Genomic DNA, 144,179 nt, shown 5'->3' on the forward strand with positions numbered 1-144,179 from the left:
ACCGGACTGACAAAATCTGCTCCTGTTTATTGCTGCCTATGCTCAGACTGTTGGCTTGTACAGTCAGAGTTAAACCCACAAATACATAAAAACTATCAGATCTAAAGAAGATTTGTTTGCTTCTTTCAAAACACAAAGACACTCTTGGCATCTGCTGTATCATTTGCTAATTTTATGTCCAGGAATCTTTCTCAAATTGAAACTTACATGAATCCATTTTGATTGAAAGCACTGATTGTTATGTCCAGAACTCTATATAAAATTTGAACTCAAATGTCCAGCAGAAACCTTAAGCCCACATCAGCTATGAAGACTGCTTCAGGAGACATAGGAACAGTAATATAATGAACAACCTACTGGATTTGGGTAGGCAAAATAGAATTTGAAGGCTATAAGCTGCCCACAAACTCTATCAGAGCTAAAGAAGTGACTACTTGTAAGTAGAGAACTCCACTTAAACCCTGTGGGACTTGAACCCAGGTCTCCCATATGGGAGAATCAGTGCTCTAACCACTAGACTACAGAGGATGAGTTGAAGCCGGGCTGACAAAATCTGCTCCTGTTTATTGCTGCCTATGCTCAGACTGTTGGCTTGTACAGTCAGAGTTAAACCCACAAATACATAAAAACTATCAGATCTAAAGAAGATTTGTTTGCTTCTTTCAAAACCCAAAGACACTGTTGACATCTGCTGTATCATTTGCTAATTTTATGTCCAGGAATCTTTCTCAAATTGAAACTTACATGAATACATTTAGCCTGAAAGCACTGAATGTTATGTCCAGAACTCTATCTTAAATTTCATCTCAAATGTCCAGCAGAAATCTTAAGCCCACATCAGCTATGAAGACTGCTTCAGGAGACATAGGAACAGTAATAAAATGAACAACCTACTGGATTTGGGTAGGCAAAATAGAATTTGTAGCCTATAAGCTGCCCACAAACTCTATCAGAGCTAAAGAAGTGACTACTTGTCAGTAGAGAACTCCACTTATACCCTGTTAGACTTGAACCCAGGTCTCCCATATGGGAGAATCAGTGCTCTAACCACTAGACTACAGAGGATGAGTTGAAGCAGGGCTGACAAAATCTGCTCCTGTTTATTGCTGCATATGCTCAGACTGTTGGCTTGTACAGTCAGAGTTAAACCCACAAATACATAAAAACTATCAGATCTAAAGAAGATTTGTTTGCTTCTTTCAAAACACAAAGACACTGTTGGCATCTGCTGTATCATTTGCTAATTTTATGTCCAGGAATCTTTCTCAAATTGAAACTTACATGAATCCATTTTGCTTGAAAGCACTGATTGTTATGTCCAGAACTCCATATTAAATTTGAACTCAAATGTCCAGCAGAAACCTTAAGCCCACATCAGCTATGAAGACTGCTTCAGGAGACATAGGAACAGTAATAAAATGAACAACCTACTGGATTTGGGTAGGCAAAATAGAACTTTCGGGCTATAAGCTGCCCACAAACTCTATCAGAGCTAAAGCAGTGACTACTTGTCAGTGGAGAACTCCACTTAAACCCTGTGGGACTTGAACCCAGGTCTCCCATATGGGAGAATCAATGCTCTAACCACTAGAACACAGAGGACGAGTTGAAACCGGACTGACAAAATCTGCTCCTGTTTATTGCTGCCTATGCTCAGACTGTTGGCTTGTACAGTCAGAGTTAAACCCACAAATACATAAAAACTATCAGATCTAAAGAAGATTTGTTTGCTTCTTTCAAAACACAAAGACACTCTTGGCATCTGCTGTATCATTTGCTAATTTTATGTCCAGGAATCTTTCTCAAATTGAAACTTACATGAATCCATTTTGCTTGAAAGCACTGATTGTTATGTCCAGAACTCTATATAAAATTTGAACTCAAATGTCCAGCAGAAACCTTAAGCCCACATCAGCTATGAAGACTGCTTCAGGAGACATAGGAACAGTAATATAATGAACAACCTACTGGATTTGGGTAGGCAAAATAGAATTTGAAGGCTATAAGCTGCCCACAAACTCTATCAGAGCTAAAGAAGTGACTACTTGTCAGTAGAGAACTCCACTTAAACCCTGTGGGACTTGAACCCAGGTCTCCCATATGGGAGAATCAGTGCTCTAACCACTAGACTACAGAGGATGAGTTGAAGCCGGGCTGACAAAATCTGCTCCTGTTTATTGCTGCCTATGCTCAGACTGTTGGCTTGTACAGTCAGAGTTAAACCCACAAATACATAAAAACTATCAGATCTAAAGAAGATTTGTTTGCTTCTTTCAAAACACAAAGACACTGTTGGCATCTGCTGTATCATTTGCTAATTTTATGTCCAGGAATCTTTCTCAAATTGAAACTTACATGAATCCATTTTGCTTGAAAGCACTGATTGTTATGTCCAGAACTCTATATAAAATTTGAACTCAAATGTCCAGCAGAAATCTTAAGCCCACATCAGCTATGAAGACTGCTTCAGGAGACATAGGAACAGTAATAAAATGAACAACCTACTGGATTTGGGTAGGCAAAATAGAATTTGTGGCCTATAAGCTGCCCACAAACTCTATCAGAGCTAAAGAAGTGACTACTTGTCAATAGAGAACTCCACTTAAACCCTGTGGGACTTGAACCCAGGTCTCCCATATGGGAGAATCAGTGCTCTAACCACTAGACTACAGAGGATGAGTTGAAGCCGGGCTGACAAAATCTGCTCCTGTTTATTGCTGCCTATGCTCAGACTGTTGGCTTGTACAGTCAGAGTTAAACCCACAAATACATAAAAACTATCAGATCTAAAGAAGATTTGTTTGCTTCTTTCAAAACACAAAGACACTGTTGGCATCTGCTGTATCATTTGCTAATTTTATGTCCAGGAATCTTTCTCAAATTGAAACTTACATGAATCCATTTTGCTTGAAAGCACTGATTGTTATGTCCAGAACTCTATATAAAATTTGAACTCAAATGTCCAGCAGAAACCTTAAGCCCACATCAGCTATGAAGACTGCTTCAGGAGACATAGGAACAGTAATATAATGAACAACCTACTGGATTTGGGTAGGCAAAATAGAATTTGAAGGCTATAAGCTGCCCACAAACTCTATCAGAGCTAAAGAAGTGACTACTTGTCAGTGGAGAACTCCACTTAAACCCTGTGGGACTTGAACCCAGGTCTCCCATATGGGAGAATCAATGCTCTAACCACTAGTCTACAGAGGATGAGTTGAAACCGGGCTGACAAAATCTGCTCCTGTTTATTGCTGCCTATGCTCAGACTGTTGGCTTGTACAGTCAGAGTTAAACCCACAAATACATAAAAACTATCAGATCTAAAGAAGATTTGTTTGCTTCTTTCAAAACACAAAGACACTGTTGGCATCTGCTGTATCATTTGCTAATTTTATGTCCAGGAATCTTTCTCAAATTGAAACTTACATGAATACATTTCGCCTGAAAGCACTGAATGTTATGTCCAGAACTCTATCTTAAATTTCATCTCAAATGTCCAGCAGAAATCTTAAGCCCACATCAGCTATGAAGACTGCTTCAGGAGACATAGGAACAGTACTAAAATGAACAACCTACTCGATTTGGGTAGGCAAAATAGAATTAGCAGGCAATAAGCTGCCCACAAACTCTATCAGAGATAATGAAGTGACTACTTGTCAGTAGAGAACTCCACTTAAACCCTGTGGGACTTGAACCCAGGTCTCCCATATGGGAGAATCAGTGCTCTAACCACTAGACTACAGAGGATGAGTTGAATCCGGGCTGACAAAATCTGCTCCTGTTTATTGCTGCCTATGCTCAGACTGTTGGCTTGTACAGTCAGAGTTAAACCCACAAATACATAAAAACTATCAGATCTAAAGAAGATTTGTTTGCTTCTTTCAAAACCCAAAGACACTGTTGGCATCTGCTGTATCATTTGCTAATTTTATGTCCAGGAATCTTTCTCAAATTGAAACTTACATGAATCCATTTTGCTTGAAAGCACTGATTGTTATGTCCAGAACTCCATATTAAATTTGAACTCAAATGTCCAGCAGAAACCTTAAGCCCACATCAGCTATGAAGACTGCTTCAGGAGACATAGGAACAGTAATAAAATGAACAACCTACTGGATTTGGGTAGGCAAAATAGAACTTTCGGGCTATAAGCTGCCCACAAACTCTATCAGAGCTAAAGCAGTGACTACTTGTCAGTGGAGAACTCCACTTAAACCCTGTGGGACTTGAACCCAGGTCTCCCATATGGGAGAATCAATGCTCTAACCACTAGAACACAGAGGATGAGTTGAAACCGGACTGACAAAATCTGCTCCTGTTTATTGCTGCCTATGCTCAGACTGTTGGCTTGTACAGTCAGAGTTAAACCCACAAATACATAAAAACTATCAGATCTAAAGAAGATTTGTTTGCTTCTTTCAAAACACAAAGACACTCTTGGCATCTGCTGTATCATTTGCTAATTTTATGTCCAGGAATCTTTCTCAAATTGAAACTTACATGAATCCATTTTGATTGAAAGCACTGATTGTTATGTCCAGAACTCTATATAAAATTTGAACTCAAATGTCCAGCAGAAACCTTAAGCCCACATCAGCTATGAAGACTGCTTCAGGAGACATAGGAACAGTAATATAATGAACAACCTACTGGATTTGGGTAGGCAAAATAGAATTTGAAGGCTATAAGCTGCCCACAAACTCTATCAGAGCTAAAGAGGTGACTACTTGTCAGTAGAGAACTCCACTTAAACCCTGTGGGACTTGAACCCAGGTCTCCCATATGGGAGAATCAGTGCTCTAACCACTAGACTACAGAGGATGAGTTGAAGCCGGGCTGACAAAATCTGCTCCTGTTTATTGCTGCCTATGCTCAGACTGTTGGCTTGTACAGTCAGAGTTAAACCCACAAATACATAAAAACTATCAGATCTAAAGAAGATTTGTTTGCTTCTTTCAAAACCCAAAGACACTGTTGGCATCTGCTGTATCATTTGCTAATTTTATGTCCAGGAATCTTTCTCAAATTGAAACTTACATGAATACATTTAGCCTGAAAGCACTGAATGTTATGTCCAGAACTCTATCTTAAATTTCATCTCAAATGTCCAGCAGAAATCTTAAGCCCACATCAGCTATGAAGACTGCTTCAGGAGACATAGGAACAGTAATAAAATGAACAACCTACTGGATTTGGGTAGGCAAAATAGAATTTGTAGCCTATAAGCTGCCCACAAACTCTATCAGAGCTAAAGAAGTGACTACTTGTCAGTAGAGAACTCCACTTATACCCTGTTAGACTTGAACCCAGGTCTCCCATATGGGAGAATCAGTGCTCTAACCACTAGACTACAGAGGATGAGTTGAAGCAGGGCTGACAAAATCTGCTCCTGTTTATTGCTGCCTATGCTCAGACTGTTGGCTTGTACAGTCAGAGTTAAACCCACAAATACATAAAAACTATCAGATCTAAAGAAGATTTGTTTGCTTCTTTCAAAACACAAAGACACTGTTGGCATCTGCTGTATCATTTGCTAATTTTATGTCCAGGAATCTTTCTCAAATTGAAACTTACATGAATCCATTTTGCTTGAAAGCACTGATTGTTATGTCCAGAACTCCATATTAAATTTGAACTCAAATGTCCAGCAGAAACCTTAAGCCCACATCAGCTATGAAGACTGCTTCAGGAGACATAGGAACAGTAATAAAATGAACAACCTACTGGATTTGTTTAGGCAAAATAGAACTTTCGGGCTATAAGCTGCCCACAAACTCTATCAGAGCTAAAGCAGTGACTACTTGTCAGTGGAGAACTCCACTTAAACCCTGTGGGACTTGAACCCAGGTCTCCCATATGGGAGAATCAATGCTCTAACCACTAGAACACAGAGGACGAGTTGAAACCGGACTGACAAAATCTGCTCCTGTTTATTGCTGCCTATGCTCAGACTGTTGGCTTGTACAGTCAGAGTTAAACCCACAAATACATAAAAACTATCAGATCTAAAGAAGATTTGTTTGCTTCTTTCAAAACACAAAGACACTCTTGGCATCTGCTGTATCATTTGCTAATTTTATGTCCAGGAATCTTTCTCAAATTGAAACTTACATGAATCCATTTTGCTTGAAAGCACTGATTGTTATGTCCAGAACTCTATATAAAATTTGAACTCAAATGTCCAGCAGAAACCTTAAGCCCACATCAGCTATGAAGACTGCTTCAGGAGACATAGGAACAGTAATATAATGAACAACCTACTGGATTTGGGTAGGCAAAATAGAATTTGAAGGCTATAAGCTGCCCACAAACTCTATCAGAGCTAAAGAAGTGACTACTTGTCAGTAGAGAACTCCACTTAAACCCTGTGGGTCTTGAACCAAGGTCTCCCATATGGGAGAATCAGTGCTCTAACCACTAGACTACAGAGGATGAGTTGAAGCCGGGCTGACAAAATCTGCTCCTGTTTATTGCTGCCTATGCTCAGACTGTTGGCTTGTACAGTCAGAGTTAAACCCACAAATACATAAAAACTATCAGATCTAAAGAAGATTTGTTTGCTTCTTTCAAAACACAAATACACTGTTGGCATCTGCTGTATCATTTGCTAATTTTATGTCCAGGAATCTTTCTCAAATTGAAACTTACATGAATCCATTTTGCTTGAAAGCACTGATTGTTATGTCCAGAACTCTATATAAAATTTGAACTCAAATGTCCAGCAGAAACCTTAAGCCCACATCAGCTATGAAGACTGCTTCAGGAGACATAGGAACAGTAATATAATGAACAACCTACTGGATTTGGGTAGGCAAAATAGAATTTGAAGGCTATAAGCTGCCGACAAACTCTATCAGAGCTAAAGAAGTGACTACTTGTCAGTAGAGAACTCCACTTAAACCCTGTGGGACTTGAACCCAGGTCTCCCATATGGGAGAATCAGTGTTCTAACCACTAGACTACAGAGGATGAGTTGAAGCCGGGCTGACAAAATCTGCTCCGGTTTATTGCTGCCTATGCTCAGACTGTTGGCTTGTACAGTCAGAGTTAAACCCACAAATACATAAAAACTATCAGATCTAAAGAAGATTTGTTTGCTTCTTTCAAAACACAAAGACACTGTTGGCATCTGCTGTATCATTTGCTAATTTTATGTCCAGGAATCTTTCTCAAATTGAAACTTACATGAATACATTTAGCCTGAAAGCACTGAATGTTATGTCCAGAACTCTATCTTAAATTTCATCTCAAATGTCCAGCAGAAATCTTAAGCCCACATCAGCTATGAAGACTGCTTCAGGAGACATAGGAACAGTAATATAATGAACAACCTACTGGATTTGGGTAGGCAAAATAGAATTTGAAGGCTATAAGCTGCCCACAAACTCTATCAGAGCTAAAGAAGTGACTACTTGTCAATAGAGAACTCCACTTAAACCCTGTGGGACTTGAACCCAGGTCTCCCATATGGGAGAATCAGTGCTCTAACCACTAGACTACAGAGGATGAGTTGAAGCCGGGCTGACAAAATCTGCTCCTGTTTATTGCTGCCTATGCTCAGACTGTTGGCTTGTACAGTCAGAGTTAAACCCACAAATACATAAAAACTATCAGATCTAAAGAAGATTTGTTTGCTTCTTTCAAAACACAAAGACACTGTTGGCATCTGCTGTATCATTTGCTAATTTTATGTCCAGGAATCTTTCTCAAATTGAAACTTACATGAATCCATTTTGCTTGAAAGCACTGATTGTTATGTCCAGAACTCTATATAAAATTTGAACTCAAATGTCCAGCAGAAACCTTAAGCCCACATCAGCTATGAAGACTGCTTCAGGAGACATAGGAACAGTAATATAATGAACAACCTACTGGATTTGGGTAGGCAAAATAGAATTTGAAGGCTATAAGCTGCCGACAAACTCTATCAGAGCTAAAGAAGTGACTACTTGTCAGTAGAGAACTCCACTTAAACCCTGTGGGACTTGAACCCAGGTCTCCCATATGGGAGAATCAGTGTTCTAACCACTAGACTACAGAGGATGAGTTGAAGCCGGGCTGACAAAATCTGCTCCGGTTTATTGCTGCCTATGCTCAGACTGTTGGCTTGTACAGTCAGAGTTAAACCCACAAATACATAAAAACTATCAGATCTAAAGAAGATTTGTTTGCTTCTTTCAAAACACAAAGACACTGTTGGCATCTGCTGTATCATTTGCTAATTTTATGTCCAGGAATCTTTCTCAAATTGAAACTTACATGAATACATTTAGCCTGAAAGCACTGAATGTTATGTCCAGAACTCTATCTTAAATTTCATCTCAAATGTCCAGCAGAAATCTTAAGCCCACATCAGCTATGAAGACTGCTTCAGGAGACATAGGAACAGTAATATAATGAACAACCTACTGGATTTGGGTAGGCAAAATAGAATTTGAAGGCTATAAGCTGCCCACAAACTCTATCAGAGCTAAAGAAGTGACTACTTGTCAATAGAGAACTCCACTTAAACCCTGTGGGACTTGAACCCAGGTCTCCCATATGGGAGAATCAGTGCTCTAACCACTAGACTACAGAGGATGAGTTGAAGCCGGGCTGACAAAATCTGCTCCTGTTTATTGCTGCCTATGCTCAGACTGTTGGCTTGTACAGTCAGAGTTAAACCCACAAATACATAAAAACTATCAGATCTAAAGAAGATTTGTTTGCTTCTTTCAAAACACAAAGACACTGTTGGCATCTGCTGTATCATTTGCTAATTTTATGTCCAGGAATCTTTCTCAAATTGAAACTTACATGAATCCATTTTGCTTGAAAGCACTGATTGTTATGTCCAGAACTCTATATAAAATTTGAACTCAAATGTCCAGCAGAAACCTTAAGCCCACATCAGCTATGAAGACTGCTTCAGGAGACATAGGAACAGTAATATAATGAACAACCTACTGGATTTGGGTAGGCAAAATAGAATTTGAAGGCTATAAGCTGCCCACAAACTCTATCAGAGCTAAAGAAGTGACTACTTGTCAGTGGAGAACTCCACTTAAACCCTGTGGGACTTGAACCCAGGTCTCCCATATGGGAGAATCAATGCTCTAACCACTAGTCTACAGAGGATGAGTTGAAACCGGGCTGACAAAATCTGCTCCTGTTTATTGCTGCCTATGCTCAGACTGTTGGCTTGTACAGTCAGAGTTAAACCCACAAATACATAAAAACTATCAGATCTAAAGAAGATTTGTTTGCTTCTTTCAAAACACAAAGACACTGTTGGCATCTGCTGTATCATTTGCTAATTTTATGTCCAGGAATCTTTCTCAAATTGAAACTTACATGAATCCATTTTGCTTGAAAGCACTGATTGTTATGTCCAGAACTCCATATTAAATTTGAACTCAAATGTCCAGCAGAAACCTTAAGCCCACATCAGCTATGAAGACTGCTTCAGGAGACATAGGAACAGTAATAAAATGAACAACCTACTGGATTTGGGTAGGCAAAATAGAACTTTCGGGCTATAAGCTGCCCACAAACTCTATCAGAGCTAAAGCAGTGACTACTTGTCAGTGGAGAACTCCACTTAAACCCTGTGGGACTTGAACCCAGGTCTCCCATATGGGAGAATCGATGCTCTAACCACTAGAACACAGAGGATGAGTTGAAACCGGACTGACAAAATCTGCTCCTGTTTATTGCTGCCTATGCTCAGACTGTTGGCTTGTACAGTCAGAGTTAAACCCACAAATACATAAAAACTATCAGATCTAAAGAAGATTTGTTTGCTTCTTTCAAAACACAAAGACACTCTTGGCATCTGCTGTATCATTTGCTAATTTTATGTCCAGGAATCTTTCTCAAATTGAAACTTACATGAATCCATTTTGATTGAAAGCACTGATTGTTATGTCCAGAACTCTATATAAAATTTGAACTCAAATGTCCAGCAGAAACCTTAAGCCCACATCAGCTATGAAGACTGCTTCAGGAGACATAGGAACAGTAATATAATGAACAACCTACTGGATTTGGGTAGGCAAAATAGAATTTGAAGGCTATAAGCTGCCCACAAACTCTATCAGAGCTAAAGAAGTGACTACTTGTAAGTAGAGAACTCCACTTAAACCCTGTGGGACTTGAACCCAGGTCTCCCATATGGGAGAATCAGTGCTCTAACCACTAGACTACAGAGGATGAGTTGAAGCCGGGCTGACAAAATCTGCTCCTGTTTATTGCTGCCTATGCTCAGACTGTTGGCTTGTACAGTCAGAGTTAAACCCACAAATACATAAAAACTATCAGATCTAAAGAAGATTTGTTTGCTTCTTTCAAAACCCAAAGACACTGTTGACATCTGCTGTATCATTTGCTAATTTTATGTCCAGGAATCTTTCTCAAATTGAAACTTACATGAATACATTTAGCCTGAAAGCACTGAATGTTATGTCCAGAACTCTATCTTAAATTTCATCTCAAATGTCCAGCAGAAATCTTAAGCCCACATCAGCTATGAAGACTGCTTCAGGAGACATAGGAACAGTAATAAAATGAACAACCTACTGGATTTGGGTAGGCAAAATAGAATTTGTAGCCTATAAGCTGCCCACAAACTCTATCAGAGCTAAAGAAGTGACTACTTGTCAGTAGAGAACTCCACTTATACCCTGTTAGACTTGAACCCAGGTCTCCCATATGGGAGAATCAGTGCTCTAACCACTAGACTACAGAGGATGAGTTGAAGCAGGGCTGACAAAATCTGCTCCTGTTTATTGCTGCATATGCTCAGACTGTTGGCTTGTACAGTCAGAGTTAAACCCACAAATACATAAAAACTATCAGATCTAAAGAAGATTTGTTTGCTTCTTTCAAAACACAAAGACACTGTTGGCATCTGCTGTATCATTTGCTAATTTTATGTCCAGGAATCTTTCTCAAATTGAAACTTACATGAATCCATTTTGCTTGAAAGCACTGATTGTTATGTCCAGAACTCCATATTAAATTTGAACTCAAATGTCCAGCAGAAACCTTAAGCCCACATCAGCTATGAAGACTGCTTCAGGAGACATAGGAACAGTAATAAAATGAACAACCTACTGGATTTGGGTAGGCAAAATAGAACTTTCGGGCTATAAGCTGCCCACAAACTCTATCAGAGCTAAAGCAGTGACTACTTGTCAGTGGAGAACTCCACTTAAACCCTGTGGGACTTGAACCCAGGTCTCCCATATGGGAGAATCAATGCTCTAACCACTAGAACACAGAGGACGAGTTGAAACCGGACTGACAAAATCTGCTCCTGTTTATTGCTGCCTATGCTCAGACTGTTGGCTTGTACAGTCAGAGTTAAACCCACAAATACATAAAAACTATCAGATCTAAAGAAGATTTGTTTGCTTCTTTCAAAACACAAAGACACTCTTGGCATCTGCTGTATCATTTGCTAATTTTATGTCCAGGAATCTTTCTCAAATTGAAACTTACATGAATCCATTTTGCTTGAAAGCACTGATTGTTATGTCCAGAACTCTATATAAAATTTGAACTCAAATGTCCAGCAGAAACCTTAAGCCCACATCAGCTATGAAGACTGCTTCAGGAGACATAGGAACAGTAATATAATGAACAACCTACTGGATTTGGGTAGGCAAAATAGAATTTGAAGGCTATAAGCTGCCCACAAACTCTATCAGAGCTAAAGAAGTGACTACTTGTCAGTAGAGAACTCCACTTAAACCCTGTGGGACTTGAACCCAGGTCTCCCATATGGGAGAATCAGTGCTCTAACCACTAGACTACAGAGGATGAGTTGAAGCCGGGCTGACAAAATCTGCTCCTGTTTATTGCTGCCTATGCTCAGACTGTTGGCTTGTACAGTCAGAGTTAAACCCACAAATACATAAAAACTATCAGATCTAAAGAAGATTTGTTTGCTTCTTTCAAAACACAAAGACACTGTTGGCATCTGCTGTATCATTTGCTAATTTTATGTCCAGGAATCTTTCTCAAATTGAAACTTACATGAATCCATTTTGCTTGAAAGCACTGATTGTTATGTCCAGAACTCTATATAAAATTTGAACTCAAATGTCCAGCAGAAATCTTAAGCCCACATCAGCTATGAAGACTGCTTCAGGAGACATAGGAACAGTAATAAAATGAACAACCTACTGGATTTGGGTAGGCAAAATAGAATTTGTGGCCTATAAGCTGCCCACAAACTCTATCAGAGCTAAAGAAGTGACTACTTGTCAATAGAGAACTCCACTTAAACCCTGTGGGACTTGAACCCAGGTCTCCCATATGGGAGAATCAGTGCTCTAACCACTAGACTACAGAGGATGAGTTGAAGCCGGGCTGACAAAATCTGCTCCTGTTTATTGCTGCCTATGCTCAGACTGTTGGCTTGTACAGTCAGAGTTAAACCCACAAATACATAAAAACTATCAGATCTAAAGAAGATTTGTTTGCTTCTTTCAAAACACAAAGACACTGTTGGCATCTGCTGTATCATTTGCTAATTTTATGTCCAGGAATCTTTCTCAAATTGAAACTTACATGAATCCATTTTGCTTGAAAGCACTGATTGTTATGTCCAGAACTCTATATAAAATTTGAACTCAAATGTCCAGCAGAAACCTTAAGCCCACATCAGCTATGAAGACTGCTTCAGGAGACATAGGAACAGTAATATAATGAACAACCTACTGGATTTGGGTAGGCAAAATAGAATTTGAAGGCTATAAGCTGCCCACAAACTCTATCAGAGCTAAAGAAGTGACTACTTGTCAGTGGAGAACTCCACTTAAACCCTGTGGGACTTGAACCCAGGTCTCCCATATGGGAGAATCAATGCTCTAACCACTAGTCTACAGAGGATGAGTTGAAACCGGGCTGACAAAATCTGCTCCTGTTTATTGCTGCCTATGCTCAGACTGTTGGCTTGTACAGTCAGAGTTAAACCCACAAATACATAAAAACTATCAGATCTAAAGAAGATTTGTTTGCTTCTTTCAAAACACAAAGACACTGTTGGCATCTGCTGTATCATTTGCTAATTTTATGTCCAGGAATCTTTCTCAAATTGAAACTTACATGAATACATTTCGCCTGAAAGCACTGAATGTTATGTCCAGAACTCTATCTTAAATTTCATCTCAAATGTCCAGCAGAAATCTTAAGCCCACATCAGCTATGAAGACTGCTTCAGGAGACATAGGAACAGTACTAAAATGAACAACCTACTCGATTTGGGTAGGCAAAATAGAATTAGCAGGCAATAAGCTGCCCACAAACTCTATCAGAGATAATGAAGTGACTACTTGTCAGTAGAGAACTCCACTTAAACCCTGTGGGACTTGAACCCAGGTCTCCCATATGGGAGAATCAGTGCTCTAACCACTAGACTACAGAGGATGAGTTGAATCCGGGCTGACAAAATCTGCTCCTGTTTATTGCTGCCTATGCTCAGACTGTTGGCTTGTACAGTCAGAGTTAAACCCACAAATACATAAAAACTATCAGATCTAAAGAAGATTTGTTTGCTTCTTTCAAAACCCAAAGACACTGTTGGCATCTGCTGTATCATTTGCTAATTTTATGTCCAGGAATCTTTCTCAAATTGAAACTTACATGAATCCATTTTGCTTGAAAGCACTGATTGTTATGTCCAGAACTCCATATTAAATTTGAACTCAAATGTCCAGCAGAAACCTTAAGCCCACATCAGCTATGAAGACTGCTTCAGGAGACATAGGAACAGTAATAAAATGAACAACCTACTGGATTTGGGTAGGCAAAATAGAACTTTCGGGCTATAAGCTGCCCACAAACTCTATCAGAGCTAAAGCAGTGACTACTTGTCAGTGGAGAACTCCACTTAAACCCTGTGGGACTTGAACCCAGGTCTCCCATATGGGAGAATCAATGCTCTAACCACTAGAACACAGAGGACGAGTTGAAACCGGACTGACAAAATCTGCTCCTGTTTATTGCTGCCTATGCTCAGACTGTTGGCTTGTACAGTCAGAGTTAAACCCACAAATACATAAAAACTATCAGATCTAAAGAAGATTTGTTTGCTTCTTTCAAAACACAAAGACACTCTTGGCATCTGCTGTATCATTTGCTAATTTTATGTCCAGGAATCTTTCTCAAATTGAAACTTACATGAATCCATTTTGCTTGAAAGCACTGATTGTTATGTCCAGAACTCCATATTAAATTTGAACTCAAATGTCCAGCAGAAACCTTAAGCCCACATCAGCTATGAAGACTGCTTCAGGAGACATAGGAACAGTAATAAAATGAACAACCTACTGGATTTGGGTAGGCAAAATAGAACTTTCGGGCTATAAGCTGCCCACAAACTCTATCAGAGCTAAAGCAGTGACTACTTGTCAGTGGAGAACTCCACTTAAACCCTGTGGGACTTGAACCCAGGTCTCCCATATGGGAGAATCGATGCTCTAACCACTAGAACACAGAGGATGAGTTGAAACCGGACTGACAAAATCTGCTCCTGTTTATTGCTGCCTATGCTCAGACTGTTGGCTTGTACAGTCAGAGTTAAACCCACAAATACATAAAAACTATCAGATCTAAAGAAGATTTGTTTGCTTCTTTCAAAACACAAAGACACTCTTGGCATCTGCTGTATCATTTGCTAATTTTATGTCCAGGAATCTTTCTCAAATTGAAACTTACATGAATCCATTTTGATTGAAAGCACTGATTGTTATGTCCAGAACTCTATATAAAATTTGAACTCAAATGTCCAGCAGAAACCTTAAGCCCACATCAGCTATGAAGACTGCTTCAGGAGACATAGGAACAGTAATATAATGAACAACCTACTGGATTTGGGTAGGCAAAATAGAATTTGAAGGCTATAAGCTGCCCACAAACTCTATCAGAGCTAAAGAAGTGACTACTTGTAAGTAGAGAACTCCACTTAAACCCTGTGGGACTTGAACCCAGGTCTCCCATATGGGAGAATCAGTGCTCTAACCACTAGACTACAGAGGATGAGTTGAAGCCGGGCTGACAAAATCTGCTCCTGTTTATTGCTGCCTATGCTCAGACTGTTGGCTTGTACAGTCAGAGTTAAACCCACAAATACATAAAAACTATCAGATCTAAAGAAGATTTGTTTGCTTCTTTCAAAACCCAAAGACACTGTTGACATCTGCTGTATCATTTGCTAATTTTATGTCCAGGAATCTTTCTCAAATTGAAACTTACATGAATACATTTAGCCTGAAAGCACTGAATGTTATGTCCAGAACTCTATCTTAAATTTCATCTCAAATGTCCAGCAGAAATCTTAAGCCCACATCAGCTATGAAGACTGCTTCAGGAGACATAGGAACAGTAATAAAATGAACAACCTACTGGATTTGGGTAGGCAAAATAGAATTTGTAGCCTATAAGCTGCCCACAAACTCTATCAGAGCTAAAGAAGTGACTACTTGTCAGTAGAGAACTCCACTTATACCCTGTTAGACTTGAACCCAGGTCTCCCATATGGGAGAATCAGTGCTCTAACCACTAGACTACAGAGGATGAGTTGAAGCAGGGCTGACAAAATCTGCTCCTGTTTATTGCTGCATATGCTCAGACTGTTGGCTTGTACAGTCAGAGTTAAACCCACAAATACATAAAAACTATCAGATCTAAAGAAGATTTGTTTGCTTCTTTCAAAACACAAAGACACTGTTGGCATCTGCTGTATCATTTGCTAATTTTATGTCCAGGAATCTTTCTCAAATTGAAACTTACATGAATCCATTTTGCTTGAAAGCACTGATTGTTATGTCCAGAACTCCATATTAAATTTGAACTCAAATGTCCAGCAGAAACCTTAAGCCCACATCAGCTATGAAGACTGCTTCAGGAGACATAGGAACAGTAATAAAATGAACAACCTACTGGATTTGGGTAGGCAAAATAGAACTTTCGGGCTATAAGCTGCCCACAAACTCTATCAGAGCTAAAGCAGTGACTACTTGTCAGTGGAGAACTCCACTTAAACCCTGTGGGACTTGAACCCAGGTCTCCCATATGGGAGAATCAATGCTCTAACCACTAGAACACAGAGGACGAGTTGAAACCGGACTGACAAAATCTGCTCCTGTTTATTGCTGCCTATGCTCAGACTGTTGGCTTGTACAGTCAGAGTTAAACCCACAAATACATAAAAACTATCAGATCTAAAGAAGATTTGTTTGCTTCTTTCAAAACACAAAGACACTCTTGGCATCTGCTGTATCATTTGCTAATTTTATGTCCAGGAATCTTTCTCAAATTGAAACTTACATGAATCCATTTTGCTTGAAAGCACTGATTGTTATGTCCAGAACTCTATATAAAATTTGAACTCAAATGTCCAGCAGAAACCTTAAGCCCACATCAGCTATGAAGACTGCTTCAGGAGACATAGGAACAGTAATATAATGAACAACCTACTGGATTTGGGTAGGCAAAATAGAATTTGAAGGCTATAAGCTGCCCACAAACTCTATCAGAGCTAAAGAAGTGACTACTTGTCAGTAGAGAACTCCACTTAAACCCTGTGGGACTTGAACCCAGGTCTCCCATATGGGAGAATCAGTGCTCTAACCACTAGACTACAGAGGATGAGTTGAAGCCGGGCTGACAAAATCTGCTCCTGTTTATTGCTGCCTATGCTCAGACTGTTGGCTTGTACAGTCAGAGTTAAACCCACAAATACATAAAAACTATCAGATCTAAAGAAGATTTGTTTGCTTCTTTCAAAACACAATGACACTGTTGGCATCTGCTGTATCATTTGCTAATTTTATGTCCAGGAATCTTTCTCAAATTGAAACTTACATGAATCCATTTTGCTTGAAAGCACTGATTGTTATGTCCAGAACTCTATATAGAATTTGAACTCAAATGTCCAGCAGAAATCTTAAGCCCACATCAGCTATGAAGACTGCTTCAGGAGACATAGGAACAGTAATAAAATGAACAACCTACTGGATTTGGGTAGGCAAAATAGAATTTGTGGCCTATAAGCTGCCCACAAACTCTATCAGAGCTAAAGAAGTGACTACTTGTCAATAGAGAACTCCACTTAAACCCTGTGGGACTTGAACCCAGGTCTCCCATATGGGAGAATCAGTGCTCTAACCACTAGACTACAGAGGATGAGTTGAAGCCGGGCTGACAAAATCTGCTCATGTTTATTGCTGCCTATGCTCAGACTGTTGGCTTGTACAGTCAGAGTTAAACCCACAAATACATAAAAACTATCAGATCTAAAGAAGATTTGTTTGCTTCTTTCAAAACACAAAGACACTGTTGGCATCTGCTGTATCATTTGCTAATTTTATGTCCAGGAATCTTTCTCAAATTGAAACTTACATGAATCCATTTTGCTTGAAAGCACTGATTGTTATGTCCAGAACTCTATATAGAATTTGAACTCAAATGTCCAGCAGAAACCTTAAGCCCACATCAGCTATGAAGACTGCTTCAGGAGACATAGGAACAGTAATATAATGAACAACCTACTGGATTTGGGTAGGCAAAATAGAATTTGAAGGCTATAAGCTGCCCACAAACTCTATCAGAGCTAAAGAAGTGACTACTTGTCAGTGGAGAACTCCACTTAAACCCTGTGGGACTTGAACCCAGGTCTCCCATATGGGAGAATCAATGCTCTAACCACTAGTCTACAGAGGATGAGTTGAAACCGGGCTGACAAAATCTGCTCCTGTTTATTGCTGCCTATGCTCAGACTGTTGGCTTGTACAGTCAGAGTTAAACCCACAAATACATAAAAACTATCAGATCTAAAGAAGATTTGTTTGCTTCTTTCAAAACACAAAGACACTGTTGGCATCTGCTGTATCATTTGCTAATTTTATGTCCAGGAATCTTTCTCAAATTGAAACTTACATGAATACATTTCGCCTGAAAGCACTGAATGTTATGTCCAGAACTCTATCTTAAATTTCATCTCAAATGTCCAGCAGAAATCTTAAGCCCACATCAGCTATGAAGACTGCTTCAGGAGACATAGGAACAGTACTAAAATGAACAACCTACTCGATTTGGGTAGGCAAAATAGAATTAGCAGGCAATAAGCTGCCCACAAACTCTATCAGAGATAATGAAGTGACTACTTGTCAGTAGAGAACTCCACTTAAACCCTGTGGGACTTGAACCCAGGTCTCCCATATGGGAGAATCAGTGCTCTAACCACTAGACTACAGAGGATGAGTTGAAGCCGGGCTGACAAAATCTGCTCCTGTTTATTGCTGCCTATGCTCAGACTGTTGGCTTGTACAGTCAGAGTTAAACCCACAAATACATAAAAACTATCAGATCTAAAGAAGATTTGTTTGCTTCTTTCAAAACCCAAAGACACTGTTGGCATCTGCTGTATCATTTGCTAATTTTATGTCCAGGAATCTTTCTCAAATTGAAACTTACATGAATCCATTTTGCTTGAAAGCACTGATTGTTATGTCCAGAACTCCATATTAAATTTGAACTCAAATGTCCAGCAGAAACCTTAAGCCCACATCAGCTATGAAGACTGCTTCAGGAGACATAGGAACAGTAATAAAATGAACAACCTACTGGATTTGGGTAGGCAAAATAGAACTTTCGGGCTATAAGCTGCCCACAAACTCTATCAGAGCTAAAGCAGTGACTACTTGTCAGTGGAGAACTCCACTTAAACCCTGTGGGACTTGAACCCAGGTCTCCCATATGGGAGAATCAATGCTCTAACCACTAGAACACAGAGGACGAGTTGAAACCGGACTGACAAAATCTGCTCCTGTTTATTGCTGCCTATGCTCAGACTGTTGGCTTGTACAGTCAGAGTTAAACCCACAAATACATAAAAACTATCAGATCTAAAGAAGATTTGTTTGCTTCTTTCAAAACACAAAGACACTCTTGGCATCTGCTGTATCATTTGCTAATTTTATGTCCAGGAATCTTTCTCAAATTGAAACTTACATGAATCCATTTTGCTTGAAAGCACTGATTGTTATGTCCAGAACTCTATATAAAATTTGAACTCAAATGTCCAGCAGAAACCTTAAGCCCACATCAGCTATGAAGACTGCTTCAGGAGACATAGGAACAGTAATATAATGAACAACCTACTGGATTTGGGTAGGCAAAATAGAATTTGAAGGCTATAAGCTGCACACAAACTCTATCAGAGCTAAAGAAGTGCCTACTTGTCAGTAGAGAACTCCACTTAAACCCTGTGGGACTTGAACCCAGGTCTCCCATATGGGAGAATCAGTGCTCTAACCACTAGACTACAGAGGATGAGTTGAAGCCGGGCTGACAAAATCTGCTCCTGTTTATTGCTGCCTATGCTCAGACTGTTGGCTTGTACAGTCAGAGTTAAACCCACAAATACATAAAAACTATCAGATCTAAAGAAGATTTGTTTGCTTCTTTCAAAACACAAAGACACTGTTGGCATCTGCTGTATCATTTGCTAATTTTATGTCCAGGAATCTTTCTCAAATTGAAACTTACATGAATCCATTTTGCTTGAAAGCACTGATTGTTATGTCCAGAACTCTATATAAAATTTGAACTCAAATGTCCAGCAGAAACCTTAAGCCCACATCAGCTATGAAGACTGCTTCAGGAGACATAGGAACAGTAATATAATGAACAACCTACTGGATTTGGGTAGGCAAAATAGAATTTGAAGGCTATAAGCTGCCCACAAACTCTATCAGAGCTAAAGAAGTGACTACTTGTCAATAGAGAACTCCACTTAAACCCTGTGGGACTTGAACCCAGGTCTCCCATATGGGAGAATCAGTGCTCTAACCACTAGACTACAGAGGATGAGTTGAAGCCGGGCTGACAAAATCTGCTCCTGTTTATTGCTGCCTATGCTCAGACTGTTGGCTTGTACAGTCAGAGTTAAACCCACAAATACATAAAAACTATCAGATCTAAAGAAGATTTGTTTGCTTCTTTCAAAACACAAAGACACTGTTGGCATCTGCTGTATCATTTGCTAATTTTATGTCCAGGAATCTTTCTCAAATTGAAACTTACATGAATCCATTTTGCTTGAAAGCACTGATTGTTATGTCCAGAACTCTATATGAAATTTGAACTCAAATGTCCAGCAGAAACCTTAAGCCCACATCAGCTATGAAGACTGCTTCAGGAGACATAGGAACAGTAATATAATGAACAACCTACTGGATTTGGGTAGGCAAAATAGAATTTGAAGGCTATAAGCTGCCCACAAACTCTATCAGAGCTAAAGAAGTGACTACTTGTCAGAGGAGAACTCCACTTAAACCCTGTGGGACTTGAACCCAGGTCTCCCATATGGGAGAATCAATGCTCTAACCACTAGTCTACAGAGGATGAGTTGAAACCGGGCTGACAAAATCTGCTCCTGTTTATTGCTGCCTATGCTCAGACTGTTGGCTTGTACAGTCAGAGTTAAACCCACAAATACATAAAAACTATCAGATCTAAAGAAGATTTGTTTGCTTCTTTCAAAACACAAAGACACTGTTGGCATCTGCTGTATCATTTGCTAATTTTATGTCCAGGAATCTTTCTCAAATTGAAACTTACATGAATACATTTAGCCTGAAAGCACTGAATGTTATGTCCAGAACTCTATCTTAAATTTCATCTCAAATGTCCAGCAGAAATCTTAAGCCCACATCAGCTATGAAGACTGCTTCAGGAGACATAGGAACAGTACTAAAATGAACAACCTACTGGATTTGGGTAGGCAAAATAGAATTTGCAGGCAATAAGCTGCCCACAAACTCTATCGGAGATAATGAAGTGACTACTTGTCAGTAGAGAACTCCACTTAAACCCTGTGGGACTTGAACCCAGGTCTCCCATATGGGAGAATCAGTGCTCTAACCACTAGACTACAGAGGATGAGTTGAAGCCGGGCTGACAAAATCTGCTCCTGTTTATTGCTGCCTATGCTCAGACTGTTGGCTTGTACAGTCAGAGTTAAACCCACAAATACATAAAAACTATCAGATCTAAAGAAGATTTGTTTGCTTCTTTCAAAACCCAAAGACACTGTTGGCATCTGCTGTATCATTTGTTAATTTTATGTCCAGGAATCTTTCTCAAATTGAAACTTACATGAATCCATTTTGCTTGAAAGCACTGATTGTTATGTCCAGAACTCCATATTAAATTTGAACTCAAATGTCCAGCAGAAACCTTAAGCCCACATCAGCTATGAAGACTGCTTCAGGAGACATAGGAACAGTAATAAAATGAACAACCTACTGGATTTGGGTAGGCAAAATAGAACTTTCGGGCTATAAGCTGCCCACAAACTCTATCAGAGCTAAAGCAGTGACTATTTGTCAGTGGAGAACTCCACTTAAACCCTGTGGGACTTGAACCCAGGTCTCCCATATGGGAGAATCAATGCTCTAACCACTAGAACACAGAGGACGAGTTGAAACCGGACTGACAAAATCTGCTCCTGTTTATTGCTGCCTATGCTCAGACTGTTGGCTTGTACAGTCAGAGTTAAACCCACAAATACATAAAAACTATCAGATCTAAAGAAGATTTGTTTGCTTCTTTCAAAACACAAAGACACTGTTGGCATCTGCTGTATCATTTGCTAATTTTATGTCCAGGAATCTTTCTCAAATTGAAACTTACATGAATACATTTAGCCTGAAAGCACTGAATGTTATGTCCAGAACTCTATCTTAAATTTCATCTCAAATGTCCAGCAGAAATCTTAAGCCCACATCAGCTATGAAGACTGCTTCAGGAGACATAGGAACAGTACTAAAATGAACAACCTACTGGATTTGGGTAGGCAAAATAGAATTTGCAGGCAATAAGCTGCCCACAAACTCTATCGGAGATAATGAAGTGACTACTTGTCAGTAGAGAACTCCACTTAAACCCTGTGGGACTTGAACCCAGGTCTCCCATATGGGAGAATCAGTGCTCTAACCACTAGACTACAGAGGATGAGTTGAAGCCGGGCTGACAAAATCTGCTCCTGTTTATTGCTGCCTATGCTCAGACTGTTGGCTTGTACAGTCAGAGTTAAACCCACAAATACATAAAAACTATCAGATCTAAAGAAGATTTGTTTGCTTCTTTCAAAACCCAAAGACACTGTTGGCATCTGCTGTATCATTTGTTAATTTTATGTCCAGGAATCTTTCTCAAATTGAAACTTACATGAATCCATTTTGCTTGAAAGCACTGATTGTTATGTCCAGAACTCCATATTAAATTTGAACTCAAATGTCCAGCAGAAACCTTAAGCCCACATCAGCTATGAAGACTGCTTCAGGAGACATAGGAACAGTAATAAAATGAACAACCTACTGGATTTGGGTAGGCAAAATAGAACTTTCGGGCTATAAGCTGCCCACAAACTCTATCAGAGCTAAAGCAGTGACTATTTGTCAGTGGAGAACTCCACTTAAACCCTGTGGGACTTGAACCCAGGTCTCCCATATGGGAGAATCAATGCTCTAACCACTAGAACACAGAGGACGAGTTGAAACCGGACTGACAAAATCTGCTCCTGTTTATTGCTGCCTATGCTCAGACTGTTGGCTTGTACAGTCAGAGTTAAACCCACAAATACATAAAAACTATCAGATCTAAAGAAGATTTGTTTGCTTCTTTCAAAACACAAAGACACTCTTGGCATCTGCTGTATCATTTGCTAATTTTATGTCCAGGAATCTTTCTCAAATTGAAACTTACATGAATCCATTTTGCTTGAAAGCACTGATTGTTATGTCCAGAACTCTATATAAAATTTGAACTCAAATGTCCAGCAGAAACCTTAAGCCCACATCAGCTATGAAGACTGCTTCAGGAGACATAGGAACAGTAATATAATGAACAACCTACTGGATTTGGGTAGGCAAAATAGAATTTGAAGGCTATAAGCTGCCCACAAACTCTATCAGAGCTAAAGAAGTGACTACTTGTCAGTAGAGAACTCCACTTAAACCCTGTGGGACTTGAACCCAGGTCTCCCATATGGGAGAATCAGTGCTCTAACCACTAGACTACAGAGGATGAGTTGAAGCCGGGCTGACAAAATCTGCTCCTGTTTATTGCTGCCTATGCTCAGACTGTTGGCTTGTACAGTCAGAGTTAAACCCACAAATACATAAAAACTATCAGATCTAAAGAAGATTTGTTTGCTTCTTTCAAAACACAAAGACACTGTTGGCATCTGCTGTATCATTTGCTAATTTTATGTCCAGGAATCTTTCTCAAATTGAAACTTACATGAATACATTTAGCCTGAAAGCACTGAATGTTATGTCCAGAACTCTATCTTAAATTTCATCTCAAATGTCCAGCAGAAATCTTAAGCCCACATCAGCTATGAAGACTGCTTCAGGAGACATAGGAACAGTACTAAAATGAACAACCTACTGGATTTGGGTAGGCAAAATAGAATTTGCAGGCAATAAGCTGCCCACAAACTCTATCAGAGATAATGAAGTGACTACTTGTCAGTAGAGAACTCCACTTAAACCCTGTGGGACTTGAACCCAGGTCTCCCATATGGGAGAATCAGTGCTCTAACCACTAGACTACAGAGGATGAGTTGAAGCCGGGCTGACAAAATCTGCTCCTGTTTATTGCTGCCTATGCTCAGACTGTTGGCTTGTACAGTCAGAGTTAAACCCACAAATACATAAAAACTATCAGATCTAAAGAAGATTTGTTTGCTTCTTTCAAAACACAAAGACACTGTTGGCATCTGCTGTATCATTTGCTAATTTTATGTCCAGGAATCTTTCTCAAATTGAAACTTACATGAATCCATTTTGATTGAAAGCACTGATTGTTATGTCCAGAACTCTATATAAAATTTGAACTCAAATGTCCAGCAGAAACCTTAAGCCCACATCAGCTATGAAGACTGCTTCAGGAGACATAGGAACAGTAATATAATGAACAACCTACTGGATTTGGGTAGGCAAAATAGAATTTGAAGGCTATAAGCTGCCCACAAACTCTATCAGAGCTAAAGAAGTGACTACTTGTCAGTAGAGAACTCCACTTAAACCCTGTGGGACTTGAACCCAGGTCTCCCATATGGGAGAATCAGTGCTCTAACCACTAGACTACAGAGGATGAGTTGAAGCCGGGCTGACAAAATCTGCTCCTGTTTATTGCTGCCTATGCTCAGACTGTTGGCTTGTACAGTCAGAGTTAAACCCACAAATACATAAAAACTATCAGATCTAAAGAAGATTTGTTTGCTTCTTTCAAAACCCAAAGACACTGTTGGCATCTGCTGTATCATTTGCTAATTTTATGTCCAGGAATCTTTCTCAAATTGAAACTTACATGAATACATTTAGCCTGAAAGCACTGAATGTTATGTCCAGAACTCTATCTTAAATTTCATCTCAAATGTCCAGCAGAAATCTTAAGCTCACATCAGCTATGAAGACTGCTTCAGGAGACATAGGAACAGTAATAAAATGAACAACCTACTGGATTTGGGTAGGCAAAATAGAATTTGTAGCCTATAAGCTGCCCACAAACTCTATCAGAGCTAAAGAAGTGACTACTTGTCAGTAGAGAACTCCACTTATACCCTGTTGGACTTGAACCCAGGTCTCCCATATGGGAGAATCAGTGCTCTAACCACTAGACTACAGAGGATGAGTTGAAGCAGGGCTGACAAAATCTGCTCCTGTTTATTGCTGCCTATGCTCAGACTGTTGGCTTGTACAGTCAGAGTTAAACCCACAAATACATAAAAACTATCAGATCTAAAGAAGATTTGTTTGCTTCTTTCAAAACACAAAGACACTGTTGGCATCTGCTGTATCATTTGCTAATTTTATGTCCAGGAATCTTTCTCAAATTGAAACTTACATGAATCCATTTTGCTTGAAAGCACTGATTGTTATGTCCAGAACTCCATATTAAATTTGAACTCAAATGTCCAGCAGAAACCTTAAGCCCACATCAGCTATGAAGACTGCTTCAGGAGACATAGGAACAGTAATAAAATGAACAACCTACTGGATTTGGGTAGGCAAAATAGAACTTTCGGGCTATAAGCTGCCCACAAACTCTATCAGAGCTAAAGCAGTGACTACTTGTCAGTGGAGAACTCCACTTAAACCCTGTGGGACTTGAACCCAGGTCTCCCATATGGGAGAATCAATGCTCTAACCACTAGAACACAGAGGACGAGTTGAAACCGGACTGACAAAATCTGCTCCTGTTTATTGCTGCCTATGCTCAGACTGTTGGCTTGTACAGTCAGAGTTAAACCCACAAATACATAAAAACTATCAGATCTAAAGAAGATTTGTTTGCTTCTTTCAAAACACAAAGACACTCTTGGCATCTGCTGTATCATTTGCTAATTTTATGTCCAGGAATCTTTCTCAAATTGAAACTTACATGAATCCATTTTGCTTGAAAGCACTGATTGTTATGTCCAGAACTCTATATAAAATTTGAACTCAAATGTCCAGCAGAAACCTTAAGCCCACATCAGCTATGAAGACTGCTTCAGGAGACATAGGAACAGTAATATAATGAACAACCTACTGGATTTGGGTAGGCAAAATAGAATTTGAAGGCTATAAGCTGCCCACAAACTCTATCAGAGCTAAAGAAGTGACTACTTGTCAGTAGAGAACTCCACTTAAACCCTGTGGGACTTGAACCCAGGTCTCCCATATGGGAGAATCAGTGCTCTAACCACTAGACTACAGAGGATGAGTTGAAGCCGGGCTGACAAAATCTGCTCCTGTTTATTGCTGCCTATGCTCAGACTGTTGGCTTGTACAGTCAGAGTTAAACCCACAAATACATAAAAACTATCAGATCTAAAGAAGATTTGTTTGCTTCTTTCAAAACACAAAGACACTGTTGGCATCTGCTGTATCATTTGCTAATTTTATGTCCAGGAATCTTTCTCAAATTGAAACTTACATGAATCCATTTTGCTTGAAATCACTGATTGTTATGTCCAGAACTCTATATAAAATTTGAACTCAAATGTCCAGCAGAAACCTTAAGCCCACATCAGCTATGAAGACTGCTTCAGGAGACATAGGAACAGTAATATAATGAACAACCTACTGGATTTGGGTAGGCAAAATAGAATTTGAAGGCTATAAGCTGCCCACAAACTCTATCAGAGCTAAAGAAGTGACTACTTGTCAGTGGAGAACTCCACTTAAACCCTGTGGGACTTGAACCCAGGTCTCCCATATGGGAGAATCAATGCTCTAACCACTAGTCTACAGAGGATGAGTTGAAACCGGGCTGACAAAATCTGCTCCTGTTTATTGCTGCCTATGCTCAGACTGTTGGCTTGTACAGTCAGAGTTAAACCCACAAATACATAAAAACTATCAGATCTAAAGAAGATTTGTTTGCTTCTTTCAAAACACAAAGACACTGTTGGCATCTGCTGTATCATTTGCTAATTTTATGTCCAGGAATCTTTCTCAAATTGAAACTTACATGAATACATTTAGCCTGAAAGCACTGAATGTTATGTCCAGAACTCTATCTTAAATTTCATCTCAAATGTCCAGCAGAAATCTTAAGCCCACATCAGCTATGAAGACTGCTTCAGGAGACATAGGAACAGTACTAAAATGAACAACCTACTGGATTTGGGTAGGCAAAATAGAATTTGCAGGCAATAAACTGCCCACAAACTCTATCAGAGATAATGAAGTGACTACTTGTCAGTAGAGAACTCCACTTAAACCCTGTGGGACTTGAACCCAGGTCTCCCATATGGGAGAATCAGTGCTCTAACCACTAGACTACAGAGGATGAGTTGAAGCCGGGCTGACAAAATCTGCTCCTGTTTATTGCTGCCTATGCTCAGACTGTTGGCTTGTACAGTCAGAGTTAAACCCACAAATACATAAAAACTATCAGATCTAAAGAAGATTTGTTTGCTTCTTTCAAAACACAAAGACACTGTTGGCATCTGCTGTATCATTTGCTAATTTTATGTCCAGGAATCTTTCTCAAATTGAAACTTACATGAATCCATTTTGATTGAAAGCACTGATTGTTATGTCCAGAACTCTATATAAAATTTGAACTCAAATGTCCAGCAGAAACCTTAAGCCCACATCAGCTATGAAGACTGCTTCAGGAGACATAGGAACAGTAATATAATGAACAACCTACTGGATTTGGGTAGGCAAAATAGAATTTGAAGGCTATAAGCTGCCCACACACTCTATCAGAGCTAAAGAAGTGACTACTTGTCAGTAGAGAACTCCACTTAAACCCTGTGGGACTTGAACCCAGGTCTCCCATATGGGAGAATCAGTGCTCTAACCACTAGACTACAGAGGATGAGTTGAAGCCGGGCTGACAAAATCTGCTCCTGTTTATTGCTGCCTATGCTCAGACTGTTGGCTTGTACAGTCAGAGTTAAACCCACAAATACATAAAAACTATCAGATCTAAAGAAGATTTGTTTGCTTCTTTCAAAACCCAAAGACACTGTTGGCATCTGCTGTATCATTTGCTAATTTTATGTCCAGGAATCTTTCTCAAATTGAAACTTACATGAATACATTTAGCCTGAAAGCACTGAATGTTATGTCCAGAACTCTATCTTAAATTTCATCTCAAATGTCCAGCAGAAATCTTAAGCCCACATCAGCTATGAAGACTGCTTCAGGAGACATAGGAACAGTAATAAAATGAACAACCTACTGGATTTGGGTAGGCAAAATAGAATTTGTAGCCTATAAGCTGCCCACAAACTCTATCAGAGCTAAAGAAGTGACTACTTGTCAGTGGAGAACTCCACTTATACCCTGTTAGACTTGAACCCAGGTCTCCCATATGGGAGAATCAGTGCTCTAACCACTAGACTACAGAGGATGAGTTGAAGCAGGGCTGACAAAATCTGCTCCTGTTTATTGCTGCCTATGCTCAGACTGTTGGCTTGTACAGTCAGAGTTAAACCCACAAATACATAAAAACTATCAGATCTAAAGAAGATTTGTTTGCTTCTTTCAAAACACAAAGACACTGTTGGCATCTGCTGTATCATTTGCTAATTTTATGTCCAGGAATCTTTCTCAAATTGAAACTTACATGAATCCATTTTGCTTGAAAGCACTGATTGTTATGTCCAGAACTCCATATTAAATTTGAACTCAAATGTCCAGCAGAAACCTTAAGCCCACATCAGCTATGAAGACTGCTTCAGGAGACATAGGAACAGTAATAAAATGAACAACCTACTGGATTTGGGTAGGCAAAATAGAACTTTCGGGCTATAAGCTGCCCACAAACTCTATCAGAGCTAAAGCAGTGACTACTTGTCAGTGGAGAACTCCACTTAAACCCTGTGGGACTTGAACCCAGGTCTCCCATATGGGAGAATCAATGCTCTAACCACTAGAACACAGAGGACGAGTTGAAACCGGACTGACAAAATCTGCTCCTGTTTATTGCTGCCTATGCTCAGACTGTTGGCTTGTACAGTCAGAGTTAAACCCACAAATACATAAAAACTATCAGATCTAAAGAAGATTTGTTTGCTTCTTTCAAAACACAAAGACACTCTTGGCATCTGCTGTATCATTTGCTAATTTTATGTCCAGGAATCTTTCTCAAATTGAAACTTACATGAATCCATTTTGCTTGAAAGCACTGATTGTTATGTCCAGAACTCTATATAAAATTTGAACTCAAATGTCCAGCAGAAACCTTAAGCCCACATCAGCTATGAAGACTGCTTCAGGAGACATAGGAACAGTAATATAATGCACAACCTACTGGATTTGGGTAGGCAAAATAGAATTTGAAGGCTATAAGCTGCCCACAAACTCTATCAGAGCTAAAGAAGTGACTACTTGTCAGTAGAGAACTCCACTTAAACCCTGTGGGACTTGAACCCAGGTCTCCCATATGGGAGAATCAGTGCTCTAACCACTAGACTACAGAGGATGAGTTGAAGCCGGGCTGACAAAATCTGCTCCTGTTTATTGCTGCCTATGCTCAGACTGTTGGCTTGTACAGTCAGAGTTAAACCCACAAATACATAAAAACTATCAGATCTAAAGAAGATTTGTTTGCTTCTTTCAAAACACAAAGACACTGTTGGCATCTGCTGTATCATTTGCTAATTTTATGTCCAGGAATCTTTCTCAAATTGAAACTTACATGAATCCATTTTGCTTGAAAGCACTGATTGTTATGTCCAGAACTCTATATAAAATTTGAACTCAAATGTCCAGCAGAAATCTTAAGCCCACATCAGCTATGAAGACTGCTTCAGGAGACATAGGAACAGTAATAAAATGAACAACCTACTGGATTTGGGTAGGCAAAATAGAATTTGTAGCCTATAAGCTGCCCACAAACTCTATCAGAGCTAAAGAAGTGACTACTTGTCAATAGAGAACTCCACTTAAACCCTGTGGGACTTGAACCCAGGTCTCCCATATGGGAGAATCAGTGCTCTAACCACTAGGCTACAGAGGATGAGTTGAAGCCGGGCTGACAAAATCTGCTCCTGTTTATTGCTGCCTATGCTCAGACTGTTGGCTTGTACAGTCAGAGTTAAACCCACAAATACATAAAAACTATCAGATCTAAAGAAGATTTGTTTGCTTCTTTCAAAACACAAAGACACTGTTGGCATCTGCTGTATCATTTGCTAATTTTATGTCCAGGAATCTTTCTCAAATTGAAACTTACATGAATACATTTCGCCTGAAAGCACTGAATGTTATGTCCAGAACTCTATCTTAAATTTCATCTCAAATGTCCAGCAGAAATCTTAAGCCCACATCAGCTATGAAGACTGCTTCAGGAGACATAGGAACAGTACTAAAATGAACAACCTACTGGATTTGGGTAGGCAAAATAGAATTTGCAGGCAATAAGCTGCCCACAAACTCTATCAGAGATAATGAAGTGACTACTTGTCAGTAGAGAACTCCACTTAAACCCTGTGGGACTTGAACCCAGGTCTCCCATATGGGAGAATCAGTGCTCTAACCACTAGACTACAGAGGATGAGTTGAAGCTGGGCTGACAAAATCTGCTCCTGTTTATTGCTGCCTATGCTCAGACTGTTGGCTTGTACAGTCAGAGTTAAACCCACAAATACATAAAAACTATCAGATCTAAAGAAGATTTGTTTGCTTCTTTCAAAACCCAAAGACACTGTTGGCATCTGCTGTATCATTTGCTAATTTTATGTCCAGGAATCTTTCTCAAATTGAAACTTACATGAATCCATTTTGCTTGAAAGCACTGATTGTTATGTCCAGAACTCCATATTAAATTTGAACTCAAATGTCCAGCAGAAACCTTAAGCCCACATCAGCTATGAAGACTGCTTCAGGAGACATAGGAACAGTAATAAAATGAACAACCTACTGGATTTGGGTAGGCAAAATAGAACTTTCGGGCTATAAGCTGCCCACAAACTCTATCAGAGCTAAAGCAGTGACTACTTGTCAGTGGAGAACTCCACTTAAACCCTGTGGGACTTGAACCCAGGTCTCCCATATGGGAGAATCAATGCTCTAACCACTAGAACACAGAGGATGAGTTGAAACCGGACTGACAAAATCTGCTCCTGTTTATTGCTGCCTATGCTCAGACTGTTGGCTTGTACAGTCAGAGTTAAACCCACAAATACATAAAAACTATCAGATCTAAAGAAGATTTGTTTGCTTCTTTCAAAACACAAAGACACTCTTGGCATCTGCTGTATCATTTGCTAATTTTATGTCCAGGAATCTTTCTCAAATTGAAACTTACATGAATCCATTTTGATTGAAAGCACTGATTGTTATGTCCAGAACTCTATATAAAATTTGAACTCAAATGTCCAGCAGAAACCTTAAGCCCACATCAGCTATGAAGACTGCTTCAGGAGACATAGGAACAGTAATATAATGAACAACCTACTGGATTTGGGTAGGCAAAATAGAATTTGAAGGCTATAAGCTGCCCACAAACTCTATCAGAGCTAAAGAAGTGACTACTTGTCAGTAGAGAACTCCACTTAAACCCTGTGGGACTTGAACCCAGGTCTCCCATATGGGAGAATCAGTGCTCTAACCACTAGACTACAGAGGATGAGTTGAAGCCGGGCTGACAAAATCTGCTCCTGTTTATTGCTGCCTATGCTCAGACTGTTGGCTTGTACAGTCAGAGTTAAACCCACAAATACATAAAAACTATCAGATCTAAAGAAGATTTGTTTGCTTCTTTCAAAACCCAAAGACACTGTTGGCATCTGCTGTATCATTTGCTAATTTTATGTCCAGGAATCTTTCTCAAATTGAAACTTACATGAATACATTTAGCCTGAAAGCACTGAATGTTATGTCCAGAACTCTATCTTAAATTTCATCTCAAATGTCCAGCAGAAATCTTAAGCCCACATCAGCTATGAAGACTGCTTCAGGAGACATAGGAACAGTAATAAAATGAACAACCTACTGGATTTGGGTAGGCAAAATAGAATTTGTAGCCTATAAGCTGCCCACAAACTCTATCAGAGCTAAAGAAGTGACTACTTGTCAGTAGAGAACTCCACTTATACCCTGTTAGACTTGAACCCAGGTCTCCCATATGGGAGAATCAGTGCTCTAACCACTAGACTACAGAGGATGAGTTGAAGCAGGGCTGACAAAATCTGCTCCTGTTTATTGCTGCCTATGCTCAGACTGTTGGCTTGTACAGTCAGAGTTAAACCCACAAATACATAAAAACTATCAGATCTAAAGATTTGTTTGCTTCTTTCAAAACACAAAGACACTGTTGGCATCTGCTGTATCATTTGCTAATTTTATGTCCAGGAATCTTTCTCAAATTGAAACTTACATGAATCCATTTTGCTTGAAAGCACTGATTGTTATGTCCAGAACTCCATATTAAATTTGAACTCAAATGTCCAGCAGAAACCTTAAGCCCACATCAGCTATGAAGACTGCTTCAGGAGACATAGGAACAGTAATAAAATGAACAACCTACTGGATTTGGGTAGGCAAAATAGAACTTTCGGGCTATAAGCTGCCCACAAACTCTATCAGAGCTAAAGCAGTGACTACTTGTCAGTGGAGAACTCCACTTAAACCCTGTGGGACTTGAACCCAGGTCTCCCATATGGGAGAATCAATGCTCTAACCACTAGAACACAGAGGACGAGTTGAAACCGGACTGACAAAATCTGCTCCTGTTTATTGCTGCCTATGCTCAGACTGTTGGCTTGTACAGTCAGAGTTAAACCCACAAATACATAAAAACTATCAGATCTAAAGAAGATTTGTTTGCTTCTTTCAAAACACAAAGACACTCTTGGCATCTGCTGTATCATTTGCTAATTTTATGTCCAGGAATCTTTCTCAAATTGAAACTTACATGAATCCATTTTGCTTGAAAGCACTGATTGTTATGTCCAGAACTCTATATAAAATTTGAACTCAAATGTCCAGCAGAAATCTTAAGCCCACATCAGCTATGAAGACTGCTTCAGGAGACATAGGAACAGTAATATAATGAACAACCTACTGGATTTGGGTAGGCAAAATAGAATTTGTAGCCTATAAGCTGCCCACAAACTCTATCAGAGCTAAAGAAGTGACTACTTGTCAATAGAGAACTCCACTTAAACCCTGTGGGACTTGAACCCAGGTCTCCCATATGGGAGAATCAGTGCTCTAACCACTAGACTACAGAGGATGAGTTGAAGCCGGGCTGACAAAATCTGCTCCTGTTTATTGCTGCCTATGCTCAGACTGTTGGCTTGTACAGTCAGAGTTAAACCCACAAATACATAAAAACTATCAGATCTAAAGAAGATTTGTTTGCTTCTTTCAAAACACAAAGACACTGTTGGCATCTGCTGTATCATTTGCTAATTTTATGTCCAGGAATCTTTCTCAAATTGAAACTTACATGAATCCATTTTGCTTGAAAGCACTGATTGTTATGTCCAGAACTCTATATAAAATTTGAACTCAAATGTCCAGCAGAAACCTTAAGCCCACATCAGCTATGAAGACTGCTTCAGGAGACATAGGAACAGTAATATAATGAACAACCTACTGGATTTGGGTAGGCAAAATAGAATTTGAAGGCTATAAGCTGCCCACAAACTCTATCAGAGCTAAAGAAGTGACTACTTGTCAGTGGAGAACTCCACTTAAACCCTGTGGGACTTGAACCCAGGTCTCCCATATGGGAGAATCAATGCTCTAACCACTAGTCTACAGAGGATGAGTTGAAACCGGGCTGACAAAATCTGCTCCTGTTTATTGCTGCCTATGCTCAGACTGTTGGCTTGTACAGTCAGAGTTAAACCCACAAATACATAAAAACTATCAGATCTAAAGAAGATTTGTTTGCTTCTTTCAAAACACAAAGACACTGTTGGCATCTGCTGTATCATTTGCTAATTTTATGTCCAGGAATCTTTCTCAAATTGAAACTTACATGAATCCATTTTGCTTGAAAGCACTGATTGTTATGTCCAGAACTCCATATTAAATTTGAACTCAAATGTCCAGCAGAAACCTTAAGCCCACATCAGCTATGAAGACTGCTTCAGGAGACATAGGAACAGTAATAAAATGAACAACCTACTGGATTTGGGTAGGCAAAATAGAACTTTCGGGCTATAAGCTGCCCACAAACTCTATCAGAGCTAAAGCAGTGACTACTTGTCAGTGGAGAACTCCACTTAAACCCTGTGGGACTTGAACCCAGGTCTCCCATATGGGAGAATCGATGCTCTAACCACTAGAACACAGAGGATGAGTTGAAACCGGACTGACAAAATCTGCTCCTGTTTATTGCTGCCTATGCTCAGACTGTTGGCTTGTACAGTCAGAGTTAAACCCACAAATACATAAAAACTATCAGATCTAAAGAAGATTTGTTTGCTTCTTTCAAAACACAAAGACACTCTTGGCATCTGCTGTATCATTTGCTAATTTTATGTCCAGGAATCTTTCTCAAATTGAAACTTACATGAATCCATTTTGATTGAAAGCACTGATTGTTATGTCCAGAACTCTATATAAAATTTGAACTCAAATGTCCAGCAGAAACCTTAAGCCCACATCAGCTATGAAGACTGCTTCAGGAGACATAGGAACAGTAATATAATGAACAACCTACTGGATTTGGGTAGGCAAAATAGAATTTGAAGGCTATAAGCTGCCCACAAACTCTATCAGAGCTAAAGAAGTGACTACTTGTAAGTAGAGAACTCCACTTAAACCCTGTGGGACTTGAACCCAGGTCTCCCATATGGGAGAATCAATGCTCTAACCACTAGAACACAGAGGACGAGTTGAAACCGGACTGACAAAATCTGCTCCTGTTTATTGCTGCCTATGCTCAGACTGTTGGCTTGTACAGTCAGAGTTAAACCCACAAATACATAAAAACTATCAGATCTAAAGAAGATTTGTTTGCTTCTTTCAAAACACAAAGACACTCTTGGCATCTGCTGTATCATTTGCTAATTTTATGTCCAGGAATCTTTCTCAAATTGAAACTTACATGAATCCATTTTGCTTGAAAGCACTGATTGTTATGTCCAGAACTCTATATAAAATTTGAACTCAAATGTCCAGCAGAAACCTTAAGCCCACATCAGCTATGAAGACTGCTTCAGGAGACATAGGAACAGTAATATAATGAACAACCTACTGGATTTGGGTAGGCAAAATAGAATTTGAAGGCTATAAGCTGCCCACAAACTCTATCAGAGCTAAAGAAGTGACTACTTGTCAGTAGAGAACTCCACTTAAACCCTGTGGGACTTGAACCCAGGTCTCCCATATGGGAGAATCAGTGCTCTAACCACTAGACTACAGAGGATGAGTTGAAGCCGGGCTGACAAAATCTGCTCCTGTTTATTGCTGCCTATGCTCAGACTGTTGGCTTGTACAGTCAGAGTTAAACCCACAAATACATAAAAACTATCAGATCTAAAGAAGATTTGTTTGCTTCTTTCAAAACACAAAGACACTGTTGGCATCTGCTGTATCATTTGCTAATTTTATGTCCAGGAATCTTTCTCAAATTGAAACTTACATGAATCCATTTTGCTTGAAAGCACTGATTGTTATGTCCAGAACTCTATATAAAATTTGAACTCAAATGTCCAGCAGAAATCTTAAGCCCACATCAGCTATGAAGACTGCTTCAGGAGACATAGGAACAGTAATAAAATGAACAACCTACTGGATTTGGGTAGGCAAAATAGAATTTGTGGCCTATAAGCTGCCCACAAACTCTATCAGAGCTAAAGAAGTGACTACTTGTCAATAGAGAACTCCACTTAAACCCTGTGGGACTTGAACCCAGGTCTCCCATATGGGAGAATCAGTGCTCTAACCACTAGACTACAGAGGATGAGTTGAAGCCGGGCTGACAAAATCTGCTCCTGTTTATTGCTGCCTATGCTCAGACTGTTGGCTTGTACAGTCAGAGTTAAACCCACAAATACATAAAAACTATCAGATCTAAAGAAGATTTGTTTGCTTCTTTCAAAACACAAAGACACTGTTGGCATCTGCTGTATCATTTGCTAATTTTATGTCCAGGAATCTTTCTCAAATTGAAACTTACATGAATCCATTTTGCTTGAAAGCACTGATTGTTATGTCCAGAACTCTATATAAAATTTGAACTCAAATGTCCAGCAGAAACCTTAAGCCCACATCAGCTATGAAGACTGCTTCAGGAGACATAGGAACAGTAATATAATGAACAACCTACTGGATTTGGGTAGGCAAAATAGAATTTGAAGGCTATAAGCTGCCCACAAACTCTATCAGAGCTAAAGAAGTGACTACTTGTCAGTGGAGAACTCCACTTAAACCCTGTGGGACTTGAACCCAGGTCTCCCATATGGGAGAATCAATGCTCTAACCACTAGTCTACAGAGGATGAGTTGAAACCGGGCTGACAAAATCTGCTCCTGTTTATTGCTGCCTATGCTCAGACTGTTGGCTTGTACAGTCAGAGTTAAACCCACAAATACATAAAAACTATCAGATCTAAAGAAGATTTGTTTGCTTCTTTCAAAACACAAAGACACTGTTGGCATCTGCTGTATCATTTGCTAATTTTATGTCCAGGAATCTTTCTCAAATTGAAACTTACATGAATACATTTCGCCTGAAAGCACTGAATGTTATGTCCAGAACTCTATCTTAAATTTCATCTCAAATGTCCAGCAGAAATCTTAAGCCCACATCAGCTATGAAGACTGCTTCAGGAGACATAGGAACAGTACTAAAATGAACAACCTACTCGATTTGGGTAGGCAAAATAGAATTAGCAGGCAATAAGCTGCCCACAAACTCTATCAGAGATAATGAAGTGACTACTTGTCAGTAGAGAACTCCACTTAAACCCTGTGGGACTTGAACCCAGGTCTCCCATATGGGAGAATCAGTGCTCTAACCACTAGACTACAGAGGATGAGTTGAAGCTGGGCTGACAAAATCTGCTCCTGTTTATTGCTGCCTATGCTCAGACTGTTGGCTTGTACAGTCAGAGTTAAACCCACAAATACATAAAAACTATCAGATCTAAAGAAGATTTGTTTGCTTCTTTCAAAACCCAAAGACACTGTTGGCATCTGCTGTATCATTTGCTAATTTTATGTCCAGGAATCTTTCTCAAATTGAAACTTACATGAATCCATTTTGCTTGAAAGCACTGATTGTTATGTCCAGAACTCCATATTAAATTTGAACTCAAATGTCCAGCAGAAACCTTAAGCCCACATCAGCTATGAAGACTGCTTCAGGAGACATAGGAACAGTAATAAAATGAACAACCTACTGGATTTGGGTAGGCAAAATAGAACTTTCGGGCTATAAGCTGCCCACAAACTCTATCAGAGCTAAAGCAGTGACTACTTGTCAGTGGAGAACTCCACTTAAACCCTGTGGGACTTGAACCCAGGTCTCCCATATGGGAGAATCAATGCTCTAACCACTAGAACACAGAGGACGAGTTGAAACCGGACTGACAAAATCTGCTCCTGTTTATTGCTTCCTATGCTCAGACTGTTGGCTTGTACAGTCAGAGTTAAACCCACAAATACATAAAAACTATCAGATCTAAAGAAGATTTGTTTGCTTCTTTCAAAACACAAAGACACTCTTGGCATCTGCTGTATCATTTGCTAATTTTATGTCCAGGAATCTTTCTCAAATTGAAACTTACATGAATCCATTTTGCTTGAAAGCACTGATTGTTATGTCCAGAACTCTATATAAAATTTGAACTCAAATGTCCAGCAGAAACCTTAAGCCCACATCAGCTATGAAGACTGCTTCAGGAGACATAGGAACAGTAATATAATGAACAACCTACTGGATTTGGGTAGGCAAAATAGAATTTGAAGGCTATAAGCTGCACACAAACTCTATCAGAGCTAAAGAAGTGCCTACTTGTCAGTAGAGAACTCCACTTAAACCCTGTGGGACTTGAACCCAGATCTCCCATATGGGAGAATCAGTGCTCTAACCACTAGACTACAGAGGATGAGTTGAAGCCGGGCTGACAAAATCTGCTCCTGTTTATTGCTGCCTATGCTCAGACTGTTGGCTTGTACAGTCAGAGTTAAACCCACAAATACATAAAAACTATCAGATCTAAAGAAGATTTGTTTGCTTCTTTCAAAACACAAAGACACTGTTGGCATCTGCTGTATCATTTGCTAATTTTATGTCCAGGAATCTTTCTCAAATTGAAACTTACATGAATCCATTTTGCTTGAAAGCACTGATTGTTATGTCCAGAACTCTATATAAAATTTGAACTCAAATGTCCAGCAGAAACCTTAAGCCCACATCAGCTATGAAGACTGCTTCAGGAGACATAGGAACAGTAATATAATGAACAACCTACTGGATTTGGGTAGGCAAAATAGAATTTGAAGGCTATAAGCTGCCCACAAACTCTATCAAAGCTAAAGAAGTGACTACTTGTCAATAGAGAACTCCACTTAAACCCTGTGGGACTTGAACCCAGGTCTCCCATATGGGAGAATCAGTGCTCTAACCACTAGACTACAGAGGATGAGTTGAAGCCGGGCTGACAAAATCTGCTCCTGTTTATTGCTGCCTATGCTCAGACTGTTGGCTTGTACAGTCAGAGTTAAACCCACAAATACATAAAAACTATCAGATCTAAAGAAGATTTGTTTGCTTCTTTCAAAACACAAAGACACTGTTGGCATCTGCTGTATCATTTGCTAATTTTATGTCCAGGAATCTTTCTCAAATTGAAACTTACATGAATCCATTTTGCTTGAAAGCACTGATTGTTATGTCCAGAACTCTATATGAAATTTGAACTCAAATGTCCAGCAGAAACCTTAAGCCCACATCAGCTATGAAGACTGCTTCAGGAGACATAGGAACAGTAATATAATGAACAACCTACTGGATTTGGGTAGGCAAAATAGAATTTGAAGGCTATAAGCTGCCCACAAACTCTATCAGAGCTAAAGAAGTGACTACTTGTCAGAGGAGAACTCCACTTAAACCCTGTGGGACTTGAACCCAGGTCTCCCATATGGGAGAATCAATGCTCTAACCACTAGTCTACAGAGGATGAGTTGAAACCGGGCTGACAAAATCTGCTCCTGTTTATTGCTGCCTATGCTCAGACTGTTGGCTTGTACAGTCAGAGTTAAACCCACAAATACATAAAAACTATCAGATCTAAAGAAGATTTGTTTGCTTCTTTCAAAACACAAAGACACTGTTGGCATCTGCTGTATCATTTGCTAATTTTATGTCCAGGAATCTTTCTCAAATTGAAACTTACATGAATACATTTAGCCTGAAAGCACTGAATGTTATGTCCAGAACTCTATCTTAAATTTCATCTCAAATGTCCAGCAGAAATCTTAAGCCCACATCAGCTATGAAGACTGCTTCAGGAGACATAGGAACAGTACTAAAATGAACAACCTACTGGATTTGGGTAGGCAAAATAGAATTTGCAGGCAATAAGCTGCCCACAAACTCTATCGGAGATAATGAAGTGACTACTTGTCAGTAGAGAACTCCACTTAAACCCTGTGGGACTTGAACCCAGGTCTCCCATATGGGAGAATCAGTGCTCTAACCACTAGACTACAGAGGATGAGTTGAAGCCGGGCTGACAAAATCTGCTCCTGTTTATTGCTGCCTATGCTCAGACTGTTGGCTTGTACAGTCAGAGTTAAACCCACAAATACATAAAAACTATCAGATCTAAAGAAGATTTGTTTGCTTCTTTCAAAACCCAAAGACACTGTTGGCATCTGCTGTATCATTTGTTAATTTTATGTCCAGGAATCTTTCTCAAATTGAAACTTACATGAATCCATTTTGCTTGAAAGCACTGATTGTTATGTCCAGAACTCCATATTAAATTTGAACTCAAATGTCCAGCAGAAACCTTAAGCCCACATCAGCTATGAAGACTGCTTCAGGAGACATAGGAACAGTAATAAAAGGAACAACCTACTGGATTTGGGTAGGCAAAATAGAACTTTCGGGCTATAAGCTGCCCACAAACTCTATCAGAGCTAAAGCAGTGACTATTTGTCAGTGGAGAACTCCACTTAAACCCTGTGGGACTTGAACCCAGGTCTCCCATATGGGAGAATCAATGCTCTAACCACTAGAACACAGAGGACGAGTTGAAACCGGACTGACAAAATCTGCTCCTGTTTATTGCTGCCTATGCTCAGACTGTTGGCTTGTACAGTCAGAGTTAAACCCACAAATACATAAAAACTATCAGATCTAAAGAAGATTTGTTTGCTTCTTTCAAAACACAAAGACACTGTTGGCATCTGCTGTATCATTTGCTAATTTTATGTCCAGGAATCTTTCTCAAATTGAAACTTACATGAATACATTTAGCCTGAAAGCACTGAATGTTATGTCCAGAACTCTATCTTAAATTTCATCTCAAATGTCCAGCAGAAATCTTAAGCCCACATCAGCTATGAAGACTGCTTCAGGAGACATAGGAACAGTACTAAAATGAACAACCTACTGGATTTGGGTAGGCAAAATAGAATTTGCAGGCAATAAGCTGCCCACAAACTCTATCGGAGATAATGAAGTGACTACTTGTCAGTAGAGAACTCCACTTAAACCCTGTGGGACTTGAACCCAGGTCTCCCATATGGGAGAATCAGTGCTCTAACCACTAGACTACAGAGGATGAGTTGAAGCCGGGCTGACAAAATCTGCTCCTGTTTATTGCTGCCTATGCTCAGACTGTTGGCTTGTACAGTCAGAGTTAAACCCACAAATACATAAAAACTATCAGATCTAAAGAAGATTTGTTTGCTTCTTTCAAAACCCAAAGACACTGTTGGCATCTGCTGTATCATTTGTTAATTTTATGTCCAGGAATCTTTCTCAAATTGAAACTTACATGAATCCATTTTGCTTGAAAGCACTGATTGTTATGTCCAGAACTCCATATTAAATTTGAACTCAAATGTCCAGCAGAAACCTTAAGCCCACATCAGCTATGAAGACTGCTTCAGGAGACATAGGAACAGTAATAAAATGAACAACCTACTGGATTTGGGTAGGCAAAATAGAACTTTCGGGCTATAAGCTGCCCACAAACTCTATCAGAGCTAAAGCAGTGACTATTTGTCAGTGGAGAACTCCACTTAAACCCTGTGGGACTTGAACCCAGGTCTCCCATATGGGAGAATCAATGCTCTAACCACTAGAACACAGAGGACGAGTTGAAACCGGACTGACAAAATCTGCTCCTGTTTATTGCTGCCTATGCTCAGACTGTTGGCTTGTACAGTCAGAGTTAAACCCACAAATACATAAAAACTATCAGATCTAAAGAAGATTTGTTTGCTTCTTTCAAAACACAAAGACACTCTTGGCATCTGCTGTATCATTTGCTAATTTTATGTCCAGGAATCTTTCTCAAATTGAAACTTACATGAATCCATTTTGCTTGAAAGCACTGATTGTTATGTCCAGAACTCTATATAAAATTTGAACTCAAATGTCCAGCAGAAACCTTAAGCCCACATCAGCTATGAAGACTGCTTCAGGAGACATAGGAACAGTAATATAATGAACAACCTACTGGATTTGGGTAGGCAAAATAGAATTTGAAGGCTATAAGCTGCCCACAAACTCTATCAGAGCTAAAGAAGTGACTACTTGTCAGTAGAGAACTCCACTTAAACCCTGTGGGACTTGAACCCAGGTCTCCCATACGGGAGAATCAGTGCTCTAACCACTAGACTACAGAGGATGAGTTGAAGCCGGGCTGACAAAATCTGCTCCTGTTTATTGCTGCCTATGCTCAGACTGTTGGCTTGTACAGTCAGAGTTAAACCCACAAATACATAAAAACTATCAGATCTAAAGAAGATTTGTTTGCTTCTTTCAAAACACAAAGACACTGTTGGCATCTGCTGTATCATTTGCTAATTTTATGTCCAGGAATCTTTCTCAAATTGAAACTTACATGAATCCATTTTGCTTGAAAGCACTGATTGTTATGTCCAGAACTCTATATAAAATTTGAACTCAAATGTCCAGCAGAAACCTTAAGCCCACATCAGCTATGAAGACTGCTTCAGGAGACATAGGAACAGTAATATAATGAACAACCTACTGGATTTGGGTAGGCAAAATAGAATTTGAAGGCTATAAGCTGCCCACAAACTCTATCAGAGCTAAAGAAGTGACTACTTGTCAGTAGAGAACTCCACTTAAACCCTGTGGGACTTGAACCCAGGTCTCCCATATGGGAGAATCAGTGCTCTAACCACTAGACTACAGAGGATGAGTTGAAGCCGGGCTGACAAAATCTGCTCCGGTTTATTGCTGCCTATGCTCAGACTGTTGGCTTGTACAGTCAGAGTTAAACCCACAAATACATAAAAACTATCAGATCTAAAGAAGATTTGTTTGCTTCTTTCAAAACACAAAGACACTGTTGGCATCTGCTGTATCATTTGCTAATTTTATGTCCAGGAATCTTTCTCAAATTGAAACTTACATGAATACATTTAGCCTGAAAGCACTGAATGTTATGTCCAGAACTCTATCTTAAATTTCATCTCAAATGTCCAGCAGAAATCTTAAGCCCACATCAGCTATGAAGACTGCTTCAGGAGACATAGGAACAGTAATATAATGAACAACCTACTGGATTTGGGTAGGCAAAATAGAATTTGAAGGCTATAAGCTGCCCACAAACTCTATCAGAGCTAAAGAAGTGACTACTTGTCAATAGAGAACTCCACTTAAACCCTGTGGGACTTGAACCCAGGTCTCCCATATGGGAGAATCAGTGCTCTAACCACTAGACTACAGAGGATGAGTTGAAGCCGGGCTGACAAAATCTGCTCCTGTTTATTGCTGCCTATGCTCAGACTGTTGGCTTGTACAGTCAGAGTTAAACCCACAAATACATAAAAACTATCAGATCTAAAGAAGATTTGTTTGCTTCTTTCAAAACACAAAGACACTGTTGGCATCTGCTGTATCATTTGCTAATTTTATGTCCAGGAATCTTTCTCAAATTGAAACTTACATGAATCCATTTTGCTTGAAAGCACTGATTGTTATGTCCAGAACTCTATATAAAATTTGAACTCAAATGTTTAGCAGAAACCTTAAGCCCACATCAGCTATGAAGACTGCTTCAGGAGACATAGGAACAGTAATATAATGAACAACCTACTGGATTTGGGTAGGCAAAATAGAATTTGAAGGCTATAAGCTGCCCACAAACTCTATCAGAGCTAAAGAAGTGACTACTTGTCAGTGGAGAACTCCACTTAAACCCTGTGGGACTTGAACCCAGGTCTCCCATATGGGAGAATCAATGCTCTAACCACTAGTCTACAGAGGATGAGTTGAAACCGGGCTGAAAAAATCTGCTCCTGTTTATTGCTGCCTATGCTCAGACTGTTGGCTTGTACAGTCAGAGTTAAACCCACAAATACATAAAAACTATCAGATCTAAAGAAGATTTGTTTGCTTCTTTCAAAACACAAAGACACTGTTGGCATCTGCTGTATCATTTGCTAATTTTATGTCCAGGAATCTTTCTCAAATTGAAACTTACATGAATACATTTAGCCTGAAAGCACTGAATGTTATGTCCAGAACTCTATCTTAAATTTCATCTCAAATGTCCAGCAGAAATCTTAAGCCCACATCAGCTATGAAGACTGCTTCAGGAGACATAGGAACAGTACTAAAATGAACAACCTACTGGATTTGGGAAGGCAAAATAGAATTTGCAGGCAATAAGCTGCCCACAAACTCTATCAGAGATAATGAAGTGACTACTTGTCAGTAGAGAACTCCACTTAAACCCTGTGGGACTTGAACCCATGTCTCCCATATGGGAGAATCAGTGCTCTAACCACTAGACTACAGAGGATGAGTTGAAGCCGGGCTGACAAAATCTGCTCCTGTTTATTGCTGCCTATGCTCAGACTGTTGGCTTGTACAGTCAGAGTTAAACCCACAAATACATAAAAACTATCAGATCTAAAGAAGATTTGTTTGCTTCTTTCAAAACACAAAGACACTGTTGGCATCTGCTGTATCATTTGCTAATTTTATGTCCAGGAATCTTTCTCAAATTGAAACTTACATGAATCCATTTTGATTGAAAGCACTGATTGTTATGTCCAGAACTCTATATAAAATTTGAACTCAAATGTCCAGCAGAAACCTTAAGCCCACATCAGCTATGAAGACTGCTTCAGGAGACATAGGAACAGTAATATAATGAACAACCTACTGGATTTGGGTAGGCAAAATAGAATTTGAAGGCTATAAGCTGCCCACAAACTCTATCAGAGCTAAAGAAGTGACTACTTGTCAGTAGAGAACTCCACTTAAACCCTGTGGGACTTGAACCCAGGTCTCCCATATGGGAGAATCAGTGCTCTAACCACTAGACTACAGAGGATGAGTTGAAGCCGGGCTGACAAAATCTGCTCCTGTTTATTGCTGCCTATGCTCAGACTGTTGGCTTGTACAGTCAGAGTTAAACCCACAAATACATAAAAACTATCAGATCTAAAGAAGATTTGTTTGCTTCTTTCAAAACCCAAAGACACTGTTGGCATCTGCTGTATCATTTGCTAATTTTATGTCCAGGAATCTTTCTCAAATTGAAACTTACATGAATACATTTAGCCTGAAAGCACTGAATGTTATGTCCAGAACTCTATCTTAAATTTCATCTCAAATGTCCAGCAGAAATCTTAAGCCCACATCAGCTATGAAGACTGCTTCAGGAGACATAGGAACAGTAATAAAATGAACAACCTACTGGATTTGGGTAGGCAAAATAGAATTTGTAGCCTATAAGCTGCCCACAAACTCTATCAGAGCTAAAGAAGTGACTACTTGTCAGTAGAGAACTCCACTTATACCCTGTTGGACTTGAACCCAGGTCTCCCATATGGGAGAATCAGTGCTCTAACCACTAGACTACAGAGGATGAGTTGAAGCAGGGCTGACAAAATCTGCTCCTGTTTATTGCTGCCTATGCTCAGACTGTTGGCTTGTACAGTCAGAGTTAAACCCACAAATACATAAAAACTATCAGATCTAAAGAAGATTTGTTTGCTTCTTTCAAAACACAAAGACACTGTTGGCATCTGCTGTATCATTTGCTAATTTTATGTCCAGGAATCTTTCTCAAATTGAAACTTACATGAATCCATTTTGCTTGAAAGCACTGATTGTTATGTCCAGAACTCCATATTAAATTTGAACTCAAATGTCCAGCAGAAACCTTAAGCCCACATCAGCTATGAAGACTGCTTCAGGAGACATAGGAACAGTAATAAAATGAACAACCTACTGGATTTGGGTAGGCAAAATAGAACTTTCGGGCTATAAGCTGCCCACAAACTCTATCAGAGCTAAAGCAGTGACTACTTGTCAGTGGAGAACTCCACTTAAACCCTGTGGGACTTGAACCCAGGTCTCCCATATGGGAGAATCAATGCTCTAACCACTAGAACACAGAGGACGAGTTGAAACCGGACTGACAAAATCTGCTCCTGTTTATTGCTGCCTATGCTCAGACTGTTGGCTTGTACAGTCAGAGTTAAACCCACAAATACATAAAAACTATCAGATCTAAAGAAGATTTGTTTGCTTCTTTCAAAACACAAAGACACTCTTGGCATCTGCTGTATCATTTGCTAATTTTATGTCCAGGAATCTTTCTCAAATTGAAACTTACATGAATACATTTAGCCTGAAAGCACTGAATGTTATGTCCAGAACTCTATCTTAAATTTCATCTCAAATGTCCAGCAGAAATCTTAAGCCCACATCAGCTATGAAGACTGCTTCAGGAGACATAGGAACAGTACTAAAATGAACAACCTACTGGATTTGGGAAGGCAAAATAGAATTTGCAGGCAATAAGCTGCCCACAAACTCTATCAGAGATAATGAAGTGACTACTTGTCAGTAGAGAACTCCACTTAAACCCTGTGGGACTTGAACCCATGTCTCCCATATGGGAGAATCAGTGCTCTAACCACTAGACTACAGAGGATGAGTTGAAGCCGGGCTGACAAAATCTGCTCCTGTTTATTGCTGCCTATGCTCAGACTGTTGGCTTGTACAGTCAGAGTTAAACCCACAAATACATAAAAACTATCAGATCTAAAGAAGATTTGTTTGCTTCTTTCAAAACACAAAGACACTGTTGGCATCTGCTGTATCATTTGCTAATTTTATGTCCAGGAATCTTTCTCAAATTGAAACTTACATGAATCCATTTTGATTGAAAGCACTGATTGTTATGTCCAGAACTCTATATAAAATTTGAACTCAAATGTCCAGCAGAAACCTTAAGCCCACATCAGCTATGAAGACTGCTTCAGGAGACATAGGAACAGTAATATAATGAACAACCTACTGGATTTGGGTAGGCAAAATAGAATTTGAAGGCTATAAGCTGCCCACAAACTCTATCAGAGCTAAAGAAGTGACTACTTGTCAGTAGAGAACTCCACTTAAACCCTGTGGGACTTGAACCCAGGTCTCCCATATGGGAGAATCAGTGCTCTAACCACTAGACTACAGAGGATGAGTTGAAGCCGGGCTGACAAAATCTGCTCCTGTTTATTGCTGCCTATGCTCAGACTGTTGGCTTGTACAGTCAGAGTTAAACCCACAAATACATAAAAACTATCAGATCTAAAGAAGATTTGTTTGCTTCTTTCAAAACCCAAAGACACTGTTGGCATCTGCTGTATCATTTGCTAATTTTATGTCCAGGAATCTTTCTCAAATTGAAACTTACATGAATACATTTAGCCTGAAAGCACTGAATGTTATGTCCAGAACTCTATCTTAAATTTCATCTCAAATGTCCAGCAGAAATCTTAAGCCCACATCAGCTATGAAGACTGCTTCAGGAGACATAGGAACAGTAATAAAATGAACAACCTACTGGATTTGGGTAGGCAAAATAGAATTTGTAGCCTATAAGCTGCCCACAAACTCTATCAGAGCTAAAGAAGTGACTACTTGTCAGTAGAGAACTCCACTTATACCCTGTTGGACTTGAACCCAGGTCTCCCATATGGGAGAATCAGTGCTCTAACCACTAGACTACAGAGGATGAGTTGAAGCAGGGCTGACAAAATCTGCTCCTGTTTATTGCTGCCTATGCTCAGACTGTTGGCTTGTACAGTCAGAGTTAAACCCACAAATACATAAAAACTATCAGATCTAAAGAAGATTTGTTTGCTTCTTTCAAAACACAAAGACACTGTTGGCATCTGCTGTATCATTTGCTAATTTTATGTCCAGGAATCTTTCTCAAATTGAAACTTACATGAATCCATTTTGCTTGAAAGCACTGATTGTTATGTCCAGAACTCCATATTAAATTTGAACTCAAATGTCCAGCAGAAACCTTAAGCCCACATCAGCTATGAAGACTGCTTCAGGAGACATAGGAACAGTAATAAAATGAACAACCTACTGGATTTGGGTAGGCAAAATAGAACTTTCGGGCTATAAGCTGCCCACAAACTCTATCAGAGCTAAAGCAGTGACTACTTGTCAGTGGAGAACTCCACTTAAACCCTGTGGGACTTGAACCCAGGTCTCCCATATGGGAGAATCAATGCTCTAACCACTAGAACACAGAGGACGAGTTGAAATCGGACTGACAAAATCTGCTCCTGTTTATTGCTGCCTATGCTCAGACTGTTGGCTTGTACAGTCAGAGTTAAACCCACAAATACATAAAAACTATCAGATCTAAAGAAGATTTGTTTGCTTCTTTCAAAACACAAAGACACTCTTGGCATCTGCTGTATCATTTGCTAATTTTATGTCCAGGAATCTTTCTCAAATTGAAACTTACATGAATCCATTTTGCTTGAAAGCACTGATTGTTATGTCCAGAACTCTATATAAAATTTGAACTCAAATGTCCAGCAGAAACCTTAAGCCCACATCAGCTATGAAGACTGCTTCAGGAGACATAGGAACAGTAATATAATGAACAACCTACTGGATTTGGGTAGGCAAAATAGAATTTGAAGGCTATAAGCTGCCCACAAACTCTATCAGAGCTAAAGAAGTGACTACTTGTCAGTAGAGAACTCCACTTAAACCCTGTGGGACTTGAACCCAGGTCTCCCATATGGGAGAATCAGTGCTCTAACCACTAGACTACAGAGGATGAGTTGAAGCCGGGCTGACAAAATCTGCTCCTGTTTATTGCTGCCTATGCTCAGACTGTTGGCTTGTACAGTCAGAGTTAAACCCACAAATACATAAAAACTATCAGATCTAAAGAAGATTTGTTTGCTTCTTTCAAAACACAAAGACACTGTTGGCATCTGCTGTATCATTTGCTAATTTTATGTCCAGGAATCTTTCTCAAATTGAAACTTACATGAATCCATTTTGCTTGAAATCACTGATTGTTATGTCCAGAACTCTATATAAAATTTGAACTCAAATGTCCAGCAGAAATCTTAAGCCCACATCAGCTATGAAGACTGCTTCAGGAGACATAGGAACAGTAATAAAATGAACAACCTACTGGATTTGGGTAGGCAAAATAGAATTTGTAGCCTATAAGCTGCCCACAAACTCTATCAGAGCTAAAGAAGTGACTACTTGTCAATAGAGAACTCCACTTAAACCCTGTGGGACTTGAACCCAGGTCTCCCATATGGGAGAATCAGTGCTCTAACCACTAGACTACAGAGGATGAGTTGAAGCCGGGCTGACAAAATCTGCTCCTGTTTATTGCTGCCTATGCTCAGACTGTTGGCTTGTACAGTCAGAGTTAAACCCACAAATACATAAAAACTATCAGATCTAAAGAAGATTTGTTTGCTTCTTTCAAAACACAAAGACACTGTTGGCATCTGCTGTATCATTTGCTAATTTTATGTCCAGGAATCTTTCTCAAATTGAAACTTACATGAATCCATTTTGCTTGAAAGCACTGATTGTTATGTCCAGAACTCTATATAAAATTTGAACTCAAATGTCCAGCAGAAACCTTAAGCCCACATCAGCTATGAAGACTGCTTCAGGAGACATAGGAACAGTAATATAATGAACAACCTACTGGATTTGGGTAGGCAAAATAGAATTTGAAGGCTATAAGCTGCCCACAAACTCTATCAGAGCTAAAGAAGTGACTACTTGTCAGTGGAGAACTCCACTTAAACCCTGTGGGACTTGAACCCAGGTCTCCCATATGGGAGAATCAATGCTCTAACCACTAGTCTACAGAGGATGAGTTGAAACCGGGCTGACAAAATCTGCTCCTGTTTATTGCTGCCTATGCTCAGACTGTTGGCTTGTACAGTCAGAGTTAAACCCACAAATACATAAAAACTATCAGATCTAAAGAAGATTTGTTTGCTTCTTTCAAAACACAAAGACACTGTTGGCATCTGCTGTATCATTTGCTAATTTTATGTCCAGGAATCTTTCTCAAATTGAAACTTACATGAATACATTTAGCCTGAAAGCACTGAATGTTATGTCCAGAACTCTATCTTAAATTTCATCTCAAATGTCCAGCAGAAATCTTAAGCCCACATCAGCTATGAAGACTGCTTCAGGAGACATAGGAACAGTACTAAAATGAACAACCTACTGGATTTGGGTAGGCAAAATAGAATTTGCAGGCAATAAGCTGCCCACAAACTCTATCAGAGATAATGAAGTGACTACTTGTCAGTAGAGAACTCCACTTAAACCCTGTGGGACTTGAACCCAGGTCTCCCATATGGGAGAATCAGTGCTCTAACCACTAGACTACAGAGGATGAGTTGAAGCCGGGCTGACAAAATCTGCTCCTGTTTATTGCTGCCTATGCTCAGACTGTTGGCTTGTACAGTCAGAGTTAAACCCACAAATACATAAAAACTATCAGATCTAAAGAAGATTTGTTTGCTTCTTTCAAAACACAAAGACACTGTTGGCATCTGCTGTATCATTTGCTAATTTTATGTCCAGGAATCTTTCTCAAATTGAAACTTACATGAATCCATTTTGATTGAAAGCACTGATTGTTATGTCCAGAACTCTATATAAAATTTGAACTCAAATGTCCAGCAGAAACCTTAAGCCCACATCAGCTATGAAGACTGCTTCAGGAGACATAGGAACAGTAATATAATGAACAACCTACTGGATTTGGGTAGGCAAAATAGAATTTGAAGGCTATAAGCTGCCCACAAACTCTATCAGAGCTAAAGAAGTGACTACTTGTCAGTAGAGAACTCCACTTAAACCCTGTGGGACTTGAACCCAGGTCTCCCATATGGGAGAATCAGTGCTCTAACCACTAGACTACAGAGGATGAGTTGAAGCCGGGCTGACAAAATCTGCTCCTGTTTATTGCTGCCTATGCTCAGACTGTTGGCTTGTACAGTCAGAGTTAAACCCACAAATACATAAAAACTATCAGATCTAAAGAAGATTTGTTTGCTTCTTTCAAAACCCAAAGACACTGTTGGCATCTGCTGTATCATTTGCTAATTTTATGTCCAGGAATCTTTCTCAAATTGAAACTTACATGAATACATTTAGCCTGAAAGCACTGAATGTTATGTCCAGAACTCTATCTTAAATTTCATCTCAAATGTCCAGCAGAAATCTTAAGCCCACATCAGCTATGAAGACTGCTTCAGGAGACATAGGAACAGTAATAAAATGAACAACCTACTGGATTTGGGTAGGCAAAATAGAATTTGTAGCCTATAAGCTGCCCACAAACTCTATCAGAGCTAAAGAAGTGACTACTTGTCAGTAGAGAACTCCACTTATACCCTGTTAGACTTGAACCCAGGTCTCCCATATGGGAGAATCAGTGCTCTAACCACTAGACTACAGAGGATGAGTTGAAGCAGGGCTGACAAAATCTGCTCCTGTTTATTGCTGCCTATGCTCAGACTGTTGGCTTGTACAGTCAGAGTTAAACCCACAAATACATAAAAACTATCAGATCTAAAGAAGATTTGTTTGCTTCTTTCAAAACACAAAGACACTGTTGGCATCTGCTGTATCATTTGCTAATTTTATGTCCAGGAATCTTTCTCAAATTGAAACTTACATGAATCCATTTTGCTTGAAAGCACTGATTGTTATGTCCAGAACTCCATATTAAATTTGAACTCAAATGTCCAGCAGAAACCTTAAGCCCACATCAGCTATGAAGACTGCTTCAGGAGACATAGGAACAGTAATAAAATGAACAACCTACTGGATTTGGGTAGGCAAAATAGAACTTTCGGGCTATAAGCTGCCCACAAACTCTATCAGAGCTAAAGCAGTGACTACTTGTCAGTGGAGAACTCCACTTAAACCCTGTGGGACTTGAACCCAGGTCTCCCATATGGGAGAATCAATGCTCTAACCACTAGAACACAGAGGACGAGTTGAAACCGGACTGACAAAATCTGCTCCTGTTTATTGCTGCCTATGCTCAGACTGTTGGCTTGTACAGTCAGAGTTAAACCCACAAATACATAAAAACTATCAGATCTAAAGAAGATTTGTTTGCTTCTTTCAAAACACAAAGACACTCTTGGCATCTGCTGTATCATTTGCTAATTTTATGTCCAGGAATCTTTCTCAAATTGAAACTTACATGAATCCATTTTGCTTGAAAGCACTGATTGTTATGTCCAGAACTCTATATAAAATTTGAACTCAAATGTCCAGCAGAAACCTTAAGCCCACATCAGCTATGAAGACTGCTTCAGGAGACATAGGAACAGTAATATAATGCACAACCTACTGGATTTGGGTAGGCAAAATAGAATTTGAAGGCTATAAGCTGCCCACAAACTCTATCAGAGCTAAAGAAGTGACTACTTGTCAGTAGAGAACTCCACTTAAACCCTGTGGGACTTGAACCCAGGTCTCCCATATGGGAGAATCAGTGCTCTAACCACTAGACTACAGAGGATGAGTTGAAGCCGGGCTGACAAAATCTGCTCCTGTTTATTGCTGCCTATGCTCAGACTGTTGGCTTGTACAGTCAGAGTTAAACCCACAAATACATAAAAACTATCAGATCTAAAGAAGATTTGTTTGCTTCTTTCAAAACACAAAGACACTGTTGGCATCTGCTGTATCATTTGCTAATTTTATGTCCAGGAATCTTTCTCAAATTGAAACTTACATGAATCCATTTTGCTTGAAAGCACTGATTGTTATGTCCAGAACTCTATATAAAATTTGAACTCAAATGTCCAGCAGAAATCTTAAGCCCACATCAGCTATGAAGACTGCTTCAGGAGACATAGGAACAGTAATAAAATGAACAACCTACTGGATTTGGGTAGGCAAAATAGAATTTGTAGCCTATAAGCTGCCCACAAACTCTATCAGAGCTAAAGAAGTGACTACTTGTCAATAGAGAACTCCACTTAAACCCTGTGGGACTTGAACCCAGGTCTCCCATATGGGAGAATCAGTGCTCTAACCACTAGGCTACAGAGGATGAGTTGAAGCCGGGCTGACAAAATCTGCTCCTGTTTATTGCTGCCTATGCTCAGACTGTTGGCTTGTACAGTCAGAGTTAAACCCACAAATACATAAAAACTATCAGATCTAAAGAAGATTTGTTTGCTTCTTTCAAAACACAAAGACACTGTTGGCATCTGCTGTATCATTTGCTAATTTTATGTCCAGGAATCTTTCTCAAATTGAAACTTACATGAATCCATTTTGCTTGAAAGCACTGATTGTTATGTCCAGAACTCTATATAAAATTTGAACTCAAATGTCCAGCAGAAACCTTAAGCCCACATCAGCTATGAAGACTGCTTCAGGAGACATAGGAACAGTAATATAATGAACAACCTACTGGATTTGGGTAGGCAAAATAGAATTTGAAGGCTATAAGCTGCCCACAAACTCTATCAGAGCTAAAGAAGTGACTACTTGTCAGTGGAGAACTCCACTTAAACCCTGTGGGACTTGAACCCAGGTCTCCCATATGGGAGAATCAATGCTCTAACCACTAGTCTACAGAGGATGAGTTGAATCCGGGCTGACAAAATCTGCTCCTGTTTATTGCTGCCTATGCTCAGACTGTTGGCTTGTACAGTCAGAGTTAAACCCACAAATACATAAAAACTATCAGATCTAAAGAAGATTTGTTTGCTTCTTTCAAAACACAAAGACACTGTTGGCATCTGCTGTATCATTTGCTAATTTTATGTCCAGGAATCTTTCTCAAATTGAAACTTACATGAATACATTTCGCCTGAAAGCACTGAATGTTATGTCCAGAACTCTATCTTAAATTTCATCTCAAATGTCCAGCAGAAATCTTAAGCCCACATCAGCTATGAAGACTGCTTCAGGAGACATAGGAACAGTACTAAAATGAACAACCTACTGGATTTGGGTAGGCAAAATAGAATTTGCAGGCAATAAGCTGCCCACAAACTCTATCAGAGATAATGAAGTGACTACTTGTCAGTAGAGAACTCCACTTAAACCCTGTGGGACTTGAACCCAGGTCTCCCATATGGGAGAATCAGTGCTCTAACCACTAGACTACAGAGGATGAGTTGAAGCCGGGCTGACAAAATCTGCTCCTGTTTATTGCTGCCTATGCTCAGACTGTTGGCTTGTACAGTCAGAGTTAAACCCACAAATACATAAAAACTATCAGATCTAAAGAAGATTTGTTTGCTTCTTTCAAAACCCAAAGACACTGTTGGCATCTGCTGTATCATTTGCTAATTTTATGTCCAGGAATCTTTCTCAAATTGAAACTTACATGAATCCATTTTGCTTGAAAGCACTGATTGTTATGTCCAGAACTCCATATTAAATTTGAACTCAAATGTCCAGCAGAAACCTTAAGCCCACATCAGCTATGAAGACTGCTTCAGGAGACATAGGAACAGTAATAAAATGAACAACCTACTGGATTTGGGTAGGCAAAATAGAACTTTCGGGCTATAAGCTGCCCACAAACTCTATCAGAGCTAAAGCAGTGACTACTTGTCAGTGGAGAACTCCACTTAAACCCTGTGGGACTTGAACCCAGGTCTCCCATATGGGAGAATCAATGCTCTAACCACTAGAACACAGAGGATGAGTTGAAACCGGACTGACAAAATCTGCTCCTGTTTATTGCTGCCTATGCTCAGACTGTTGGCTTGTACAGTCAGAGTTAAACCCACAAATACATAAAAACTATCAGATCTAAAGAAGATTTGTTTGCTTCTTTCAAAACACAAAGACACTCTTGGCATCTGCTGTATCATTTGCTAATTTTATGTCCAGGAATCTTTCTCAAATTGAAACTTACATGAATCCATTTTGATTGAAAGCACTGATTGTTATGTCCAGAACTCTATATAAAATTTGAACTCAAATGTCCAGCAGAAACCTTAAGCCCACATCAGCTATGAAGACTGCTTCAGGAGACATAGGAACAGTAATATAAAGAACAACCTACTGGATTTGGGTAGGCAAAATAGAATTTGAAGGCTATAAGCTGCCCACAAACTCTATCAGAGCTAAAGAAGTGACTACTTGTCAGTAGAGAACTCCACTTAAACCCTGTGGGACTTGAACCCAGGTCTCCCATATGGGAGAATCAGTGCTCTAACCACTAGACTACAGAGGATGAGTTGAAGCCGGGCTGACAAAATCTGCTCCTGTTTATTGCTGCCTATGCTCAGACTGTTGGCTTGTACAGTCAGAGTTAAACCCACAAATACATAAAAACTATCAGATCTAAAGAAGATTTGTTTGCTTCTTTCAAAACCCAAAGACACTGTTGGCATCTGCTGTATCATTTGCTAATTTTATGTCCAGGAATCTTTCTCAAATTGAAACTTACATGAATACATTTAGCCTGAAAGCACTGAATGTTATGTCCAGAACTCTATCTTAAATTTCATCTCAAATGTCCAGCAGAAATCTTAAGCCCACATCAGCTATGAAGACTGCTTCAGGAGACATAGGAACAGTAATAAAATGAACAACCTACTGGATTTGGGTAGGCAAAATAGAATTTGTAGCCTATAAGCTGCCCACAAACTCTATCAGAGCTAAAGAAGTGACTACTTGTCAGTAGAGAACTCCACTTATACCCTGTTAGACTTGAACCCAGGTCTCCCATATGGGAGAATCAGTGCTCTAACCACTAGACTACAGAGGATGAGTTGAAGCAGGGCTGACAAAATCTGCTCCTGTTTATTGCTGCCTATGCTCAGACTGTTGGCTTGTACAGTCAGAGTTAAACCCACAAATACATAAAAACTATCAGATCTAAAGAAGATTTGTTTGCTTCTTTCAAAACACAAAGACACTGTTGGCATCTGCTGTATCATTTGCTAATTTTATGTCCAGGAATCTTTCTCAAATTGAAACTTACATGAATCCATTTTGCTTGAAAGCACTGATTGTTATGTCCAGAACTCCATATTAAATTTGAACTCAAATGTCCAGCAGAAACCTTAAGCCCACATCAGCTATGAAGACTGCTTCAGGAGACATAGGAACAGTAATAAAATGAACAACCTACTGGATTTGGGTAGGCAAAATAGAACTTTCGGGCTATAAGCTGCCCACAAACTCTATCAGAGCTAAAGCAGTGACTACTTGTCAGTGGAGAACTCCACTTAAACCCTGTGGGACTTGAACCCAGGTCTCCCATATGGGAGAATCAATGCTCTAACCACTAGAACACAGAGGACGAGTTGAAACCGGACTGACAAAATCTGCTCCTGTTTATTGCTGCCTATGCTCAGACTGTTGGCTTGTACAGTCAGAGTTAAACCCACAAATACATAAAAACTATCAGATCTAAAGAAGATTTGTTTGCTTCTTTCAAAACACAAAGACACTCTTGGCATCTGCTGTATCATTTGCTAATTTTATGTCCAGGAATCTTTCTCAAATTGAAACTTACATGAATCCATTTTGCTTGAAAGCACTGATTGTTATGTCCAGAACTCTATATAAAATTTGAACTCAAATGTCCAGCAGAAACCTTAAGCCCACATCAGCTATGAAGACTGCTTCAGGAGACATAGGAACAGTAATATAATGAACAACCTACTGGATTTGGGTAGGCAAAATAGAATTTGAAGGCTATAAGCTGCCCACAAACTCTATCAGAGCTAAAGAAGTGACTACTTGTCAGTAGAGAACTCCACTTAAACCCTGTGGGACTTGAACCCAGGTCTCCCATATGGGAGAATCAGTGCTCTAACCACTAGACTACAGAGGATGAGTTGAAGCCGGGCTGACAAAATCTGCTCCTGTTTATTGCTGCCTATGCTCAGACTGTTGGCTTGTACAGTCAGAGTTAAACCCACAAATACATAAAAACTATCAGATCTAAAGAAGATTTGTTTGCTTCTTTCAAAACACAAAGACACTGTTGGCATCTGCTGTATCATTTGCTAATTTTATGTCCAGGAATCTTTCTCAAATTGAAACTTACATGAATCCATTTTGCTTGAAATCACTGATTGTTATGTCCAGAACTCTATATAAAATTTGAACTCAAATGTCCAGCAGAAATCTTAAGCCCACATCAGCTATGAAGACTGCTTCAGGAGACATAGGAACAGTAATAAAATGAACAACCTACTGGATTTGGGTAGGCAAAATAGAATTTGTAGCCTATAAGCTGCCCACAAACTCTATCAGAGCTAAAGAAGTGACTACTTGTCAATAGAGAACTCCACTTAAACCCTGTGGGACTTGAACCCAGGTCTCCCATATGGGAGAATCAGTGCTCTAACCACTAGACTACAGAGGATGAGTTGAAGCCGGGCTGACAAAATCTGCTCCTGTTTATTGCTGCCTATGCTCAGACTGTTGGCTTGTACAGTCAGAGTTAAACCCACAAATACATAAAAACTATCAGATCTAAAGAAGATTTGTTTGCTTCTTTCAAAACACAAAGACACTGTTGGCATCTGCTGTATCATTTGCTAATTTTATGTCCAGGAATCTTTCTCAAATTGAAACTTACATGAATCCATTTTGGTTGAAAGCACTGATTGTTATGTCCAGAACTCTATATAAAATTTGAACTCAAATGTCCAGCAGAAACCTTAAGCCCACATCAGCTATGAAGACTGCTTCAGGAGACATAGGAACAGTAATATAATGAACAACCTACTGGATTTGGGTAGGCAAAATAGAATTTGAAGGCTATAAGCTGCCCACAAACTCTATCAGAGCTAAAGAAGTGACTACTTGTCAGTGGAGAACTCCACTTAAACCCTGTGGGACTTGAACCCAGGTCTCCCATATGGGAGAATCAATGCTCTAACCACTAGTCTACAGAGGATGAGTTGAAACCGGGCTGACAAAATCTGCTCCTGTTTATTGCTGCCTATGCTCAGACTGTTGGCTTGTACAGTCAGAGTTAAACCCACAAATACATAAAAACTATCAGATCTAAAGAAGATTTGTTTGCTTCTTTCAAAACACAAAGACACTGTTGGCATCTGCTGTATCATTTGCTAATTTTATGTCCAGGAATCTTTCTCAAATTGAAACTTACATGAATACATTTAGCCTGAAAGCACTGAATGTTATGTCCAGAACTCTATCTTAAATTTCATCTCAAATGTCCAGCAGAAATCTTAAGCCCACATCAGCTATGAAGACTGCTTCAGGAGACATAGGAACAGTACTAAAATGAACAACCTACTGGATTTGGGTAGGCAAAATAGAATTTGCAGGCAATAAGCTGCCCACAAACTCTATCAGAGATAATGAAGTGACTACTTGTCAGTAGAGAACTCCACTTAAACCCTGTGGGACTTGAACCCAGGTCTCCCATATGGGAGAATCAGTGCTCTAACCACTAGACTACAGAGGATGAGTTGAAGCCGGGCTGACAAAATCTGCTCCTGTTTATTGCTGCCTATGCTCAGACTGTTGGCTTGTACAGTCAGAGTTAAACCCACAAATACATAAAAACTATCAGATCTAAAGAAGATTTGTTTGCTTCTTTCAAAACACAAAGACACTGTTGGCATCTGCTGTATCATTTGCTAATTTTATGTCCAGGAATCTTTCTCAAATTGAAACTTACATGAATCCATTTTGATTGAAAGCACTGATTGTTATGTCCAGAACTCTATATAAAATTTGAACTCAAATGTCCAGCAGAAACCTTAAGCCCACATCAGCTATGAAGACTGCTTCAGGAGACATAGGAACAGTAATATAATGAACAACCTACTGGATTTGGGTAGGCAAAATAGAATTTGAAGGCTAAAAGCTGCCCACAAACTCTATCAGAGCTAAAGAAGTGACTACTTGTCAGTAGAGAACTCCACTTAAACCCCGTGGGACTTGAACCCAGGTCTCCCATATGGGAGAATCAGTGCTCTAACCACTAGACTACAGAGGATGAGTTGGAGCCGGGCTGAAAAAATCTGCTCCTGTTTATTGCTGCCTATGCTCAGACTGTTGGCTTGTACAGTCAGAGTTAAACCCACAAATACATAAAAACTATCAGATCTAAAGAAGATTTGTTTGCTTCTTTCAAAACCCAAAGACACTGTTGGCATCTGCTGTATCATTTGCTAATTTTATGTCCAGGAATCTTTCTCAAATTGAAACTTACATGAATACATTTAGCCTGAAAGCACTGAATGTTATGTCCAGAACTCTATCTTAAATTTCATCTCAAATGTCCAGCAGAAATCTTAAGCCCACATCAGCTATGAAGACTGCTTCAGGAGACATAGGAACAGTAATAAAATGAACAACCTACTGGATTTGGGTAGGCAAAATAGAATTTGTAGCCTATAAGCTGCCCACAAACTCTATCAGAGCTAAAGAAGTGACTACTTGTCAGTAGAGAACTCCACTTATACCCTGTTAGACTTGAACCCAGGTCTCCCATATGGGAGAATCAGTGCTCTAACCACTAGACTACAGAGGATGAGTTGAAGCAGGGCTGACAAAATCTGCTCCTGTTTATTGCTGCCTATGCTCAGACTGTTGGCTTGTACAGTCAGAGTTAAACCCACAAATACATAAAAACTATCAGATCTAAAGAAGATTTGTTTGCTTCTTTCAAAACACAAAGACACTGTTGGCATCTGCTGTATCATTTGCTAATTTTATGTCCAGGAATCTTTCTCAAATTGAAACTTACATGAATCCATTTTGCTTGAAAGCACTGATTGTTATGTCCAGAACTCTATATAAAATTTGAACTCAAATGTCCAGCAGAAATCTTAAGCCCACATCAGCTATGAAGACTGCTTCAGGAGACATAGGAACAGTAATAAAATGAACAACCTACTGGATTTGGGTAGGCAAAATAGAATTTGTAGCCTATAAGCTGCCCACAAACTCTATCAGAGCTAAAGAAGTGACTACTTGTCAATAGAGAACTCCACTTAAACCCTGTGGGACTTGAACCCAGGTCTCCCATATGGGAGAATCAGTGCTCTAACCACTAGGCTACAGAGGATGAGTTGAAGCCGGGCTGACAAAATCTGCTCCTGTTTATTGCTGCCTATGCTCAGACTGTTGGCTTGTACAGTCAGAGTTAAACCCACAAATACATAAAAACTATCAGATCTAAAGAAGATTTATTTGCTTCTTTCAAAACACAAAGACACTGTTGGCATCTGCTGTATCATTTGCTAATTTTATGTCCAGGAATCTTTCTCAAATTGAAACTTACATGAATCCATTTTGCTTGAAAGCACTGATTGTTATGTCCAGAACTCTATATAAAATTTGAACTCAAATGTCCAGCAGAAACCTTAAGCCCACATCAGCTATGAAGACTGCTTCAGGAGACATAGGAACAGTAATATAATGAACAACCTACTGGATTTGGGTAGGCAAAATAGAATTTGAAGGCTATAAGCTGCCCACAAACTCTATCAGAGCTAAAGAAGTGACTACTTGTCAGTGGAGAACTCCACTTAAACCCTGTGGGACTTGAACCCAGGTCTCCCATATGGGAGAATCAATGCTCTAACCACTAGTCTACAGAGGATGAGTTGAAACCGGGCTGACAAAATCTGCTCCTGTTTATTGCTGCCTATGCTCAGACTGTTGGCTTGTACAGTCAGAGTTAAACCCACAAATACATAAAAACTATCAGATCTAAAGAAGATTTGTTTGCTTCTTTCAAAACACAAAGACACTGTTGGCATCTGCTGTATCATTTGCTAATTTTATGTCCAGGAATCTTTCTCAAATTGAAACTTACATGAATACATTTCGCCTGAAAGCACTGAATGTTATGTCCAGAACTCTATCTTAAATTTCATCTCAAATGTCCAGCAGAAATCTTAAGCCCACATCAGCTATGAAGACTGCTTCAGGAGACATAGGAACAGTACTAAAATGAACAACCTACTGGATTTGGGTAGGCAAAATAGAATTTGCAGGCAATAAGCTGCCCACAAACTCTATCAGAGATAATGAAGTGACTACTTGTCAGTAGAGAACTCCACTTAAACCCTGTGGGACTTGAACCCAGGTCTCCCATATGGGAGAATCAGTGCTCTAACCACTAGACTACAGAGGATGAGTTGAAGCCGGGCTGACAAAATCTGCTCCTGTTTATTGCTGCCTATGCTCAGACTGTTGGCTTGTACAGTCAGAGTTAAACCCACAAATACATAAAAACTATCAGATCTAAAGAAGATTTGTTTGCTTCTTTCAAAACCCAAAGACACTGTTGGCATCTGCTGTATCATTTGCTAATTTTATGTCCAGGAATCTTTCTCAAATTGAAACTTACATGAATCCATTTTGCTTGAAAGCACTGATTGTTATGTCCAGAACTCCATATTAAATTTGAACTCAAATGTCCAGCAGAAACCTTAAGCCCACATCAGCTATGAAGACTGCTTCAGGAGACATAGGAACAGTAATAAAATGAACAACCTACTGGATTTGGGTAGGCAAAATAGAACTTTCGGGCTATAAGCTGCCCACAAACTCTATCAGAGCTAAAGCAGTGACTACTTGTCAGTAGAGAACTCCACTTAAACCCTGTGGGACTTGAACCCAGGTCTCCCATATGGGAGAATCAGTGCTCTAACCACTAGACTACAGAGGATGAGTTGAAGCCGGGCTGACAAAATCTGCTCCTGTTTATTGCTGCCTATGCTCAGACTGTTGGCTTGTACAGTCAGAGTTAAACCCACAAATACATAAAAACTATCAGATCTAAAGAAGATTTGTTTGCTTCTTTCAAAACCCAAAGACACTGTTGGCATCTGCTGTATCATTTGCTAATTTTATGTCCAGGAATCTTTCTCAAATTGAAACTTACATGAATACATTTAGCCTGAAAGCACTGAATGTTATGTCCAGAACTCTATCTTAAATTTCATCTCAAATGTCCAGCAGAAATCTTAAGCCCACATCAGCTATGAAGACTGCTTCAGGAGACATAGGAACAGTCATAAAATGAACAACCTACTGGATTTGGGTAGGCAAAATAGAATTTGTAGCCTATAAGCTGCCCACAAACTCTATCAGAGCTAAAGAAGTGACTACTTGTCAGTAGAGAACTCCACTTATACCCTGTCAGACTTGAACCCAGGTCTCCCATATGGGAGAATCAGTGCTCTAACCACTAGACTACAGAGGATGAGTTGAAGCAGGGCTGACAAAATCTGCTCCTGTTTATTGCTGCCTATGCTCAGACTGTTGGCTTGTACAGTCAGAGTTAAACCCACAAATACATAAAAACTATCAGATCTAAAGAAGATTTGTTTGCTTCTTTCAAAACACAAAGACACTGTTGGCATCTGCTGTATCATTTGCTAATTTTATGTCCAGGAATCTTTCTCAAATTGAAACTTACATGAATCCATTTTGCTTGAAAGCACTGATTGTTATGTCCAGAACTCCATATTAAATTTGAACTCAAATGTCCAGCAGAAACCTTAAGCCCACATCAGCTATGAAGACTGCTTCAGGAGACATAGGAACAGTAATAAAATGAACAACCTACTGGATTTGGGTAGGCAAAATAGAACTTTCGGGCTATAAGCTGCCCACAAACTCTATCAGAGCTAAAGCAGTGACTACTTGTCAGTGGAGAACTCCACTTAAACCCTGTGGGACTTGAACCCAGGTCTCCCATATGGGAGAATCAATGCTCTAACCACTAGAACACAGAGGACGAGTTGAAACCGGACTGACAAAATCTGCTCCTGTTTATTGCTGCCTATGCTCAGACTGTTGGCTTGTACAGTCAGAGTTAAACCCACAAATACATAAAAACTATCAGATCTAAAGAAGATTTGTTTGCTTCTTTCAAAACACAAAGACACTGTTGGCATCTGCTGTATCATTTGCTAATTTTATGTCCAGGAATCTTTCTCAAATTGAAACTTACATGAATCCATTTTGCTTGAAATCACTGATTGTTATGTCCAGAACTCTATATAAAATTTGAACTCAAATGTCCAGCAGAAATCTTAAGCCCACATCAGCTATGAAGACTGCTTCAGGAGACATAGGAACAGTAATAAAATGAACAACCTACTGGATTTGGGTAGGCAAAATAGAATTTGTAGCCTATAAGCTGACCACAAACTCTATCAGAGCTAAAGAAGTGACTACTTGTCAATAGAGAACTCCACTTAAACCCTGTGGGACTTGAACCCAGGTCTCCCATATGGGAGAATCAGTGCTCTAACCACTAGACTACAGAGGATGAGTTGAAGCCGGGCTGACAAAATCTGCTCCTGTTTATTGCTGCCTATGCTCAGACTGTTGGCTTGTACAGTCAGAGTTAAACCCACAAATACATAAAAACTATCAGATCTAAAGAAGATTTGTTTGCTTCTTTCAAAACACAAAGACACTGTTGGCATCTGCTGTATCATTTGCTAATTTTATGTCCAGGAATCTTTCTCAAATTGAAACTTACATGAATCCATTTTGCTTGAAAGCACTGATTGTTATGTCCAGAACTCTATATAAAATTTGAACTCAAATGTCCAGCAGAAACCTTAAGCCCACATCAGCTATGAAGACTGCTTCAGGAGACATAGGAACAGTAATATAATGAACAACCTACTGGATTTGGGTAGGCAAAATAGAATTTGAAGGCTATAAGCTGCCCACAAACTCTATCAGAGCTAAAGAAGTGACTACTTGTCAGTGGAGAACTCCACTTAAACCCTGTGGGACTTGAACCCAGGTCTCCCATATGGGAGAATCAATGCTCTAACCACTAGTCTACAGAGGATGAGTTGAAACCGGGCTGACAAAATCTGCTCCTGTTTATTGCTGCCTATGCTCAGACTGTTGGCTTGTACAGTCAGAGTTAAACCCACAAATACATAAAAACTATCAGATCTAAAGAAGATTTGTTTGCTTCTTTCAAAACACAAAGACACTGTTGGCATCTGCTGTATCATTTGCTAATTTTATGTCCAGGAATCTTTCTCAAATTGAAACTTACATGAATACATTTAGCCTGAAAGCACTGAATGTTATGTCCAGAACTCTATCTTAAATTTCATCTCAAATGTCCAGCAGAAATCTTAAGCCCACATCAGCTATGAAGACTGCTTCAGGAGACATAGGAACAGTACTAAAATGAACAACCTACTGGATTTGGGTAGGCAAAATAGAATTTGCAGGCAATAAGCTGGCCACAAACTCTATCAGAGATAATGAAGTGACTACTTGTCAGTAGAGAACTCCACTTAAACCCTGTGGGACTTGAACCCAGGTCTCCCATATGGGAGAATCAGTGCTCTAACCACTAGACTACAGAGGATGAGTTGAAGCCGGGCTGACAAAATCTGCTCCTGTTTATTGCTGCCTATGCTCAGACTGTTGGCTTGTACAGTCAGAGTTAAACCCACAAATACATAAAAACTATCAGATCTAAAGAAGATTTGTTTGCTTCTTTCAAAACACAAAGACACTGTTGGCATCTGCTGTATCATTTGCTAATTTTATGTCCAGGAATCTTTCTCAAATTGAAACTTACATGAATCCATTTTGATTGAAAGCACTGATTGTTATGTCCAGAACTCTATATAAAATTTGAACTCAAATGTCCAGCAGAAACCTTAAGCCCACATCAGCTATGAAGACTGCTTCAGGAGACATAGGAACAGTAATATAATGAACAACCTACTGGATTTGGGTAGGCAAAATAGAATTTGAAGGCTATAAGCTGCCCACAAACTCTATCAGAGCTAAAGAAGTGACTACTTGTCAGTAGAGAACTCCACTTAAACCCTGTGGGACTTGAACCCAGGTCTCCCATATGGGAGAATCAGTGCTCTAACCACTAGACTACAGAGGATGAGTTGAAGCCGGGCTGACAAAATCTGCTCCTGTTTATTGCTGCCTATGCTCAGACTGTTGGCTTGTACAGTCAGAGTTAAACCCACAAATACATAAAAACTATCAGATCTAAAGAAGATTTGTTTGCTTCTTTCAAAACCCAAAGACACTGTTGGCATCTGCTGTATCATTTGCTAATTTTATGTCCAGGAATCTTTCTCAAATTGAAACTTACATGAATACATTTAGCCTGAAAGCACTGAATGTTATGTCCAGAACTCTATCTTAAATTTCATCTCAAATGTCCAGCAGAAATCTTAAGCCCACATCAGCTATGAAGACTGCTTCAGGAGACATAGGAACAGTAATAAAATGAACAACCTACTGGATTTGGGTAGGCAAAATAGAATTTGTAGCCTATAAGCTGCCCACAAACTCTATCAGAGCTAAAGAAGTGACTACTTGTCAGTAGAGAACTCCACTTATACCCTGTTAGACTTGAACCCAGGTCTCCCATATGGGAGAATCAGTGCTCTAACCACTAGACTACAGAGGATGAGTTGAAGCAGGGCTGACAAAATCTGCTCCTGTTTATTGCTGCCTATGCTCAGACTGTTGGCTTGTACAGTCAGAGTTAAACCCACAAATACATAAAAACTATCAGATCTAAAGAAGATTTGTTTGCTTCTTTCAAAACACAAAGACACTGTTGGCATCTGCTGTATCATTTGCTAATTTTATGTCCAGGAATCTTTCTCAAATTGAAACTTACATGAATCCATTTTGCTTGAAAGCACTGATTGTTATGTCCAGAACTCCATATTAAATTTGAACTCAAATGTCCAGCAGAAACCTTAAGCCCACATCAGCTATGAAGACTGCTTCAGGAGACATAGGAACAGTAATAAAATGAACAACCTACTGGATTTGGGTAGGCAAAATAGAACTTTCGGGCTATAAGCTGCCCACAAACTCTATCAGAGCTAAAGCAGTGACTACTTGTCAGTGGAGAACTCCACTTAAACCCTGTGGGACTTGAACCCAGGTCTCCCATATGGGAGAATCAATGCTCTAACCACTAGAACACAGAGGACGAGTTGAAACCGGACTGACAAAATCTGCTCCTGTTTATTGCTGCCTATGCTCAGACTGTTGGCTTGTACAGTCAGAGTTAAACCCACAAATACATAAAAACTATCAGATCTAAAGAAGATTTGTTTGCTTCTTTCAAAACACAAAGACACTCTTGGCATCTGCTGTATCATTTGCTAATTTTATGTCCAGGAATCTTTCTCAAATTGAAACTTACATGAATCCATTTTGCTTGAAAGCACTGATTGTTATGTCCAGAACTCTATATAAAATTTGAACTCAAATGTCCAGCAGAAACCTTAAGCCCACATCAGCTATGAAGACTGCTTCAGGAGACATAGGAACAGTAATATAATGAACAACCTACTGGATTTGGGTAGGCAAAATAGAATTTGAAGGCTATAAGCTGCCCACAAACTCTATCAGAGCTAAAGAAGTGACTACTTGTCAGTAGAGAACTCCACTTAAACCCTGTGGGACTTGAACCCAGGTCTCCCATATGGGAGAATCAGTGCTCTAACCACTAGACTACAGAGGATGAGTTGAAGCCGGGCTGACAAAATCTGCTCCTGTTTATTGCTGCCTATGCTCAGACTGTTGGCTTGTACAGTCAGAGTTAAACCCACAAATACATAAAAACTATCAGATCTAAAGAAGATTTGTTTGCTTCTTTCAAAACACAAAGACACTGTTGGCATCTGCTGTATCATTTGCTAATTTTATGTCCAGGAATCTTTCTCAAATTGAAACTTACATGAATCCATTTTGCTTGAAAGCACTGATTGTTATGTCCAGAACTCTATATAAAATTTGAACTCAAATGTCCAGCAGAAATCTTAAGCCCACATCAGCTATGAAGACTGCTTCAGGAGACATAGGAACAGTAATAAAATGAACAACCTACTGGATTTGGGTAGGCAAAATAGAATTTGTAGCCTATAAGCTGCCCACAAACTCTATCAGAGCTAAAGAAGTGACTACTTGTCAATAGAGAACTCCACTTAAACCCTGTGGGACTTGAACCCAGGTCTCCCATATGGGAGAATCAGTGCTCTAACCACTAGACTACAGAGGATGAGTTGAAGCCGGGCTGACAAAATCTGCTCCTGTTTATTGCTGCCTATGCTCAGACTGTTGGCTTGTACAGTCAGAGTTAAACCCACAAATACATAAAAACTATCAGATCTAAAGAAGATTTGTTTGCTTCTTTCAAAACACAAAGACACTGTTGGCATCTGCTGTATCATTTGCTAATTTTATGTCCAGGAATCTTTCTCAAATTGAAACTTACATGAATCCATTTTGCTTGAAAGCACTGATTGTTATGTCCAGAACTCTATATAAAATTTGAACTCAAATGTCCAGCAGAAACCTTAAGCCCACATCAGCTATGAAGACTGCTTCAGGAGACATAGGAACAGTAATATAATGAACAACCTACTGGATTTGGGTAGGCAAAATAGAATTTGAAGGCTATAAGCTGCCCACAAACTCTATCAGAGCTAAAGAAGTGACTACTTGTCAGTGGAGAACTCCACTTAAACCCTGTGGGACTTGAACCCAGGTCTCCCATATGGGAGAATCAATGCTCTAACCACTAGTCTACAGAGGATGAGTTGAAACCGGGCTGACAAAATCTGCTCCTGTTTATTGCTGCCTATGCTCAGACTGTTGGCTTGTACAGTCAGAGTTAAACCCACAAATACATAAAAACTATCAGATCTAAAGAAGATTTGTTTGCTTCTTTCAAAACACAAAGACACTGTTGGCATCTGCTGTATCATTTGCTAATTTTATGTCCAGGAATCTTTCTCAAATTGAAACTTACATGAATACATTTCGCCTGAAAGCACTGAATGTTATGTCCAGAACTCTATCTTAAATTTCATCTCAAATGTCCAGCAGAAATCTTAAGCCCACATCAGCTATGAAGACTGCTTCAGGAGACATAGGAACAGTACTAAAATGAACAACCTACTGGATTTGGGTAGGCAAAATAGAATTTGCAGGCAATAAGCTGCCCACAAACTCTATCAGAGATAATGAAGTGACTACTTGTCAGTAGAGAACTCCACTTAAACCCTGTGGGACTTGAACCCAGGTCTCCCATATGGGAGAATCAGTGCTCTAACCACTAGACTACAGAGGATGAGTTGAAGCCGGGCTGACAAAATCTGCTCCTGTTTATTGCTGCCTATGCTCAGACTGTTGGCTTGTACAGTCAGAGTTAAACCCACAAATACATAAAAACTATCAGATCTAAAGAAGATTTGTTTGCTTCTTTCAAAACCCAAAGACACTGTTGGCATCTGCTGTATCATTTGCTAATTTTATGTCCAGGAATCTTTCTCAAATTGAAACTTACATGAATCCATTTTGCTTGAAAGCACTGATTGTTATGTCCAGAACTCCATATTAAATTTGAACTCAAATGTCCAGCAGAAACCTTAAGCCCACATCAGCTATGAAGACTGCTTCAGGAGACATAGGAACAGTAATAAAATGAACAACCTACTGGATTTGGGTAGGCAAAATAGAACTTTCGGGCTATAAGCTGCCCACAAACTCTATCAGAGCTAAAGCAGTGACTACTTGTCAGTGGAGAACTCCACTTAAACCCTGTGGGACTTGAACCCAGGTCTCCCATATGGGAGAATCAATGCTCTAACCACTAGAACACAGAGGATGAGTTGAAACCGGACTGACAAAATCTGCTCCTGTTTATTGCTGCCTATGCTCAGACTGTTGGCTTGTACAGTCAGAGTTAAACCCACAAATACATAAAAACTATCAGATCTAAAGAAGATTTGTTTGCTTCTTTCAAAACACAAAGACACTCTTGGCATCTGCTGTATCATTTGCTAATTTTATGTCCAGGAATCTTTCTCAAATTGAAACTTACATGAATCCATTTTGATTGAAAGCACTGATTGTTATGTCCAGAACTCTATATAAAATTTGAACTCAAATGTCCAGCAGAAACCTTAAGCCCACATCAGCTATGAAGACTGCTTCAGGAGACATAGGAACAGTAATATAATGAACAACCTACTGGATTTGGGTAGGCAAAATAGAATTTGAAGGCTATAAGCTGCCCACAAACTCTATCAGAGCTAAAGAAGTGACTACTTGTCAGTAGAGAACTCCACTTAAACCCTGTGGGACTTGAACCCAGGTCTCCCATATGGGAGAATCAGTGCTCTAACCACTAGACTACAGAGGATGAGTTGAAGCCGGGCTGACAAAATCTGCTCCTGTTTATTGCTGCCTATGCTCAGACTGTTGGCTTGTACAGTCAGAGTTAAACCCACAAATACATAAAAACTATCAGATCTAAAGAAGATTTGTTTGCTTCTTTCAAAACCCAAAGACACTGTTGGCATCTGCTGTATCATTTGCTAATTTTATGTCCAGGAATCTTTCTCAAATTGAAACTTACATGAATACATTTAGCCTGAAAGCACTGAATGTTATGTCCAGAACTCTATCTTAAATTTCATCTCAAATGTCCAGCAGAAATCTTAAGCCCACATCAGCTATGAAGACTGCTTCAGGAGACATAGGAACAGTAATAAAATGAACAACCTACTGGATTTGGGTAGGCAAAATAGAATTTGTAGCCTATAAGCTGCCCACAAACTCTATCAGAGCTAAAGAAGTGACTACTTGTCAGTAGAGAACTCCACTTATACCCTGTTAGACTTGATCCCAGGTCTCCCATATGGGAGAATCAGTGCTCTAACCACTAGACTACAGAGGATGACTTGAAGCAGGGCTGACAAAATCTGCTCCTGTTTATTGCTGCCTATGCTCAGACTGTTGGCTTGTACAGTCAGAGTTAAACCCACAAATACATAAAAACTATCAGATCTAAAGAAGATTTGTTTGCTTCTTTCAAAACACAAAGACACTGTTGGCATCTGCTGTATCATTTGCTAATTTTATGTCCAGGAATCTTTCTCAAATTGAAACTTACATGAATACATTTCGCCTGAAAGCACTGAATGTTATGTCCAGAACTCTATCTTAAATTTCATCTCAAATGTCCAGCAGAAATCTTAAGCCCACATCAGCTATGAAGACTGCTTCAGGAGACATAGGAACAGTACTAAAATGAACAACCTACTGGATTTGGGTAGGCAAAATAGAATTTGCAGGCAATAAGCTGCCCACAAACTCTATCAGAGATAATGAAGTGACTACTTGTCAGTAGAGAACTCCACTTAAACCCTGTGGGACTTGAACCCAGGTCTCCCATATGGGAGAATCAGTGCTCTAACCACTAGACTACAGAGGATGAGTTGAAGCCGGGCTGACAAAATCTGCTCCTGTTTATTGCTGCCTATGCTCAGACTGTTGGCTTGTACAGTCAGAGTTAAACCCACAAATACATAAAAACTATCAGATCTAAAGAAGATTTGTTTGCTTCTTTCAAAACCCAAAGACACTGTTGGCATCTGCTGTATCATTTGCTAATTTTATGTCCAGGAATCTTTCTCAAATTGAAACTTACATGAATCCATTTTGCTTGAAAGCACTGATTGTTATGTCCAGAACTCCATATTAAATTTGAACTCAAATGTCCAGCAGAAACCTTAAGCCCACATCAGCTATGAAGACTGCTTCAGGAGACATAGGAACAGTAATAAAATGAACAACCTACTGGATTTGGGTAGGCAAAATAGAACTTTCGGGCTATAAGCTGCCCACAAACTCTATCAGAGCTAAAGCAGTGACTACTTGTCAGTGGAGAACTCCACTTAAACCCTGTGGGACTTGAACCCAGGTCTCCCATATGGGAGAATCAATGCTCTAACCACTAGAACACAGAGGATGAGTTGAAACCGGACTGACAAAATCTGCTCCTGTTTATTGCTGCCTATGCTCAGACTGTTGGCTTGTACAGTCAGAGTTAAACCCACAAATACATAAAAACTATCAGATCTAAAGAAGATTTGTTTGCTTCTTTCAAAACACAAAGACACTCTTGGCATCTGCTGTATCATTTGCTAATTTTATGTCCAGGAATCTTTCTCAAATTGAAACTTACATGAATCCATTTTGATTGAAAGCACTGATTGTTATGTCCAGAACTCTATATAAAATTTGAACTCAAATGTCCAGCAGAAACCTTAAGCCCACATCAGCTATGAAGACTGCTTCAGGAGACATAGGAACAGTAATATAATGAACAACCTACTGGATTTGGGTAGGCAAAATAGAATTTGAAGGCTATAAGCTGCCCACAAACTCTATCAGAGCTAAAGAAGTGACTACTTGTCAGTAGAGAACTCCACTTAAACCCTGTGGGACTTGAACCCAGGTCTCCCATATGGGAGAATCAGTGCTCTAACCACTAGACTACAGAGGATGAGTTGAAGCCGGGCTGACAAAATCTGCTCCTGTTTATTGCTGCCTATGCTCAGACTGTTGGCTTGTACAGTCAGAGTTAAACCCACAAATACATAAAAACTATCAGATCTAAAGAAGATTTGTTTGCTTCTTTCAAAACCCAAAGACACTGTTGGCATCTGCTGTATCATTTGCTAATTTTATGTCCAGGAATCTTTCTCAAATTGAAACTTACATGAATACATTTAGCCTGAAAGCACTGAATGTTATGTCCAGAACTCTATCTTAAATTTCATCTCAAATGTCCAGCAGAAATCTTAAGCCCACATCAGCTATGAAGACTGCTTCAGGAGACATAGGAACAGTAATAAAATGAACAACCTACTGGATTTGGGTAGGCAAAATAGAATTTGTAGCCTATAAGCTGCCCACAAACTCTATCAGAGCTAAAGAAGTGACTACTTGTCAGTAGAGAACTCCACTTATACCCTGTTAGACTTGATCCCAGGTCTCCCATATGGGAGAATCAGTGCTCTAACCACTAGACTACAGAGGATGACTTGAAGCAGGGCTGACAAAATCTGCTCCTGTTTATTGCTGCCTATGCTCAGACTGTTGGCTTGTACAGTCAGAGTTAAACCCACAAATACATAAAAACTATCAGATCTAAAGAAGATTTGTTTGCTTCTTTCAAAACACAAAGACACTGTTGGCATCTGCTGTATCATTTGCTAATTTTATGTCCAGGAATCTTTCTCAAATTGAAACTTACATGAATCCATTTTGCTTGAAAGCACTGATTGTTATGTCCAGAACTCCATATTAAATTTGAACTCAAATGTCCAGCAGAAACCTTAAGCCCACATCAGCTATGAAGACTGCTTCAGGAGACATAGGAACAGTAATAAAATGAACAACCTACTGGATTTGGGTAGGCAAAATAGAACTTTCGGGCTATAAGCTGCCCACAAACTCTATCAGAGCTAAAGCAGTGACTACTTGTCAGTGGAGAACTCCACTTAAACCCTGTGGGACTTGAACCCAGGTCTCCCATATGGGAGAATCAATGCTCTAACCACTAGAACACAGAGGACGAGTTGAAACCGGACTGACAAAATCTGCTCCTGTTTATTGCTGCCTATGCTCAGACTGTTGGCTTGTACAGTCAGAGTTAAACCCACAAATACATAAAAACTATCAGATCTAAAGAAGATTTGTTTGCTTCTTTCAAAACACAAAGACACTCTTGGCATCTGCTGTATCATTTGCTAATTTTATGTCCAGGAATCTTTCTCAAATTGAAACTTACATGAATCCATTTTGCTTGAAAGCACTGATTGTTATGTCCAGAACTCTATATAAAATTTGAACTCAAATGTCCAGCAGAAACCTTAAGCCCACATCAGTTATGAAGACTGCTTCAGGAGACATAGGAACAGTAATATAATGAACAACCTACTGGATTTGGGTAGGCAAAATAGAATTTGAAGGCTATAAGCTGCACACAAACTCTATCAGAGCTAAAGAAGTGACTACTTGTCAGTAGAGAACTCCACTTAAACCCTGTGGGACTTGAACCCAGGTCTCCCATATGGGAGAATCAGTGCTCTAACCACTAGACTACAGAGGATGAGTTGAAGCCGGGCTGACAAAATCTGCTCCTGTTTATTGCTGCCTATGCTCAGACTGTTGGCTTGTACAGTCAGAGTTAAACCCACAAATACATAAAAACTATCAGATCTAAAGATTTGTTTGCTTCTTTCAAAACACAAAGACACTGTTGGCATCTGCTGTATTATTTGCTAATTTTATGTCCAGGAATCTTTCTTAAATTGAAACTTAAATTAATACATTTAGCATGTCAGGGAGAATCAGTGCTCTAACCACTAGACTACAGAGGATGAGTTGAAGCCGGGCTGACAAAATCTGCTCCTGTTTATTGCTTCCTATGCTCAGACTGTTGGCTTGTACAGTCAGAGTTAAACCCACAAATACATAAAAACTATCAGATCTAAAGAAGATTTGTTTGCTTCTTTCAAAACCCAAAGACACTGTTGGCATCTGCTGCATCATTTGCTAATTTTATGTCCAGGAATCTTTCTCAAATCTTCCTGTTTTGCTACTGTTCGGACGCTTTTACTTGCGCTCTGTGCTTTGCGCTTTTGCTTTTTCGCTTTTATCTTTTGATTCAACTACCAGCAGTTCAGCACAGTGCTCAAACTAAACAATTGGGCTCTCAAACTAAAACTACAAATTCCTGGAACTATATTGATATTTGGAATATTCAACAACTTGGGGTTTTCTATCATAGCAGTCTACCAGTCTGCTATTGCCGGCAGCTGACAATCCTAAAACAGGACAACACAGCTGCCCACACTCAAACAGAAGAAAAGAAGAAAAAATGCCTTCTTTTGGATCTCAATCCACCTGCTGCTCAAACTGCCACAGACTTTTACAAAAGATTGCGGTTCTCGAAACAAAGTTACTTGTGACGCTGCCGACCCTGCCAGAACATACAGCGGAGCTTCATCATGGTCCTTCTCAACATAAAGCTGGTGAGTCCTGTGAACCTAATGCTTATAAACAGGTCATAGTGAGCTCAGAGAAACCTAAAGTAATTGAAGACACAAACCGATGGCATAAACAGGGTGCGAGACCCAAAAGTGCTCAAGACATTAGACTGTCACGAGTGTCACAAATTGCTGCATTAGCATCATCTACCCCAGATATGGGTACAACTCGAGTAGCCAATATTGGTATTCTACCACCCCCTGTACGGCTTGAAAATAGATTTGAAGCACTAATGAGTTTGGGGGAAGAATCCCCAAATGTTAATGGACACAGATCACATAAGTCAGTAGCTTACAGAGCTAACAGACGCTCAATATCATACAGGCAGGGGCGCTCCGCTCAGACAGCAGCCGAGCCAAACACGCTGATAGTGGGTGACAATATTATCAGAAACTTTGAAAGCAAGGCTACCCGTACATACTGTTTTCCTCGTGCAACGGTTTCTGATGTTAACAAGGAACTTGGCAACATTCTGATGAAACATAAGTCTGTCAGTCGGATTGTCATACATGTGGGAAAGAATGATATTCGGAAAGAGCAGTCTGAGCTCCTTAAGGTGGATTTCAATGAACTTTTTGAAACACTTGCAAGACTGAAAGTTAAATCTTTCATCAGTGGACCTCTCCCAGCCCGGGGAACAAATATGTTTTCTCGGCTACTAAGTTTAAATTCATGGCTGCAAAAAACCTGCACCATGAGAGGACTGAATTACATTGACAATTTCAATATCTTCTGGAGCCAAAGGCAACTTTTTAACACAGATGGTATCCACCCAAACAAACTGGGTGCTAGGTTGCTTAAAGACAATATCTTTTTCTCCATGCATCATCCATCAGCTGAGTGTGCCAGTCCACTACTGAACAGCGGAAATGACCACAGGATTTTACACCAGCACCTGGATGGACATTCAGAAGACAAGGATAAAACTCTGCAGTCACAACTACTGTTCACAGACACAGCTCAGGCTGAGCCCTGCCCACACACCTCGCTACAGCTGGATTGTGAATCAACACCCAAGGACGTTTCTGTTGATAATGACCCGAGGAATGATAACACTCCCTCCCAGCCTTCAGGAACACCAGAATCACAGCTGATGTCGTCACACTCTCTCTCCCTCTCTCCAACATCACCACTTCTGGGCTTTTCAGAGAAAATGGAGAAACTGGTATCTGCTGTAACAAAGCTCTCCCACTCTATTGCTGCGAGTCCCCAAATATCAACCAAGAAACGGCGGGCTCCTCAACCACCAAAGCCTTCGGGCCCAGCCTGCCCTCCCCCTCCATCTGAAAGAGCACTCCGACCTCTGCCTCAACGTCAGGGACCACACCAGCCCTCATCTGCAAACAGCACTGGTAACTGATGTGTGTTGGGTTCCCGCTACGTCAGCAGTAACAATCATAAATATTTTAAGAACAAGCGGGTGCCCGATGTCCCTTTAGCTTTTCCTATCTCTGTCCTGACATGTGATAGAAAGATGAAGGCCGTCTCCAGCCGCACAGCAATTCTATCTAATCTACTGCCTATTATACGTCAGTCTGAGATTGATACAGTTCCAAAACCAGTTACTGTTAAGTTAGCACATCTGAACATCCGTTCACTAAAGAACAAATCCTTTTTAGTTAATGATCTTATCACCACCAACAACCTGGACTTTATGTTTCTAAATGAAACTTGGTTAGATGACAGCTGCAGTGCTACAGTCCTCAATGAATCAGCCCCACCCAACTTTACCTTTATAAATGTCTGTAGAGCTCTTAGAAGGGGCGGAGGAATAGCTGCTTTATTCAAAGATGCCTTTCAATGCAAGCAAGTGTTACATGGTGATTACCCGCCTTTTGAATATTTGTGTATTGCTTTAAAAGGTACACCACGCATTCTGTTTACAATTATTTATAGACCTCCCAAATACATCTCAGCATTTGTTGATGAATTCACAGAACTTTTATCAACAATTTCCTCTGAATTTGATTATTTTGTTATTGCTGGAGATTTTAATATTCATATAGACAATGCAGAAAACAATGCTGCAATTGAACTGTTAAATGTTTTAAACACTTTTGATCTGACCCAGCACGTGCAAGGTCCTACACACAATCGGGGACACACTCTTGATCTGCTCATTAGCAAGGGTCTAAGCATTTCATCCACTGTAATCAAGGATGAAGCGCTATCTGACCATTTCTGTGTTTACTTTGATTTATTGATCTGTCCTGCCACTGATGCTAGATCTGTCTATGTTAAAAAAAGGTTCATAAATGAGAACACCAGTGAGGTATTTATGAATGCTATATCAATGTTGCCAAACATATCGGCAGACTCTGTTGATGCTCTCTTTGAAAACTTTAACATAAAAGTTAAAGATGCCATTGATGGTATAGCTCCAGTAAAGGTCAAGGTGATCACTGGCAGACGTAAAGCACCCTGGAGAAACACAACAGCAGTACAGCACATGAAAAGAACATGCAGAAAAGCTGAACGTATGTGGCGGAAAACAAAACTTGAAGTACATTATAGCATCTATAAAGTCTTCGTGCTTTCAATGTAGAACTAGGCACAGCTAGACAGACCTTCTTTTCAAACATTATAAACAAAAACATAACCAACACTCGCACTCTTTTTGCTACTGTAGAGAGACTAACAAACCCCCCAAATCAAGTTCCTAGTGAAATGCTCTCTGACAACAAATGCAATGAGTTTGCAACCTTTTTCTCTGAGAAGATCAGTAATATCAGAATGGCGATCAATACGGCCTCATATTGTACTGTGATCAGTCAGATATCATTGCAACAACCTCAGAAATTAGCCATTCTCCCAGAATTTGACATAATTGATATAAAAACCTTGGAAGAAACAGTACAACATCTTAAAGCATCAACTAGCAGCCTTGACACACTCCCCACATCTTTTCTCAAAAAGGTACTTAACTGCTTAGAAACTGACCTCTTAAAAATAGTAAATACCTCTCTGATCACAGGCACCTTTCCAGAGTCATTAAAAACAGCAGTTATTAAGCCTCTCCTAAAAAAGAGTAACCTAGACAAAACCATACTTAGTAACTACAGACCAATCTCAAATCTTCCGTTTATAGGCAAGATCATTGAAAAGGTGGTTTTTAATCAGCTGAACAAATTCTTAAACTCAAATGGCTATCTGGACAATTTTCAATCTGGTTTCCGTCAGCATCACAGCACAGAGACAGTGCTCATAAAGATAATAAATGATATTCGCTTAAACTCTGATTCAGGTAAAATATCAGTGCTGGTGCTACTAGATCTTAGTGCTGCCTTTGACACAGTAGATCACACCATACTCTTACATAGACTGGAAAACTGGGTAGGGCTCTCTGGGATGGTCCTCAAATGGTTTAAATCATACCTACAAGGAAGAGGTTACTATGTGAACATAGGTAACCATAAATCTGAGTGGACATCCATGACATGTGGAGTCCCACAGGGTTCAATTCTTGCACCGCTTCTGTTTAATTTGTATATGCTCCCACTTGGTCAAATAATGAAAAAGAACCAAATTGCTTACCACAGCTATGCAGATGACACCCAGATATACTTAGCCCTGTCACCTAATGACTACAGCCCCATTGACTCTCTATGTAAATGCATTGATGAAATTAACTGTTGGATGCGTCAAAACTTCCTCCAGTTAAACAAAGACAAAACTGAAGTCATTGTATTTGGAAATAAAGATGAAACTCTCAAAGTTAACACATTCCTTGACTCTAGGGGTCTAAAGACACAAAATAAAGTCAGAAATCTTGGTGTAATTTTAGAGTCTGACCTTAATTTCAGTAGTCATGTGAAAGCAATAAGCAAATCAGCTTACTACCATCTCAGAAATATTGCCAGAATTAGATGTTTTGTCTCAAGACAGGACTTAGAGAAACTTGTTCATGCTTTCATCACCAGCAGGGTGGATTACTGCAATGGACTTCTTACTGGGATCCCCAAAAAGACCATTAGACAGCTGCAGCTCATACAGAACACTGCTGCCAGAATTCTGACCAGAACCAAAAAATCTGAGCACATTACTCCAGTCCTCAGGTCCTTACACTGGCTTCCTGTTACATTTAGAATAGATTTTAAAGTATTGTTACTCGTTTATAAATCACTTCATGGCTTAGGACCCAAATACATGACAGATATGCTAACTGTATATAAACCTAAAAGATTACTCAGATCATTAGGATCAGGTCAGTTAGAAATCCCAAGGGTTCACTCAAAACAAGGTGCGTCAGCATTTAGTTATTATGCCACCTCTAGCTGGAATCAGCTTCCAGAAGAGATCAGATGTGCTTCAACAGTAAACACTTTTAAATCTAGATTAAAAACACATCTGTTTAACTTTGCATTTACTGAATGAGCACTGTGCTGCTTCACACTGACTGCACCTTTAACTCAAGTCACTTTTACTTCTGTTTTATTCTTTTTAACATTTTAAAGTGTTTTTATTAAAATCACATTTATTTTCTTTCTAAATTCTCATGTATCTTTGTTTTTATTGTGATTTTATTGTGTATCTATTATTTTTACATTTTCTTTTTTCTCTTTTATATATTGTTTTCTCATTTCTATGTAAAGCACTTTGAATGACCTCTGTGTATGAAATGTGCTATACAAATAAACTTGCCTTGCCTTGCCTCAAATTGAAACTTACATGAATCCATTTTGCTTGAAAGCACTGATTGTTATGTCCAGAACTCCATATTAAATTTGAACTCAAATGTCCAGCAGAAACCTTAAGCCCACATCAGCTATGAAGACTGCTTCAGGAGACATAGGAACAGTAATAAAATGAACAACCTACTGGATTTGGGTAGGCAAAATAGAACTTTCGGGCTATAAGCTGCCCACAAACTCTATCAGAGCTAAAGCAGTGACTACTTGTCAGTGGAGAACTCCACTTAAACCCTGTGGGACTTGAACCCAGGTCTCCCATATGGGAGAATCAATGCTCTAACCACTAGAACACAGAGGACGAGTTGAAACCGGACTGACAAAATCTGCTCCTGTTTATTGCTGCCTATGCTCAGACTGTTGGCTTGTACAGTCAGAGTTAAACCCACAAATACATAAAAACTATCAGATCTAAAGAAGATTTGTTTGCTTCTTTCAAAACACAAAGACACTGTTGGCATCTGCTGTATCATTTGCTAATTTTATGTCCAGGAATCTTTCTCAAATTGAAACTTACATGAATACATTTCGCCTGAAAGCACTGAATGTTATGTCCAGAACTCTATCTTAAATTTCATCTCAAATGTCCAGCAGAAACCTTAAGCCCACATCAGCTATGAAGACTGCTTCAGGAGACATAGGAACAGTAATAAAATGAACAACCTACTGGATTTGGGTAGGCAAAATAGAACTTTCGGGCTATAAGCTGCCCACAAACTCTATCAGAGCTAAAGCAGTGACTACTTGTCAGTGGAGAACTCCACTTAAACCCTGTGGGACTTGAACCCAGGTCTCCCATATGGGAGAATCAATGCTCTAACCACTAGAACACAGAGGACGAGTTGAAACCGGACTGACAAAATCTGCTCCTGTTTATTGCTGCCTATGCTCAGACTGTTGGCTTGTACAGTCAGAGTTAAACCCACAAATACATAAAAACTATCAGATCTAAAGAAGATTTGTTTGCTTCTTTCAAAACACAAAGACACTGTTGGCATCTGCTGTATCATTTGCTAATTTTATGTCCAGGAATCTTTCTCAAATTGAAACTTACATGAATACATTTCGCCTGAAAGCACTGAATGTTATGTCCAGAACTCTATCTTAAATTTCATCTCAAATGTCCAGCAGAAATCTTAAGCCCACATCAGCTATGAAGACTGCTTCAGGAGACATAGGAACAGTACTAAAATGAACAACCTACTGGATTTGGGTAGGCAAAATAGAATTTGCAGGCAATAAGCTGCCCACAAACTCTATCAGAGATAATGAAGTGACTACTTGTCAGTAGAGAACTCCACTTAAACCCTGTGGAACTTGAACCCAGGTCTCCCATATGGGAGAATCAGTGCTCTAACCACTAGACTACAGAGGATGAGTTGAAGCCGGGCTGACAAAATCTGCTCCTGTTTATTGCTGCCTATGCTCAGACTGTTGGCTTGTACAGTCAGAGTTAAACCCACAAATACATAAAAACTATCAGATCTAAAGAAGATTTGTTTGCTTCTTTCAAAACACAAAGACACTGTTGGCATCTGCTGTATCATTTGCTAATTTTATGTCCAGGAATCCTTCTCAAATTGAAACTTACATGAATCCATTTTGCTTGAAAGCACTGATTGTTATGTCCAGAACTCCATATTAAATTTGAACTCAAATGTCCAGCAGAAACCTTAAGCCCACATCAGCTATGAAGACTGCTTCAGGAGACATAGGAACAGTAATAAAATGAACAACCTACTGGATTTGGGTAGGCAAAATAGAACTTTCGGGCTATAAGCTGCCCACAAACTCTATCAGAGCTAAAGCAGTGACTACTTGTCAGTGGAGAATTCCACTAAAACCCTGTGGGACTTGAACCCAGGTCTCCCATATGGGAGAATCAATGCTCTAACCACTAGTCTACAGAGGATGAGTTGAAACTAGGCTGACAAAATCTGCTCCTGTTTATTGCTGCCTATGCTCAGACTGTTGGCTTGTACAGTCAGAGTTAAACCCACAAATACATAAAAACTATCAGATCTAAAGAAGATTTGTTTGCTTCTTTCAAAACACAAAGACACTGTTGGCATCTGCTGTATTATTTGCTAATTTTATGTCCAGGAATCTTTCTCAAATTGAAACTTACATGAATCCATTTTGCTTGAAAGCACTGATTGTTATGTCCAGAACTCCATATTAAATTTGAACTCAAATGTCCAGCAGAAACCTTAAGCCCACATCAGCTATGAAGACTGCTTCAGGAGACATAGGAACAGTAATAAAATGAACAACCTACTGGATTTGGGTAGGCAAAATAGAACTTTCGGGCTATAAGCTGCCCACAAACTCTATCAGAGCTAAAGCAGTGACTACTTGTCAGTGGAGAACTCCACTTAAACCCTGTGGGACTTGAACCCAGGTCTCCCATATGGGAGAATCAATGCTCTAACCACTAGAACACAGAGGACGAGTTGAAACCGGACTGACAAAATCTGCTCCTGTTTATTGCTGCCTATGCTCAGACTGTTGGCTTGTACAGTCAGAGTTAAACCCACAAATACATAAAAACTATCAGATCTAAAGAAGATTTGTTTGCTTCTTTCAAAACACAAAGACACTGTTGGCATCTGCTGTATCATTTGCTAATTTTATGTCCAGGAATCTTTCTCAAATTGAAACTTACATGAATACATTTCGCCTGAAAGCACTGAATGTTATGTCCAGAACTCTATCTTAAATTTCATCTCAAATGTCCAGCAGAAACCTTAAGCCCACATCAGCTATGAAGACTGCTTCAGGAGACATAGGAACAGTAATAAAATGAACAACCTACTGGATTTGGGTAGGCAAAATAGAACTTTCGGGCTATAAGCTGCCCACAAACTCTATCAGAGCTAAAGCAGTGACTACTTGTCAGTGGAGAACTCCACTTAAACCCTGTGGGACTTGAACCCAGGTCTCCCATATGGGAGAATCAATGCTCTAACCACTAGAACACAGAGGACGAGTTGAAACCGGACTGACAAAATCTGCTCCTGTTTATTGCTGCCTATGCTCAGACTGTTGGCTTGTACAGTCAGAGTTAAACCCACAAATACATAAAAACTATCAGATCTAAAGAAGATTTGTCTGCTTCTTTCAAAACACAAAGACACTGTTGGCATCTGCTGTATCATTTGCTAATTTTATGTCCAGGAATCTTTCTCAAATTGAAACTTACATGAATACATTTCGCCTGAAAGCACTGAATGTTATGTCCAGAACTCTATCTTAAATTTCATCTCAAATGTCCAGCAGAAATCTTAAGCCCACATCAGCTATGAAGACTGCTTCAGGAGACATAGGAACAGTACTAAAATGAACAACCTACTGGATTTGGGTAGGCAAAATAGAATTTGCAGGCAATAAGCTGCCCACAAACTCTATCAGAGATAATGAAGTGACTACTTGTCAGTAGAGAACTCCACTTAAACCCTGTGGAACTTGAACCCAGGTCTCCCATATGGGAGAATCAGTGCTCTAACCACTAGACTACAGAGGATGAGTTGAAGCCGGGCTGACAAAATCTGCTCCTGTTTATTGCTGCCTATGCTCAGACTGTTGGCTTGTACAGTCAGAGTTAAACCCACAAATACATAAAAACTATCAGATCTAAAGAAGATTTGTTTGCTTCTTTCAAAACACAAAGACACTGTTGGCATCTGCTGTATCATTTGCTAATTTTATGTCCAGGAATCCTTCTCAAATTGAAACTTACATGAATCCATTTTGCTTGAAAGCACTGATTGTTATGTCCAGAACTCCATATTAAATTTGAACTCAAATGTCCAGCAGAAACCTTAAGCCCACATCAGCTATGAAGACTGCTTCAGGAGACATAGGAACAGTAATAAAATGAACAACCTACTGGATTTGGGTAGGCAAAATAGAACTTTCGGGCTATAAGCTGCCCACAAACTCTATCAGAGCTAAAGCAGTGACTACTTGTCAGTGGAGAATTCCACTAAAACCCTGTGGGACTTGAACCCAGGTCTCCCATATGGGAGAATCAATGCTCTAACCACTAGTCTACAGAGGATGAGTTGAAACTAGGCTGACAAAATCTGCTCCTGTTTATTGCTGCCTATGCTCAGACTGTTGGCTTGTACAGTCAGAGTTAAACCCACAAATACATAAAAACTATCAGATCTAAAGAAGATTTGTTTGCTTCTTTCAAAACACAAAGACACTGTTGGCATCTGCTGTATTATTTGCTAATTTTATGTCCAGGAATCTTTCTCAAATTGAAACTTACATGAATCCATTTTGCTTGAAAGCACTGATTGTTATGTCCAGAGCTCTATATAAAATTTGAACTCAAATGTCCAGCAGAAACCTTAAGCCCACATCAGCTATGAAGACTGCTTCAGGAGACATAGGAACAGTAATATAATGAACAACCTACTGGATTTGGGTAGGCAAAATAGAATTTGAAGGCTGTAAGCTGCCCACAAACTCTATCAGAGCTAAAGAAGTGACTACTTGTCAGTAGAGAACTCCACTTAAACCCTGTGGGACTTGAACCCAGGTCTCCCATATGGGAGAATCAGTGCTCTAACCACTAGACTACAGAGGATGAGTTGAAGCCGGGCTGACAAAATCTGCTCCTGTTTATTGCTGCCTATGCTCAGACTGTTGGCTTCTACAGTCAGAGTTAAACCCACAAATACATAAAAACTATCAGATCTAAAGAAGATTTGTTTGCTTCTTTCAAAACCCAAAGACACTGTTGGCATCTGCTGTATCATTTGCTAATTTTATGTCCAGGAATCTTTCTCAAATTGAAACTTACATGAATACATTTCGCCTGAAAGCACTGAATGTTATGTCCAGAACTCTATCTTAAATTTCATCTCAAATGTCCAGCAGAAATCTTAAGCCCACATCAGCTATGAAGACTGCTTCAGGAGACATAGGAACAGTACTAAAATGAACAACCTACTGGATTTGGGTAGGCAAAATAGAATTTGCAGGCAATAAGCTGCCCACAAACTCTATCAGAGATAATGAAGTGACTACTTGTCAGTAGAGAACTCCACTTAAACCCTGTGGGACTTGAACCCAGGTCTCCCATATGGGAGAATCAGTGCTCTAACCACTAGACTACAGAGGATGAGTTGAAGCCGGGCTGACAAAATCTGCTCCTGTTTATTGCTGCCTATGCTCAGACTGTTGGCTTGTACAGTCAGAGTTAAACCCACAAATACATAAAAACTATCAGATCTAAAGAAGATTTGTTTGCTTCTTTCAAAACCCAAAGACACTGTTGGCATCTGCTGTATCATTTGCTAATTTTATGTCCAGGAATCTTTCTCAAATTGAAACTTACATGAATCCATTTTGCTTGAAAGCACTGATTGTTATGTCCAGAACTCCATATTAAATTTGAACTCAAATGTCCAGCAGAAACCTTAAGCCCACATCAGCTATGAAGACTGCTTCAGGAGACATAGGAACAGTAATAAAATGAACAACCTACTGGATTTGGGTAGGCAAAATAGAACTTTCGGGCTATAAGCTGCCCACAAACTCTATCAGAGCTAAAGCAGTGACTACTTGTCAGTGGAGAACTCCACTTAAACCCTGTGGGACTTGAACCCAGGTCTCCCATATGGGAGAATCAATGCTCTAACCACTAGAACACAGAGGATGAGTTGAAACCGGACTGACAAAATCTGCTCCTGTTTATTGCTGCCTATGCTCAGACTGTTGGCTTGTACAGTCAGAGTTAAACCCACAAATACATAAAAACTATCAGATCTAAAGAAGATTTGTTTGCTTCTTTCAAAACACAAAGACACTCTTGGCATCTGCTGTATCATTTGCTAATTTTATGTCCAGGAATCTTTCTCAAATTGAAACTTACATGAATCCATTTTGATTGAAAGCACTGATTGTTATGTCCAGAACTCTATATAAAATTTGAACTCAAATGTCCAGCAGAAACCTTAAGCCCACATCAGCTATGAAGACTGCTTCAGGAGACATAGGAACAGTAATATAATGAACAACCTACTGGATTTGGGTAGGCAAAATAGAATTTGAAGGCTATAAGCTGCCCACAAACTCTATCAGAGCTAAAGAAGTGACTACTTGTCAGTAGAGAACTCCACTTAAACCCTGTGGGACTTGAACCCAGGTCTCCCATATGGGAGAATCAGTGCTCTAACCACTAGACTACAGAGGATGAGTTGAAGCCGGGCTGACAAAATCTGCTCCTGTTTATTGCTGCCTATGCTCAGACTGTTGGCTTGTACAGTCAGAGTTAAACCCACAAATACATAAAAACTATCAGATCTAAAGAAGATTTGTTTGCTTCTTTCAAAACCCAAAGACACTGTTGGCATCTGCTGTATCATTTGCTAATTTTATGTCCAGGAATCTTTCTCAAATTGAAACTTACATGAATACATTTAGCCTGAAAGCACTGAATGTTATGTCCAGAACTCTATCTTAAATTTCATCTCAAATGTCCAGCAGAAATCTTAAGCCCACATCAGCTATGAAGACTGCTTCAGGAGACATAGGAACAGTAATAAAATGAACAACCTACTGGATTTGGGTAGGCAAAATAGAATTTGTAGCCTATAAGCTGCCCACAAACTCTATCAGAGCTAAAGAAGTGACTACTTGTCAGTAGAGAACTCCACTTATACCCTGTTAGACTTGAACCCAGGTCTCCCATATGGGAGAATCAGTGCTCTAACCACTAGACTACAGAGGATGAGTTGAAGCAGGGCTGACAAAATCTGCTCCTGTTTATTGCTGCCTATGCTCAGACTGTTGGCTTGTACAGTCAGAGTTAAACCCACAAATACATAAAAACTATCAGATCTAAAGAAGATTTGTTTGCTTCTTTCAAAACACAAAGACACTGTTGGCATCTGCTGTATCATTTGCTAATTTTATGTCCAGGAATCTTTCTCAAATTGAAACTTACATGAATCCATTTTGCTTGAAAGCACTGATTGTTATGTCCAGAACTCCATATTAAATTTGAACTCAAATGTCCAGCAGAAACCTTAAGCCCACATCAGCTATGAAGACTGCTTCAGGAGACATAGGAACAGTAATAAAATGAACAACCTACTGGATTTGGGTAGGCAAAATAGAACTTTCGGGCTATAAGCTGCCCACAAACTCTATCAGAGCTAAAGCAGTGACTACTTGTCAGTGGAGAACTCCACTTAAACCCTGTGGGACTTGAACCCAGGTCTCCCATATGGGAGAATCAATGCTCTAACCACTAGAACACAGAGGACGAGTTGAAACCGGACTGACAAAATCTGCTCCTGTTTATTGCTGCCTATGCTCAGACTGTTGGCTTGTACAGTCAGAGTTAAACCCACAAATACATAAAAACTATCAGATCTAAAGAAGATTTGTTTGCTTCTTTCAAAACACAAAGACACTCTTGGCATCTGCTGTATCATTTGCTAATTTTATGTCCAGGAATCTTTCTCAAATTGAAACTTACATGAATCCATTTTGCTTGAAAGCACTGATTGTTATGTCCAGAACTCTATATAAAATTTGAACTCAAATGTCCAGCAGAAACCTTAAGCCCACATCAGTTATGAAGACTGCTTCAGGAGACATAGGAACAGTAATATAATGAACAACCTACTGGATTTGGGTAGGCAAAATAGAATTTGAAGGCTATAAGCTGCACACAAACTCTATCAGAGCTAAAGAAGTGACTACTTGTCAGTAGAGAACTCCACTTAAACCCTGTGGGACTTGAACCCAGGTCTCCCATATGGGAGAATCAGTGCTCTAACCACTAGACTACAGAGGATGAGTTGAAGCCGGGCTGACAAAATCTGCTCCTGTTTATTGCTGCCTATGCTCAGACTGTTGGCTTGTACAGTCAGAGTTAAACCCACAAATACATAAAAACTATCAGATCTAAAGATTTGTTTGCTTCTTTCAAAACACAAAGACACTGTTGGCATCTGCTGTATTATTTGCTAATTTTATGTCCAGGAATCTTTCTTAAATTGAAACTTAAATTAATACATTTAGCATGTCAGGGAGAATCAGTGCTCTAACCACTAGACTACAGAGGATGAGTTGAAGCCGGGCTGACAAAATCTGCTCCTGTTTATTGCTTCCTATGCTCAGACTGTTGGCTTGTACAGTCAGAGTTAAACCCACAAATACATAAAAACTATCAGATCTAAAGAAGATTTGTTTGCTTCTTTCAAAACCCAAAGACACTGTTGGCATCTGCTGTATCATTTGCTAATTTTATGTCCAGGAATCTTTCACAAATCTTCCTGTTTTGCTACTGTTCGGACGCTTTTACTTGCGCTCTGTGCTTTGCGCTTTTGCTTTTTCGCTTTTATCTTTTGATTCAACTACCAGCAGTTCAGCACAGTGCTCAAACTAAACAATTGGGCTCTCAAACTAAAACTACAAATTCCTGGAACTATATTGATATTTGGAATATTCAACAACTTGGGGTTTCTATCATAGCAGTCTACCAGTCTGCTATTGCCGGCAGCTGACAATCCTAAAACAGGACAACACAGCTGCCCACACTCAAACAGAAGAAAAGAAGAAAAAATGCCTTCTTTTGGATCTCAATCCACCTGCTGCTCAAACTGCCACAGACTTTTACAAAAGATTGCGGTTCTCGAAACAAAGTTACTTGTGACGCTGCCGACCCTGCCAGAACATACAGCGGAGCTTCATCATGGTCCTTCTCAACATAAAGCTGGTGAGTCCTGTGAACCTAATGCTTATAAACAGGTCATAGTGAGCTCAGAGAAACCTAAAGTAATTGAAGACACAAACCGATGGCATAAACAGGGTGCGAGACCCAAAAGTGCTCAAGACATTAGACTGTCACGAGTGTCACAAATTGCTGCATTAGCATCATCTACCCCAGATATGGGTACAACTCGAGTAGCCAATATTGGTATTCTACCACCCCCTGTACGGCTTGAAAATAGATTTGAAGCACTAATGAGTTTGGGGGAAGAATCCCCAAATGTTAATGGACACAGATCACATAAGTCAGTAGCTTACAGAGCTAACAGACGCTCAATATCATACAGGCAGCGGCGCTCCGCTCAGACAGCAGCCGAGCCAAACACGCTGATAGTGGGTGACAATATTATCAGAAACTTTGAAAGCAAGGCTACCCGTACATACTGTTTTCCTCGTGCAACGGTTTCTGATGTTAACAAGGAACTTGGCAACATTCTGATGAAACATAATCTGTCAGTCGGATTGTCATACATGTGGGAAAGAATGATATTCGGAAAGAGCAGTCTGAGCTCCTTAAGGTGGATTTCAATGAACTTTTTGAAACACTTGCAAGACTGAAAGTTAAATCTTTCATCAGTGGACCTCTCCCAGCCCGGGGAACAAATATGTTTTCTCGGCTACTAAGTTTAAATTCATGGCTGCAAAAAACCTGCACCATGAGAGGACTGAATTACATTGACAATTTCAATATCTTCTGGAGCCAAAGGCAACTTTTTAACACAGATGGTATCCACCCAAACAAACTGGGTGCTAGGTTGCTTAAAGACAATATCTTTTTCTCCATGCATCATCCATCAGCTGAGTGTGCCAGTCCACTACTGAACAGCGTAAATGACCACAGGATTTTACACCAGCACCTGGATGGACATTCAGAAGACAAGGATAAAACTCTGCAGTCACAACTACTGTTCACAGACACAGCTCAGGCTGAGCCCTGCCCACAGACCTCGCTACAGCTGGATTGTGAATCAACACCCAAGGACGTTTCTGTTGATAATGACCCGAGGAATGATAACACTCCCTCCCAGCCTTCAGGAACACCAGAATCACAGCTGATGTCGTCACACTCTCTCTCCCTCTCTCCAACATCACCACTTCTGGGCTTTTCAGAGAAAATGGAGAAACTGGTATCTGCTGGAACAAAGCTCTCCCACTCTATTGCTGCGAGTCCCCAAATATCAACCAAGAAACGGCGGGCTCCTCAACCACCAAAGCCTTCGGGCCCAGCCTGCCCTCCCCCTCCATCTGAAAGAGCACTCCGACCTCTGCCTCAACGTCAGGGACCACACCAGCCCTCATCTGCAAACAGCACTGGTAACTGATGTGTGTTGGGTTCCCGCTACGTCAGCAGTAACAATCATAAATATTTTAAGAACAAGCGGGTGCCCGATGTCCCTTTAGCTTTTCCTATCTCTGTCCTGACATGTGATAGAAAGATGAAGGCCGTCTCCAGCCGCACAGCAATTCTATCTAATCTACTGCCTATTATACGTCATTCTGAGATTGATACAGTGCCAAAACCAGTTACTGTTAAGTTAGCACTTCTGAACATCCGTTCACTAAAGAACAAATCCTTTTTAGTTAATGATCTTATCACCACCAACAACCTGGACTTTATGTTTCTAAATGAAACTTGGTTAGATGACAGCTGCAGTGCTACAGTCCTCAATGAATCAGCCCCACCCAACTTTACCTTTATAAATGTCTGTAGAGCTCTTAGAAGGGGCGGAGGAATAGCTGCTTTATTCAAAGATGCCTTTCAATGCAAGCAAGTGTTACATGGTGATTACCAGTCTTTTGAATATTTGTGTATTGCTTTAAAAGGTACACCACGCATTCTGTTTACAATTATTTATAGACCTCCCAAATACATCTCAGCATTTGTTGATGAATTCACAGAACTTTTATCAACAATTTCCTCTGAATTTGATTATTTTGTTATTGCTGGAGATTTTAATATTCATATAGACAATGCAGAAAACAATGCTGCAATTGAACTGTTAAATGTTTTAAACACTTTTGATCTGACCCAGCACGTGCAAGGTCCTACACACAATCGGGGACACACTCTTGATCTGCTCATTAGCAAGGGTCTAAACATTTCATCCACTGTAATCAAGGATGAAGCGCTATCTGACCATTTCTGTGTTTACTTTGATTTATTGATCTGTCCTGCCACTGATGCTAGATCTGTCTATGTTAAAAAAAGGTTCATAAATGAGAACACCAGTGAGGTATTTATGAATGCTATATCAATGTTGCCAAACATATCGGCAGACTCTGTTGATGCTCTCTTTGAAAACTTTAACATAAAAGTTAAAGATGCCATTGATGGTATAGCTCCAGTAAAGGTCAAGGTGATCACTGGCAGACGTAAAGCACCCTGGAGAAACACAACAGCAGTACAGCACATGAAAAGAACATGCAGAAAAGCTGAACGTATGTGGCGGAAAACAAAACTTGAAGTACATTATAGCATCTATAAAGACAGTCTTCGTGCTTTCAATGTAGAACTAGGCACAGCTAGACAGACCTTCTTTTCAAACATTATAAACAAAAACATAACCAACACTCGCACTCTTTTTGCTACTGTAGAGAGACTAACAAACCCCCCAAATCAAGTTCCTAGTGAAATGCTCTCTGACAACAAATGCAATGAGTTTGCAACCTTTTTCTCTGAGAAGATCAGTAATATCAGAATGGCGATCAATACGGCCTCATATTGTACTGTGATCAGTCAGATATCATTGCAACAACCTCAGAAATTAGCCATTCTCCCAGAATTTGACATAATTGATATAAAAACCTTGGAAGAAACAGTACAACATCTTAAAGCATCAACTAGCAGCCTTGACACACTCCCCACATCTTTTCTCAAAAAGGTACTTAACTGCTTAGAAACTGACCTCTTAAAAATAGTAAATACCTCTCTGATCACAGGCACCTTTCCAGAGTCATTAAAAACAGCAGTTATTAAGCCTCTCCTAAAAAAGAGTAACCTAGACAAAACCATACTTAGCAACTACAGACCAATCTCAAATCTTCCGTTTATAGGCAAGATCATTGAAAAGGTGGTTTTTAATCAGCTGAACAAATTCTTAAACTCAAATGGCTATCTGGACAATTTTCAATCTGGTTTCCGTCAGCATCACAGCACAGAGACAGTGCTCATAAAGATAATAAATGATATTCGCTTAAACTCTGATTCAGGTAAAATATCAGTGCTGGTGCTACTAGATCTTAGTGCTGCCTTTGGCACAGTAGATCACACCATACTCTTACATAGACTGGAAAACTGGGTAGGGCTCTCTGGGATGGTCCTCAAATGGTTTAAATCATACCTACAAGGAAGAGGTTACTATGTGAACATAGGTAACCATAAATCTGAGTGGACATCCATGACATGTGGAGTCCCACAGGGTTCAATTCTTGCACCGCTTCTGTTTAATTTGTATATGCTCCCACTTGGTCAAATAATGAAAAAAAACCAAATTGCTTACCACAGCTATGCAGATGACACCCAGATATACTTAGCCCTGTCACCTAATGACTACAGCCCCATTGACTCTCTATGTAAATGCATTGATGAAATTAACTGTTGGATGCGTCAAAACTTCCTCCAGTTAAACAAAGACAAAACTGAAGTCATTGTATTTGGAAATAAAGATGAAACTCTCAAAGTTAACACATTCCTTGACTCTAGGGGTCTAAAGACACAAAATAAAGTCAGAAATCTTGGTGTAATTTTAGAGTCTGACCTTAATTTCAGTAGTCATGTGAAAGCAATAAGCAAATCAGCTTACTACCATCTCAGAAATATTGCCAGAATTAGATGTTTTGTCTCAAGACAGGACTTAGAGAAACTTGTTCATGCTTTCATCACCAGCAGGGTGGATTACTGCAATGGACTTCTTACTGGGATCCCCAAAAAGACCATTAGACAGCTGCAGCTCATACAGAACACTGCTGCCAGAATTCTGACCAGAACCAAAAAATCTGAGCACATTACTCCAGTCCTCAGGTCCTTACACTGGCTTCCTGTTACATTTAGAATAGATTTTAAAGTATTGTTACTCGTTTATAAATCACTTCATGGCTTAGGACCCAAATACATGACAGATATGCTAACTGTATATAAACCTAAAAGATTACTCAGATCATTAGGATCAGGTCAGTTAGAAATCCCAAGGGTTCACTCAAAACAAGGTGCGTCAGCATTTAGTTATTATGCCACCTCTAGCTGGAATCAGCTTCCAGAAGAGATCAGATGTGCTTCAACAGTAAACACTTTTAAATCTAGATTAAAAACACATCTGTTTAACTTTGCATTTACTGAATGAGCACTGTGCTGCTTCACACTGACTGCACCTTTAACTCAAGTCACTTTTACTTCTGTTTTATTCTTTTTAACATTTTAAAGTGTTTTTATTAAAATCACATTTATTTTCTTTCTAAATTCTCATGTATCTTTGTTTTTATTGTGATTTTATTGTGTATCTATTATTTTTACATTTTCTTTTTTCTCTTTTATATATTGTTTTCTCATTTCTATGTAAAGCACTTTGAATGACCTCTGTGTATGAAATGTGCTATACAAATAAACATGCCTTGCCTTGCCTCAAATTGAAACTTACATGAATCCATTTTGCTTGAAAGCACTGATTGTTATGTCCAGAACTCCATATTAAATTTGAACTCAAATGTCCAGCAGAAACCTTAAGCCCACATCAGCTATGAAGACTGCTTCAGGAGACATAGGAACAGTAATAAAATGAACAACCTACTGGATTTGGGTAGGCAAAATAGAACTTTCGGGCTATAAGCTGCCCACAAACTCTATCAGAGCTAAAGCAGTGACTACTTGTCAGTGGAGAACTCCACTTAAACCCTGTGGGACTTGAACCCAGGTCTCCCATATGGGAGAATCAATGCTCTAACCACTAGAACACAGAGGACGAGTTGAAACCGGACTGACAAAATCTGCTCCTGTTTATTGCTGCCTATGCTCAGACTGTTGGCTTGTACAGTCAGAGTTAAACCCACAAATACATAAAAACTATCAGATCTAAAGAAGATTTGTTTGCTTCTTTCAAAACACAAAGACACTGTTGGCATCTGCTGTATCATTTGCTAATTTTATGTCCAGGAATCTTTCTCAAATTGAAACTTACATGAATACATTTCGCCTGAAAGCACTGAATGTTATGTCCAGAACTCTATCTTAAATTTCATCTCAAATGTCCAGCAGAAACCTTAAGCCCACATCAGCTATGAAGACTGCTTCAGGAGACATAGGAACAGTAATAAAATGAACAACCTACTGGATTTGGGTAGGCAAAATAGAACTTTCGGGCTATAAGCTGCCCACAAACTCTATCAGAGCTAAAGCAGTGACTACTTGTCAGTGGAGAACTCCACTTAAACCCTGTGGGACTTGAACCCAGGTCTCCCATATGGGAGAATCAATGCTCTAACCACTAGAACACAGAGGACGAGTTGAAACCGGACTGACAAAATCTGCTCCTGTTTATTGCTGCCTATGCTCAGACTGTTGGCTTGTACAGTCAGAGTTAAACCCACAAATACATAAAAACTATCAGATCTAAAGAAGATTTGTTTGCTTCTTTCAAAACACAAAGACACTGTTGGCATCTGCTGTATCATTTGCTAATTTTATGTCCAGGAATCTTTCTCAAATTGAAACTTACATGAATACATTTCGCCTGAAAGCACTGAATGTTATGTCCAGAACTCTATCTTAAATTTCATCTCAAATGTCCAGCAGAAATCTTAAGCCCACATCAGCTATGAAGACTGCTTCAGGAGACATAGGAACAGTACTAAAATGAACAACCTACTGGATTTGGGTAGGCAAAATAGAATTTGCAGGCAATAAGCTGCCCACAAACTCTATTAGAGATAATGAAGTGACTACTTGTCAGTAGAGAACTCCACTTAAACCCTGTGGAACTTGAACCCAGGTCTCCCATATGGGAGAATCAGTGCTCTAACCACTAGACTACAGAGGATGAGTTGAAGCCGGGCTGACAAAATCTGCTCCTGTTTATTGCTGCCTATGCTCAGACTGTTGGCTTGTACAGTCAGAGTTAAACCCACAAATACATAAAAACTATCAGATCTAAAGAAGATTTGTTTGCTTCTTTCAAAACACAAAGACACTGTTGGCATCTGCTGTATCATTTGCTAATTTTATGTCCAGGAATCCTTCTCAAATTGAAACTTACATGAATCCATTTTGCTTGAAAGCACTGATTGTTATGTCCAGAACTCCATATTAAATTTGAACTCAAATGTCCAGCAGAAACCTTAAGCCCACATCAGCTATGAAGACTGCTTCAGGAGACATAGGAACAGTAATAAAATGAACAACCTACTGGATTTGGGTAGGCAAAATAGAACTTTCGGGCTATAAGCTGCCCACAAACTCTATCAGAGCTAAAGCAGTGACTACTTGTCAGTGGAGAATTCCACTAAAACCCTGTGGGACTTGAACCCAGGTCTCCCATATGGGAGAATCAATGCTCTAACCACTAGTCTACAGAGGATGAGTTGAAACTAGGCTGACAAAATCTGCTCCTGTTTATTGCTGCCTATGCTCAGACTGTTGGCTTGTACAGTCAGAGTTAAACCCACAAATACATAAAAACTATCAGATCTAAAGAAGATTTGTTTGCTTCTTTCAAAACACAAAGACACTGTTGGCATCTGCTGTATTATTTGCTAATTTTATGTCCAGGAATCTTTCTCAAATTGAAACTTACATGAATCCATTTTGCTTGAAAGCACTGATTGTTATGTCCAGAACTCCATATTAAATTTGAACTCAAATGTCCAGCAGAAACCTTAAGCCCACATCAGCTATGAAGACTGCTTCAGGAGACATAGGAACAGTAATAAAATGAACAACCTACTGGATTTGGGTAGGCAAAATAGAACTTTCGGGCTATAAGCTGCCCACAAACTCTATCAGAGCTAAAGCAGTGACTACTTGTCAGTGGAGAACTCCACTTAAACCCTGTGGGACTTGAACCCAGGTCTCCCATATGGGAGAATCAATGCTCTAACCACTAGAACACAGAGGACGAGTTGAAACCGGACTGACAAAATCTGCTCCTGTTTATTGCTGCCTATGCTCAGACTGTTGGCTTGTACAGTCAGAGTTAAACCCACAAATACATAAAAACTATCAGATCTAAAGAAGATTTGTTTGCTTCTTTCAAAACACAAAGACACTGTTGGCATCTGCTGTATCATTTGCTAATTTTATGTCCAGGAATCTTTCTCAAATTGAAACTTACATGAATACATTTCGCCTGAAAGCACTGAATGTTATGTCCAGAACTCTATCTTAAATTTCATCTCAAATGTCCAGCAGAAACCTTAAGCCCACATCAGCTATCAAGACTGCTTCAGGAGACATAGGAACAGTAATAAAATGAACAACCTACTGGATTTGGGTAGGCAAAATAGAACTTTCGGGCTATAAGCTGCCCACAAACTCTATCAGAGCTAAAGCAGTGACTACTTGTCAGTGGAGAACTCCACTTAAACCCTGTGGGACTTGAACCCAGGTCTCCCATATGGGAGAATCAATGCTCTAACCACTAGAACACAGAGGACGAGTTGAAACCGGACTGACAAAATCTGCTCCTGTTTATTGCTGCCTATGCTCAGACTGTTGGCTTGTACAGTCAGAGTTAAACCCACAAATACATAAAAACTATCAGATCTAAAGAAGATTTGTCTGCTTCTTTCAAAACACAAAGACACTGTTGGCATCTGCTGTATCATTTGCTAATTTTATGTCCAGGAATCTTTCTCAAATTGAAACTTACATGAATACATTTCGCCTGAAAGCACTGAATGTTATGTCCAGAACTCTATCTTAAATTTCATCTCAAATGTCCAGCAGAAATCTTAAGCCCACATCAGCTATGAAGACTGCTTCAGGAGACATAGGAACAGTACTAAAATGAACAACCTACTGGATTTGGGTAGGCAAAATAGAATTTGCAGGCAATAAGCTGCCCACAAACTCTATCAGAGATAATGAAGTGACTACTGGTCAGTAGAGAACTCCACTTAAACCCTGTGGAACTTGAACCCAGGTCTCCCATATGGGAGAATCAGTGCTCTAACCACTAGACTACAGAGGATGAGTTGAAGCCGGGCTGACAAAATCTGCTCCTGTTTATTGCTGCCTATGCTCAGACTGTTGGCTTGTACAGTCAGAGTTAAACCCACAAATACATAAAAACTATCAGATCTAAAGAAGATTTGTTTGCTTCTTTCAAAACACAAAGACACTGTTGGCATCTGCTGTATCATTTGCTAATTTTATGTCCAGGAATCCTTCTCAAATTGAAACTTACATGAATCCATTTTGCTTGAAAGCACTGATTGTTATGTCCAGAACTCCATATTAAATTTGAACTCAAATGTCCAGCAGAAACCTTAAGCCCACATCAGCTATGAAGACTGCTTCAGGAGACATAGGAACAGTAATAAAATGAACAACCTACTGGATTTGGGTAGGCAAAATAGAACTTTCGGGCTATAAGCTGCCCACAAACTCTATCAGAGCTAAAGCAGTGACTACTTGTCAGTGGAGAATTCCACTAAAACCCTGTGGGACTTGAACCCAGGTCTCCCATATGGGAGAATCAATGCTCTAACCACTAGTCTACAGAGGATGAGTTGAAACTAGGCTGACAAAATCTGCTCCTGTTTATTGCTGCCTATGCTCAGACTGTTGGCTTGTACAGTCAGAGTTAAACCCACAAATACATAAAAACTATCAGATCTAAAGAAGATTTGTTTGCTTCTTTCAAAACACAAAGACACTGTTGGCATCTGCTGTATTATTTGCTAATTTTATGTCCAGGAATCTTTCTCAAATTGAAACTTACATGAATCCATTTTGCTTGAAAGCACTGATTGTTATGTCCAGAGCTCTATATAAAATTTGAACTCAAATGTCCAGCAGAAACCTTAAGCCCACATCAGCTATGAAGACTGCTTCAGGAGACATAGGAACAGTAATATAATGAACAACCTACTGGATTTGGGTAGGCAAAATAGAATTTGAAGGCTATAAGCTGCCCACAAACTCTATCAGAGCTAAAGAAGTGACTACTTGTCAGTAGAGAACTCCACTTAAACCCTGTGGGACTTGAACCCAGGTCTCCCATATGGGAGAATCAGTGCTCTAACCACTAGACTACAGAGGATGAGTTGAAGCCGGGCTGACAAAATCTGCTCCTGTTTATTGCTGCCTATGCTCAGACTGTTGGCTTCTACAGTCAGAGTTAAACCCACAAATACATAAAAACTATCAGATCTAAAGAAGATTTGTTTGCTTCTTTCAAAACCCAAAGACACTGTTGGCATCTGCTGTATCATTTGCTAATTTTATGTCCAGGAATCTTTCTCAAATTGAAACTTACATGAATCCATTTTGCTTGAAAGCACTGATTGTTATGTCCAGAACTCTATATAAAATTTGAACTCAAATGTCCAGCAGAAACCTTAAGCCCACATCAGCTATGAAGACTGCTTCAGGAGACATAGGAACAGTAATAAAATGAACAACCTACTGGATTTGGGTAGGCAAAATAGAATTTGTAGCCTATAAGCTGCCCACAAACTCTATCAGAGCTAAAGAAGTGACTACTTGTCAGTAGAGAACTCCACTTATACCCTGTGGGACTTGAACCCAGGTCTCCCATATGGGAGAATCAGTGCTCTAACCACTGGACTACAGAGGATGAGTTGAAGCAGGGCTGACAAAATCTGCTCCTGTTTATTGCTGCCTATGCTCAGACTGTTGGCTTGTACAGTCAGAGTTAAACCCACAAATACATAAAAACTATCAGATCTAAAGAAGATTTGTTTGCTTCTTTCAAAACACAAAGACACTGTTGGCATCTGCTGTATCATTTGCTAATTTTATGTCCAGGAATCTTTCTCAAATTGAAACTTACATGAATACATTTCGCCTGAAAGCATTGAATGTTATGTCCAGAACTCTATCTTAAATTTCATCTCAAATGTCCAGCAGAAATCTTAAGCCCACATCAGCTATGAAGACTGCTTCAGGAGACATAGGAACAGTACTAAAATGAACAACCTACTGGATTTGGGTAGGCAAAATAGAATTTGCAGGCAATAAGCTGCCCACAAACTCTATCAGAGATAATGAAGTGACTACTTGTCAGTAGAGAACTCCAATTAAACCCTGTGGGACTTGAACCCAGGTCTCCCATACGGGAGAATCAGTGCTCTAACCACTAGACTACAGAGGATGAGTTGAAGCCGGGCTGACAAAATCTGCTCCTGTTTATTGCTTCCTATGCTCAGACTGTTGGCTTGTACAGTCAGAGTTAAACCCACAAATACATAAAAACTATCAGATCTAAAGAAGATTTGTTTGCTTCTTTCAAAACCCAAAGACACTGTTGGCATCTGCTGTATCATTTGCTAATTTTATGTCCAGGAATCTTTCTCAAATTGAAACTTACATGAATCCAATTTGCTTGAAAGCACTGATTGTTATGTCCAGAACTCCATATTAAATTTGAACTCAAATGTCCAGCAGAAACCTTAAGCCCACATCAGCTATGAAGACTGCTTCAGGAGACATAGGAACAGTAATAAAATGAACAACCTACTGGATTTGGGTAGGCAAAATAGAACTTTCGGGCTATAAGCTGCCCACAAACTCTATCAGAGCTAAAGCAGTGACTACTTGTCAGTGGAGAACTCCACTTAAACCCTGTGGGACTTGAACCCAGGTCTCCCATATGGGAGAATCAATGCTCTAACCACTAGAACACAGAGGACGAGTTGAAACTAGGCTGACAAAATCTGCTCCTGTTTATTGCTGCCTATGCTCAGACTGTTGGCTTGTACAGTCAGAGTTAAACCCACAAATACATAAAAACTATCAGATCTAAAGAAGATTTGTTTGCTTCTTTCAAAACACAAAGACACTCTTGGCATCTGCTGTATCATTTTCTAATTTTATGTCCAGGAATCTTTCTCAAATTGAAACTTACATGAATCCATTTTGCTTGAAAGCACTGATTGTTATGTCCAGAACTCTATATAAAATTTGAACTCAAATGTCCAGCAGAAACCTTAAGCCCACATCAGCTATGAAGACTGCTTCAGGAGACGTAGGAACAGTAATATAATGAACAACCTATTGGATTTGGGTAGGCAAAATAGAATTTGAAGGCTATAAGCTGCCAACAAACTCTATCAGAGCTAAAGAAGTGACTACTTGTCAGTAGAGAACTCCACTTAAACCCTGTGGGACTTGAACCCAGGTCTCCCATATGGGAGAATCAGTGCTCTAACCACTAGACTACAGAGGATGAGTTGAAGCCGGGCTGACAAAATCTGCTCCTGTTTATTGCTGCCTATGCTCAGACTGTTGGCTTGTACAGTCAGAGTTAAACCCACAAATACATAAAAACTATCAGATCTAAAGAAGATTTGTTTGCTTCTTTCAAAACCCAAAGACACTGTTGGCATCTGCTGTATCATTTGCTAATTTTATGTCCAGGAATCTTTCTCAAATTGAAACTTACATGAATACATTTAGCCTGAAAGCACTGAATGTTATGTCCAGAACTCTATCTTAAATTTAATCTCGAATGTCCAGCAGAAATCTTAAGCCCACATCAGCTATGAAGACTGCTTCAGGAGACATAGGAACAGTAATAAAATGAACAACCTACTGGATTTGGGTAGGCAAAATAGAATTTGTAGCCTATAAGCTGCCCACAAACTCTATCAGAGCTAAAGAAGTGACTACTTGTCAGTAGAGAACTCCACTTATACCCTGTGGGACTTGAACCCAGGTCTCCCATATGGGAGAATCAGTGCTCTAACCACTAGACTACAGAGGATGAGTTGAAGCAGGGCTGACAAAATCTGCTCCTTTTTATTGCTGCCTATGCTCAGACTGTTGGCTTGTACAGTCAGAGTTAAACCCACAAATACATAAAAACTATCAGATCTAAAGAAGATTTGTTTGCTTCTTTCAAAACACAAAGACACTGTTGGCATCTGCTGTATCATTTGCTAATTTTATGTCCAGGAATCTTTCTCAAATTGAAACTTACATGAATACATTTAGCCTGAAAGCACTGAATGTTATGTCCAGAACTCTATCTTAAATTTCATCTCAAATGTCCAGCAGAAATCTTAAGCCCACATCAGCTATGAAGACTGCTTCAGGAGACATAGGAACAGTAATAAAATGAACAACCTACTGGATTTGGGTAGGCAAAATAGAATTTGTAGCCTATAAGCTGCCCACAAACTCTATCAGAGCTGAAGAAGTGACTACTTGTCAGTAGAGAACTCCACTTATACCCTGTGGGACTTGAACCCAGGTCTCCCATATGGGAGAATCAGTGCTCTAACCACTAGACTACAGAGAATGAGTTGAAGCAGGGCTGACAAAATCTGCTCCTGTTTATTGCTGCCTATGCTCAGACTGTTGGCTTGTACAGTCAGAGTTAAACCCACAAATACATAAAAACTATCAGATCTAAAGAAGATTTGTTTGCTTCTTTCAAAACACAAAGACACTGTTGGCATCTGCTGTATTATTTGCTAATTTTATGTCCAGGAATCTTTCTTAAATTGAAACTTAAATTAATACATTTAGCCTGTCAGGGAGAATCAGTGCTCTAACCACTACACTACAGAGGATGAGTTGAAGCAGGGCTGACAAAATCTGCTCCTGTTTATTGCTGCCTATGCTCAGACTGTTGGCTTGTACAGTCAGACTTAAACCCACAAATACATAAAAACTATCAGATCTAAAGAAGATTTGTTTGCTTCTTTCAAAACACAAAGACACTGTTGGCATCTGCTGTATCATTTGCTAATTTTATGTCCAGGAATCTTTCTCAAATTGAAACTTACATGAATACATTTTGCTTGAAAGCACTGATTGTTATGTCCAGAACTCTATATAAAATTTGAACTCAAATGTCCAGCAGAAACCTTAAGCCCACATCAGCTATGAAGACTGCTTCAGGAGACATAGGAACAGTAATATAATGAACAACCTACTGGATTTGGGTAGGCAAAATAGAATTTGAAGGCTATAAGCTGCCCACAAACTCTATCAGAGCTAAAGAAGTGACTACTTGTCAGTGGAGAACTCCACTTAAACCCTGTGGGACTTGAACCCAGGTCTCCCATATGGGAGAATCAATGCTCTAACCACTAGTCTACAGAGGATGAGTTGAAACCAGGCTGACAAAATCTGCTCCTGTTTATTGCTGCCTATGCTCAGACTGTTGGCTTGTACAGTCAGAGTTAAACCCACAAATACATAAAAACTATCAGATCTAAAGAAGATTTGTTTGCTTCTTTCAAAACCCAAAGACACTGTTGGCATCTGCTGTATCATTTGCTAATTTTATGTCCAGGAATCTTTCTCAAATTGAAACTTACATGAATACATTTAGCCTGAAAGCACTGAATGTTATGTCCAGAACTCTATCTTAAATTTCATCTCAAATGTCCAGCAGAAATCTTAAGCCCACATCAGCTATGAAGACTGCTTCAGGAGACATAGGAACAGTAATAAAATGAACAACCTACTGGATTTGGGTAGGCAAAATAGAATTTGTAGCCTATAAGCTGCCCACAAACTCTATCAGAGCTAAAGAAGTGACTACTTGTCAGTAGAGAACTCCACTTATAACCTGTGGGACTTGAACCCAGGTCTCCCATATGGGAGAATCAGTGCTCTAACCACTAGACTACAGAGGATGAGTTGAAGCCCGGCTGACAAAATCTGCTCCTGTTTATTGCTGCCTATGCTCAGACTGTTGGCTTGTACAGTCAGAGTTAAACCCACAAATACATAAAAACTATCAGATCTAAAGAAGATTTGTTTGCTTCTTTCAAAACACAAAGACACTGTTGGCATCTGCTGTATCATTTGCTAATTTTATGTCCAGGAATCCTTCTCAAATTGAAACTTACATGAATCCATTTTGCTTGAAAGCACTGATTGTTATGTCCAGAACTCCATATTAAATTTGAACTCAAATGTCCAGCAGAAACCTTAAGCCCACATCAGCTATGAAGACTGCTTCAGGAGACATAGGAACAGTAATAAAATGAACAACCTACTGGATTTGGGTAGGCAAAATAGAACTTTCGGGCTATAAGCTGCCCACAAACTCTATCAGAGCTAAAGCAGTGACTACTTGTCAGTGGAGAATTCCACTAAAACCCTGTGGGACTTGAACCCAGGTCTCCCATATGGGAGAATCAATGCTCTAACCACTAGTCTACAGAGGATGAGTTGAAACCAGGCTGACAAAATCTGCTCCTGTTTATTGCTGCCTATGCTCAGACTGTTGGCTTGTACAGTCAGAGTTAAACCCACAAATACATAAAAACTATCAGATCTAAAGAAGATTTGTTTGCTTCTTTCAAAACACAAAGACACTGTTGGCATCTGCTGTATTATTTGCTAATTTTATGTCCAGGAATCTTTCTCAAATTGAAACTTACATGAATCCATTTTGCTTGAAAGCACTGATTGTTATGTCCAGAACTCTATATAAAATTTGAACTCAAATGTCCAGCAGAAACCTTAAGCCCACATCAGCTATGAAGACTGCTTCAGGAGACATAGGAACAGTAATAAAATGAACAACCTACTGGATTTGGGTAGGCAAAATAGAATTTGTAGCCTATAAGCTGCCCACAAACTCTATCAGAGCTAAAGAAGTGACTACTTGTCAGTAGAGAACTCCACTTATACCCTGTGGGACTTGAACCCAGGTCTCCCATATGGGAGAATCAGTGCTCTAACCACTGGACTACAGAGGATGAGTTGAAGCAGGGCTGACAAAATCTGCTCCTGTTTATTGCTGCCTATGCTCAGACTGTTGGCTTGTACAGTCAGAGTTAAACCCACAAATACATAAAAACTATCAGATCTAAAGAAGATTTGTTTGCTTCTTTCAAAACACAAAGACACTGTTGGCATCTGCTGTATCATTTGCTAATTTTATGTCCAGGAATCTTTCTCAAATTGAAACTTACATGAATCCATTTTGCTTGAAAGCACTGATTGTTATGTCCAGAACTCTATATAAAATTTGAACTCAAATGTCCAGCAGAAACCTTAAGCCCACATCAGCTATGAAGACTGCTTCAGGAGACATAGGAACAGTAATAAAATGAACAACCTACTGGATTTGGGTAGGCAAAATAGAATTTGTAGCCTATAAGCTGCCCACAAACTCTATCAGAGCTAAAGAAGTGACTACTTGTCAGTAGAGAACTCCACTTATACCCTGTGGGACTTGAACCCAGGTCTCCCATATGGGAGAATCAGTGCTCTAACCACTGGACTACAGAGGATGAGTTGAAGCAGGGCTGACAAAATCTGCTCCTGTTTATTGCTGCCTATGCTCAGACTGTTGGCTTGTACAGTCAGAGTTAAACCCACAAATACATAAAAACTATCAGATCTAAAGAAGATTTGTTTGCTTCTTTCAAAACACAAAGACACTGTTGGCATCTGCTGTATCATTTGCTAATTTTATGTCCAGGAATCTTTCTCAAATTGAAACTTACATGAATACATTTCGCCTGAAAGCACTGAATGTTATGTCCAGAACTCTATCTTAAATTTCATCTCAAATGTCCAGCAGAAATCTTAAGCCCACATCAGCTATGAAGACTGCTTCAGGAGACATAGGAACAGTACTAAAATGAACAACCTACTGGATTTGGGTAGGCAAAATAGAATTTGCAGGCAATAAGCTGCCCACAAACTCTATCAGAGATAATGAAGTGACTACTTGTCAGTAGAGAACTCCAATTAAACCCTGTGGGACTTGAACCCAGGTCTCCCATATGGGAGAATCAGTGCTCTAACCACTAGACTACAGAGGATGAGTTGAAGCCGGGCTGACAAAATCTGCTCCTGTTTATTGCTTCCTATGCTCAGACTGTTGGCTTGTACAGTCAGAGTTAAACCCACAAATACATAAAAACTATCAGATCTAAAGAAGATTTGTTTGCTTCTTTCAAAACCCAAAGACACTGTTGGCATCTGCTGTATCATTTGCTAATTTTATGTCCAGGAATCTTTCTCAAATCTTCCTGTTTTGCTACTGTTCGAACGCTTTTACTTGCGCTCTGTGCTTTGCGCTTTTGCTTTTTCGCTTTTATCTTTTGATTCAACTACCAGCAGTTCAGCACAGTGCTCAAACTAAACAATTGGGCTCTCAAACTAAAACTACAAATTCCTGGAACTATATTGATATTTGGAATATTCAACAACTTGGGGTTTCTATCATAGCAGTCTACCAGTCTGCTATTGCCGGCAGCTGACAATCCTAAAACAGGACAACACAGCTGCCCACACTCAAACAGAAGAAAAGAAGAAAAAATGCCTTCTTTTGGATCTCAATCCACCTGCTGCTCAAACTGCCACAGACTTTTACAAAAGATTGCGGTTCTCGAAACAAAGTTACTTGTGACGCTGCCGACCCTGCCAGAACATACAGCGGAGCTTCATCATGGTCCTTCTCAACATAAAGCTGGTGAGTCCTCTGAACCTAATGCTTATAAACAGGTCATAGTGAGCTCAGAGAAACCTAAAGTAATTGAAGACACAAACCGATGGCATAAACAGGGTGCGAGACCCAAAAGTGCTCAAGACATTAGACTGTCACGAGTGTCACAAATTGCTGCATTAGCATCATCTACCCCAGATATGGGTACAACTCGAGTAGCCAATATTGGTATTCTACCACCCCCTGTACGGCTTGAAAATAGATTTGAAGCACTAATGAGTTTGGGGGAAGAATCCCCAAATGTTAATGGACACAGATCACATAAGTCAGTAGCTTACAGAGCTAACAGACGCTCAATATCATACAGGCAGCGGCGCTCCGCTCAGACAGCAGCCGAGCCAAACACGCTGATAGTGGGTGACAATATTATCAGAAACTTTGAAAGCAAGGCTACCCGTACATACTGTTTTCCTCGTGCAACAGTTTCTGATGTTAACAAGGAACTTGGCAGCATTCTGATGAAACATAAGTCTGTCAGTCGGATTGTCATACATGTGGGAAAGAATGATATTCGGAAAGAGCAGTCTGAGCTCCTTAAGGTGGATTTCAATGACCTTTTTGAAACACTTGCAAGACTGAAAGTTAAATCTTTCATCAGTGGACCTCTCCCAGCCCGGGGAACAAATATGTTTTCTCGGCTACTAAGTTTAAATTCATGGCTGCAAAAAACCTGCACCATGAGAGGACTGAATTACATTGACAATTTCAATATCTTCTGGAGCCAAAGGCAACTTTTTAACACAGATGGTATCCACCCAAACAAACTGGGTGCTAGGTTGCTTAAAGACAATATCTTTTTCTCCATGCATCATCCATCAGCTGAGTGTGCCAGTCCACTACTGAACAGCGGAAATGACCACAGGATTTTACACCAGCACCTGGATGGACATTCAGAAGACAAGGATAAAACTCTGCAGTCACAACTACTGTTCACAGACACAGCTCAGGCTGAGCCCTGCCCACAGACCTCGCTACAGCTGGATTGTGAATCAACACCCAAGGACGTTTCTGTTGATAATGACCCGAGGAATGATAACACTCCCTCCCAGCCTTCAGGAACACCAGAATCACAGCTGATGTCGTCACACTCTCTCTCCCTCTCTCCAACATCACCACTTCTGGGCTTTTCAGAGAAAATGGAGAAACTGGTATCTGCTGGAACAAAGCTCTCCCACTCTATTGCTGCGAGTCCCCAAATATCAACCAAGAAACGGCGGGCTCCTCAACCACCAAAGCCTTCGGGCCCAGCCTGCCCTCCCCCTCCATCTGAAAGAGCACTCCGACCTCTGCCTCAACGTCAGGGACCACACCAGCCCTCATCTGCAAACAGCACTGGTAACTGATGTGTGTTGGGTTCCCGCTACGTCAGCAGTAACAATCATAAATATTTTAAGAACAAGCGGGTGCCCGATGTCCCTTTAGCTTTTCCTATCTCTGTCCTGACATGTGATAGAAAGATGAAGGCCGTCTCCAGCCGCACAGCAATTCTATCTAATCTACTGCCTATTATACGTCATTCTGAGATTGATACAGTGCCAAAACCAGTTACTGTTAAGTTAGCACTTCTGAACATCCGTTCACTAAAGAACAAATCCTTTTTAGTTAATGATCTTATCACCACCAACAACCTGGACTTTATGTTTCTAAATGAAACTTGGTTAGATGACAGCTGCAGTGCTACAGTCCTCAATGAATCAGCCCCACCCAACTTTACCTTTATAAATGTCTGTAGAGCTCTTAGAAGGGGCGGAGGAATAGCTGCTTTATTCAAAGATGCCTTTCAATGCAAGCAAGTGTTACATGGTGATTACCAGTCTTTTGAATATTTGTGTATTGCTTTAAAAGGTACACCACGCATTCTGTTTACAATTATTTATAGACCTCCCAAATACATCTCAGCATTTGTTGATGAATTCACAGAACTTTTATCAACAATTTCCTCTGAATTTGATTATTTTGTTATTGCTGGAGATTTTAATATTCATATAGACAATGCAGAAAACAATGCTGCAATTGAACTGTTAAATGTTTTAAACACTTTTGATCTGACCCAGCACGTGCAAGGTCCTACACACAATCGGGGACACACTCTTGATCTGCTCATTAGCAAGGGTCTAAACATTTCATCCACTGTAATCAAGGATGAAGCGCTATCTGACCATTTCTGTGTTTACTTTGATTTATTGATCTGTCCTGCCACTGATGCTAGATCTGTCTATGTTAAAAAAAGGTTCATAAATGAGAACACCAGTGAGGTATTTATGAATGCTATATCAATGTTGCCAAACATATCGGCAGACTCTGTTGATGCTCTCTTTGAAAACTTTAACATAAAAGTTAAAGATGCCATTGATGGTATAGCTCCAGTAAAGGTCAAGGTGATCACTGGCAGACGTAAAGCACCCTGGAGAAATACAACAGCAGTACAGCACATGAAAAGAACATGCAGAAAAGCTGAACGTATGTGGCAGAAAACAAAACTTGAAGTACATTATAGCATCTATAAAGACAGTCTTCGTGCTTTCAATGTAGAACTAGGCACAGCTAGACAGACCTTCTTTTCAAACATTATAAACAAAAACATAACCAACACTCGCACTCTTTTTGCTACTGTAGAGAGACTAACAAACCCCCCAAATCAAGTTCCTAGTGAAATGCTCTCTGACAACAAATGCAATGAGTTTGCAACCTTTTTCTCTGAGAAGATCAGTAATATCAGAATGGCGATCAATACGGCCTCATATTGTACTGTGATCAGTCAGATATCATTGCAACAACCTCAGAAATTAGCCATTCTCCCAGAATTTGACATAATTGATATAAAAACCTTGGAAGAAACAGTACAACATCTTAAAGCATCAACTAGCAGCCTTGACACACTCCCCACATCTTTTCTCAAAAAGGTACTTAACTGCTTAGAAACTGACCTCTTAAAAATAGTAAATACCTCTCTGATCACAGGCACCTTTCCAGAGTCATTAAAAACAGCAGTTATTAAGCCTCTCCTAAAAAAGAGTAACCTAGACAAAACCATACTTAGCAACTACAGACCAATCTCAAATCTTCCGTTTATAGGCAAGATCATTGAAAAGGTGGTTTTTAATCAGCTGAACAAATTCTTAAACTCAAATGGCTATCTGGACAATTTTCAATCTGGTTTCCGTCAGCATCACAGCACAGAGACAGTGCTCATAAAGATAATAAATGATATTCGCTTAAACTCTGATTCAGGTAAAATATCAGTGCTGGTGCTACTAGATCTTAGTGCTGCCTTTGACACAGTAGATCACACCATACTCTTACATAGACTGGAAAACTGGGTAGGGCTCTCTGGGATGGTCCTCAAATGGTTTAAATCATACCTACAAGGAAGAGGTTACTATGTGAACATAGGTAACCATAAATCTGAGTGGACATCCATGACATGTGGAGTCCCACAGGGTTCAATTCTTGCACCGCTTCTGTTTAATTTGTATATGCTCCCACTTGGTCAAATAATGAAAAAGAACCAAATTGCTTACCACAGCTATGCAGATGACACCCAGATATACTTAGCCCTGTCACCTAATGACTACAGCCCCATTGACTCTCTATGTAAATGCATTGATGAAATTAACTGTTGGATGCGTCAAAACTTCCTCCAGTTAAACAAAGACAAAACTGAAGTCATTGTATTTGGAAATAAAGATGAAACTCTCAAAGTTAACACATTCCTTGACTCTAGGGGTCTAAAGACACAAAATAAAGTCAGAAATCTTGGTGTAATTTTAGAGTCTGACCTTAATTTCAGTAGTCATGTGAAAGCAATAAGCAAATCAGCTTACTACCATCTCAGAAATATTGCCAGAATTAGATGTTTTGTCTCAAGACAGGACTTAGAGAAACTTGTTCATGCTTTCATCACCAGCAGGGTGGATTACTGCAATGGACTTCTTACTGGGATCCCCAAAAAGACCATTAGACAGCTGCAGCTCATACAGAACACTGCTGCCAGAATTCTGACCAGAACCAAAAAATCTGAGCACATTACTCCAGTCCTCAGGTCCTTACACTGGCTTCCTGTTACATTTAGAATAGATTTTAAAGTATTGTTACTCGTTTATAAATCACTTCATGGCTTAGGACCCAAATACATGACAGATATGCTAACTGTATATAAACCTAAAAGATTACTCAGATCATTAGGATCAGGTCAGTTAGAAATCCCAAGGGTTCACTCAAAACAAGGTGCGTCAGCATTTAGTTATTATGCCACCTCTAGCTGGAATCAGCTTCCAGAAGAGATCAGATGTGCTTCAACAGTAAACACTTTTAAATCTAGATTAAAAACACATCTGTTTAACTTTGCATTTACTGAATGAGCACTGTGCTGCTTCACACTGACTGCACCTTTAACTCAAGTCACTTTTACTTCTGTTTTATTCTTTTTAACATTTTAAAGTGTTTTTATTAAAATCACATTTATTTTCTTTCTAAATTCTCATGTATCTTTGTTTTTATTGTGATTTTATTGTGTATCTATTATTTTTACATTTTCTTTTTTCTCTTTTATATATTGTTTTCTCATTTCTATGTAAAGCACTTTGAATGACCTCTGTGTATGAAATGTGCTATACAAATAAACTTGCCTTGCCTTGCCTCAAATTGAAACTTACATGAATCCATTTTGCTTGAAAGCACTGATTGTTATGTCCAGAACTCCATATTAAATTTGAACCCAAATGTCCAGCAGAAACCTTAAGCCCACATCAGCTATGAAGACTGCTTCAGGAGACATAGGAACAGTAATAAAATGAACAACCTACTGGATTTGGGTAGGCAAAATAGAACTTTCGGGCTATAAGCTGCCCACAAACTCTATCAGAGCTAAAGCAGTGACTACTTGTCAGTGGAGAACTCCACTTAAACCCTGTGGGACTTGAACCCAGGTCTCCCATATGGGAGAATCAATGCTCTAACCACTAGAACACAGAGGACGAGTTGAAACCGGACTGACAAAATCTGCTCCTGTTTATTGCTGCCTATGCTCAGACTGTTGGCTTGTACAGTCAGAGTTAAACCCACAAATACATAAAAACTATCAGATCTAAAGAAGATTTGTTTGCTTCTTTCAAAACACAAAGACACTGTTGGCATCTGCTGTATCATTTGCTAATTTTATGTCCAGGAATCTTTCTCAAATTGAAACTTACATGAATACATTTCGCTTGAAAGCACTGAATGTTATGTCCAGAACTCTATCTTAAATTTCATCTCAAATGTCCAGCAGAAATCTTAAGCCCACATCAGCTATGAAGACTGCTTCAGGAGACATAGGAACAGTACTAAAATGAACAACCTACTGGATTTGGGTAGGCAAAATAGAATTTGCAGGCAATAAGCTGCCCACAAACTCTATCAGAGATAATGAAGTGACTACTTGTCAGTAGAGAACTCCACTTAAACCCTGTGGGACTTGAACCCAGGTCTCCCATATGGGAGAATCAGTGCTCTAACCACTAGACTACAGAGGATGAGTTGAAGCAGGGCTGACAAAATCTGCTCCTGTTTATTGCTGCCTATGCTCAGACTGTTGGCTTGTACAGTCAGAGTTAAACCCACAAATACATAAAAACTATCAGATCTAAAGAAGATTTGTTTGCTTCTTTCAAAACACAAAGACACTGTTGGCATCTGCTGTATCATTTGCTAATTTTATGTCCAGGAATCTTTCTCAAATTGAAACTTACATGAATACATTTAGCCTGAAAGCACTGAATGTTATGTCCAGAACTCTATCTTAAATTTCATCTCAAATGTCCAGCAGAAATCTTAAGCCCACATCAGCTATGAAGACTGCTTCAGGAGACATAGGAACAGTAATAAAATGAACAACCTACTGGATTTGGGTAGGCAAAATAGAATTTGTAGCCTATAAGCTGCCCACAAACTCTATCAGAGCTAATGCAGTGACTACTTGTCAGTGGAGAACTCCACTTAAACCCTGTGGGACTTGAACCCAGGTCTCCTACATGGGAGAATCAATGCTCTAACCACTAGAACACAGAAGACGAGTTGAAACCGGACTGACAAAATCTGCTCCTGTTTATTGCTGCCTATGCTCAGACTGTTGGCTTGTACAGTCAGAGTTAAACCCACAAATACATAAAAACTATCAGATCTAAAGAAGATTTGTTTGCTTCTTTCAAGACACAAAGACACTCTTGGCATCTGCTGTATCATTTGCTAATTTTATGTCCAGGAATCTTTCTCAAATTGAAACTTACATGAATCCATTTTGCTTGAAAGCACTGATTGTTATGTTCAGAACTCTATATAAAATTTGAACTCAAATGTCCAGCAGAAACCTTAAGCCCACATCAGCTATGAAGACTGCTTCAGGAGACATAGGAACAGTAATATAATGAACAACCTACTGGATTTGGGTAGGCAAAATAGAATTTGAAGGCTATAAGCTGCCCACAAACTCTATCAGAGCTAAAGAAGTGACTACTTGTCAGTAGAGAACTCCACTTAAACCCTGTGGGACTTGAACCCAGGTCTCCCATATGGGAGAATCAGTGCTCTAACCACTAGACTACAGAGGATGAGTGGAAGCCGGGCTGACAAAATCTGCTCCTGTTTATTGCTGCCTATGCTCAGACTGTTGGCTTGTACAGTCAGAGTTAAACCCACAAATACATAAAAACTATCAGATCTAAAGAAGATTTGTTTGCTTCTTTCAAAACCCAAAGACACTGTTGGCATCTGCTGTATCATTTGCTAATTTTATGTCCAGGAATCTTTCTCAAATTGAAACTTACATGAATACATTTAGCCTGAAAGCACTGAATGTTATGTCCAGAACTCTATCTTAAATTTCATCTCAAATGTCCAGCAGAAATCTTAAGCCCACATCAGCTATGAAGACTGCTTCAGGAGACATAGGAACAGTAATAAAATGAACAACCTACTGGATTTGGGTAGGCAAAATAGAATTTGTAGCCTATAAGCTGCCCACAAACTCTATCAGAGCTAAAGAAGTGACTACTTGTCAGTAGAGAACTCCACTTATACCCTGTGGGACTTGAACCCAGGTCTCCCATATGGGAGAATCAGTGCTCTAACCACTAGACTACAGAGGATGAGTTGAAGCAGGGCTGACAAAATCTGCTCCTGTTTATTGCTGCCTATGCTCAGACTGTTGGCTTGTACAGTCAGAGTTAAACCCACAAATACATAAAAACTATCAGATCTAAAGAAGATTTGTTTGCTTCTTTCAAAACCCAAAGACACTGTTGGCATCTGCTGTATCATTTGCTAATTTTATGTCCAGGAATCTTTCTCAAATTGAAACTTACATGAATAAATTTAGCCTGAAAGCACTGAATGTTATGTCCAGAACTCTATCTTAAATTTCATCTCAAATGTCCAGCAGAAATCCTAAGCCCACATCAGCTATGAAGACTGCTTCAGGAGACATAGGAACAGTAATAAAATGAACAACCTACTGGATTTGGGTAGGCAAAATAGAATTTGTAGCCTATAAGCTGCCCACAAACTCTATCAGAGCTAAAGAAGTGACTACTTGTCAGTAGAGAACTCCACTTATACCCTGTGGGACTTGAACCCAGGTCTCCCATATGGGAGAATCAGTGCTCTAACCACTAGACTACAGAGGATGAGTTGAAGCAGGGCTGACAAAATCTGCTCCTGTTTATTGCTGCCTATGCTCAGACTGTTGGCTTGTACAGTCAGAGTTAAACCCACAAATACATAAAAACTATCAGATCTAAAGATTTGTTTGCTTCTTTCAAAACACAAAGACACTGTTGGCATCTGCTGTATCATTTGCTAATTTTATGTCCAGGAATCTTTCTCAAATTGAAACTTACATGAATCCATTTTGCTTGAAAGCACTGATTGTTATGTCCAGAACTCTATATAAAATTTGAACTCAAATGTCCAGCAGAAACCTTAAGCCCACATCAGCTATGAAGACTGCTTCAGGAGACATAGGAACAGTAATATAATGAACAACCTACTGGATTTGGGTAGGCAAAATAGAATTTGAAGGCTATAAGCTGCCCACAAACTCTATCAGAGCTAAAGAAGTGACTACTTGTCAGTAGAGAACTCCACTTAAACCCTGTGGGACTTGAACCCAGGTCTCCCATATGGGAGAATCAGTGCTCTAACCACTAGACTACAGAGGATGAGTTGAAGCCGGGCTGACAAAATCTGCTCCTGTTTATTGTTGCCTATGCTCAGACTGTTGGCTTGTACAGTCAGAGTTAAACCCACAAATACATAAAAACTATCAGATCTAAAGAAGATTTGTTTGCTTCTTTCAAAACCCAAAGACACTGTTGGCATCTGCTGTATCATTTGCTAATTTTATGTCCAGGAATCTTTCTCAAATTGAAACTTACATGAATACATTTAGCCTGAAAGCACTGAATGTTATGTCCAGAACTCTATCTTAAATTTCATCTCAAATGTCCAGCAGAAATCTTAAGCCCACATCAGCTATGAAGACTGCTTCAGGAGACATAGGAACAGTAATAAAATCAACAACCTACTGGATTTGGGTAGGCAAAATAGAATTTGTAGCCTATAAGCTGCCCACAAACTCTATCAGAGCTAAAGAGGAGACTACTTGTCAGTAGAGAACTCCACTTATACCCTGTGGGACTTGAACCCAGGTCTCCCATATGGGAGAATCAGTGCTCTAACCACTAGACCACAGAGGATGAGTTGAAGCAGGGCTGACAAAATCTGCTCCTGTTTATTGCTTCCTATGCTCAGACTGTTGGCTTGTACAGTCAGAGTTAAACCCACAAATACATAAAAACTATCAGATCTAAAGAAGATTTGTTTGCTTCTTTCAAAACACAAAGACACTGTTGGCATCTGCTGTATCATTTGCTAATTTTATGTCCAGGAATCTTTCTCAAATTGAAACTTACATGAATACATTTTGCTTGAAAGCACTGATTGTTATGTCCAGAACTCTATATAAAATTTGAACTCAAATGTCCAGCAGAAACCTTAAGCCCACATCAGCTATGAAGACTGCTTCAGGAGACATAGGAACAGTAATATAATGAACAACCTACTGGATTTGGGTTGGCAAAATAGAATTTGAAGGCTATAAGCTGCCCACAAACTCTATCAGAGCTAAAGAAATGACTACTTGTCAGTAGAGAACTCCACTTAAACCCTGAGGGACTTGAACCCAGGACTCCCATATGGGAGAATCAGTGCTCTAACCACTAGACTACAGAGGATGAGTTGAAGCAGGGCTGACAAAATCTGCTCCTGTTTATTGCTGCCTATGCTCAGACTGTTGGCTTGTACAGTCAGAGTTAAACCCACAAATACATAAAAACTATCAGATCTAAAGAAGATTTGTTTGCTTCTTTCAAAACACAAAGACACTGTTGGCATCTGCTGTATCATTTGCTAATTTTATGTCCAGGAATCTTTCTCAAATTGAAACTTACATGAATCCATTTTGCATGAAAGCACTGATTGTTATGTCCAGAACTCTATATAAAATTTGAACTCAAATGTCCAGCAGAAAACTTAAGCCCACATCAGCTATGAAGACTGCTTCAGGAGACATAGGAACAGTAATATAATGAACAACCTACTGGATTTGGGTAGGCAAAATAGAATTTGAAGGCTATAAGCTGCCCACAAACTCTATCAGAGGTAAAGACGTGACTAGTTGTCAGTAGAGAACTCCACTTAAACCCTGTGGGACTTGAACCCAGGTCTTCCCATATGGGAGATTCAATGCTCTAACCACTAGTCTACAGAAGATGAGTTGAAACCGGGCTGACAAAATCTGCTCCTGTTTATTGCTGCCTATGCTCAGACTGTTGGCTTGTACAGTCAGAGTTAAACCCACAAATACATAAAAACTATCAGATCTAAAGAAGATTTGTTTGCTTCTTTCAAAACACAAAGACACTGTTGGCATCTGCTGTATCATTTGCTAATTTTATGTCCAGGAATCTTTCTCAAATTGAAACTTACATGAATACATTTCGCCTGAAAGCACTGAATGTTATGTCCAGAACTCTATCTTAAATTTCATCTCAAATGTCCAGCAGAAATCTTAAGCCCACATCAGCTATGAATCTGTATTATTTGCTAATTTTATGTCCAGGAATCTTTCTTAAATTGAAACTTAAATTAATACATTTAGCCTGTCAGGGAGAATCAGTGCTCTAACCACTAGACTACAGAGGATGAGTTGAAGCAGGGCTGACAAAATCTGCTCCTGTTTATTGCTGCCTATGCTCAGACTGTTGGCTTGTACAGTCAGAGTTAAACCCACAAATACATAAAAACTATCAGATCTAAAGAAGATTTGTTTGCTTCTTTCAAAACACAAAGACACTCTTGGCATCTGCTGTATCATTTGCTAATTTTATGTCCAGGAATCTTTCTCAAATTGAAACTTACATGAATACATTTTGCTTGAAAGCACTGATTGTTATGTCCAGAACTCTATATAAAATTTGAACTCAAATGTCCAGCAGAAACCTTAAGCCCACATCAGCTATGAAGACTGCTTCAGGAGACATAGGAACAGTAATATAATGAACAACCTACTGGATTTGGGTAGGCAAAATAGAATTTGAAGGCTATAAGCTGCCCACAAACTCTATCAGAGCTAAAGAAATGACTACTTGTCAGTAGAGAACTCCACTTAAACCCTGTGGGACTTGAACCCAGGACTCCCATATGGGAGAATCAGTGCTCTAACCACTAGACTACAGAGGATGAGTTGAAGCAGGGCTGACAAAATCTGCTCCTGTTTATTGCTGCCTATGCTCAGACTGTTGGCTTGTACAGTCAGAGTTAAATCCACAAATACATAAAAACTATCAGATCTAAAGAAGATTTGTTTGCTTCTTTCAAAACACAAAGACACTGTTGGCATCTGCTGTATCATTTGCTAATTTTATGTCCAGGAATCTTTCTCAAATTGAAACTTACATGAATCCATTTTGCTTGAAAGCACTGATTGTTATGTCCAGAACTCTATATAAAATTTGAACTCAAATGTCCAGCAGAAACCTTAAGCCCACATCAGCTATGAAGACTGCTTCAGGAGACATAGGAACAGTAATATAATGAACAACCTACTGGATTTGGGTAGGCAAAATAGAATTTGAAGGCTATAAGCTGCCCACAAACTCTATCAGAGCTAAAGAAGTGACTACTTGTCAGTGGAGAACTCCACTTAAACCCTGTGGGACTTGAACCCAGGTCTCCCATATGGGAGAATCAATGCTCTAACCACTAGTCTACAGAGGATGAGTTGAAACCAGGCTGACAAAATCTGCTCCTGTTTATTGCTGCCTATGCTCAGACTGTTGGCTTGTACAGTCAGAGTTAAACCCACAAATACATAAAAACTATCAGATCTAAAGAAGATTTGTTTGCTTCTTTCAAAACCCAAAGACACTGTTGGCATCTGCTGTATCATTTGCTAATTTTATGTCCAGGAATCTTTCTCAAATTGAAACTTACATGAATACATTTAGCCTGAAAGCACTGAATGTTATGTCCAGAACTCTATCTTAAATTTCATCTCAAATGTCCAGCAGAAATCTTAAGCCCACATCAGCTATGAAGACTGCTTCAGGAGACATAGGAACAGTACTAAAATGAACAACCTACTGGATTTGGGTAGGCAAAATAGAATTTGCAGGCAATAAGCTGCCCACAAACTCTATCAGAGATAATGAAGTGACTACTTGTCAGTAGAGAACTCCACTTAAACCCTGTGGGACTTGAACCCAGGTCTCCCATATGGGAGAATCAGTGCTCTAACCACTAGACTACAGAGGATGAGTTGAAGCAGGGCTGACAAAATCTGCTCCTGTTTATTGCTGCCTATGCTCAGACTGTTGGCTTGTACAGTCAGAGTTAAACCCACAAATACATAAAAACTATCAGATCTAAAGAAGATTTGTTTGCTTCTTTCAAAACACAAAGACACTGTTGGCATCTGCTGTATCATTTGCTAATTTTATGTCCAGGAATCTTTCTCAAATTGAAACTTACATGAATACATTTAGCCTGAAAGCACTGAATGTTATGTCCAGAACTCTATATTAAATTTCATTTCAAATGTCCAGCAGAAATCTTAAGCCCACATCAGCTATGAAGACTGCTTCAGGAGACATAGGAACAGTAATAAAATGAACAACCTACTGGATTTGGGTAGGCAAAATAGAATTTGTAGCCTATAAGCTCCCAATAGTAAACTCCAACACAATAGTGACGACTTCATGAACTTCTTTACTAACAAAATTATGTTTATTAGGGAAAACATAGAAACTATGCAAGCAGCCATCACTCTACCCAATAGTACATTTTCCACTAGATTACCAAACGAACATCTTGAGTCATTTAATCCTACTACAATGGAGGAGCTCTCTAGACTAGTAACGTCATCCAAATCATCGTCCTGTATACTAGACCCCGTTCCCACAAAATTACTAAAAGAGGTATTTCATGTAGTGGCAGACACTGTACTTAATATCTTTAACTCATCTCTAGAATTAGGATATGTTCCAACAGCTTTCAAACTAGCAGTTATTAGACCGCTCATTAAAAAGCAAAACCTTGACCAGGGAGATCTTAATAACTTTAGACCAATCTCAAATCTACCTTTTCTTTCTAAAATATTAGAAAAAGTAGTGGCAAGCCAGCTACGCACATTCGTAGAAAATAATAATACATATGAAAAGTTCCAATCAGGATTCAGGCCCCACCATAGCACAGAGACAGCGCTGCTTAGAGTTACAAATGACCTCCTATTAACATCCGATCGTGGTGAAATCTCAATCCTTATATTACTAGACCTTAGTGCAGCCTTTGACACAATAGATCACACAATCTTACTCAATAGACTAGAAAACTATGTTGGCATCAGTGGTCAGGCGTTAGCCTGGTTCAGATCGTATCTAACCAATCGATATCACTTTGTTTATGTAAATGAGGAAGAGTCATATCACTCCCCCGTTAAATACGGCATACCTCAGGGATCAGTTTTAGGCCCTATCCTATTCTCGTTATATATGTTACCTCTAGGAGACATTATCAGGAAACATAACATAAGTTTTCACTGCTATGCGGATGATACCCAGCTTTACATCTCGTCGCATCCTAGCGAAACCCACCAGTTTTCTAAGCTAACAGACTGCATTAGTGATATTAGGGACTGGATGGCACAAAACTTTCTTATGCTAAACTCCAATAAAACAGAGATACTTATTATTGAACCGAATCGCTACAAACATAATATGTCAGATTACAAGTTGCCCATAGATGGCTGCACGGTGGTGCCATCTTCCACGGTTAAGAATTTAGGCGTAATGTTCGACAGCAATCTATCTTTTGATAGTCATATCGCCAACATCTGCCGCACAGCATTCTTCCATCTTAGAAATATCTCAAAAATACGCCATATGCTGTCTGCATCAGACGCAGAAAAGCTTATACATGCTTTTATGACCTCTAGAATAGACTATTGTAACTCGTTACTCGGGGGATGCCATGCAAATCAGGTAAACAAGCTACAGCTGGTTCAAAACGCCGCCGCAAGAGTGCTTACTCGATCTAAAAAGTATGACCGCATCAGTCCAATTCTGGCATCTTTACACTGGCTACCAGTTAAATATCGTATACAATTTAAAATATTACTAATCACCTACAAAGCCTTAAATGACCTAGCGCCTTCGTATATTAAAGAACTACTATCAGAATACAATCCATCACGTAAACTGCGCTCACAAAATTCTGGTCACTTAATTATCCCTAGAATATCAAAAGTGTCTAAAGGTGGTAGATCCTTTTCCTACTTAGCCCCTAAGCTCTGGAATGATTTACCAAACAATGTTCGAGTATCAGACACAGTCGATCAATTTAAATCTAAACTTAAGACATTCTTCTTTAACAAAGCATTCACATAAAATGTCCAGTAAATGTACATTTCCCGCAGTAGTTAGTTTGTCCAGAACAAAGCACTCACATACCTCATATGGGTAATATACTTATGCCGCAATAGTTAGCCTGTCTGGAACCGAGCCGACTTGAACCACTATAATGTTTGACACTTGCATTGCATGTGAACGGCCCCTACGCTAATAGAATTCTGTTTTTCTCTCCCTGTCTCGTCCTCAACCACGAGGACCATGAGACAAACAGACCCTGTTCCGGTTGCTGTGAAGATCATTGCATCACTGATCCACTGGCTGTCCTTCAACGTGATGACCAGCCGATGCCCGACCAACGACCACCGGCTAAACCAGTTTAATTCGCTTACCCGCCTCCTATCCCTACCGTTTCTATATATATATATATATATAAATATATATTAATTCCTCCCAAGGGTTTTTGTCCTTCTAGGACTTTTTCCCATTGGGTTTTTTTTCCTAGAGGGTTTTTAATCCCAGGGAGAGTCAGCCAACTTTGGCTTAATTTAGCACTTTACAGTATACGTTACTTTATTAATATGCTCGCTTGTACGGTTTAACCGCTTTCTCTACTTCTTATATTATCTATTGATTTTCTGTGTTCTCCTCTACATCTTCTCATGTAAAGCTGCTTTGCAACAATTAACACTTGTGAAAAGCGCTATATAAATAAAATTGAATTGTCAGTAGAGAACTCCACTTAAACCCTGTGGGACTTGAACCCAGGTCTCCCATATGGGAGAATCAGTGCTCTAACCACTAGACTACAGAGGATGAGTTGAAGCCGGGCTGACAAAATCTGCTCCTGTTTATTGCTGCCTATGCTCAGACTGTTGGCTTGTACAGTCAGAGTTAAACCCACAAATACATAAAAACTATCAGATCTAAAGAAGATTTGTTTGCTTCTTTCAAAACACAAAGACACTGTTGGCATCTGCTGTATCATTTGCTAATTTTATGTCCAGGAATCTTTCTCAAATTGAAACTTACATGAATCCATTTAGCTTGAAAGCACTGATTGTTATGTCCAGAACTCCATATTAAATTTGAACTCAAATGTCCAGCAGAAACCTTAAGCCCACATCAGCTATGAAGACTGCTTCAGGAGACATAGGAACAGTAATAAAATGAACAACCTACTGGATTTGGGTAGGCAAAATAGAACTTTCGGGCTATAAGCTGCCCACAAACTCTATCAGAGCTAAAGCAGTGACTACTTGTCAGTGGAGAACTCCACTTAAACCCTGTGGGACTTGAACCCAGGTCTCCCATATGGGAGAATCAATGCTCTAACCACTAGAACACAGAGGACGAGTTGAAACCGGACTGACAAAATCTGCTCCTGTTTATTGCTGCCTATGCTCAGACTGTTGGCTTGTACAGTCAGAGTTAAACCCACAAATACATAAAAACTATCAGATCTAAATAAGATTTGTTTGCTTCTTTCAAAACACAAACACACTCTTGGCATCTGCTGTATCATTTGCTAATTTTATGTCCAGGAATCTTTCTCAAATTGAAACTTACATGAATCCATTTTGCTTGAAAGCACTGATTGTTATGTTCAGAACTCTATATAAAATTTGAACTCAAATGTCCAGCAGAAACCTTAAGCCCACATCAGCTATGAAGACTGCTTCAGGAGACATAGGAACAGTAATATAATGAACAACCTACTGGATTTGGGTAGGCAAAATAGAATTTGAAGGCTATAAGCTGCCCACAAACTCTATCAGAGCTAAAGAAGTGACTACTTGTCAGTAGAGAACTCCACTTAAACCCTGTGGGACTTGAACCCAGGTCTCCCATATGGGAGAATCAGTGCTCTAACCACTAGACTACAGAGGATGAGTTGAAGCAGGGCTGACAAAATCTGCTCCTGTTTATTGCTGCCTATGCTCAGACTGTTGGCTTGTACAGTCAGAGTTAAACCCACAAATACATAAAAACTATCAGATCTAAAGAAGATTTGTTTGCTTCTTTCAAAACACAAAGACACTGTTGGCATCTGCTGTATCATTTGCTAATTTTATGTCCAGGAATCTTTCTCAAATTGAAACTTACATGAATCCATTTTGCTTGAAAGCACTGATTGTTATGTCCAGAACTCTATATAAAATTTGAACTCAAATGTCCAGCAGAAACCTTAAGCCCACATCAGCTATGAAGACTGCTTCAGGAGACATAGGAACAGTAATATAATGAACAACCTACTGGATTTGGGTAGGCAAAATAGAATTTGAAGGCTATAAGCTGCCCACAAACTCTATCAGAGCTAAAGAAGTGACTACTTGTCAGTAGAGAACTCCACTTAAACCCTGTGGGACTTGGACCCAGGTCTCCCATATGGGAGAATCAGTGCTCTAACCACTAGACTACAGAGGATGAGTTGAAGCCGGGCTGACAAAATCTGCTCCTGTTTATTGCTGCCTATGCTCAGACTGTTGGCTTGTACAGTCAGAGTTAAACCCACAAATACATAAAAACTATCAGATCCAAAGAAGATTTGTTTGCTTCTTTCAAAACCCAAAGACACTGTTGGCATCTGCTGTATCATTTGCTAATTTTATGTCCAGGAATCTTTCTCAAATTGAAACTTACATGAATACATTTAGCCTGAAAGCACTGAATATTATGTCCAGAACTCTATCTTAAATTTCATCTCAAATGTCCAGCAGAAATCTTAAGCCCACATCAGCTATGAAGACTGCTTCAGGAGACATAGGAACAGTAATAAAATGAACAACCTACTGGATTTGGGTAGGCAAAATAGAATTTGTAGCCTATAAGCTGCCCACAAACTCTATCAGAGCTAAAGAAGAGACTACTTGTCAGTAGAGAACTCCACTTATACCCTGTGGGACTTGAACCCAGGTCTCCCATATGGGAGAATCAGTGCTCTAACCACTAGACCACAGAGGATGAGTTGAAGCAGGGCTGACAAAATCTGCTCCTGTTTATTGCTGCCTATGCTCAGACTGTTGGCTTGTACAGTCAGAGTTAAACCCACAAATACATAAAAACTATCAGATCTAAAGAAGATTTGTTTGCTTCTTTCAAAACACAAAGACACTCTTGGCATCTGCTGTATCATTTGCTAATTTTTTTTTATTTTTTTTTTTTTTTTTTTTATTTAATATGGACATAACAACAGCATTGGACGCACCAGATACTTTGTTTTTAGTGTTATAGCAAAACTGCTAATTTACAACACCTGTCCATGGAAGCCTACATATTTCATAAAACACAACAATGCAATATACAAAACATAGTGCAAAACAGTATAAAATTTAAAAATGTAAACAATACGCATCATCAATATTCATTTCATATTATGCTTTCATGTGTGCAGATTTGACTTGCCTTCAGCCATTGTTTCAGACCTCTGTTAAAAGTAATCATGTTTGTCTGGAGTTTTAAGTCAGTGGGCAGAGAGTTCCATAGTCTCGATCCATTAAAAGACAGACTGGACTGACCAAAAGATTTAGTAAATCTTGGAAGAACACAGTCCCCACTGACTGAGGCTCGGGTGGAGGGTCTAATTGAGCCTTGACGTCTAATAATGAGAGCTGAAAACAGGGGCGACACATGATTATTCAAACATTTAAAAACCAATTTCAGAGTACTAAAATGTATAAAATTTTCAAAAGTAAAAAAATTATGTCTACTAATGATGTTACAGTGATGCGATCTCATAGGTTTTCCGGCATATACCTTGACTGCCTGATTGTACACTGAAACAGCCGGCTTGAGTATGGACACAGAAGTTTGTGACCAAGATGTGACACAGTAAGACAAATGTGATAGAATCATTGAGTGCAAGTACAACATGGCGGCCTGATAAGACAGATCCCTCCTAATAAAGCGAAAACAGTTCAAATTGGATTTGACCTTTTTACAAACATATTTGACTTGACTTCGAAATTTAAGGTTATTGTCTAGAATAATTCCAAGATATTTGGTCTCTTTTACTTCTTGAATAATTTCATTATTTATACTTACTTCAAAGGTTCTGTCAGAAGGTCTTGTTTTAATTGAAAAACAGACAGCAATGGTTTTCTTCACATTTAAGGTTAAGTGAGATAACTCTAACCATTTAGAGATGTTTACTAAGGCAAGTGTCAACTGCTGTGCTGCCAGTGCTGGTGTTTTGGCAGATAGATGGATGACTGTATCATCTGCATACAGCTGGCAGTTGGCTCCCTTACAACTATCAGGAAGGTCATTGATGTACATCGTGAACAACAGTGGCCCCAGTACAGATCCCTGAGGAACCCCCATATTAATAGGGCAAAGATCTGACATCACCCCATTAACCTTAACGCACTGTTGCCTGCCCTCCAGGTATGATTGTAACCAGGCCAAAGAATCCGATGACATTTTAAATGACTGGAGTTTGTTAGTTAGCACCTTGTGATCCACAGTATCAAAGGCCTTTTTTAGGTCTAAAAATACAGCACCAACTACCTGCCCTTTGTCTAAAGGTCCCTTGATTTTCTCTAGCAGGTAACAATTAGCCGTTTCGGTGCTGTGTTTGCGCCTGAAACCAAACTGTTGAGGATGCAGCAACTGGTTTGACTCAAGATGTTCAATGAGTTGTTCTGCAATTACCTTCTCCAAGATTTTAGACACAACAGGTAGAATTGAAATAGGCCTGTAATTGTTTGGTATGTCCTTTTCATCTGACTTGTGAATTGGTGTTATTACAGCAGGCTTCCAACACTGTGGAAATGTATTGGTTCGAATTGAAAGATTAACTAAGTATGTAATTGGTTGTAGCAAACTGTCCTGATGTTTTTTAATCAAGGTCATATTTAAATTATGTATATCTTTTGCCGCAGAGTTGTTCATATTTGTAATTATCTTTTTAACTTGATCAGAAGAGACCTCTTGGATTTTAAACATACCTACGTTAACTAAGTTATCATCTTCAACACATATCACCTTACTTTTAAAATTATTTGCTAATTCCTGCACAGAGTTTATAAAAAAATTATTAAAAACATTTGCCATTGACTCATTGTTATTAACAAGAGTACCATCCTCTTTGATGGACTCTATTATGTTGCGCTTTTTCTTTGCAGGGTTGGTTAAATGGTTTATGTGTTGCCATAATTTTAAACTACTACCATTGGCTTCTTCTATCTTTTTGGTAAAAAAGTTGGTTTTGGCTTTACGCAGTTTGCTTATGACTTGATTTCTAAGTGCAGTATAGATTAGATGATCTGTTCCGTTTCTAGATTTCAGAGACTTTTTGCGTGCGGCGTCACGTTTTTTCATAATGTGCCAAATATCGGTATTAAACCAGGGAAGGGAATGTTTTTTTGGTTTACTTGTCCATGTTTTAGTGAACTTTTTTATCGTATTACTCAGTGTAGTGACAAAGATTTCAGCACTTTTGTTCACATTAGACTCTTTTATAACATTATCCCAGTTTATTTGGTTCAGTTCTTCTTCAAAGTTATTTTGCTTTGCTTTAGGAATTCCTATTTTCTGTAGTTTTGTTTCTTGGTTATAATAAGTCAGTCGTTTTTTACCCAATTTCCTAACAATTAAGGTCATGTTATGATCCGAGAGCCCAGTAATGAGGTTATAGGTTTTTGTTATTCTTTCAGGCCTATTTGTAAAAATCAGATCAATCAACGTTTTACTACTTGTAGTGATTCTGGTAGGTTTATCTATGAGCTGTTTATATTTAAATTTATCCACTAGAGCTTTTAATTTAATTTTACTACTTTTTTCCATCCAGTTTATATTGAAATCGCCCAATATTATGCTTTCAGAGCAATCCATATTTGAAAGAAATTTCTTAAATTCATTATAGAAGTGCACATTGTATGAAGGTGGATTGTAAAGAACACATAGATTAAATGACATAGTTGTAGACAAAGTAATTCGTAATGCAAGGCCCTCCAGTTTCACATTAGTGTTAACCTCTTTACATTGAAATTGATCTCTGATGTATATTAACACCCCCCCGCCCCTTCCTTGTTCCCGATCTCTTCTAAAGCACTTGTAGCCGAGTATATTAATTAAATTTGTTGAGGTACATTGATTTAACCAGCTTTCAGAAATACATAAGAAATCCAAATTAGAGTCAGTTAATAAGTTATGTATTTGGTCTATTTTTGGTAGAATGCTTCTGACGTTGAGGTGTCCACCTAATATTCCTTTGGGTTTTGTTTGCGGGTTCCATATAACTTGCGCATGATTTACAGTCTGAAAAAACTTGAGCTGCCTCTGCTTGACTGTTGCGCAATTTAAAGTTTTGACTCCTGCGGGACACCGTCTTTGTGTACTTTCTGCATCTGTCGTAGCAGCATAGCAGGGTGCTTGAGTCTCAAGAATATGATCATTGGATGGATTTAAACTCACCGGCATAGCGAGACAAACGGTGTCCGATATGTCCCGCAGCTCCGTTGTATCAGGAGACATTAGGTGGTATGGGCCGACACACGTTTCTTCGTTCGCGATTTGTACAGCTAACTGCCGCCTAACCACGGAGGCAGAAGCCCCAGCTGTTTCAGCGAACCCACAGATAGACTTCGCAGGTTTCACCCGACTGGATCTTGTAACAACGACAGGCGAAGCCCATTCATTCGCTGTAGCGGCCTCTGATATACACGGTGAGCTCCAGTGAGACAGCGATCCACGGCAATCCTGGGATGCTACATCCTCGTCCAAATAACTAATTGACGAGGGCATCCCGCGCGGTGGAGAGGGCAGTGCAGCCGAGCCGGTAAACTCGCCGCTACTCCTTGATGGGCCCGTCCAACTGTTCACTGGTGCTGCCGCGCTCTCCGAAGAAACAGAAGAGTCGAGGTGGGTGTTTAGCTCAAATGTATGACGTAAAGTAAAAGTGCGTACCTGTAAGTTTCCTGCTGTACTCTTGCTGTGATATGATGCGATGATATCGGGGCAATCTGACGTTGGACACGTTGTCGGGCCGGGGCATTGGTGGATGTCCCCGGACAGTAAAAGACCGATGGTAATTATTAGAGCAAGGCTCTGCTGCGATTTTAGTACCTTTTTTGAGTACTTTATTGCTTTAGTGTGCAAGTGTGGATAAATTAAAGTAAAGGCCAGAACGTATCTTCCAAGTCCAAAATGTTTGGTGGCTTTGATTATTGCAGTGTCCCCTGGTATAAGCTTAATGCTATTAGCACTATAGGAGTCATTCAAAATTTGATCAGTATCTATGTAGGAATCTTTCTCAAATTGAAACTTACATGAATCCATTTTGCTTGAAAGCACTGATTGTTATGTCCAGAACTCTATATAAAATTTGAACTCAAATGTCCAGCAGAAACCTTAAGCCCACATCAGCTATGAAGACTGCTTCAGGAGACATAGGAACAGTAATATAATGAACAACCTACTGGATTTGGGTAGGCAAAATAGAATTTGAAGGCTATAAGCTGCCCACAAACTCTATCAGAGCTAAAGAAGTGACTACTTGTCAGTGGAGAACTCCACTTAAACCCTGTGGGACTTGAACCCAGGTCTCCCATATGGGAGAATCAGTGCTCTAACGACTAGACTACAGAGGATGAGTTGAAGCCGGGCTGACAAAATCTGCTCCTGTTTATTGCTGCCTATGCTCAGACTGTTGGCTTGTACAGTCAGAGTTAAACCCACAAATACATAAAAACTATCAGATCTAAAGAAGATTTGTTTGCTTCTTTCAAAACACAAAGACACTGTTGGCATCTGCTGTATCATTTGCTAATTTTATGTCCAGGAATCTTTCTCAAATTGAAACTTACATGAATCCATTTAGCTTGAAAGCACTGATTGTTATGTCCAGAACTCCATATTAAATTTGAACTCAAATGTCCAGCAGAAACCTTAAGCCCACATCAGCTATGAAGACTGCTTCAGGAGACATAGGAACAGTAATAAAATGAACAACCTACTGGATTTGGGTAGGCAAAATAGAACTTTCGGGCTATAAGCTGCCCACAAACTCTATCAGAGCTAAAGCAGTGACTACTTGTCAGTGGAGAACTCCACTTAAACCCTGTGGGACTTGAACCCAGGTCTCCCATATGGGAGAATCAATGCTCTAACCACTAGAACACAGAGGACGAGTTGAAACCGGACTGACAAAATCTGCTCCTGTTTATTGCTGCCTATGCTCAGACTGTTGGCTTGTACAGTCAGAGTTAAACCCACAAATACATAAAAACTATCAGATCTAAAGAAGATTTGTTTGCTTCTTTCAAAACACAAAGACACTGTTGGCATCTGCTGTATCATTTGCTAATTTTATGTCCAGGAATCTTTCTCAAATTGAAACTTACATGAATACATTTAGCCTGAAAGCACTGAATGTTATGTCCAGAACTCTATCTTAAATTTCATCTCAAATGTCCAGCAGAAATCTTAAGCCCACATCAGCTATGAAGACTGCTTCAGGAGACATAGGAACAGTAATATAATGAACAACCTACTGGATTTGGGTAGGCAAAATAGAATTTGAAGGCTATAAGCTGCCCACAAACTCTATCAGAGCTAAAGAAGTGACTACTTGTCAGTAGAGAACTCCACTTATACCCTGTGGGACTTGAACCCAGGTCTCCCATATGGGAGAATCAGTGCTCTAACCACTAGACTACAGAGGATGAGTTGAAGCAGGGCTGACAAAATCTGCTCCTGTTTATTGCTGCCTATGCTCAGACTGTTGGCTTGTACAGTCAGAGTTAAACCCACAAATACATAAAAACTATCAGATCTAAAGAAGATTTGTTTGCTTCTTTCAAAACACAAAGACACTGTTGGCATCTGCTGTATCATTTGCTAATTTTATGTCCAGGAATCTTTCTCAAATTGAAACTTACATGAATCCTTTTTGCTTGAAAGCACTGATTGTTATGTCCAGAACTCTATATAAAATTTGAACTCAAATGTCCAGCAGAAACCTTAAGCCCACATCAGCTATGAAGACTGCTTCAGGAGACATAGGAACAGTAATATAATGAACAACCTACTGGATTTGGGTAGGCAAAATAGAATTTGAAGGCTATAAGCTGCCCACAAACTCTATCAGAGCTAAAGAAGTGACTACTTGTCAGTAGAGAACTCCACTTAAACCCTGTGGGACTTGAACCCAGGTCTCCCATATGGGAGAATCAGTGCTCTAACCACTAGACTACAGAGGATGAGTTGAAGCCGGGCTGACAAAATCTGCTCCTGTTTATTGCTGCCTATGCTCAGACTGTTGGCTTGTACAGTCAGAGTTAAACCCACAAATACATAAAAACTATCAGATCTAAAGAAGATTTGTTTGCTTCTTTCAAAACCCAAAGACACTGTTGGCATCTGCTGTATCATTTGCTAATTTTATGTCCAGGAATCTTTCTCAAATTGAAACTTACATGAATACATTTAGCCTGAAAGCACTGAATGTTATGTCCAGAACTCTATCTTAAATTTCATCTCAAATGTCCAGCAGAAATCTTAAGCCCACATCAGCTATGAAGACTGCTTCAGGAGACATAGGAACAGTAATAAAATGAACAACCTACTGGATTTGGGTAGGCAAAATAGAATTTGTAGCCTATAAGCTGCCCACAAACTCTATCAGAGCTAAAGAAGAGACTACTTGTCAGTAGAGAACTCCACTTATACCCTGTGGGACTTGAACCCAGGTCTCCCATATGGGAGAATCAGTGCTCTAACCACTAGACCACAGAGGATGAGTTGAAGCAGGGCTGACAAAATCTGCTCCTGTTTATTGCTGCCTATGCTCAGACTGTTGGCTTGTACAGTCAGAGTTAAACCCACAAATACATAAAAACTATCAGATCTAAAGAAGATTTGTTTGCTTCTTTCAAAACACAAAGACACTCTTGGCATCTGCTGTATCATTTGCTAATTTTATGTCCAGGAATCTTTCTCAAATTGAAACTTACATGAATCCATTTTGCTTGAAAGCACTGATTGTTATGTCCAGAACTCTATATAAAATTTGAACTCAAATGTCCAGCAGAAACCTTAAGCCCACATCAGCTATGAAGACTGCTTCAGGAGACATAGGAACAGTAATATAATGAACAACCTACTGGATTTGGGTAGGCAAAATAGAATTTGAAGGCTATAAGCTGCCCACAAACTCTATCAGAGCTAAAGAAGTGACTACTTGTCAGTGGAGAACTCCACTTAAACCCTGTGGGACTTGAACCCAGGTCTCCCATATGGGAGAATCAGTGCTCTAACGACTAGACTACAGAGGATGAGTTGAAGCCGGGCTGACAAAATCTGCTCCTGTTTATTGCTGCCTATGCTCAGACTGTTGGCTTGTACAGTCAGAGTTAAACCCACAAATACATAAAAACTATCAGATCTAAAGAAGATTTGTTTGCTTCTTTCAAAACACAAAGACACTGTTGGCATCTGCTGTATCATTTGCTAATTTTATGTCCAGGAATCTTTCTCAAATTGAAACTTACATGAATCCTTTTTGCTTGAAAGCACTGATTGTTATGTCCAGAACTCTATATAAAATTTGAACTCAAATGTCCAGCAGAAACCTTAAGCCCACATCAGCTATGAAGACTGCTTCAGGAGACATAGGAACAGTAATATAATGAACAACCTACTGGATTTGGGTAGGCAAAATAGAATTTGAAGGCTATAAGCTGCCCACAAACTCTATCAGAGCTAAAGAAGTGACTACTTGTCAGTAGAGAACTCCACTTAAACCCTGTGGGACTTGGACCCAGGTCTCCCATATGGGAGAATCAGTGCTCTAACCACTAGACTACAGAGGATGAGTTGAAGCCGGGCTGACAAAATCTGCTCCTGTTTATTGCTGCCTATGCTCAGACTGTTGGCTTGTACAGTCAGAGTTAAACCCACAAATACATAAAAACTATCAGATCTAAAGAAGATTTGTTTGCTTCTTTCAAAACCCAAAGACACTGTTGGCATCTGCTGTATCATTTGCTAATTTTATGTCCAGGAATCTTTCTCAAATTGAAACTTACATGAATACATTTAGCCTGAAAGCACTGAATGTTATGTCCAGAACTCTATCTTAAATTTCATCTCAAATGTCCAGCAGAAATCTTAAGCCCACATCAGCTATGAAGACTGCTTCAGGAGACATAGGAACAGTAATATAATGAACAACCTACTGGATTTGGGTAGGCAAAATAGAATTTGTAGCCTATAAGCTGCCCACAAACTCTATCAGAGCTAAAGAAGTGACTACTTGTCAGTGGAGAACTCCACTTAAACCCTGTGGGACTTGAACCCAGGTCTCCCATATGGGAGAATCAGTGCTCTAACCACTAGACTACAGAGGATGAGTTGAAGCCGGGCTGACAAAATCTGCTCCTGTTTATTGCTGCCTATGCTCAGACTGTTGGCTTGTACAGTCAGAGTTAAACCCACAAATACATAAAAACTATCAGATCTAAAGAAGATTTGTTTGCTTCTTTCAAAACACAAAGACACTCTTGGCATCTGCTGTATCATTTGCTAATTTTATGTCCAGGAATCTTTCTCAAATTGAAACTTACATGAATACATTTCGCCTGAAAGCACTGAATGTTATGTCCAGAACTCTATCTTAAATTTCATCTCAAATGTCCAGCAGAAATCTTAAGCCCACATCAGCTATGAAGACGGCTTCAGGAGACATAGGAACAGTACTAAAATGAACAACTTACTGGATTTGGGTAGGCAAAATAGAATTTGCAGGCAATAAGCTGCCCACAAACTCTATCAGAGATAATGAAGTGACTACTTGTCAGTAGAGAACTCCACTTAAACCCTGTGGGACTTGAACCCAGGTTTCCCATATGGGAGAATCAGTGCTCTAACCACTAGACTACAGAGGATGAGTTGAAGCCGGGCTGACAAAATCTGCTCCTGTTTATTGCTGCCTATGCTCAGACTGTTGGCTTGTACAGTCAGAGTTAAACCCACAAATACATAAAAACTATCAGATCTAAAGAAGATTTGTTTGCTTCTTTCAAAACACAAAGACACTGTTGGTATCTGCTGTATCATTTGCTAATTTTATGTCCAGGAATCTTTCTCAAATTGAAACTTACATGAATCCATTTAGCTTGAAAGCACTGATTGTTATGTCCAGAACTCCATATTAAATTTGAACTCAAATGTCCAGCAGAAACCTTAAGCCCACATCAGCTATGAAGACTGCTTCAGGAGACATAGGAACAGTAATAAAATGAACAACCTACTGGATTTGGGTAGGCAAAACAGAACTTTCGGGCTATAAGCTGCCCACAAACTCTATCAGAGCTAAAGCAGTGACTACTTGTCAGTGGAGAACTCCACTTAAACCCTGTGGGACTTGAACCCAGGTCTCCCATATGGGAGAATCAATGCTCTAACCACTAGAACACAGAGGACGAGTTGAAACCGGAATGACAAAATCTGCTCCTGTTTATTGCTGCCTATGCTCAGACTGTTGGCTTGTACAGTCAGAGTTAAACCCACAAATACATAAAAACTATCAGATCTAAAGAAGATTTGTTTGCTTCTTTCAAAACACAAAGACACTGTTGGCATCTGCTGTATCATTTGCTAATTTTATGTCCAGGAATCTTTCTCAAATTGAAACTTACATGAATACATTTCGCCTGAAAGCACTGCATGTTATGTCCAGAACTCTATCTTAAATTTCATCTCAAATGTCCAGCAGAAATCTTAAGCCCACATCAGCTATGAAGACTGCTTCAGGAGACATAGGAACAGTACTAAAATGAACAACCTACTGGATTTGGGTAGGCAAAATAGAATTTGCAGGCAATAAGCTGCCCACAAACTCTATCAGAGATAATGAAGTGACTACTTGTCAGTAGAGAACTCCACTTAAACCCTGTGGGACTTGAACCCAGGTCTCCCATATGGGAGAATCAGTGCTCTAACCACTAGACTAGAGAGGATGAGTTGAAGCCGGGCTGACAAAATCTGCTCCTGTTTATTGCTGCCTATGCTCAGACTGTTGGCTTGTACAGTCAGAGTTAAACCCACAAATACATAAAAACTATCAGATCTAAAGAAGATTTGTTTGCTTCTTTCAAAACACAAAGACACTGTTGGCATCTGCTGTATCATTTGCTAATTTTATGTCCAGGAATCTTTCTCAAATTGAAACTTACATGAATCCATTTAGCTTGAAAGCACTGATTGTTATGTCCAGAACTCCATATTAAATTTGAACTCAAATGTCCAGCAGAAACCTTAAGCCCACATCAGCTATGAAGACTGCTTCAGGAGACATAGGAACAGTAATAAAATGAACAACCTACTGGATTTGGGTAGGCAAAATAGAACTTTCGGGCTATAAGCTGCCCACAAACTCTATCAGAGCTAAAGCAGTGACTACTTGTCAGTGGAGAACTCCACTTAAACCCTGTGGGACTTGAACCCAGGTCTCCCATATGGGAGAATCAATGCTCTAACCACTAGAACACAGAGGACGAGTTGAAACCGGACTGACAAAATCTGCTCCTGTTTATTGCTGCCTATGCTCAGACTGTTGGCTTGTACAGTCAGAGTTAAACCCACAAATACATAAAAACTATCAGATCTAAAGAAGATTTGTTTGCTTCTTTCAAAACACAAAGGCACTCTTGGCATCTGCTGTATCATTTGCTAATTTTATGTCCAGGAATCTTTCTCAAATTGAAACTTACATGAATCCATTTTGCTTGAAAGCACTGATTGTTATGTCCAGAACTCTATATAAAATTTGAACTCAAATGTCCAGCAGAAACCTTAAGCCCACATCAGCTATGAAGACTGCTTCAGGAGACATAGGAACAGTAATATAATGAACAACCTACTGGATTTGGGTAGGCAAAATAGAATTTGAAGGCTATAAGCTGCCCACAAACTCTATCAGAGCTAAAGAAGTGACTACTTGTCAGTGGAGAACTCCACTTAAACCCTGTGGGACTTGAACCCAGGTCTCCCATATGGGAGAATCAGTGCTCTAACGACTAGACTACAGAGGATGAGTTGAAGCCGGGCTGACAAAATCTGCTCCTGTTTATTGCTGCCTATGCTCAGACTGTTGGCTTGTACAGTCAGAGTTAAACCCACAAATACATAAAAACTATCAGATCTAAAGAAGATTTGTTTGCTTCTTTCAAAACACAAAGACACTGTTGGCATCTGCTGTATCATTTGCTAATTTTATGTCCAGGAATCTTTCTCAAATTGAAACTTACATGAATACATTTCGCCTGAAAGCACTGAATGTTATGTCCAGAACTCTATCTTAAATTTCATCTCAAATGTCCAGCAGAAATCTTAAGCCCACATCAGCTATGAAGACTGCTTCAGGAGACATAGGAACAGTACTAAAATGAACAACTTACTGGATTTGGGTAGGCAAAATAGAATTTGCAGGCAATAAGCTGCCCACAAACTCTATCAGAGATAATGAAGTGACTACTTGTCAGTAGAGAACTCCACTTAAACCCTGTGGGACTTGAACCCAGGTCTCCCATATGGGAGAATCAGTGCTCTAACCACTAGACTACAAAGGATGAGTTGAAGCCGGGCTGACAAAATCTGCTCCTGTTTATTGCTGCCTATGCTCAGACTGTTGGCTTGTACAGTCAGAGTTAAACCCACAAATACATAAAAACTATCAGATCTAAAGAAGATTTGTTTGCTTCTTTCAAAACACAAAGACACTGTTGGCATCTGCTGTATCATTTGCTAATTTTATGTCCAGGAATCTTTCTCAAATTGAAACTTACATGAATACATTTCGCCTGAAAGCACTGAATGTTATGTCCAGAACTCTATCTTAAATTTCATCTCAAATGTCCAGCAGAAACCTTAAGCCCACATCAGCTATGAAGACTGCTTCAGGAGACATAGGAACAGTAATATAATGAACAACCTACTGGATTTGGGTAGGCAAAATAGAATTTGAAGGCTATAAGCTGCCCACAAACTCTATCAGAGCTAAAGAAGTGACTACTTGTCAGTGGAGAACTCCACTTAAACCCTGTGGGACTTGAACCCAGGTCTCCCATATGGGAGAATCAGTGCTCTAACGACTAGACTACAGAGGATGAGTTGAAGCCGGGCTGACAAAATCTGCTCCTGTTTATTGCTGCCTATGCTCAGACTGTTGGCTTGTACAGTCAGAGTTAAACCCACAAATACATAAAAACTATCAGATCTAAAGAAGATTTGTTTGCTTCTTTCAAAACACAAAGACACTGTTGGCATCTGCTGTATCATTTGCTAATTTTATGTCCAGGAATCTTTCTCAAATTGAAACTTACATGAATACATTTCGCCTGAAAGCACTGAATGTTATGTCCAGAACTCTATCTTAAATTTCATCTCAAATGTCCAGCAGAAATCTTAAGCCCACATCAGCTATGAAGACTGCTTCAGGAGACATAGGAACAGTACTAAAATGAACAACTTACTGGATTTGGGTAGGCAAAATAGAATTTGCAGGCAATAAGCTGCCCACAAACTCTATCAGAGATAATGAAGTGACTACTTGTCAGTAGAGAACTCCACTTAAACCCTGTGGGACTTGAACCCAGGTCTCCCATATGGGAGAATCAGTGCTCTAACCACTAGACTACAAAGGATGAGTTGAAGCCGGGCTGACAAAATCTGCTCCTGTTTATTGCTGCCTATGCTCAGACTGTTGGCTTGTACAGTCAGAGTTAAACCCACAAATACATAAAAACTATCAGATCTAAAGAAGATTTGTTTGCTTCTTTCAAAACACAAAGACACTGTTGGCATCTGCTGTATCATTTGCTAATTTTATGTCCAGGAATCTTTCTCAAATTGAAACTTACATGAATACATTTCGCCTGAAAGCACTGAATGTTATGTCCAGAACTCTATCTTAAATTTCATCTCAAATGTCCAGCAGAAATCTTAAGCCCACATCAGCTATGAAGACTGCTTCAGGAGACATAGGAACAGTACTAAAATGAACAACCTACTGGATTTGGGTAGGCAAAATAGAATTTGCAGGCAATAAGCTGCCCACAAACTCTATCAGAGATAATGAAGTGACTACTTGTCAGTAGAGAACTCCACTTAAACCCTGTGGGACATGAACCCAGGTCTCCCATATGGGAGAATCAATGCTCTAACCACTCGAACACAGAGGACGAGTTGAAACCGGACTGACAAAATCTGCTCCTGTTTATTGCTGCCTATGCTCAGACTGTTGGCTTGTACAGTCAGAGTTAAACCCACAAATACATAAAAACTATCAGATCTAAAGAAGATTTGTTTGCTTCTTTCAAAACACAAAGACACTCTTGGCATCTGCTGTATCTTTTGCTAATTTTATGTCCAGGAATCTTTCTCAAATTGAAACTTACATGAATCCATTTTGCTTGAAAGCACTGATTGTTATGTCCAGAACTCTATATAAAATTTGAACTCAAATGTCCAGCAGAAACCTTAAGCCCACATCAGCTATGAAGACTGCTTCAGGAGACATAGGAACAGTAATATAATGAACAACCTACTGGATTTGGGTAGGCAAAATAGAATTTGCAGGCTATAAGCTGCCCACAAACTCTATCAGAGCTAAAGAAGTGACTACTTGTCAGTAGAGAACTCCACTTAAACCCTGTGGGACTTGAACCCAGGTCTCCCATATGGGAGAATCAGTGCTCTAACCACTAGACTACAGAGGATGAGTTGAAGCCGGGCTGACAAAATCTGCTCCTGTTTATTGCTGCCTATGCTCAGACTGTTGGCTTGTACAGTCAGAGTTAAACCCACAAATACATAAAAACTATCAGATCTAAAGAAGATTTGTTTGCTTCTTTCAAAACACAAAGACACTGTTGGCATCTGCTGTATCATTTGCTAATTTTATGTCCAGGAATCTTTCTCAAATTGAAACTTACATGAATCCATTTTGCTTGAAAGCACTGATTGTTATGTCCAGAACTCTATATAAAATTTGAACTCAAATGTCCAGCAGAAACCTTAAGCCCACATCAGCTATGAAGACTGCTTCAGGAGACATAGGAACAGTAATATAATGAACAACCTACTGGATTTGGGTAGGCAAAATAGAATTTGAAGGCTATAAGCTGCCCACAAACTCTATCAGAGCTAAAGAAGTGACTACTTGTCAGTGGAGAACTCCACTTAAACCCTGTGGGACTTGAACCCAGGTCTCCCATATGGGAGAATCAGTGCTCTAACCACTAGACTACAGAGGATGAGTTGAAACCGGGCTGACAAAATCTGCTCCTGTTTATTGCTGCCTATGCTCAGACTGTTGGCTTGTACAGTCAGAGTTAAACCCACAAATACATAAAAACTATCAGATCTAAAGAAGATTTGTTTGCTTCTTTCAAAACACAAAGACACTGTTGGCATCTGCTGTATCATTTGCTAATTTTATGTCCAGGAATCTTTCTCAAATTGAAACTTACATGAATCCATTTTGCTTGAAAGCACTGATTGTTATGTCCAGAACTCTATATAAAATTTGAACTCAAATGTCCAGCAGAAACCTTAAGCCCACATCAGCTATGAAGACTGCTTCAGGAGACATAGGAACAGTAATATAATGAACAACCTACTGGATTTGGGTAGGCAAAATAGAATTTGAAGGCTATAAGCTGCCCACAAACTCTATCAGAGCTAAAGAAGTGACTACTTGTCAGTGGAGAACTCCACTTAAACCCTGTGGGACTTGAACCCAGGTCTCCCATATGGGAGAATCAATGCTCTAACCACTAGTCTACAGAGGATGAGTTGAAACCGGGCTGACAAAATCTGCTCCTGTTTATTGCTGCCTATGCTCAGACTGTTGGCTTGTACAGTCAGAGTTAAACCCACAAATACATAAAAACTATCAGATCTAAAGAAGATTTGTTTGCTTCTTTCAAAACACAAAGACACTGTTGGCATCTGCTGTATCATTTGCTAATTTTATGTCCAGGAATCTTTCTCAAATTGAAACTTACATGAATACATTTCGCCTGAAAGCACTGAATGTTATGTCCAGAACTCTATCTTAAATTTCATCTCAAATGTCCAGCAGAAATCTTAAGCCCACATCAGCTATGAAGACTGCTTCAGGAGACATAGGAACAGTACTAAAATGAACAACTTACTGGATTTGGGTAGGCAAAATAGAATTTGCAGGCAATAAGCTGCCCACAAACTCTATCAGAGATAATGAAGTGACTACTTGTCAGTAGAGAACTCCACTTAAACCCTGTGGGACTTGAACCCAGGTATCCCATATGGGAGAATCAGTGCTCTAACCACTAGACTACAGAGGATGAGTTGAAGCCGGGCTGACAAAATCTGCTCCTGTTTATTGCTGCCTATGCTCAGACTGTTGGCTTGTACAGTCAGAGTTAAACCCACAAATACATAAAAACTATCAGATCTAAAGAAGATTTGTTTGCTTCTTTCAAAACACAAAGACACTGTTGGCATCTGCTGTATCATTTGCTAATTTTATGTCCAGGAATCTTTCTCAAATTGAAACTTACATGAATCCATTTAGCTTGAAAGCACTGATTGTTATGTCCAGAACTCCATATTAAATTTGAACTCAAATGTCCAGCAGAAACCTTAAGCCCACATCAGCTATGAAGACTGCTTCAGGAGACATAGGAACAGTAATAAAATGAACAACCTACTGGATTTGGGTAGGCAAAATAGAACTTTCGGGCTATAAGCTGCCCACAAACTCTATCAGAGCTAAAGCAGTGACTACTTGTCAGTGGAGAACTCCACTTAAACCCTGTGGGACTTGAACCCAGGTCTCCCATATGGGAGAATCAATGCTCTAACCACTAGAACACAGAGGACGAGTTGAAACCGGACTGACAAAATCTGCTCCTGTTTATTGCTGCCTATGCTCAGACTGTTGGCTTGTACAGTCAGAGTTAAACCCACAAATACATAAAAACTATCAGATCTAAAGAAGATTTGTTTGCTTCTTTCAAAACACAAAGACACTCTTGGCATCTGCTGTATCATTTGCTAATTTTATGTCCAGGAATCTTTCTCAAATTGAAACTTACATGAATCCATTTTGCTTGAAAGCACTGATTGTTATGTCCAGAACTCTATATAAAATTTGAACTCAAATGTCCAGCAGAAACCTTAAGCCCACATCAGCTATGAAGACTGCTTCAGGAGACATAGGAACAGTAATATAATGAACAACCTACTGGATTTGGGTAGGCAAAATAGAATTTGCAGGCTATAAGCTGCCCACAAACTCTATCAGAGCTAAAGAAGTGACTACTTGTCAGTAGAGAACTCCACTTAAACCCTGTGGGACTTGAACCCAGGTCTCCCATATGGGAGAATCAGTGCTCTAACCACTAGACTACAGAGGATGAGTTGAAGCCGGGCTGACAAAATCTGCTCCTGTTTATTGCTGCCTATGCTCAGACTGTTGGCTTGTACAGTCAGAGTTAAACCCACAAATACATAAAAACTATCAGATCTAAAGAAGATTTGTTTGCTTCTTTCAAAACACAAAGACACTGTTGGCATCTGCTGTATCATTTGCTAATTTTATGTCCAGGAATCTTTCTCAAATTGAAACTTACATGAATCCATTTTGCTTGAAAGCACTGATTGTTATGTCCAGAACTCTATATAAAATTTGAACTCAAATGTCCAGCAGAAACCTTAAGCCCACATCAGCTATGAAGACTGCTTCAGGAGACATAGGAACAGTAATATAATGAACAACCTACTGGATTTGGGTAGGCAAAATAGAATTTGAAGGCTATAAGCTGCCCACAAACTCTATCAGAGCTAAAGAAGTGACTACTTGTCAGTGGAGAACTCCACTTAAACCCTGTGGGACTTGAACCCAGGTCTCCCATATGGGAGAATCAGTGCTCTAACCACTAGACTACAGAGGATGAATTGAAACCGGCTGACAAAATCTGCTCCTGTTTATTGCTGCCTATGCTCAGACTGTTGGCTTGTACAGTCAGAGTTAAACCCACAAATACATAAAAACTATCAGATCTAAAGAAGATTTGTTTGCTTCTTTCAAAACACAAAGACACTGTTGGCATCTGCTGTATCATTTGCTAATTTTATGTCCAGGAATCTTTCTCAAATTGAAACTTACATGAATCCATTTTGCTTGAAAGCACTGATTGTTATGTCCAGAACATCTATATAAAATTTGAACTCAAATGTCCAGCAGAAAACTTAAGCCCACATCAGCTATGAAGACTGCTTCAGGAGACATAGGAACAGTAATATAATGAACAACCTACTGGATTTGGGTAGGCAAAATAGAATTTGAAGGCTATAAGCTGCCCACAAACTCTATCAGAGCTAAAGAAGTGACTACTTGTCAGTGGAGAACTCCACTTAAACCCTGTGGGACTTGAACCCAGGTCTCCCATATGGGAGAATCAATGCTCTAACCACTAGAACACAGAGGACGAGTTGAAACCGGACTGACAAAATCTGCTCCTGTTTATTGCTGCCTATGCTCAGACTGTTGGCTTGTACAGTCAGAGTTAAACCCACAAATACATAAAAACTATCAGATCTAAAGAAGATTTGTTTGCTTCTTTCAAAACACAAAGACACTCTTGGCATCTGCTGTATCATTTGCTAATTTTATGTCCAGGAATCTTTCTCAAATTGAAACTTACATGAATCCATTTTGCTTGAAAGCACTGATTGTTATGTCCAGAACTCTATATAAAATTTGAACTCAAATGTCCAGCAGAAACCTTAAGCCCACATCAGCTATGAAGACTGCTTCAGGAGACATAGGAACAGTAATATAATGAACAACCTACTGGATTTGGGTAGGCAAAATAGAATTTGCAGGCTATAAGCTGCCCACAAACTCTATCAGAGCTAAAGAAGAGACTACTTGTCAGTAGAGAACTCCACTTATACCCTGTGGGACTTGAACCCAGGTCTCCCATATGGGAGAATCAGTGCTCTAACCACTAGACTACAGAGGATGAGTTGAAGCAGGGCTGACAAAATCTGCTCCTGTTTATTGCTGCCTATGCTCAGACTGTTGGCTTGTACAGTCAGAGTTAAACCCACAAATACATAAAAACTATCAGATCTAAAGAAGATTTGTTTGCTTCTTTCAAAACACAAAGACACTGTTGGCATCTGCTGTATCATTTGCTAATTTTATGTCCAGGAATCTTTCTCAAATTGAAACTTACATGAATCCATTTTGCTTGAAAGCACTGATTGTTATGTCCAGAACTCTATATAAAATTTGAACTCAAATGTCCAGCAGAAACCTTAAGCCCACATCAGCTATGAAGACTGCTTCAGGAGACATAGGAACAGTAATATAATGAACAACCTACTGGATTTGGGTAGGCAAAATAGAATTTGAAGGCTATAAGCTGCCCACAAACTCTATCAGAGCTAAAGAAGTGACTACTTGTCAGTAGAGAACTCCACTTAAACCCTGTGGGACTTGAACCCAGGTCTCCCATATGGGAGAATCAGTGCTCTAACCACTAGACTACAGAGGATGAGTTGAAGCCGGGCTGACAAAATCTGCTCCTGTTTATTGCTGCCTATGCTCAGACTGTTGGCTTGTACAGTCAGAGTTAAACCCACAAATACATAAAAACTATCAGATCTAAAGAAGATTTGTTTGCTTCTTTCAAAACACAAAGACACTGTTGGCATCTGCTGTATCATTTGCTAATTTTATGTCCAGGAATCTTTCTCAAATTGAAACTTACATGAATCCATTTTGCTTGAAAGCACTGATTGTTATGTCCAGAACTCTATATAAAATTTGAACTCAAATGTCCAGCAGAAACCTTAAGCCCACATCAGCTATGAAGACTGCTTCAGGAGACATAGGAACAGTAATATAATGAACAACCTACTGGATTTGGGTAGGCAAAATAGAATTTGAAGGCTATAAGCTGCCCACAAACTCTATCAGAGCTAAAGAAGTGACTACTTGTCAGTAGAGAACTCCACTTAAACCCTGTGGGACTTGAACCCAGGTCTCCCATATGGGAGAATCAGTGCTCTAACCACTAGACTACAGAGGATGAGTTGAAGCCGGGCTGACAAAATCTGCTCCTGTTTATTGCTGCCTATGCTCAGACTGTTGGCTTGTACAGTCAGAGTTAAACCCACAAATACATAAAAACTATCAGATCTAAAGAAGATTTGTTTGCTTCTTTCAAAACACAAAGACACTGTTGGCATCTGCTGTATCATTTGCTAATTTTATGTCCAGGAATCTTTCTCAAATTGAAACTTACATGAATACATTTAGCCTGAAAGCACTGAATGTTATGTCCAGAACTCTATCTTAAATTTCATCTCAAATGTCCAGCAGAAATCTTAAGCCCACATCAGCTATGAAGACTGCTTCAGGAGACATAGGAACAGTAATAAAATGAACAACCTACTGGATTTGGGTAGGCAAAATAGAATTTGTAGCCTATAAGCTGCCCACAAACTCTATCAGAGCTAAAGAAGAGACTACTTGTCAGTAGAGAACTCCACTTAAACCCTGTGGGACTTGAACCCAGGTCTCCCATATGGGAGAATCAGTGCTCTAACCACTAGACTACAGAGGATGAGTTGAAGCCGGGCTGACAAAATCTGCTCCTGTTTATTGCTGCCTATGCTCAGACTGTTGGCTTGTACAGTCAGAGTTAAACCCACAAATACATAAAAACTATCAGATCTAAAGAAGATTTGTTTGCTTCTTTCAAAACACAAAGACACTGTTGGCATCTGCTGTATCATTTGCTAATTTTATGTCCAGGAATCTTTCTCAAATTGAAACTTACATGAATCCATTTAGCTTGAAAGCACTGATTGTTATGTCCAGAACTCCATATTAAATTTGAACTCAAATGTCCAGCAGAAACCTTAAGCCCACATCAGCTATGAAGACTGCTTCAGGAGACATAGGAACAGTAATAAAATGAACAACCTACTGGATTTGGGTAGGCAAAATAGAACTTTCGGGCTATAAGCTGCCCACAAACTCTATCAGAGGTAAAGCAGTGACTACTTGTCAGTGGAGAACTCCACTTAAACCCTGTGGGACTTGAACCCAGGTCTCCCATATGGGAGAATCAATGCTCTAACCACTAGAACACAGAGGACGAGTTGAAACCGGACTGACAAAATCTGCTCCTGTTTATTGCTGCCTATGCTCAGACTGTTGGCTTGTACAGTCAGAGTTAAACCCACAAATACATAAAAACTATCAGATCTAAAGAAGATTTGTTTGCTTCTTTCAAAACACAAAGACACTCTTGGCATCTGCTGTATCATTTGCTAATTTTATGTCCAGGAATCTTTCTCAAATTGAAACTTACATGAATCCATTTTGCTTGAAAGCACTGATTGTTATGTCCAGAACTCTATATAAAATTTGAACTCAAATGTCCAGCAGAAACCTTAAGCCCACATCAGCTATGAAGACTGCTTCAGGAGACATAGGAACAGTAATATAATGAACAACCTACTGGATTTGGGTAGGCAAAATAGAATTTGAAGGCTATAAGCTGCCCACAAACTCTATCAGAGCTAAAGAAGTGACTACTTGTCAGTAGAGAACTCCACTTAAACCCTGTGGGACTTGAACCCAGGTCTCCCATATGGGAGAATCAGTGCTCTAACCACTAGACTACAGAGGATGAGTTGAAGCCGGGCTGACAAAATCTGCTCCTGTTTATTGCTGCCTATGCTCAGACTGTTGGCTTGTACAGTCAGAGTTAAACCCACAAATACATAAAAACTATCAGATCTAAAGAAGATTTGTTTGCTTCTTTCAAAACCCAAAGACACTGTTGGCATCTGCTGTATCATTTGCTAATTTTATGTCCAGGAATCTTTCTCAAATTGAAACTTACATGAATACATTTAGCCTGAAAGCACTGAATGTTATGTCCAGAACTCTATCTTAAATTTCATCTCAAATGTCCAGCAGAAATCTTAAGCCCACATCAGCTATGAAGACTGCTTCAGGAGACATAGGAACAGTAATAAAATGAACAACCTACTGGATTTGGGTAGGCAAAATAGAATTTGTAGCCTATAAGCTGCCCACAAACTCTATCAGAGCTAAAGAAGTGACTACTTGTCAGTAGAGAACTCCACTTATACCCTGTGGGACTTGAACCCAGGTCTCCCATATGGGAGAATCAGTGCTCTAACCACTAGACTACAGAGGATGAGTTGAAGCAGGGCTGACAAAATCTGCTCCTGTTTATTGCTGCCTATGCTCAGACTGTTGGCTTGTACAGTCAGAGTTAAACCCACAAATACATAAAAACTATCAGATCTAAAGAAGATTTGTTTGCTTCTTTCAAAACACAAAGACACTGTTGGCATCTGCTGTATCATTTGCTAATTTTATGTCCAGGAATCTTTCTCAAATTGAAACTTACATGAATCCATTTTGCTTGAAAGCACTGATTGTTATGTCCAGAACTCTATATAAAATTTGAACTCAAATGTCCAGCAGAAACCTTAAGCCCACATCAGCTATGAAGACTGCTTCAGGAGACATAGGAACAGTAATATAATGAACAACCTACTGGATTTGGGTAGGCAAAATAGAATTTGAAGGCTATAAGCTGCCCACAAACTCTATCAGAGCTAAAGAAGTGACTACTTGTCAGTAGAGAACTCCACTTAAACCCTGTGGGACTTGAACCCAGGTCTCCCATATGGGAGAATCAGTGCTCTAACCACTAGACTACAGAGGATGAGTTGAAGCCGGGCTGACAAAATCTGCTCCTGTTTATTGCTGCCTATGCTCAGACTGTTGGCTTGTACAGTCAGAGTTAAACCCACAAATACATAAAAACTATCAGATCTAAAGAAGATTTGTTTGCTTCTTTCAAAACACAAAGACACTGTTGGCATCTGCTGTATCATTTGCTAATTTTATGTCCAGGAATCTTTCTCAAATTGAAACTTACATGAATACATTTCGCCTGAAAGCACTGAATGTTATGTCCAGAACTCTATCTTAAATTTCATCTCAAATGTCCAGCAGAAATCTTAAGCCCACATCAGCTATGAAGACTGCTTCAGGAGACATAGGAACAGTACTAAAATGAACAACCTACTGGATTTGGGTAGGCAAAATAGAATTTGCAGGCAATAAGCTGCCCACAAACTCTATCAGAGATAATGAAGTGACTACTTGTCAGTAGAGAACTCCACTTAAACCCTGTGGGACTTGAACCCAGGTCTCCCATATGGGAGAATCAGTGCTCTAACCACTAGACTACAGAGGATGAGTTGAAGCCGGGCTGACAAAATCTGCTCCTGTTTATTGCTGCCTATGCTCAGACTGTTGGCTTGTACAGTCAGAGTTAAACCCACAAATACATAAAAACTATCAGATCTAAAGAAGATTTGTTTGCTTCTTTCAAAACACAAAGACACTGTTGGCATCTGCTGTATCATTTGCTAATTTTATGTCCAGGAATCTTTCTCAAATTGAAACTTACATGAATCCATTTAGCTTGAAAGCACTGATTGTTATGTCCAGAACTCCATATTAAATTTGAACTCAAATGTCCAGCAGAAACCTTAAGCCCACATCAGCTATGAAGACTGCTTCAGGAGACATAGGAACAGTAATAAAATGAACAACCTACTGGATTTGGGTAGGCAAAATAGAACTTTCGGGCTATAAGCTGCCCACAAACTCTATCAGAGCTAAAGCAGTGACTACTTGTCAGTGGAGAACTCCACTTAAACCCTGTGGGACTTGAACCCAGGTCTCCCATATGGGAGAATCAATGCTCTAACCACTAGAACACAGAGGACGAGTTGAAACCGGACTGACAAAATCTGCTCCTGTTTATTGCTGCCTATGCTCAGACTGTTGGCTTGTACAGTCAGAGTTAAACCCACAAATACATAAAAACTATCAGATCTAAAGAAGATTTGTTTGCTTCTTTCAAAACACAAAGACACTCTTGGCATCTGCTGTATCATTTGCTAATTTTATGTCCAGGAATCTTTCTCAAATTGAAACTTACATGAATCCATTTTGCTTGAAAGCACTGATTGTTATGTTCAGAACTCTATATAAAATTTGAACTCAAATGTCCAGCAGAAACCTTAAGCCCACATCAGCTATGAAGACTGCTTCAGGAGACATAGGAACAGTAATATAATGAACAACCTACTGGATTTGGGTAGGCAAAATAGAATTTGAAGGCTATAAGCTGCCCACAAACTCTATCAGAGCTAAAGAAGTGACTACTTGTCAGTAGAGAACTCCACTTAAACCCTGTGGGACTTGAACCCAGGTCTCCCATATGGGAGAATCAGTGCTCTAACCACTAGACTACAGAGGATGAGTTGAAGCCGGGCTGACAAAATCTGCTCCTGTTTATTGCTGCCTATGCTCAGACTGTTGGCTTGTACAGTCAGAGTTAAACCCACAAATACATAAAAACTATCAGATCTAAAGAAGATTTGTTTGCTTCTTTCAAAACCCAAAGACACTGTTGGCATCTGCTGTATCATTTGCTAATTTTATGTCCAGGAATCTTTCTCAAATTGAAACTTACATGAATCCATTTTGCTTGAAAGCACTGATTGTTATGTCCAGAACTCTATATAAAATTTGAACTCAAATGTCCAGCAGAAACCTTAAGCCCACATCAGCTATGAAGACTGCTTCAGGAGACATAGGAACAGTAATATAATGAACAACCTACTGGATTTGGGTAGGCAAAATAGAATTTGAAGGCTATAAGCTGCCCACAAACTCTATCAGAGCTAAAGAAGTGACTACTTGTCAGTAGAGAACTCCACTTAAACCCTGTGGGACTTGAACCCAGGTCTCCCATATGGGAGAATCAGTGCTCTAACCACTAGACTACAGAGGATGAGTTGAAGCCGGGCTGACAAAATCTGCTCCTGTTTATTGCTGCCTATGCTCAGACTGTTGGCTTGTACAGTCAGAGTTAAACCCACAAATACATAAAAACTATCAGATCTAAAGAAGATTTGTTTGCTTCTTTCAAAACACAAAGACACTGTTGGCATCTGCTGTATCATTTGCTAATTTTATGTCCAGGAATCTTTCTCAAATTGAAACTTACATGAATACATTTAGCCTGAAAGCACTGAATGTTATGTCCAGAACTCTATCTTAAATTTCATCTCAAATGTCCA

This window comes from Misgurnus anguillicaudatus, chromosome 17 (genome assembly GCF_027580225.2).
Source record: "Misgurnus anguillicaudatus chromosome 17, ASM2758022v2, whole genome shotgun sequence".
NCBI classification, from domain to species: Eukaryota; Metazoa; Chordata; class Actinopteri; order Cypriniformes; family Cobitidae; genus Misgurnus; species Misgurnus anguillicaudatus.